This window comes from Macrotis lagotis, chromosome 4 (assembly GCF_037893015.1).
Source record: "Macrotis lagotis isolate mMagLag1 chromosome 4, bilby.v1.9.chrom.fasta, whole genome shotgun sequence".
Classification (NCBI taxonomy): Eukaryota; Metazoa; Chordata; class Mammalia; order Peramelemorphia; family Peramelidae; genus Macrotis; species Macrotis lagotis.
Genome location: NC_133661.1, coordinates 36,946,525 through 37,090,703, shown reverse-complemented (window position 1 = coordinate 37,090,703; position 144,179 = coordinate 36,946,525). Strand labels below are relative to the sequence as shown.

Sequence of the window (144,179 nt, the reverse complement as noted above, 5' to 3'; positions counted from 1 at the left end):
CCTGAGAGTCTCCCACCTTAGTGACCATTACCATCTACCTTCTCCCAACCCATGGCCATCCTGGAGCAAAGTTAGCCAACTATTCTGTTGTGCAGTCATTTCAGTAACATTTGACTTTTTTATGACCCTATTTAGGGTTTTATGACATGAATCCTGGAGCGGTTTGCCATTTCTTTCTCCCGTTCATTTTACGGATGAGGAAACAGAGGCAAACAGGATGAAGTGACTTACCCAGAATCACACAGCTCTTAAATGTTCCATGTCAGATTTGAACTCAGGAAAATGAGTTCTTGACTCCAGGCTCGGCTTTCTATGCAATGCACCACCTAACTTTCCCAAAGACATCTCAAATTATAAATTTTTCCTCCCTATACTGCTTCCAAATTGCCATATTTCTGTGGACATTACCATAACCCTTCTAGATACCCATTTCACAACCTCCTTGCCTATTTCCATTACTTCACTCCAGAAATATCTAATTGTTGCCAAATCTTGCTAAATCCACTTTGTCAACCTCTTTGACATACACAGCCTTCTTCTCAGTCCCAGGATTACTGCCCTGGGTCAGGTACCCATCACCTCTCATTAAGACTACTTCACTTTCTTCCTATTTGGCCATTCCAGTTTTTCAGCTTTTCTGTTCAACCTCCACACTGTTGCCAAAATAATCTTCCTAAGATTTCAGTCTGACCTCTTTGATCCTCTGCTCAAAAAAAATTGTCAATGGATTCTGATTGCCTTTAGGCTAAAGTAGAAATTGTTCAAGCTTATGTTGAAAATCATCCAGAAAATGCCTTCCCAGGCTTATTTCACATCATTCCGCATTAGTTCTAGGCAATCTTGACAATATGATATTACAACTCTTTGCACAAGCTGAGCCTAGAATGTCCTTCCTTACATCTGCCTCTTAGAATCTTTCATTTCCTTCAAGACTCAGCTCTGATGATTTCCCTCAAATGTTATAGCAAGTCATCTGGATTCATTTAGTACCCCAAAATAGAAAATAATTGATAAAACATTCATTAAGAAAGTTACCTTGTGACAAACACTGTGCTAGACTCTGAGGATGCATATGTGAAAGAGAAACAATTCGTACCCTTCTGGAGCTTACAGTCTAATGGGGAAGCCAACACACAAAAGAACTAGAAAGGTGAGGGGTGGAGCATACCAAGGCAGGAGCAGCAAAAAGATTGCAAAATGAATACAGCCAAGGGCCCTTTGTGCAGCAGTGGATAGAGCACTGGCTCTGGGATCAGGAGGACTTCAGTTCAAATCCAACCTCAGACCTTAATAATGTCCTAGCTGTGTGACCTTGAGCAAGCCACTTAATCCCCTTGCCTTGCAAAAAGCAAAAACAAAACAGTGAAATGAGAAATGAAAAGATGTCTGAAAGGATATCTGTCCTGTCCTTACCCCTTAAGTGGGGCAGTGAGATGGCATAATGGGTGGAGTGCTGGCCCTAAAGTCAGGAGGACATGAGTTCAGATCCCATCTCTGACACTAGCTGTGTGACCTTGGGTAAGTCACTTAACCCTGCTTGCCTCCTACCCAGACCTAACCCGTCATCCTGATTCATATCTGGCCACTGGACCCAAATGGCTCCAGAGAAGAAATGAAACTGGTGACTTAGCATAGCAGCCCCTCACCTCAAATCCAATTCATGCATGTCATGGTATCACCTTCCTAATGTCAAGGTCTTCTTTGAGAATGAAAGACAAACATCATCATCATCATTATCATCATCAGTTCCTTAAATGAAGGCATATTGGTATTCACTCTCCAAGAAGAGGGGAAGAGGGTACTGATAAGGTGTTAAGATTGATTGGATTGGGGCGACTAGGTGGAGCAGTGGATAAAGCACTGGCCCTGGAGTCAGGAGTACCTGGGTTCAAATCCGACCTCAGACACTTAATAATTACCTAGCTGTGTGGCCTTGGGCAAGCCACTTAATCCCATTTGCCTTGCAAAAACCTAAAAAAAAAAAAAGATTGATTGGATCTTCCAAGATAATATTTCCCAAAGTTGAGTTTTCTGGGATAGGACAGAGATGCCAAAAATGTCAAAAATGTGTGGAACTGTCCTCTCCAGCAGAAAATAAACTCATGAGGAGCTTCCCTAAGTCCAACAAAGAACCTTCCACATAAAAGGGCTTGGTAGATGTTCCTCAGAGCCACAAAGTTACCTCCATCTGCTAAGTTTCAGACCTTGGCACCCCCTTGCACTCTCTCCTGGGGACTCCTAAATGATTTAATTCAGAAATCTATCTTCCATGGTCTCATCACTTCCAGATCCTCCAATCAGATATTTCTGTTCATTTCTGCCCTTTATGATCTGGCTCTTCCTCCCACCCCAGCATATGGGTATATGGCCCACATTCTATCCTTTTGAGGATGAGTTTCAACATGCTTCCCTCCACATTAACTGGATATCTGGTTCTATATCAGAGTTTCCAAGTGAACCCACTCTTAGTTTTTTACCACTAGCGAAGCTGAATTGGGAGAGCCACATTCAGGAGTTAGTTGAGACTACATATCTTGTCCTTTTCTTGGGGATCCAATTCTTCCTTATTCTTTAGCCCATCCCAAAAGGGAGTTTCAGGAAAAAAAGACTTTGAGGATATAAAAGTCACATCAACAGAGCCATAGCTAGCAATCCCAGTACCTGGAGCACTACCACCACCAGTCCTTCACTCTGGGAAGATAAGGAGCATTTTTAAAACATATTATATTTCAAGTAGTGGAGAAGCATTCAGGAGACACATATAAGGAAAAAGAAAGAAAATGCCTACCCTGCAGTATGCTTCTAGTCTTACATGGAAAGATAACATAGAAAAGGAACTTGAAAAAGATAGGAAGGAGGTCAGATGGGAATGGGGAGAAGGTACCACCCCAAAATAATGGGCACGGTGTCACCCAGAAAGTCAGAAGCAAGAGTCCAAAGGAAAAGAACATGAAGACTGACTTGCCTGCATCACTCCCCAAAGTGGAAGAATCCAGGAGGAATTTACCCATGACCAAAGGGAGAAGGAGGATAGTCACATTCCAGGGTAAAGAGGCTTCTGGAGCTGAACAAAGTTTCAGGGTAAGATGGCAGTTGAAGCTTGGTGTAAAATGTATAGGAAAATGAAAAGCAGAGCCAGAAGGGAACGTTAGAAGGAAGGTTAGAAGGTCAGAAGACAGAAAAAGACCCCAGGATAGCATATCACCGTTATACCCCTGCTCCAGGAGGAGACCTGGGACACTGATTGCAAGGTTGCCCTTTGTGTTTTGAGAGGGGGGTAGGTGAGAGTTTTATTTTGTATTCAGGTCAGGAAAAGTTCCCCTGAGTACAAAAATTTCTACAGATCACACTTTGTCTAGTGTGAAAAGCATTGCATGGGGTGAGAAGACTGGTCCAGTCAACTATAGTCATGATAGAGGGTATCCTGTTCCCAAAATATTAAACTCCAACTGACAGTGGGAGATAAGGGAAGGGGTGACAAGGGGAAATGGTCTCTGGGAAAAGAATACCATGATGGAAGCCTGAGGACCAAAGCAACTTAGGATTCCCCCTCAAGGCAAAGAGTATCCTCTTGGACTCCCTTGAGGTTGACATTCTGGAGCAAAGTCTTGGTAACTAACCTGGTTGTGGTACAGAAATTCTGGAGTCAGCACAATTGGCTGAATGACTCAACTCTTATTAACTTCTATTTTAAGACTTTGACACTAAAGAATATTTACTTCAAAAAGTATAATCACATTTATACAAGCTTCTTCTTCCTCTACATGGAAGACGTAATCCTCCTCCCCTTGTACTACCTCACCTCTGGGGAGAGAAGGGGTTTGGATACATATTTAGGTTCCCATAAAGCCTAATCCCAATTCCAAATCCAAGGTCTCTGGCACCTTGGCAGGAATGAAAATCAGTTCTTTTCAGGGCAGATAGGTGGTGCAGTGGATAGAGCACGGGCCCTGGAGACAAGAGGACCTGAGTCCAAACTCTGCCTCAGATACTTAATGATTAAGTAGCTCTGTAACCTTGGGCAAGTCACTCAACTCCACTGCCTTGCAAAATCAAAAAAAAAAATGTTTTTCCTGACTGTGTTCTAGCTACTGTCCACATAGATGCTTATTCAATGAAATCATAGATCCCTTGAAGTGCAGATATGTTTCATTTTAAGAGAATTTAAACATGGATGGAGGTCATGGAAACTGGTAGCTTGATTAGGGGTAACCTATAAGTTTGAGTGGTCATTGTTCAGAAAAATATATGTATTTTTGGGGCGGCTAGGTGGTGCAGTGGATAAAGCATGGGCCCTGGAGTCAGGAGTACCTGGGTTCAAATCTGGTCTCAGACCCTTAATAATGACCTAGCTGTGTGGCCTTGGGCAAGCCACAACCCCATTTGCCTTGCAAAAAACCCAAACACAAAAAATGTAAAAAAAATATGCATTTTTTATTAATCAGCCTGATAATTTTTTAAGTGAAGATTCTTTTAAAGTACAATACTTGACTACAATTTTACTTTTGTTACTAAAAATGGGGTTAAGTGACTTGCCCAAGATCACACAGCTAAGTAATTATTAAGTGTCTGAACTTAGATCTTCCTGACTCCAGGGCCGGTGCTCTATCCACTGCACCGAGTTGCCTCCTAGAATATATTCTTCAAATGACTAAAAGTCAGTTGATCAATGAAGAGCATATTGGGGCAGCTAGTTGACACAGGCCCTGGAGTCAGGATGACCTGAGTTCAAATTTGGCCTCAGACTCTTAATAATTACCTTAGCTGTGTGACTTTGGACAAGTCACTTACCCCCTTGTCTTGCCAAAAACAATAGTCATAAAAAAAAAGAACATATCTAAGATTCCTGATGTGTTCAAGAGTCTCCAAATGATCATTTCAGATCATTGTCTTCCAAAATGATGGAGTGGGCTTGATTATGGGTCATATAAATGGGGAATGAGAATACCTGGTTTCAAATTCTAGACATGATTATCTCCTGCATGCCTAACCTTGAGCAAATGATTTTCTTCCTGGACTTCAGTTTCCCTCATCTATCAAATGTGGGATTTGGACTAAACCATCTCCAAGGTCTCCTCCAACTCTAAACCCTGTCGATTTTTGTAAATCTTGTAGATTTTTGGGTTCCCCCTCAATGCCAGTGCCTTAAGATGATGTCCAGTTTATCTATCCTGGGGAATCTCCTTTGGGGGTGACATTATACAGCTTACAACAAGACCTAGAACATCACTCCTAGATGACATCTCAAATTACCCAAAAGACTTTGGCCTCTCCATCCACGCAAGAAGGTGGAAAAAAAAAACTGCCTATTGTCTCTACCATTAGTCTAGGACTTCCTTGAAGGCAGAAGGCAGAAGGCAGAAGGCAGAAGGCAGAAGGCAGAAGGAAGAAGACAGTCATCTTTTGCCTATGTATCTTCAGTACTTAGCAGAGTTCCTAACCCATAGTAGGCTTGACTTGTCTTGGCAGGCAGCATGAAAAGGCTGAATGGGTCTCATTCATCTATAGTGTGAGAGTCACCCAAACTCAGCATTCACCCCCAAAAGGGAGTGGTCAGTACAAGGTAGACTTTTTGCCAAGATAGTCTATCCCAAAGACCATTTTGTTAAGCCCTTTGGAAGTGAGATGTGAGTCAGGACCTGCCCAATCATGACTTTTTTTTTTCCTTCAAGGATCTTTCACTGGCATGTTGGTCATTGGAGTGGGTGGAGCTGGGAGCTGATTTAAAGGAAAGACCCCCAGGGCCCTGCCCAGGCTCCAGCTTGATAATTAGTGTTTTCTCCCCACTTGGCAGGGCTGGGGGCTTGGGGAGTTTAGCAAGTCTGCACCCACCCCACCCTCTTTATTATCACACCTGCACTGGGCAGGGACTTACCAGGTGGAGCAAAGAAGAGAAGCAAATTCTGTTTTGGAAAAAAGCCCAGCAATGAGTGATAAATCTCTTTTGGGGAAAGGTCGCTTTCCCCCTCCCCCTCCACACACCCGAATGAAAATTCTCCCAAGACAAGTCTAGTCCTGCCAGACCCAAAGGCCTAGAGGCCCCTTTGAGGAGTACAGAATGATGGGGGGAAGGGAGATGGGAGAGGGCACTGGGGCCTTAGCGTTCAGCCTCCCAAGATCAGGAGGAATTTCATTCAGGGTCCACAGTTCATGGGTTACAAATCAAACTGCCTATAGATCCTGCTCCCTGCCCTGGGTCTGGGAAGAAAGTCTAGGACAGATTTTGCCAACCATAACAACATTAAGAATAATGTATTAAAGGCCCTTATATAAGGTTTACACTGTACTCTAGATAGGTTGTTTGAGTGAAAATCTTATCGGCCCCATTTTTGGAAGGAGGAAACCTTTAAGCCTTTATTAAAGAGCTGGTGACTTCCCCAAAGTCACACGCCTTTAGCTTCATGGCCCCAACCTACCCTTCCAACCTGGCCTACTTCACCCACGCCACTCCACCTCCTATCTCTACACTGATCGGTCCCAGTTCCCAGAACATACCTCTCATCTTGCCGCTTAAAATCTCATTGCCTGGGGCAGCTAGGTGGCACAGTGGATAGAGCACAGGACCCGAGTTCAAATCTGACCTCAGACACTTAATAATGACCTAGCTGTGCGGCCTTGGGCAAGCCACTTAACCCCATTTGCTTTGCCAAAAAAAAAAAAAAACAATTCATTGCCTTCAAAGTATGCTCAAGCAACACCTGCTATTAGAAACTTTTCTTTATTTCTTAGTACTTCACCTCCAAAAATAATATTGGATTTTTTGAATATATTTTGCATGTATTTATGCCCATGTTTTGTGGCTGCCTCTCCCAGTCCATTCTTTCAGGAATGCTTCACTTTCCGCCCTACCCTTCAGTCATCTTCTCCATCTCTACTTTCCTTCCCCTAGGAGTGTAGACTTTCTCCTTCATCCTCCATCCATTCTGGAACCGCCAGTGGCCTTTATTTCCAAAAGGGCTGCTCCCCTAAGGTAGCCTTACCAGCCTTGAATTTAATCTCCCTTTTTAGGATATCATCTCCTTGACAGCTGGTTCTGTCTTTGGGAAGGAAAGTGAAGTTGAAGAGAGTGGGGAAGGGGTAGTCCTGGTCCTGTGTAGAATGGCCTTGAGGCTGAGGTGAGAGAAAGGTGGAGAGAGATGATGCCTTCAGACCTGGTTGCTTAGACTATGCCAGACCCTCATCACTCTACCCCCTAGTCATTACCTGGGTCAGTCTCAGCATAGGGTCCTAAGACATACATTATTGGGTCAAAAAGAATGAGCAATTTTGTAATTTTTCTTACATGATTCAGAATTATTCTTGAAGGTAGTTGGAACAAACTGGGGCTCCACCAGTCTTTTAGTTTCTCCCAGGTATCTCTTTGGGATAGGTACCCTAAGAAACTGTAATATCCCTGGTAGCCACCAGAGGCTCCTCTCAGCCTACAAACACCTAGACCACCACACTAACTGTGGTAAAGGTGCTGCCCAGGTGGGACTCATCCTTAATCAATGGGTCTGAAATCAATAAAGGGAATTAAATGAAATGCTGCTCAAAATGATAAATTATGAAATTTGCTGTCCACATCTAGCAATGAACCCCTCCCAGGGCCAAGAGTTCTTACTGAATTATACTCACACACACATCACCACATTTTCAGTATAATAGGTTTTCTTGGTAATCATATGTATTTTATTGTATACATTTAAAAACAATATTCTTCTGAGGGATTCATACGTTTCACCAGTTTGAGCCTAAAAACTATGTGTAATATTCCAATCCTATAGTCTGTCATCATTCTCTTGAGCAGAGGAAAATGCATTTCACCATTGATCCTCCAAAATCAGTAGTGATTATTGCCTTTATTCTGTTTTCATTTGTATAATTGTAATCAATTTTGTATTGTTTTGTAGCTCTATTGGTTTTTTCCTGCATCTGCCCGTATTAGTTCTTCCTCTATTTCTCTGCCTGTTTTATTGCCGTTTTTCCATACAACAAGAACATCATGGTCATATTCTTGAATGTCTTATTCAGTCATTCACCAGTTGACTGATTTTTTTTTCCTTTTCTAGTTTTTTCCTACAACAAAATGTTGTGCTCTGCACAGCTTGTCCTCCTTAGGACTGTTCTTTCTTTCTTTGACCTCCTTGGGTTCATGCCCACTAGTGGTTTGTCTGGGACAAAGGGTTTACAAAGTTCAGTTTATATAATTCCACATCATTTTCCAGAAGGAATGTATCAATTTACAGCTCTCCCCACAGTGCATTAATATACCTATCTTCACATGACTTCTCCGACACTGCCTATTTTTGTCTTTTGTCAGTTTTGACAACTTTATGAGTGTGAAGGGAAACCTTAGAATTTTTGTAATGGATGCACCTCTTATTAGTGATTTTGCAAATGTTTTCAGATTTTTGTAGATGGTTTGTATTTTTCTTTTGAATTATATTCATTTATCACTTATGGAGAATGTCTCAACATTGTTTTTGTGTGTCAATACCATATCTCTCTTGGATGTTAGACTTTTATCTGAGCTATTTTTTCCCTACTCACCAGTACCAGTTAGTCTTTTTGTTGTGCTGGAATTGATTTTGTTATTACAGAAGCTTTCCAATTTTGTAGACCAATTGTTTGTGTGTGTGTGTGTGTGTGTGTGTGTGTGTGTGTGTGTGTGTGTGTGTGTGTGTGTGTGTACATGATTGCTATCCTTTGCAGAGCTGTAACTAGGAATTCTGACACTCAGAACAATTTCAGGGACCAGTCAGTCATGAATAAAGAATATTGTCCCAATTACTCATTTGCTTTTATTTCCACAAAACTATATTTTGCTCATACAATCCATCTGCCTTTTCTTACTCAATATGGAATTCCTTCTCCAATATTTTGTATTCTGGAATTTTTAAAAAATGAGACATCTATTTCCTTTAAAGTCTTATTTATTTTATTTATTTAACATGTTTCACTGATTAACTTCAGCTTTTTCTTTTTGTTTTGTTTCACCTAGTACCAGGTAGCTGTGGCTATTATTGGGGTTTTCTGTACCTTTTTTTTTTGGCAAGGCAATGGAGTTAATTGACTTGCCCAAGGTCACACAGTTATTAAGTGTCTGAGGCTGGATTTGAACTCAGGTCCTCCTGACTCCAGGGTCAGTGTTCTGTCCACTGGGCCACCTAGTAGCCCCTATTATTGCTGTGTTTGTATGTGTGTGTGTGTGTGTGTGTTTAGGTTTTTGCAAGGCAAATGGGGTTAAGTGGCTTACCCAAGGCCACACAGCTAGGTAAGCTATTAAGTGTCTGAGACTGGATTTGAACCCAGATACTCCTGACTCTAAGGCCGGTGCTTTATCCACTGCGCCACCTAGCTGCCCCTATTATTGCTTTTTAACATTAGTTGAGATCTGACAACGTCAAACCTCCATCGTTTTCAACTTTTGTTTTAATTAGTTCTCAACTTTCTTGCCATTTTTTCTTCCATTTTATAAATTTTAATTTGTCTAATTTTATTTTTTAATTTAATTTTTTGGTACATTTTAAGTTCCAAACTAGATATAGAACCATGCTAGCAAATTGGGATCGCTTCCATTTAAATTCTTAGGAAGATTCTGAAGATCACCTGGCAGGAGAAGAGACCAGACCCTGAGGTCGTCCGTCAGGCTGAACTGCCAAGCATTCAAACATTACAAGGACACTCTCAGACTCTCTCCGAAAAACTTGGGAATCAATTGTGAGACATGGGCAGCACTGGTACAGGAGTGCCCAGCACAGCATGCCCACTAAGAAGAAAATGCTGTGTTCTATGAGCAAAGCAGAATTGCAGTAGCTCAAAAGAAAAGCAAGACTATTGTCTTGCAAAAAGAAAAGAAAGAAAAGTGAGAGGCGCAAATTTAGAGACATTTCCCCAAATGTTTATATGAATGATTTGTGCCCAGTCTATGGTAGAGCATTCCAAGCTCTTATTGGGATAATCAGTCACAGTCAGACATACTGTATCTTTTTTTAAATTTATTTTCGTCCATATGCACACACAGTTTAAAGTTACAAAATTTCCTTCCACCCTCCCTTCCCATCCCTTCCTCTCAAGGGTGAAGTCAGGTTAGCATTGTACATGCATATTTTGCTAAACATGTTAATAGATTAGTTATTTTCGGTATGAGGAATTAGGATTAAGCGAAATAGATAATTAAGAGATAATTTTTATAAAGTGTTCATCAAATTCTGAAGGAGTTTTGCGTGTGTGTGTGTGTGTGTGTGTGTGTGTGTGTGTGCTTGTTTTCCACTGGGTGGGAATAATATAGTCCATAGCCAGTCTGTTACAATTGTCCTAGGTCTCTGGACTGCCCAGAGGAGCTGCTTCCATCAAGGTTGTTCATCTCACAAGGTTGTCGTTGATGAGACACACTGCAGCTTTTTTGGTTTTTGTTTTTTAGGCTTCTTCAAGGCAAATGGGGTTAAGTGGCTTGCCCAAGGCCACACAGCTAGGTCATTATTAAGTGTCTGAGGCTGGAGACACACTGTATCTTGACCCCCACATAGTGATGTCTTTTTGGCCCTGTACACACACACATACAAACACACACAGACACATCCACACATACCCATTCACATAGATTGTGTATATATGTGTATGTGTTTATATATTTAGATATTTACACACATGTTTATAGATTACACATGTGTCTATATACATGCACTACACAGTGTATTCATATATTACACACAGGCGTACTTATACATTACACACATGAGTGCTTATATCACACATGTCCATATTTATAAATAACACACATGTTTATACATTGCATATACAGGTGCATTTACATATTACATGTGTGTTCTTGCATCACACATGTACTTATATTTGTGTTACATGTGTTCATATATTACATGTGATTGTGTGCAGTGCACATATTGTGTGTTCCTGTGTTGTACATGTATATTTATATAAAATGTGTCTATATTTATAAATTACATGTGTGTGTATGCTTATGCACTACATATGTTTCTATATTTATATATTACATATGTGTTTATATATTACATGTATATGTAGTGTGTGTGTGTGTGTGTGTGTGTGTGTGTGTGTGTGTGTGTGTGTTTAAAACCATAGGATGCATCCTACTTATCAGACCTTTCTCTGGAGCTAGGTAGGATCTTCCTTCATAAGTCCTTTGTGGTTGATTTGAAGATATATGCTATTTAGATTAGCTCAGTCATTCACAGTTACTGTTCACACAGTATTACTGTAACTGTGTACAATATTCTCTTGCTTCTACTTATATCACTTTTCATTATTTCCTGCAACTTCTTCCATGTTTTCCTAAAATGACTGAACTCATAATTTCTTGCAGCAGAATAGTATTCCATCATAATCACCTACCACAACTTGTTCAGCCATTCCCCAGTTCACAGATATCCTTTCAATTTCAAGTAAAGAAAGCTATTATAAATATTTTAGAATATATAAACTATTTCCCCTGAACACCTTGGTAGTATTATTTTGTATCTTTTAGAAATACTTCCCTTGCTAATTTGATTGTCAGAGAATTATCTCTGTAGGCTAATTTAGGTTGATTATTTAGTGCCTTTTATTTACATTTTAAATGATGTTTCTGTCTATAATTCTCTAAGTGGTTTAACTCTTAATAGTTTCCTCCTGTAGCTGCTGGCTACCCAAGTTCTGTTCTGCCTATGGGGAATCATTATTCGGAGCTGGGAAAGAGAGGGTGGAAAGAAAATAAAATTTTATTAAAAGAAGTTACAACCCAAGAAAATGATAGGTAAAGTTAAGAAGAGTTTAAGGAAATGTCACATGGATTTGACAGATCGGCTGAAATCTGGAGAGAGAGAGAGAGAGAGAGAGAGACAGAGAGACAGAGAGACAGAGAGACAGAGAGACAGAGAGAGACAGAGACACAGACAGAGAGAGAGAGAGAGAGAGAGACACACACACAGACAGAGAGAGAGACAGAGGGGCGGCTAGGTGGCGCAGTGGATAGAGCACCGGCCCTGGAGTCAGGAGTACCTGGGTTCAAATCCGGTCTCAGACATGTAATAATTACCTAGCTGTGTGGCCTTGGGCAAGCCACTTAACCCCATTGCCTTGGGAAAAAAAATCTAAAAAAAAAAGAGAGAGAGAGAGAGAGAGAGAGAGAGAGAGAGAGAGAGAGAGAGAGAGAGAGAGAGAGAGAGAGAGAGAGAGAGAAAGAGAAGGGCGGGCAGCCGTGATGCTTCCTGGTGAAGCCCATGGAGCTCCACAGGGTTTAATGAAGAGCCAGAGAAAGGCCCATCCTTCTGGAGGCCAAGTTGGAAGAAGCAAGAGAACCCAAGGGGTGGCGTTTCCTGTTAAATCCCCCTCCACTGTAGGCAGGACAGAGGTGGTGCTTGGGGTGTGGTCTATCACCTCAGAGTCAGATGACTTCCAATAGCATCTATATGTTGGTCCTTCCTCTCTCAAGGTACTTGATGTCCAATTTTAACATGTCATTTCCTACCCACCAGTGTCCAGACCAAAGTTAAGTCGAGGTGGAAATGGAGGATAAGATACAACAGAGTCAAGGGGAGGCAGGATACAATCAACAGTGTCCAAAGAATCTCAAGAGTAGGGACCTCCACACGTTTGAAAGATTTTGTTTCTGTTAATTCACAATTCTCCACATTATTTCTCTGCATCACTCCCTCTTCAGTCCATCCCCTACAGTCACCAAATCAGGTCTGACCATGCTTATAAACTCCTAAACCCCCTACTCCTTTCTAGTCTTACTTCACACTATACCACTTCATACATTTTACATGTCATTAAAAGTACCAGCCCTGGAGTCAGGAGGACCTGAGTTTAAATCCAGCCTCAGATACTTAATAATTATCTAGTTGTGACCTTGGGCAAGTCACTTAACCCCATTGCCTTGCAAAAATTTTTTTAAAAGTGGACTTGCCATTCCCCAAATTTAACACTTTATCTTTCCACCTTCTATGCAAGGCCTCAATCTGTACTCCAAGGCCAGAATACAATTTCTCCTCAATTTTTTGATGTTATATATATATATATATATATATATATATGTATATATACATATATATATATATATATATATCTCCTTCCAGATGAAACCAGCATCAGTTCTCAGCACTCTCTGACCAGATCTGTTTTGTCTCTCTCCCTTTCTCTGTGTTTCTGTCTCTAATTCTGCTCAGTATCTGTTCCCATCTCCATCATTCTCTCTCTTTCTCTCAGGAGCCTAACACACAGTAGGCACTGAATAAATGTTAAAGAAACTCAAGTTGTGTTAGGAAAAGACTCCAAGACAGACTTTGAGATGCTAGCTATCTTCAAATATCTGAAGGACCAAAAGGAAAATGAGAGATCGGCCTTGCTGGACTTGACCCCTGAAGGCAGACGGAAAAGCTAATGGTAGAAATTGTAGCAGATTTTGGTTTGTCATAACCTGAATAATCAGAACTGTCTTGTAGAAAAATTGTATCTTTACGGAGTAATGAGTTTCCAGTCACTGGAGGTTTTAAATGGAGACTAGATGACTAATTCCTAGGTGTTTCTTTGTGTCTTTCCCCTTCCCCATCTTCATCCTCTTTCTTCCTAGGTGGGAGGAGAGGCACCAAGACAACCTTGTATGTGCTTATAGTAATACTGTTTGAAGAATAGCTGAAGTAAGCTATTTTGAATATTATGTATTTTCAACCACAAAGTAGTTATGAAGGAAGATCCTATCTATCTCCAGAGAAAGGTCTGCTAAGTAGTATGCATCCTATGATTTTAAACACACACACACACACACACACACACACACACACACACATACACATACACATGCATGCCCAGGTTGCATCAGATGACCCATGAGAGTCTGAGATTCTGTGAAATGGTATTAAATGACTCATTCATAGTCACACACCAAAAAAAAGAGTAAGAGGTAGAATTCACACCCAGGTCTCCAAGGAATGCAGCATGCATACTGGACCACCTTCCACCTAGGAAGAAAGAGGACGGAGATGGGGAAAGGGAAAGACACAAAGAGTGAAAACTCACTGACTTTCAATTTCCTTATGGCTAAAACTGTAGTAACTGATTCAAATGGCCTCTTAGGTCATTTCCAACTCTGGCTCTGGTCTCTCAAGACCACTTGGAGGGGTTCTTACTCCAAAGAGTTTCCACATTCCACAGTACATCTGGGAAAATCTCTGACAAAACTTATATGTGGCTCTGTATCAGGTCCCTTCTTCCTCTCCTCCTCCCCCCTCACCCAAAAGTATCTAACAAATTTCCTTCTATGAAAAATATTCATGAATAGAATAGTAGTTTTTTCTTCTATCTTTAAAAATATTTAAAGCAGAAAAGGCAAATAAGCTCATATTGACACATGCACAAGTACCCAATAATAATCCATTACACACGTTCTACCCTCCTGAAAAGAAAAGACAACTTACTGCTGAAAAAAAGTCTTTTATAGTTTCATCGGAAGCTGCTAGGTTGTGCAGTAGATAAATGACTAGACCAGGAACTGAGAAGTCTTGAGTTCAAATTTTATTTCAGATACTTAGGAGCTATGTGATCTTGTTAAGTCATATAACCTGCCTCAGTTTCCTCATCTGTAAAATCAGAATAATAATAGCACCAGTCTTATAGAGTTATTGTGAGGATCAGAAAAGATTTGTTTTGTCTTTTTTTTTGGCAAGGTAATCGGGTTAAGTGACTTGCCCAAGGTCATACAGCTAGGTATCTGAGGTCACATTTGAACTCAGGACTTCCTAACTCCGGGGCCACTGCTCCACCCACTGTACCACCTAACTGTCCCTCAGAAAAGATTTGGAAAGTGCTTTATAAACCTTAAACCTCTCTAGAAACTTTAGTTATTGCTATTATTTGACTTGAATGACCAGAGAAAGTTATAAAGTAGAGCTGTCCTAATCAATCAGAGGCCTTAAACTTAGTCCTTAGTCCACCATCCAGGCAATCAGATGGCTCAGTGGGTAGTGACAGCCTTGAAGTCAGGAGGACCTGAGTTCAAATATGACCCCAGATACATACTAGCTCTGTCACCCTGGGCAAGTTACTTAACCCTAACTGCCTCAGAGCCACGGCTATCTCCAGTAGCCCTGATTCATATCCGGTCACTGGAACCAGATGCTTCTGGAGGAAAAAAATGAGGCTGGTGACTTAGTTCTCCTCACTCAAATCCAAATCATGTTCGTCATGACATCACCTCCTTGATGTCATGGTCTTCTTCAAAAAATGAAGGACAAGCATTATTCTTAGTCCAGTATCCTCCAGAAGCAGTCTTGTGCTTAGAATTGTTTGTCCTTCATTCTCTAAGAGGACCAATGACATCACGAAGATGATGCCTTGACTTGCAATTAAATTAAAGTGAAGCAGAGTTTTACAAAGTCATCAATCTCAGTGAATGCTTAATGAATGTTTTTTGATTATTATGGGAAATCACCTTCTGTTCAGCAACCAACACAACTCTGAAACTCCTTTTCTCTCCAAATCATGAGACAGGTTACCACCAAAACTGGAATTATCTATTTCTCAGCATCCCTAGTCAGCGGCCTGGATTCAGAGAAGAAATTAGAAAGCAAAAGAAGATGGTGGCTGAGGACTCGAGCTCCATAGGCTAGCACTGCTGCCCTAGGCTTGTACTCCCTCTTGCCTCTGGGGAGAAAGAGAAGAGAAATTTCTTTCCTTAGAAGAGAAAGAAGAGAAGAAACATTGAAAGAATCCCAAAAGAAAAAGAGTAGGCTATTTCTCCTTATTTCCTCTTCCAACCCAGTGGTGACAAGTCAGGAGAACATCTTGACATGGTGTATGTTGTTCAGCAAAGAGCTGGAGGACAAGTTCCACTCTTGGGAACAATCTAATTACAAAGTCAATGATTGCCCCTTGGCATGGAGGTGAGACCAGGAGACCTGAGTCAACATTTGGCAAGGCAAACCTTTCCAGAAACTGTACTATTTATGTACCTGGGCTCACTAACAGACAAGCATTCTCCCATGACCAGGATGATTGCTTTGGAGAGAACTTAAGTCAAGGGCCTGGCTTTGTGTTGGGCATCCCAAGTCCTCTGTTCCCTTGAGAGTTCAGAAACACTCTTCATTCCTATAAACCAATGAATTGTCTATAGGGGAGGATCAGTTTCTTTAAAGGACTGATTGTTCGAAAGACTTAAATGTGTCAGGGATTCTTTCAGGAATTGCCTACATCTTTGCAGATTCCCCCTTTCCAACCTTTAGTTAGGATGACCCCAAAATGGCAGTTCTTTATACAAGGTGCTGTTAAGTTCTTGCCTCACAAAAACCCTGTAAAATAGTGTAAATATTAACCTTATTTTACAAAGCAGTAAACAGAGACTTTGAGGTTGAGGTATTCAGGATCAAACAGCTCATAAGTATCTGAATAGGAATTTGAACTCAGATTTTCTGACTCCACGTTCAATGCTCTCAACTGGCACAGTAGATGGAGGGTATCAAGAAGACCCTTATTCCAATTTTTTTAGTTTTTGGTGTTTTTTTTTTTGGCAAGGCAATGGGATTAAGTGGCTTGCCCAAGGCCACACAGCTAGGTATAAGTGTCTGAGGCTGGATTTGAACTCAAGTACTCCTGACTCCAGGGCCGGTGCTCTATCCACTGTGCTGCCTAGCCATCCCCCCCTTATTCCAATTTTACCCCAGATAATTTACTAGCCATATGACCCTCAGGAAGTGTGTTGAAACTCTCTGAGTCTCAGTTTCCCAATGTGTAAAATGAGATTAATAATAATAGTACCTACTTTAGGATTTTTGTGAGATTCAAAGGTGATAACGCAATATAAAGTGCTTTGGAAAGCTTAAACTGTTCCATAAAAGTGAATTAGCATTATTGTTGCTTTTCCCTTCCAATTCCATTCTAAATGGGTTGATGATTTGCTATGGGCAAGGCGAATTGCCCATCACTAGTAAAAACTAGTGGAGACCCTCTCTGGAGAGCAATATGGAACTATGTCCAGAGAGCAATACAACTGTTCATACCCTTTGACCCAGCAATTGCAATTCCAATTCTAGGTCTATATCCAGAAGTAATTATAAAAAAAAGGGAAAAAATCCCTACATGTTCCAAAATATTCATAGCAGATCTTTTGGTAGTGACAAAGATTTGGAAACTGAGGGGATGCCCATGAATTAGGGAATGGCATGGCAAAACAAGTTATGGTACATGAATACTATGGAATATTATTGTTCTATAAGAAACCATAAATGGTTGGACTCTAGAGAAGCATGGAATGGGTCGTAGGATCTAATGATGAGTGAAGGGAGTAGCGCCAAGAGAACAATGTACACATCAACAGCAACACTGTGAGATGATCAGCTTTGATGGAAGCAGCTGCTCTCAGCAGTCGAGGCAGCTACGATAACTGTATTTGCCTGCTATGGACTATACTATCTCCATCCAAAGGAAGAAAAACAAAACAAAATACCCCCCCACACACACACACACAAAACAACCCTTCAGAATCTATTGAACACTTTATAAAAATTATCTCTTATGTATCTCTTTCCCTCAATCCTAATTCCTCATACCGAAAATTACAAATCTATAAGCGTGTCTGCCAAAATATGTATGTACAATGCTGTGGGAAGTAGGGTGGAAAGGAAGGGTGGAAGGAAATTTTGTAACTTTAAAAATATACATCTATTTCATATAGATGAAAATAAATTTTTAAAAAAAACTAGTGGAGATCCTATCTGCTAGGCCGATCCTTGAATATTGGCTACACAGTCCATCCTGAGGGCCCATCTGCTAAGTCTTTCCTGTCAACCTTTGAGAATCCAGAATCATCCCTGGGCCATGTTGAAGCAACTGAAGTCTTCAGGAGTTGAAAGAACAGGCCCTCGTAATCTTTCTCCCTACTAAATCTCTACCTCTAGTGGCCCCTACTCAAACCAGGGTCATCCTGCTTGAAATGAGTACACACTTTGGTCCTCTAATTGCTCTTTCCTGGGAGGAAGGGCTAGGGTGGTGAATTGGGGTAGCAAATAGAAATTATATACCTTTCCCATGGCAAAGACCTTCCAGACCTAATTAAATTTTAGATTATAGGATTAATGTCTCTTTGATTCCTGGTATCCCACTTCAAGGGGTTACTGGAGAGAATCTAATCCAAATTGAATGAAGTTAATAGACTTATTTTCTTCTGCAAATGGTAAATTATTCATAACAATGATTTCTGTTTTATGAAGGGCAATTTTTTCCTCTTTCTCCATGTGCCCTTTGACCATATAAAGACCTCCCCAATTGACTTCATTTCCCTCATGGAATCCAGGTTGAGGAGAGGCAGTGATATCTTTTTTTTTGTTTGTTTGTTTTTAAGTTTTTGCAAGGCAAATGGGGTTAAGTGGCTTGCCCAAGGCCTCACAGCTAGGTAATTATTAAGTGTCTGAGACCAGATTTGAACCCAGGTACTCCTGACTCCATGGCCAGTGCTTTATCCACTGCACCACTTAGCCACCCCGCAGTGATATCTTTTTGACCAACCCAGGCAAGGATGGTTCAGTTCATCTTTACCATGAGACAGATGAGAGCCTGGAGGTATACATAAATATACTTTTGTTAGTTTAGATATTTGTATGAGTGAATAGATTTAATAAAAATGTGTATTTGCATATATATATATATATATGTATAGAGAGCCCCAGCTCTGGAGTCAGAAGGACCTGAGTTCAAATATGGTTTGATACTTACTAGCTGTGTGGTGTTGGTCAAGTCACATAACCTTGAATGCTTCACATTTTTTTTTTGCAAGGCAGTGGGGTTAAGTGACTTGCCCAAGGAAACACAGCTAGGTAATTATTAAGCATCTGAGGTCATAGTTGAACTCAGGTACTTCTGACTCCAGGGCCGGTGCTCTATCCACTGTACTACCTAGCTGCCCCTGCTTCACATCTTCAGTTGTCCCAATCCATATCTGACCACTAGACCCAGATGATTCTGGAGAAACTGAGGCTGTTGAGTCAGCACAGCCCCCTCACTCAAATCCACTTCATGTGCATGTCCACATGCCATGCTTGTGAACATACACATAGGTATATATAGTGGAGTGGTGGTGGTCAGGGAAAATTTGGTCTCAGTAATCACAAGAATGATGAGTGAAACTATAGGAAGATCATTTGTCATGATCTTTCCCAAAGCAATGATCAAACTGATTTAAAAAGATCTCAAAGCAAGAGATAGGAAGAGAGATGGGAATGTCCATAGGGCAGAGAAGACTTCCAGATAACTACTGTGTAAGAGGAGCTTGCCCTTGCCCACCAGGATGACTAATCACCAAGCTGAAGTCCCAGTGCTGAGTGGATTAATACCCTGGTCTCCAGAGGTCCAGGTCCAGTTAGTGCTACTCAGATGGAGAGAGGAAAACAGCGACAGGACAGGTGGTAAGCTAGCCAGGATGGACGGAAGACCCCAGATGGTTTCCTGTGACAACTAAAGCAATGCTTCCATTGATACCTGATGGTTTTTAATTTGCTACAATGCATTATCTTTTCATTGTAGAGTGTTACAAGTTGCCCATAGATGTTCATTCATGTAAATGAATTGGTATTAAAAAGAGAAGGAGGTACGGTTTGTTGACTCTATCACCTCTCCGTGATGGCTAGTAGGAACAGACTTAAATTATACAATGCTATTGGGGAATTGGGGGGGGGGGGATACAAGACCAAAAGGAGCTAGAACAATGAGGATATGAACATCCCTCTTTCTCCTAATTATGGTCCATGTTGTTCTACCCCATCTTATCCCCAATAGGCTGGAACATCTTAAAAAAGGGACTTTTCTATTGTTGTCTTGGTGTCTTCAGCACTTGTCACAGTGCCTGAATAAGTAATGACTTTAAAAAAGTATGTCAAAGAAAATTGAATTCTGATTTCCAGGGAACTCATAGAATGGCTTTGACTTGTCCATTCCATTTTTATAGTTTCTTTCCTTTTTTTTTTAAATCAGAAAGTGAGCTGAATTAGAGTAGGCAGATCTGGAGAAGAAATCAGATTTGATGGAATAAACTGATAGCAGGGGTTTGATAAGAAACAAATAATATACTGCATCAGAGACATTAGGTTGAATATGCATATATATATATATATATATATATATATATATATATATATATCTATTCCTAATGGAGTGAAGATAGCTCAGACTCAAGATGGCAAACTTAGTGACTTCTATTATGGCAAGAGGGCTCAGTGTTTTCTCTTCTGTAGATTATTGCTTTGGAATAGCTAGCTTTGGGTGTAAGCTCTCTTGAGAGGCAGTTAAGAATCTATCAAAGCAGTTTAGCTTGCAAGCTTTTTTTCTTTCTTGCTAGCTTCTTTAGAAATTAGGTCCATGCTTCTTTTATAATCAGTCTCCTAGTGCTTAGGTTGAGTTTTGGAAAGAGAAAATCATGACCCTCTCTAAAGGACCTCTGATCTGATCACAAAAAAGGCAATGTGTTAGCAGCATATAAAAATTGCAAAGTAGTATTTCACCTTTAAAAATTTTTTTTTATATTTTAAAGATAAATTTCTCCCAGTAGATAAAACCAGTTTTCTTCCTAATAAACACCAAGGAAGATTCCAATACGAGATTATACTCCAACTATATAATGAATCTGTGATCTCATTGTTAGGATGATTTAATGCTGCTTGCTCCAGAGGTACCTTTACTTCCTTCTTCCTTTCCACTCCCAGGAGGTCCCTGCTCCAGACTGGAGATCCAGGTTCACTGAAGCTGGTGGAGGAGAAAACCAACTAGACATTTTCTCATTTGGCTCCATTCTAAATTTTATGGCCTTTCCTCAGTCTTCTATGTTTTGCTCTCTGGGCAACATGTTGATTGCCCTTCCCCTGTAGACTATGTTTGCCTCTCATCCTAGTCTCCTTTGCCCCTTGTACAATTCTAAATTTATTACCCCTTGTAGAATCATTTGCCATATGTTATTTGGCCCCTAACCATGGGGATTTCCAAGGTCTTATCATGGACCCTCAACTTTTTTCTCTCTAAAACTTTTCCCTTGATGACATTATCAGTTCTCATGAGTTCAATTATCACGTGTACAGATAATCTTCGGATCAATATATGAATCCTTGGTCTCCTCTCTTGTCCCTGATCATCAGCTATCTATTGGATATTTACAAGTGGATATAGTATAGATATCTCAAACTCAACCTGTCAAAAACAAGTTTGTTATCTTTTTTTCCCAAACCTGGGTTGTTTCCTCCTCAGTTTCCTTATTCCTACTGAAATCTCCATCATCCTTCTAGTCACTCAGGGTTGCAACCTTGGGTCATTCTTGATGCTCCTTCTCCTCTTTCTCTGTCTCTGTCCCTCTTTCTCCCAAATTCAATCAATTAGTAAAGTCCCAGTTCTACCTTCATAACTTTCTCCATCTCTATCTTCTCTCTACTCACACAGTTATCAATCTGCCTTTGGTTCCGCATTACTTTTTGCTCAGAACATTCCAAAAGTCTATGGTCTCCCTGCCTCCTTTGTTCAAAGATCCCACTTTCAAAAACCACCTCCAGACTCTGTTTCTAGGCTTATCATTCGCAATTCTCCTTCATAAGTACTTTACTCACCAGCCAAACTGGACATATCATAAATGAGACTCCTACTCTGTGTCTGTCTTGGATTGGTCATCTAAGGCCTTGGAAAAGTAAATCCTCCTTGCTTCTATTTGAATTCCTTTAATAGCAACATTGGATGATGATCAGCTATGATGCCTTAGCTCTTCTTAGAAGTATAGTGATCAAAGACAATTCTAAAAAATCTGTGATGGAAAATGTCATTCACATCCAGAAAAAGAACTATGGAGTCTAAACACAGATCAAAACATACTATCTTTGCCTTTTTTTTTTTTTTGCTTTTTTGGTTTTTCATCCTTTTTATTCTGATTCTTCTTTCAGATGAATATGGAAATCTGAGAAGAAAGTAATGATGAAGTGTGAGTACCAGGGCTGGTTCCATCTTGCAGGTCAATGAATTTTCTCAATGAGAAGGTTCCTGGGAGTGTGGTGGAGAAGTCAAAGAAGTCCCAAATGAGGGGAGGTATTAATTTTCTAAAATACCTTTTTATCTCCAACAATTCACAAAATAGTAAACTTTTTTTTTTTTTTAGGTTTATGCTGCAAACGGGGTTAAGTGGCTTGCCCAAGGCCACACAGCTAGGTAATTATTAAGTGTCTGAGGCCGGATTTGAACTCACGTCCTCCTGACTCCAGGGCCGGTGCTCTACCCACTGTGCCACCTAGCTGCCCCTATAGTAAACTTCTAATACTCATTTACTGAGTGCATCAAGACTCTAGAATCTCACAGGAATTCCCATAGTTCCACGTATTGAGGAATGAAGATTGAAGATGGGATAACCAAGTGTTCTTCTAAAATCTGAGGCCACACCAGTTAAACCTACTGGCCTACTCCTCACCAGGTAGTTATTTGGCAGGTCTGTAACTTCTTTAGGATGACTACAATCATCTCTGATATGACTCTCAGGTCTTCTATGACTTAGATGATTTCACAAATTACAAAAAGTTTCATCACCTGGTGGTCAAACTTCTGGTGTTGGGCTCTCCAAACTCCAAACTTTTAAGTCGTTCCATCACATAATTCTTCCAGACAGGAATAATGTACAGGTCCAATAAAGACCATCAGAAACTCCAGTAAGCCATCTTCTCATTTCACATATGAAGAAAATGAGGCCCAAGAAAGTTAGATATCAAGATTATACAGAAAGTATCAAAGGACAAGATCCAAATCCAAGTCTTCTGACTCCAAAGCCAGCTATTTTAACTGGCTTTTTTCTCAAAATGCCATTGGAGGGTAAGGTCAGAAATTTTGTTCTGATAAAGTACTGGAAGTGGTCAAGTCCAGTCACGTTTTTTAGATGAGGAACCGGAGGCCCAGAGATTCCATGTGCCTGGGAGTAATGTTCTGGTTTAAGTCTGGTTTAAGAATTGATCTCCAGCTTCTTATGGACCAGTCACTTGAAATAATAGAAAGTGGGATTTGTGACTTTCCCCTCTTAGCCCACCCAAGCACTGCTAAGTTGAGGCTCCACAGAGTGGCTGTTTAGATCTCCCCTCAGTATTCAGTTCAAGCCCACCCTCTGGTGTGTTTTCAGTCCCCCACCCAGTGTCATAAATAACAATTGCCCCAATTATCATAAATGACTTATCAATAGTAAGAATAAAAAATGAATGTGTTCATATGTAGGTCAGGTACACGTGGTCAATCTCCCCCTTTTTTGCCTTCCAATCAGGCCTCTTCCCTTTACCACTGAGACCCTGAGAAGAGTGAGATCAAATGTAGTCAATAAGCATTCAATACTTACTATGTACCAGACACCGGTCTGCCCTCAAGTAGCTTACAATCTGGTAGGGGAAGACCAGACATTAAAAAAAGGAAGTTGAAGGTCCTGGCGTAGAGGAATGGTAGAGAGCCCTGTGGAGAGTCAGCCCTGGCAGCATAACAGTTGTGATCAAGCATTCACCTGACCCAGAAACTGCCAAATGTCACAGAATCGGTTGATGGAGTGTCAACTCTTTGCCTTCAGGACAAGACGTCTAGGCTGCCATACTGGTTTCCTGTGGCAAGCTGAGGCAGCTCCTGAGGGTTTGCCTGAGCTCTGCTGTGACCCTCCTGGGTGCCCTCCACTTCCTGGACCTCTGCCAGACTGAGTAGGGACACTTCTAAGAGAGATATAAAGGTTGGCATAACAAACAGATTGGATGGATATGTGGCATGGACAGAAAACCAGCCTCAGTCAGAAGGACTCAATTCAAGTCCCTTTCTGCCACATATTGGTAATACGATAATAGTGCACAAAGACTGGAGTTCAAACTTGACCTTGGACATTTCCTAACTGGATGACCCTGGGCAGTTTTCAACTGTATAAGGATGATAATAAAATACCTACCTCCCACTGTTGTTGTGAGAATAAAATGGGGTCATTGTAAAGCACTCTACAAATCTTAAATCACTCTATAAATGAAAACTATCATCCTCATTATTTAAACTGGGCCTCTGATTTCACCACTGAGGAGAGGAGGGAGGTGTCTTTTTCTACTTCTACAACTGAAAGCCTTCAAGAATTGCCTGGAACTCCAAGAGGTAAATTGCTTGCCCAAAGCCACATCATCAGAATGGGCCAGGGTCCCACTGAACTAACTCCAAGACCAGCTTATGCTCTGCCAACTATCCTACACAGTCTCTTGATTTTAAATTATCCCAGCCACGTTTCTTTTAGGATCACATGACCCTAGCCCTTTAACTTTCTGTAGTATGGAGGAAGGTGGAACATATAGAACATATAGGCTTAACAGTCATTTAAAATAACATTGACAAATTACCTGAATCTAGAAAAAATTTTGCTTTAGTTCAATCTACTAAATTCCATAATATTATTTATGACATAGATGTATTATATAATTGCATCCTATATTAAAAAGATGAGATTTGGAGGATATTAATGAAATTACCAAATCCTGATAAAATGACTTTAAAAAGTTGCAATTTCTTCAGGATACCCATCAAGTACTAACTACTAACAATCTTAAAAAAACCAGTCTTAGGCAGCTGGGTGGCACAGTGGAGAGAGCATCATCCAGGAAGCCCGGAGTTCAAATCCAGTATGATACTAATTACCTGTGTGGCCTTGAGGAAGTCACTTTATTCCTTGCCAAAAAAAAATGGCCTGTTTGATGTGAAAACACAAAGGACAGCTCTGTTGTCCCCTTACGAGTTTCATGAGCTAACATGTCTTTCCATTTGAGTTTGCCCCTTCCTTATTAAGGGTTTTTCTATATATATAGAGGGCCTAATATATTAAAAAGACTTTTAATAGTGCCCTTTTTCTACTGACCATTTTATCTTTGTTTCTTCTAGTTATTTTACAATTTTTCAATTATTTATTTTCTCTCTCACCTTCCTCTTCATTGGGGAAAAAACCCCATAACAAATATGGTGGCTAGACAGGATGGATAGAGCACTGGGCTTGGAGTCAAGAAGCTCTAAGTTCAAATGTAACCCCAGATACTTCCTAGTTGTGAGACCCTGGTCTTTTTGCCCATTTCCTCATCTAAAAATGAAAGTATTGCTGCACCTACTTCCCAGGGTGGTTGTCAGGATAAGTGATATATTAATGTTATATAAGGCAGCTAAATGGCGCAGTGGATAGAGCTCTACCCTTGGAGTCAGGAGGATAGGAATTGGCTTGCCTGCTTGCCTAGTATCCAGGCCACTGGACCCAGATGGTGCTGGAGGAGAAAAGGAGGCTGGCAACTGCACAGCCCCCCTCACTCAAATCCAATCCATGCGCTTGTCATGGCATCACCTCCCTGATGTTTTCTTTGAGGATGAAGTACATTATTATTTTTCTAGTAACACAGTTTCCTATGCTGGCCATTTTCAAAATTGTGCATTATTCTGCCTATTTAGGCTTTCATCTGTTAGGAGGAGGATGGCAGTCTATCATTGGCTTTCTAGAATCATGTTCCATCAACTTGTTCTTAAATCTTTCAAAATTCAGTGCTATATAAATTGTTCTATTTCTTATCAAGGTACTGTGGATCAATTCATCTAAGGCTTAAGCATAGTATTCCCTTATATTCCTCTACCATAATTTGTTCAGCCACTCCCCAACTGATGGGCAGGAGTCCTTTTCCTTAATCTTTTCATTTTCTTTGGGATTTAGGCCTCATAGTAGTCCTGTTGGTCAAAAAAAGTTGCATTTATGGGAATGCTTCCTAATTACTTTCCCCAATGACTGGACCAATTCACAAGTACCAACAATTTATCAAGGTACCTCTTAACAGGTCACATCACCAGAATAGGGTAGGAAGAAAAAGAATTAGGCAGTTGGTCTGTCCATGGGATAGGTAGCAGTAATCAAAAGATGGGGCATATGTTAATATGTCATTTGAGCCTAGGGTAGAATCATTTTTTCTTTTTGGCTGGTCTTGCTGAAGAATTGAGGTAGACACAGAATCTGAATGCATACCATGTTTCCTTTTTCCTTTTTCCTTTTTATCTCAAGGTTCTCTTTAGTTGAAATTCCTCTTATACAAACTAATATGCAAAATGTACAACTTTTATCAGATTATTCACTGCCATGGGGAGGGGGAGGCAAGGGGAGGTTGGTAGCAAAATGTGTAACTCATAAATTTGCCAATAGGTGAATGTTGAAAAGCTACCGAAATGTAATTGGGAAAATTAAATTTCAATTGAAAAAGGAAAAAAAAATTGAGGTAGAGAAAAACCTCAATACAAGATAGTGGATTTGTGCCTGCATGATCAACACTAAAATGGAAGATAATGTAACAATGGAGTCAACTCATATCCAAAGAGAAAAGACATGGTCCTTCCGACTTCACACTATGACATACACCATGCACCTAATTACTGTTCGTGCTAAAGGAGCCTCACTATCTCGAGTCCCAGATGCTCACCCAAGGTCACAAGAGACACAGTGAGCATTTGAGGGTTTTGGGATGAGGTCCTTCAAAAGTTTACCTTGAATGACTGTTCTATTACATCCTTTTTCAAATTCTTTGCCATCATTCTGGGAGCAACACAATACAGTAGACTAGAAGTCAGGAAGCCTTAGCTACAGATCCTGCTTCTGTAAAGTGCTAGGGGAGGGAGCAGTCCTCTGGTCCGATGGCCAAGTCATAGCAATAAAGGGTCTTCAGAAATAGTGCCTCTAACTTTAACTGGATGCTTTGACTAGTTGTCATCTTTAGAGGTTAAGTCAATGTGAGGAGGAATAACAGTTCATATTTCTGGTACTAAAACTCAGAAACATTAAAGAACGGCCTCATTTAAACCATCTAGGCCAACCCATTCACATTTTTTTGCTCAAGGTCACCGTACAGGGTGCAAACATCAGAACCAACAATCTGGCTCCAAAGGCAGCAGTCCTTTATTCTGAACTTTTCCAAAGCTATCTTTCCAACTGTTGATGTGACATACAAAAATGGTTCACTTTCCTCTAAAATGTCTCATATTCATTTTTTCCTGCTGCCAGCATTGTCCTTTGTCCAGGAATAATTTAGAGCTGGAGACTAATATCCAATCTAAAGCAGAGATGTCGTCTAAGGCACTGGGCCAGTCTACCTTCAGGAAGATGCAGCATGTAGCCAGTAATGGAAGAGCACTAATGACTAAAGTGGCACAAGAGCTGAGCTTGGAAGGAAGCTGAGGAGTTGGGAGGGGTTTGGTGGTCAAGAGTTGGGAGCATGGAAACAGGACTTGGCTAGAATGTAGGAGCCAGTGTAAAATGCAAAGGTTAAGATGGACTCAGGAGGGCTTTCAATGGGACTGTAACTTTTTTTTGCCACCCTAAGAAAGGCTTAGGAAACTCATCTCGATTGCTCCAGCTCATGTGCCCTCTCCCCTCAAGCTATCATTTAGTTTGAATTTGCTTGTAGATATTTCTAAGCCCTTTGGGAGGAAGGTCTGTCATATTTTTGTCTCCTCAGCACTTGGCACACAGCAGGCAATTAATAAATGCTTGATTGATTTGATTGATCCAGAAAAGCAATCTGAGTGGTAATCAAGGAAAAAAGAGGAAAAGGTCAAGTGTCATAAAAAACCAAACAAGTCTCTGGGAGGAAGTAGTGATCAGTGGTGGCTTGAGAGAATAAAGGGAGTTATTTCTAAAATGCATTACTTCTCTACGTGCTGTATGTTGCTTTTCCTCGAATGCCGAGTCTACGATGGGTGATGACCACTGAATACAGACATCTGATTTAGCCTCAGAGAGCTCCTTCCTAATCATGGTGAGAAGTTCCAGGAGAAGAAGTTAAAAGAACAGTGGCCAGAGGACTGAGCTCAAAGGCAGGAAGATCCCAATTCAAATCTGGTCACAAGACACTTGCTAACTGGGTGACCCTGGGCAAGTGACAACTCCCCGAGTCTGTTTTCCTCAACTATAAAATAAGGCTAATAATAATCTCACCTTTACAGGGTGAAAAATGCCTGGCAGGTAGATTTATTTTTTCACTGCCTTCTCTCTCTCTGTCCTTCCTCTATCCCTTAGGAGAAATGGGTTTTGGAAATAGGAGCTATGGGAGGATCCAATTCAGGAAAGGACAAGAATATTGCCAGCAATACAAGAGGGCCCAGTTGAGATTATATATATATGTATATATGTGTATATATATATATATATATATATATATATGTATGTGTGTGTGTATATATATACATACACACATACACACACTAAGGGAATTCAGTTGTGATAGAGATTTGTAATTCCAACTGGCAAACTACAAGCTAGTGATATATAGAGTGGATTGTGGGGCAGTATATAATTGGGTAGCTCTAAGGTGAAGAAAGGGAAAGAAAATCAACAGAAATTGATAGCCTGAGAGAACTGGAGGGATGCTGTGAGGGGAGGCAAAGAATAGGTTGAAGAGGGCTGGAGCAGAGAGGATATCAGAATTCTCAATCTGAGAAATACAATACTTGTGACTGAAGAGCATGATTTGGACATTGTCAACTGAGACCAAGAAAACAGTAAAGATGAAGAAAAGGTCTGAGTTAAGCAACTTGCCAAGATCATCCACACAACAAACTAAACTCCTTTAATGACAAACCATTTGTCATGATGCCTTTGAGCCATTAATCTGTTAAAATGAACGAAGTCTTTCCTGGAATAATAACAGTACTCACTTAGCACATATGCGAAAATTGTATTAATATAGAGAAGATTAGCAAGGCCCCCAAACGAGGATGACTTGCAAATTTGTGAAACATTCCATATTTTAAAATCCTGAGTGGCCAGACTTCATAACATCTGGAAAGACTTGCATGAACTAATTCTGAGAAATGAGCAGAAGCAGAACACTGTACACATTAACACTGTGTGATGATCAACTAGGATGGACTCTCAGCAGTACAATGATTAAAGACAATTCTAAAGGAAACATGAAGGAAAATACCATCCACATCCAGATAACTATGGAGTTGAAATGCAACCAAAACAACCTATTTTAGATTGGAAAATGTTTTTTCTGATTCATGATTTCTTTCCCTTTTGTTCTGATTCTTCTGCCACAACATGATTATAACTCATAATAGATTATTCATTGCAAAGGGCAGGAGAAAAAGGGGGAGGGAGGTAGGCTCAAAAAATCAGTATCAAAAACTATCTGCATGTAAATTGGAAAAATTAAAAAAACCCAAATGCATCAAATATACTTGGGAATTCATTGGAAATTAATGTGGTTCCAAAATATTTCAAAAAGGGACCCCTTCCCCTTCCTGGGGCAAAAATTATATTATGTTTTTAATAAAGGAAAAAAGAGGGGTGGCTAGGTGGCACAGTGGATAGGGAACCGGCTCTAGAGTCAGGAGTACCCAAGTTCATATCTGGCCTCCCACTTAAACCCATTGCCTTGCAAAAAAACCCCCAAAACCTAAAACCCCCCCTAAAATTATGATTTGGGGTACTACTACTTGAGGAACTTAGTTCATTTGGAGAATGCCTTCCATCTGTATGAGGCAGCATGGTGTTATGGTTATATTGGGTTCACATCTCCTCCCATCTCTTGCTACTACACCATGTCACATTCAACATCCTGACTAGTTCTTGATTAGAGTTCTTGATTTTGTGACGTGTGTCCCCTATAGCCTCAGATGCTCATTTTCAGTTCTTCACATCTTACTACCATTTAACAACACTATAAATGTTAATATTTAAAAGACAAGTTTTTATATTGGTAGAAATAAATCTGGGGTATTTCCTTTTTTTTTTTTAGGGTTTTGCAAGGCAAACGGGGTTAAGTGGCTTGCCCAAGGCCACACAGCTAGGTAATTATTAAGTGTCTGAGACTGGATTTGAACCCAGGTACTCCTGACTCCAGAGCTAGTGCTTTATCCACTATGGCACCTAGCCACCCCGCTGGGGTATTTCCAAAAGGAATTCAACACATTCCATTCAATACTGGATTCACAACAAGAAAACGACTATAATTAATAAAGTCAGTCATTATCAGAGGTCCTTTAAATGCCTTTCTCAGAATGGCCTTTCCAACAATCTTAGTTCTGCCAAAATGGAAAGATCTGCCCAGAGCCTTCCCAGTCTCCAGGATGCTCCCAAATTTCGATTCACACTATTTGAACTCTCCTATTATATTGTAACTTGTTTTATAGCTAGTTGTTTCATCCCAGGTATGGTCTCATTTTATCTTTGTATACCCCTAAGTACGTGGCACAATTTGGTGCCTAGAGTTGGTAGTTAAAAGAGTAAAAAAAGTTGTGCAAAGACAAGAACACTGTAAACTGGAGAAGAACTGATCCAAATATTCTGACAAGCAATTTGGAATTATACTAAGATGCCCAGTCTCTGACCTGATACATTACCCAAGAAAAATCTGAGGCTGCCTATCATAACAGAAATCTTTTGCAGCAGCTAAAAAATGGATGCCCACTCATGGGCCAAAGCTAAAATGCAGTTCATTTATGGAATAACAAAAGAAGATGAACAACAAGAATTCAGAAGCAGATGACAAAACAAACATAATAACTACTAGACTGGCAGAAAAGATGATTTTTAAAAACGATGTTTACTGTTTTCCTTTCCTTTCTGTAGGTGACTATCCATTTGTCCAAGTAACTGTTAAAAGCATGTGAAACATTCAAGAGGTGTGTAAAATTGAATCATGAAAGCAAAATAACTGCCAGAGAAAGGTATGCTGCCAAATGTGACAGATGACAGAAAAGAGAGAATAATTCAACAGCATACATCTTCTGATAAAACAGAACTACTTGTAAAAGTCAGCAAACCCTTGAAGGCCATTACCAATATCTGTTATTTGGATTTTGAAGAAAGACAAGAGAGAGACACAGACACGCCCACATGCCCACCCACCTGCCCCATGAGAAATTCTAAAATACAAATTTTTTTTTGCATGGGAGAGAAAGGGTTTGAGAACAGTAACATTTTTTCTGGCTTACCATGTTCAAACCTTTAAAGAAAACACTAAGAGATAGACATTATATTAAAGACTACATGTCTAAATATATATATATTGAAAGTAGCAATTTTATTTGAGTTAAAATTATTTACAAAAACCCAAAGACATACTTCATGAAACTGGTACAAACTATTTTTTCCTGCCGTTGGCTTTTGCTCCAAAGATCACAGCTGAGAAATACTGTATAAAATAAAAATAGGATTGGATTCAGAAAAGTACTCTACTGTTCTAATTTCCAATTGATAGTATTTACAGAAATATTTACAATGGAAAAAAAGTTACTTTAAAATTTTAGTTAATTTGCAAGTCAGCCTCAAGGACCCTTGAATGCAGAGTTCTCTGAGGGTTCCAAACACACAAATGCACTGCAGTTCAAAGGTGACCACGTCGCCCTACTCCCCCCATCCAATTCTGCATCTCTATCAGTGCTTGACAATTGGTTATTATAATAAAAAACAAAACTGTTAAACACTGAGGTAAATCAATTCCCATTCAAAACGATTACCAGTGTAACAGAGAAATGGAGTTAGCCCTGATTTTCTTTATTATTTCTAAGTTTTTCATTATTCCTTACCATCTGTCACTAGTTGCTTTAGCCTACATCTGTTTTCTGAAATCCAAAGATCAATGAAAAAGCATCATTCTAAAATTAATCAAATAAAAGAGACAAAATGTATCTGATTTATCTGCGAACATCATTTACTTATATATATATTTTAAACCAATTTGCTCTCTCAATTTTCTGTATGCAGGGCAAACATGACTTGATTTTTTTCCAAGTTACACTGGCATGTGTTCTTAGATGAGAAAAGGGAGGAAAAAGAAGAAACAAGCAAAACAGGATTTGCCTCTAATCAGTTACTTCCTTATAGAATCCCCAACAATCTGCATTATCAAAAATAGGAAGACATAGAAGGCAGCCACTGTATTCAAAATAATTACAGCTGGCACTGATACAAGAGCAGAGATTTGTAACTTTATACAAGGAAATAGCAAAGTCTAAATGGTAAAAGATTAGACTTTGGCTACTTTCCCCAATACACACCGAACTCATTTTTTATGGCTTCAAGTTTTATAAATCCAATGAAAAAACATGATATAACTACCTATACAGGTATTTAAAAAAATGTTGATGAAATCGATCTCTGGAAAGCCTGCAAATATTTGAGACCAGCTTAATTTAAAAAAAAAGTTACCAAGTTTTATTGGTCTGAATAATAATGAACTTAAGAAATCACTGTCATGTTCCAAACTGAAATATGTAAAATGCATTTTTCTGAGACTTTGTGTTCGATGAAAGTATTCAAACATGCTTTGCTATGAATTAGACTTTGGACAAAAGATCTTCTCTAAATCAGCAATTTAAGGCTTTATGTTTATGCATTTGATTTTGCCATTCGATAGAAGAATATACTAATAGAAATGTTATCTGGAAACATGAATTCCACATTGGTGTTTTAGCTTCTTTATATCTACTGTACTGCGCATTATAAAATATATCTAGAGTCCGCCCTTGAAACAAGTGTTTCAAAAGATTTTTTTTTTAAACCTACAATTAAGTGTAAACTACCCTGGAACTGGTATTTCATTTTATCCTTAACAGGGCACAACATTTAAAGTTACTGCATTTTCATATAATATTCCCTTTCAAACTGTTGGATTGCTTATTTTCTTGCATGCCGTCTAGAACTATGACCTTTTATGGTATGTAATTTTCTATGTTTCAGAATGGTCTTAGAAATGAAAAATAGTCCAACAACTCGAACCTGGTCAAGAGTAAAAAAATAAACTATCCAATTCTTGCCTCTTTGGATTCCAACAAATTTTAAATATAGACAGTAGTTTAAAATCACAAAATTACATAAAAGCTTTATTTTATGATTTTGGATTCATTCAACAAAAAAGCAAAAGCAAATGAGACTCAAGAAAGGAGCTGTGCTGCTGTCCAGCATGTACTTGGAACACCTGTCTGATCTGGCACCTCAGTAGCAAAGCTGCTTTTGCACCCGGCTGGCATGACAACAGTGGCTCAACATACACAGCAGTTGCATTTTCAGCAGCAAGTTTTCTTTATACTTGCCAGGACAAAGCAAGAAAAGAAGGGGAGCAAGGGTAAATCCTGCCAAAAATATGGACATTGAAATACTGCACTACATCATTAACAGCCTGAATTGTTTCATATGAACCAGTCCCCCTCATTTTTGATAGTTGCAGATTGATGTAGTAACTGTCATTTAGCAAATGCAGAATGCGTGATTAAGAGACCAGGTAGTAGCTTTAAAATCCGAACACGAAGGACACAGATCAATGTTCTTGGTGCATCTTCAAGGAATTCTTGCATGACTTCTTCCTTTGTCCAAAGGTGGCTCCAGCATGAGTGAGTGCCTGCGGCCAAAATGCAGCATCTAGCAGTGTTCCAAGTATTCAATCACCCTAGAGATGGATTTCTGGCCTGTGGTTCCAACAGCACACTGTGGGCAAGAAAGGAACAGAAGCCAAAGATCAGAATGCAAGGAAGCATTCAAAGCTGAACTTTCTTCCTATTTACTGTGCTGAAAACTGAAGTAATACTTTGATGAGAAAAATGAATAAGGGGCAGTTTTAAAATTCTACAAGTTGAAAAAGTCAACCAATACATACAACTAGCCTAAATAAAGGATAGCTACTTTCTCCAAATTTCCCATCATTGTCCTCAGTATTTGAGGCTGAACTGACAAATTAAGCCCCATGAGGGGCTAAGAAAGGAAGAGTGAAAAACATACTTATAGACATTCGTAGCTACTTACGGTAAGATTCATGAAACTGAGAAATTTTTTGAGCATTTCAGTCATTATTGAAAAGTCCCCTTCAGGTAAGTACCCCCTCACAGTATTCACATTGATCTGTGGAAATATTTCAATTTGACAAATATTTTACAAATATCTGCACATACAAACAAAAAGCATAGTTTATGTATGGTTTTTTAGTATTTTGTTTTTTCCAATTACATGTAAAGATAGTTTTTAACATTGATTTTTTCTAAGATTTTTGAGTTTCACATTTTTCTTCCTCTTCAAGACAGTAATTTGATATAGGTTATATATGCACAATTATGTTAAACACTTTCATTATTAGTGTTGTTGTGAAAAAAAGAATGAGAAGAAAATAGGGGGGGGAAAAAAAAGAAAAGAAAAAAGAAAAATAGCTGGGACCCAGGTCTGTGGCTCATTAGAATCCAGACCCCTGGAGGAGGGAACAATAATTAGATGAACAAATCTTGTCAGAAGCAACCCAAACTGGGATTCTGAGCCAGTACTAGGGATTAGGAAGCATCTAAACTTAAACTCTTTCTTAATTTGTTTCTCCAACCCTGACAATGTCAGACTAAAGGGATGAAGGTTTAAGGTCACAGGAAGAGTCCCTTTTCTGATCTGCCCCTGAAACTTTAATTAGTTCTCTTTTCTACAATTAAGATAGGATCTTAAGATGACAGGAAAGGTCCTAGTTAATCTGATTTTGTATCCCTAGCATTATGTTCAGTGCTGGCACAGGACTCTTTGTGACCCAATTTAGGGTTTTCTTGACAAAGACTCTGGAGGGATTGACCATTTGTTTCCCAGAGAGGCAGGCAAAAGATGTTTAAGTGCCTGAAGGTGGATTTGAACTCAGGTCTTCTAGACTCCAGACCCAGTGCTCTATCTACTGTGTTATAGCTGCTGGACCGGCACATAGTAGGCACTTTATAAAAACATTTCTCTGGATCATTTGCTTCCTTTTGCCAGCATCAAATCAATGACCTCTTAATTCACTGGAGAGAAGTCCTATAAATCAGAAAATACCAGGTTATCTAGTCACTAGGACATGAACATGGACAGACACACACACAGACACACACACAGACACACACAGCACGATATTCCCATATAAAATCATTAGATAATATTGGACAAAGGCAACTAGGTAGCCGGTGGATAGAGCATGGGCCCTGGTGTCTGGAGGACCTGAGTTCAAATATGACCTCAGACACAATATATAACTAGCTGTGTGACCTTGGGTAAGTCACTTAACCACATTGCCTTAAAAAAAGATAATTTCCAAGATCCATCTCCTCATCTTTGCACCCATCCCAGGTGCTGCCCTATCTGGACACTATTCAACACCAGACAGGAAAAGTTGGATTGATGCCAACTGATTTTCAGTTGTCAATGGACACAAGAGCTTGGTTAAACTTCACTTCTGATATAAGCTAGCTATAGTTTTCTTGAGTCACTTCATATACTACATGATTTTAAATTGTCTTCTAATTCTTTTTATCTTCCATTATGTCCCCTACTCTGTATGCATGACTCACTTTGTTGATTAGTTATTAACAATCTACTTTTATGAGGTAATCAGGAATAATCTAACAGGATTTTTTCACTATCTCTTGACTTTTCGTTGCCACAATGAAATAACAAAGAAAAAACAAACCGAAACTGCTAGTCCAAAAATAAGTTTACCAATTTTTTTTAAAGTTAAATTGAACAAACTTACTGGACTCTCCTGGCACAGACAGCCAAGAAGCAGTGCTGTATATGAGGCCACAATGCAATCTTCCATATGCTTGCCAGCATGTTGAAGGGCTGAAAATAAATATTTAAAGGTAATTTGAGAAAACAATAGTATCTTGTGTTTATTAAAACTTCTTTTATTGTTATTCTTATAATACCTAAAGTATCCTTTTTTCATCACAATGTACAACAAAAAACTTTAAAGGAAACTTTAGAGATTATCTACTAATCAAACTCCTTCATTTTACAGAAGGAAAAAAACTGAGGCCCAAGGAAATACTTGCATCTATAGACCAAAAAAAAGATATATTAGAACTTAACTTTAACTGTACTCTGGAAGCCAATATGAATTATTAACAGATACAGCAGTAACAAGGAGCCAACTGGACAAAGTATTTCTGAAAGGGCATCTAGCCCTAACCAAAGCTGGTGGCTCCCTTGGGGATTACAGTTCAGACCTCATTCTCCTAAGTACATAAATGCCTTTTTAAAAAAAGATTAAATAAAAATTTCAAACTCTAAGGCTATGATACCAAATTGTAATTAAGAATGAACTCCAAAATTTGATTATAGAATTCAGTTATAACAAGAGGATGGAAATTTCGAACATGTTGGATAAGAATTTGACATGTGACCTAGAGGCAAATCACCTTAATCTTAACCTTAAATTTCTGTAGTTTTGAAAAAAGTGGAGCTATCATCTGCCATGTCCTGTGCCACAAAGTGGTTGCAAATATCAAATATGATATGAGACCTGAAAGTGGAGTATAAACTGTTAAATTCTATGTAAATATATGGGAATATTATTGAGTTGAATTGACAAGTTTCAAAACAAAAGCAAATAGCAATAGGGAAAGATCGAAATTTACATGTAGATACCTAGAAAAATCAACTGAACCTCAAGAGGCATGTAGATGCGTGCTTTTCATTCACCCCTCTCAAAAGAATCAAACAGACCTTTATTGAGGTCAAGTTCTTCATCATCCTCTTCTTTCTTAACTTTTTCTTCAGCACCATCTGTCTTTTCAGCAGAAACCCACTGTATCTCTCCACTTGTTTCTTGCCATTCTCCACTTTTATCATGCTGAGCAGTGGGAGCTTCCTTGATCAGTTCATCTGTCTGGCTTTCTGCCAACTGAGCTGCTCGCTCACGTTCAAGGAATAACTAATTAAAATAGTTTAGAAACAGTCAAAAACAGATTCAAACACATTAGCATGAATATATACATGCATTTAAGGGATTTCCTGGGGTTTTTTTTGCAAGGCAAATGGGGTTAAGTGGCTTGCCCAAGGTCACACAGCTAGGTAATTATTAAGTGTCTGAGACTGGATTTGAACCCAGGTGCCGGTGCTTTATCCATTGCGCCACCTAGCCACCCCTGGGATTTCCTGTTTTTAAAAATTAAGTTATTCCATGAAGATACTAAATGGTGAAAAAGTAGGATGATATCAATACTGTCCCCTTTGCCTTCCTGCTACATAACATGAGGGTAAAACCAAAACAAATCTCTTGTCCCATAAATAGTATAAAGCATCCATACTTTGTATTAGGGTCTAACATATTGGAACAACATTCATCTCTTCTCTAAGTTACTTTTTTTTACATGTTATTTTTAAAAAACCAATGGATTTTTGTTGTTGTTGCAAATCTGAAAAGTCAGATTAACTTTCTTTTAACAGGTTAAGATCAATTAGAATTTTAAGAAAAGGCATGATAGGCATTAGAAAAGTAAGCCTAGACCTGATGAAATAAATGGGAGAGGAAAAGAGAAGCATTATCAAACTCTTCAAGAACAGAAAGGCAACATGGCTTCTTTAGTGGGGAAATCATTCTTGAAAAGCTACAAGGATTTTTTGAGAGAATAAATATGTAGACAAAGGAAAATAGTAGATGTGATTTATTTAGGTGCTGTTCCCCATACCAAAAGTTAGTTAATACAAAAACAGAGATTGCTGGTGGGACTAAAACAATGGTTTTTGTTTTTCAATGACAGAATATTGACTCAGAGACAGGAAAAACGGGGTAGGGATAAATAGGGGTTATAATAGAGAAGCATTAGGTTACCCTGGGGATCAATCTTATTTATATTTTTATCAATGGCTTGGAAAAGAAAGTACACAATGAAAAAGATATTAAAATTCATCTGGGTTTAGATATCAAACCAAAGGAGATGAAATTATAGGAAGATCTTAGAAGAATGTGTAAGCATGCAGAATTACAAATTTCCATTTTAGCAAGTATAAACTAATGCACAGGGAGGGGAAGGAGGGAGAAAATGAGGAAAGAAGCCCAAAATGTTTATGGATATTGGTTCCTGAGCTATCAGCTTTCATTTAGGGAAAGGACAGAAATTGCTGTTGATTTTTCTATAGTAGCTCCAATGCATTTGATGCTAAAACAATTGAAAGGGGAAAATAAAGGTAATTATAAAACAAGAGTACTAGAAACAAGAAGGGGGGAAAAAAAGCAGTACTCTACCCTTGTATAAAATGCTGAAATACTACATGTAGTTCTGGTCATCAACTCTTTTTTTTTTTTAAAGTTTTTGCAAGGCAATGGGGTTAAGTGGCTTGCCCAAGGCCACATGGCTAGGTAATTATTAAGTGTCTGAGGCCAGATTTGAACTTAGGTAATCGTGACTCCAAGACCAGTGCTCTATCCACTTCGCCACCTACCTGCCCCTAATCAACTCTTAAGAAAGAAATAATATTACTAGAAACATTAAAAGCAACTAAACTAACCAAAGGATGACAATAGTTTCTAAGTGAAAAGAGACAAAGGAAATCAGAACTCCTCAAATTGGAAATACCCAGTTTATAAATCCAGGAAGGGTTTGTAGAGGGAAAAAGGGACATTTAAACCCAATCCTGCAAAAAATAGAAGCGAAAAAAATAATTTTTGACAACGAAACACCTTATTTTAGGACACAAAAGGAAGTTAAGTAGTATAGATCACCAAGCTTTTTAGAGAACAAGAAGGTTGAATGGTAAGCCTGAAAACAAATAGATTTAGATTAATTCACAGCTAGAGCAAAACTGGTAGGGGATGACAGGGAGATATCTCCATCTTGAGAATACTGTAAAAGAAGGGCAACTAACTGCTTCATTTAGGTCCCTTTGTGTTTATGACAAAAATGAATACCAGAGTTGGAGAACAAACTAGTCTGATCTCAGTCATTAGAATATTTAAAATTTTGAGTAACAACAAAACAAAGAAATATCTTTCTTATAGCTTCCTAAACTGCTGAATGCTTTTCCTCACAATTCTGTGAGGTAGGTAAGGGCAGGAATTATTAGGACCATTGACAGATGAAAAAAAAAACAAAAAACCCTAGGCTCAGTGGTTAAATGACTTGCCCAAGGTCACACAGCTATAAGTGGCAGAGCTGGCACTTGAACCCAGGTCTTCTGACTCCTAGTCCAGTGCTCTTTCCATACCATGCTGCAACTTGAGCCTCATTCAGGGGATCATCTGAGAAGAAATGCCTTGTGGGTATTAAGTCCTGCTGTGTAAATAACATAAAAAGTGGCTGAAGACTTCCATGATATTCAAAATGAACGTCAATTTCTTAGGAAGTCCAGATATGACTAAGTTCTATCATGTAACAATTTTAAAGCTGAAATCTCATTGCACTATATTTCTTATTTGAATTCAGAACAAAATGTTTTAAGCCTTTCAGGGAAGAAAACAGCAAGAGTAACCAAAAAAACTAGTTAACTTTCAATCACCCTTTGTAAAGGAATGACCAAAATGACCTTTTGACCAGTTACTATGCACTACGATAGCAACCTTGCCAGGAAAGATCAAATTTATGCCTATAAGGCCTTGGGTAGATTTTGAATTTTGCTTATTGCTCTAAGAGGGATATAGGTTAAATGAATGAAAAAACTCCCAGAAAACACTGTAGAACTTAGCCTGAGGAAAAAAGGGAGTTGGGGGGAGGGGGAGAGGATGACTTTAAAGGATAAGATCTAGAAAAGAAGGAACTAGAGTAAAAGGAAAGATAGGAAGAAGGCTGACCTGATAGAAACACCAGGAAAACTGATAAAAGCTTTCTCATTAAAGTTGCTATTGTATCCTACAGTATTTCTAAGTGAAATCCTAAGAGATCTAAGGAGAATGTTATAGGCTATTTTGAGGTTGCAGGTAAGTTGAAGGGCAAGGTCTGCTACTTCTCTCAGGTTAAAAAACAACATAACTTAAGTAGCCAAATTCTTTAGGGGCTAAGTAATAGGTTTTGTGAGAGCACTGTATTTTAGGCATATAGAAGATATTTTAATAATTGCTAGGGAAATAATTCAGTCATTACCGATTTCTACTTGAGAAATAAAAAGTATATAAAAATACTGCTTTTTAAATAAAGAAAATTATACCAATCTACTATTATTAGATTATGGGTTTATAGCTGTGATTAAAGCATTCCAAATTCAGTACTGCCTTTGCACATATATGCGCGCACACATACACAGACACACACAAACAGTGAATTTAGCCCACTCATTTTACAGATGAGGATTACTGAGAACCAGAGGGGAAGTGTCTTTCCCAAGGTCACAACTCTATGGTGTAATTAGAGTTGGGATCTAAATCACAGTCATCACATTTTATATTCCATTTTTAAGAACAGGTGAATTGCCCCCCCCAAAAGGCATTTTAAAAGCAAAATAAATAAATACACATATTCTTCAACTCCACCAAGTACTTAAATGTGTAATAAAGAATTAAAGTCTAGGGGCGGCTAGGTGGGTCAGTGGGTAGAGTACTGGCCCTGGAGTCAGGAGTACCTGAGTTTAAATCTGACCTCAGACACTTACTAATTACCTACCTGTGTGGCGGCCTTGGGCAAGCCACTTTAACCCCATTTGCCTTGCAAAAAAACAAAAAACCTAAAGAATTAAAGTCTAGTGTAGAAAATTCTATAAAATGCTCTTTTGGTAGCCTGAAGTTGTCACTTACTTGCACTAAAGCCTGAACTGCATGAATCTGTCCGTCCATCCTTAAACTATCGTCACCTTCTCCAGCACAGGAGTCAAAAGAGGCTGATGTTTCCATATTGACCAGACAGTGCCGATTCCGAGCACTATATTCTACTAGATTTATTAGTAGACCCAAGCCCTATAAGAATAAAAAAATTTTCTTTTTAACAAAGAGAAATAAAAGTATGTATTCTTTAATTTTTGGTCAACTGCAGCACAATTATTTTTATACCTTGCTATCCTGAATATTTTATCTTTATCAAATACCAAAATTAATTATATCCGTATTTCATGATTTTTTAGTTTTTAGGAGACCTAAAAAAAAGTATTTTCAAATTCCAATATAAAAAACAACAGTGTTGCCTTTCACTGATTTCACTTCAAAGGGGAAGTTTTTCTCCCATTATTTGGAAACGCTTGTTTTCACCATGTTTTTAAAAATGCAATTTAATCTTACCAGCACTCGGATGTCAAATCTTTGTTCTTGAGGTAGGAACTTTGGAACCTGAAGCACACAATTCATTGCTGTGCCAATCAAACCATCCTGTTCACCTGTTTTGGTACTGCCCCATTCTGAAAGAATTTTGCAAGTATAGGTTTTTAGTCATCCTATATAAAGGAAATGTATTTTCTTTCAAACTCAGAACACTGAATATGAAATAGAAACAGCTGATATCAATTCCTGCTTCACCTTCTGGACTGGTTCTAAAAATTCCTTTATTTTCTAGAATGACTAAGTCATAAGATAGTTATTATAGATTGATTATTCTGGGGTAGACCATCTCTGAGTAAGTGAAGCTAAACAGTTTTCAAAACTAGTTGTCTTTTCTGCAAAATGTAGTGTAGTACACTGTAATTAGTAAATAGAAGTCTACTTACCATTATCATTAGTTAAATTGAGTAACACACCAATGATGGCCCTCATGCAGTCTTGTACTGCTTTACCCACATGGTTAGTTACATTCTGGAGGGGGAGAGGCTTACTGTCAGGTAAACATATGCTATTTTCTGCACGGTTGTATCGTTGTATCAATTCTTCACAATGCTGCAAAGCTCTGGAAAGAAAAAAACATTATCTATCAAACAAATCATTTCACTTTAATGTTCTAAAATTCCTTATACGGTCATACACACACACACACACACACACACACACACACACACATTTCTCCCTATGTGCAACTTTGTGGTTTACCTTAAATTTAGATAACTTCTCAGATCTCTTGAAGGATAGCAAAAATAGTCACTTTACCAGATTCTTCTTTACACAGCTCATGCATATCTAATTCCATTTTCAAAAATTACTTCAGCTGGATCTCCTTTCTTTATCTCCCACAAGTTCTCTTAGGCTACCTTACAGATTCAAGGCTCAATACAAAGGATCCCATATGACCACCTCCTCCTCCCTTCCCTCTACCTCCCAAAGGAATGAAAATATTCAAAGGAGAACTTTCCTTTCCAAGACAGAATACAGTTGAGTCCCTTTTTGTTATTTCATTCAGCTGTGAGCACCCTGCAGGTAGCAATAATGTCATCAAGGATATCTCTAGTACTGTATACATTTCACTAGAAGGCATATTCTATAAGGCATAGAATCAGAATGGAAGAAAAATGGAGGAACTGTTCATGTTAATCTCTTTCACTATATTGTGAGAAAGACACTTGAACCTAGACTTGGTAGATTGTTTCCTAAGCCATGATGCTAGGATGGGATGTCAGTCCACACTGCCTTACAAAGCACAATGGAAACTAGGCTCTTGGTTACATGTAAAGCATTTCGTCTGAATTCCAGTGACTTGAGAAGAGGCAGCAGAGGTTTTACTCCTTCAGTGCATTGACTGAATCTGATTACAAGAGAATTACTGAAATAATAAACCAATAGCATTATCCTAAAATTTCTCATTTAACAAGTTCTATCTTCTGTTTAAGACTTACTTTGCGGATGAAACAATAAGCTGTGAATCTTTGTATGCTATCAAGTAGCTTTGATTCTCTGGGTTATGTACTGTTACCTGAAAAGGGAAAAATATATCACTTAAAGTATTACAGATAGAATTTGCTGTGTATTTGTCTGGGTAGATGGAAGAATCTGTTGACACCTCCCTTCCCTGACAACAAAGTCAATCTACAATGGATGTTAAACTGAGTTAATGTTATTTGTTAAAACTACAGATATACAAACTTTAGCTTAATTATCATAAAGTTCATTTACTAAGTTTGAGTGAAACTAATCAAGTAAAACAATTAGGAGAATAAGACTACTTTTGGAATAATTCAAAGTGCTATCCAACAGACATTCTTTGAATTGGATTACATCAGGCCCATACATAAGAAACTCATTTTAATATCAGTAATTCTTCAATTCAAACAAGTTATTTCAAAACAATCACCCTGTGATTTCAAGTAAAGCAGGCAGAAAATGATACCACTGAACACCTATGCCCACAAGAACCTCTAAAAATCATCTGAGTTAATCTCTTAATTTTAGAACTGAGGAAAAACTAAGGTCCAGGGTAAGCAAGTAACTTGCTCAAGACCAAAAGGTGGTAAGCAACAACCTTGAGATGGAGCTTGCATTCTGATCCCATTCCAGTGCTCTTCCCATTAGCTGCTATCATATTTTAGTTTGAGGAGACTAAACTCCCTAGTTTACAGGAAGGAACTGAGGCCTAAAAAGAAGTAATTCACTGGAGATGACCAAGAATTGTAGTGGTATTTTAAATTCAGGTCCTTTGATCCTAAATCTAGGGCTCTTTCTACTCTAACAATGTTGCATATTAATCATCAGACCTGATTTTTTCTTAAAAATAAAACAATACAGAATTAACAATTGTGGGTCAAAATATAAAATAATCCAGTTAAAACATAAGTTGCTTGACAAATTTTTGGAAATAAAGTAAAAGCACTGTGATAAAAAGAAACTTTAAAAATGAATTTACATATGAAAAGATTACCGGTATATGTTTACTAAATGATATTGTCCCCAAGATTTTATTCAAAATTATCCACTTATACTTACACTTTCTAAAACCCGTAAACATCTTTCTGCTCCCCATAACGAAGCTACCAGTTTCTCTTCATCTTCATCACTACTTAAATGATCCACACATTCTTTTACTATGAAAAAACAGGAGAACCATTTTGTGATGAAAATACAGACTTCTAAAGGTGTATTTGTGGGGTCAGCTTATTATTTACTTTACTTTGTTAGACCAAACAGGGGTCTAAGAGATAAACTTGTTTTAAACAAATTTCATGATATATACTTAAGCTGTCTTGTGGGAGTCCTGAGAGGTGACTCCCAAAGACTTCCAATTCCAGGTCATATAATCACAACATAGATTGTTTACAAAATCAAAACATAAGCAGGAAACGTCACTCAAGCATAGTATTTTTGGTTGCAAGGTCGGATAGTAGCTCCATTTAAAATATGAAACATGATAGATTATACTCATATATTTTTCTATTTCAACAAGATGAAAATTTGTATTTTCTTCTAATTTTGAGATTAAAAACCACCGAACTACAGATAAAACGATGTAGTAGTTACTCTTTACAGAGAGGTAAGGTGAAAACACATTCATTTATAGATCCTAATAAAAATTTTAAGTGTTACAGGAAATTTATGTCTAGCATACCTTTATCTACAATATGATCAAGACCACCCAAAAGGCGCAATTCTTCTTTAAACCAGTCTCCTGCTCGCTTTGAAGTAAGTGACAATAATGTCTCCATTGCTAAATGCCCTGTCTGAAAATCAGAATTTACTATTAATACAGTATTTTAGTAACAACTCTCATATATGTATATACATATACATACAAATATATATAAAACTGCTAGTGACACAGACTAAAATAATTCAAGATAACATTTGCATGAAATGACACAATAAAATATTACTAATGTTAAACAGAATGAATGATATAGGAAGAAAAGGCTTAATGAAAGAAAAATACAACCCATTCTGTGGGAACATTTAGTATGCTAAGCATCTGTATTCATTATTTACAAGTTACTCCTTTTAAAAATATAGTCATTTGGGGGCGGCTAGGTGGCGCAGTGGATAGAGCACCGGCCCTGGAGTCAGGAATAACCTGAGTTCAAATCCAGCCTCAGACACTTAATAATTACCTAGCTGTGTGGCCTTGGGCAAGTCACTTAACCCCATTTGCCTTGCAACCCCCCCAAAACCAACCCCCCCCCAAAATAGATATATAATATATAGATATATAGTCATCTACTATAGAAGAAGATGGAATCTCTACTGAATACCAAAATTTTATCCACTCATATGCAAAGTAAAAATGGTGATAAAGGCAGGGGACTGAGCTTACCCAAATTCCCCTCAAAATAATGTTAAAGCAATGCCTCAAAACAAATTCAGAAGGAGAAAAACCAACAAATGGATGGGGGGAAAGCAATTTTCCAGTCCAAGACAACTTAAGAAATTAGCAGGAAAGAATGACAGTGGAAGGAAATCAAGCAAATGGTGCTTGTCAGTCCCACAGAAGGGAGGTAGGTCAGAAGATTACAGGGGAAATTTTGTTGGTCCTGGGAATAGGCCAATAAAATAAGAATTGCTGGAGATCACATAGCAGTCCTAGCTAAGAAGCCAGCAATCCTGGCTTCTATTCAGTCAATCAACAAGCATTTATCAATTTATCATGCCTATCTTGTACTATGCATTGTGCTAAGTGCTGAGAATACACAAAGACATAGTGAAAGGATTCTTACACGTGAGATTCTGGATCTCAATCCAGGAAGAGCACAAAGAGGAGTGAGGACCCCAGACACAGTTCCAGGAAGTAAAATGTCTATCTATGGTCACTCACAGACCTGAGCAGATCTGGAGAGTAGTAAACTCACCTTTTCATAAATCACATACCCCTTAAGAAGAAATGAAAAAACTTAGAATGGCAACACTAGCTCTGAAACAGTATGAAAAACCTGAAGGCTGGCAAGGTATCACCTCCACCCAAGGACAGCGCCTAACTTTAACATGAAGTTAAAAGTCAAGAAATCGGCAGGAAAAAAAATGAGCAAATAACAAAAAAGAACTTCACCATAGAAAGTTACTACGGTGGCTGGAAAGAGCAAAACAAAAACTCAGAAGAAGACAATGTTAAAATGATTTTAAACATGCAAAGCTTCAAAAAGTGAAACTTGTCTCAAAAATCCAAAAGTAATTCCTAGAAGAGCTCAAAACTTTTTTTTTTTAAATCAGAGAGGTAAAGGGAAGATTGAGGGGGGAAAATGAATGATGTAATTAAGTAATGAAATGAAAAATTCACAGACTGGCAACACTTATCTAGGAAATAGCACGAAAAACCTGAAGGTTGGAAAAGTATCACCTCCACCCCAAGAGCAGCACCCATTTTTTTATAGTCAGGTTAACACAAAATTTAGCAGATTCTATATTAAAGGATTTGAGGCTTGGAATGAGATATTCTAGAGGGCAAAGGATCAGAAATACAACCAAGAAAAACTTACCAAAAAAGTGAGTCTAAGTTTTCAGAGGGAAAAAATTGGACTTTAAAGTTAGAGGACTTTCAAGCATTACAAAGACCAGAGTTGAACAGAAAATGAGACTTTCAAATATAAGACTTAAAAGAAGCAAAAAAAGGTGAAATAGGCAAGAAAAAGCATAAGGGATTTACTAACAGTAAACTGTTAAACTTTCCTACATGGTGATAGTTGTAATTCTAAGAACTTTCTCATTATCAAAACCATTAGGAATGTACAGAGTACAGGTTTCCCTGACTATGTAGGGAAGCTATACACCCCACCTCCCCAAATAAAAGGAAGTACTGGTAAAATGGAGAAGGGAAAAGTAGAATGTGGTAGATTATCTTACATTAAAGAATCATGAAAGAGTTTGAAACAAAACACTTCTGAGGCTTAGAAAGAGAGGAAGAAGAGTTAACAAGGAAGAAAAAAGGATGGAGAGAGGAAAATACAGTTAGTAATCATAACTGTGAAATGAGATTGGTATAAACTCAGTCCCATAAAAATGGAAACAAAGAGCAGGCTGAATTACATAATTTAGTTGTAAGAATGAAACTAGAAGCAAATTAAGGAAGCATGAAATAGTTTACCTGTCACATCTAGAGTTAAGTTAAGAATTTCTGATGAAATGATAAAGAGAACATTACTAGACGTAAAAGGGATAACTCCGATTCCATTAAATGATTAGAAAGAAAACAGAATTAGTGGAAGACACGGCAAATTTCTCCAATAAAAGCTTCATTTCTCAAAGATATAGAGAATAGAATCAAATTAATAATATACAAGTTATTACCCACTTAACAAATAGTCAAAAGATAATAATAGAAGATGAAATCAATTCTATGGTCATATAAAAAATGCTCTAAATCACTTTTGATTAAACAAATGCAAATTAAGCAACTTTGAGGCACCACCTTACACCTATCTGATTGGCTAATATGACAGAAAAGAAAAATGACGAAGGGTGAGGGAGATGTGGGAAAATTGGGATATTAATGCAGTACTCATGGTGGAGTTGTGGAATGATCTAATCATTTTGGAGATTGATTTGGAACTGTGCACAAAGGCAATCAAATTATGCATACTCTTTGACTTAACAGTATCACTGTAGCCCAAAAAAGATTTTTAAAAAGAAAAGGACCTATGTATAAAAAAGATTTACAAAAGCTCTCTTTATGGTGACAAAGAACTAGAAATTGTGGGGATGCCCATCTACTGGGTTAATGAATGAATTGTGTGTGATATCCAATTGTGAGGGAATGCATTGTGCTATTAAAAAAAAAAATGACAGCGGATACTTTCAGAAAAACCTGATAAGACTTACACAAACTGATGCAACGTAAAGTGACCTGAACTAGGAGAACACTATGTATAGTAAAAGCAATACTGAACACAAAATTAACTACAAATGATTTGGCTATTGTCAGCAACATAATGATCTGAAGGACTGACGATGAAGACTGTTTTCTCTATCTCCAGAGAAAGAACTGATGGGAGTCAGAATGCAAACAGACTTTTTTTTAAATACCTTTCTGGGTTTTTAATCTGTTTTCTTTTACAAAAAGACTAATATAGAAATGCTTTATATGCCCCAACATTTATAACTGATATCAAATTGCTTGCCTTCTCAATGTGGGGGGGATGGGAGAGAAATTGGACTCAAATTTTTAAAAATGAATTTAAATTTAATCTACTTAAAATCTATAGACTGGGGTTGTCAGAGAAAAATAGGAAAATTTATGGTTAAAGGTTTCATTGTCCATGTGATCACTAAACCAAATGGACAAAATTTAAGTTTTCAAGCAACCACCAGAGGGAGCATGACAGTCTGTTAATATCTGATGATTAAAGTAGCTTCAACAATGAGAAATAGGTATTACTTCTCTTCTGACTTTTATAGTTTAACAAGTCAATAAAACATTTAAAACTATTACAGATAAACAATGTCATTTTACAAAGAGTGGTACAGAAAACTTGGAAGGTTTTCCAAAGGTTATGAAGCTATTTAGCCCAAGACACTGGTACTAAAACTTCGTTTAATAATGAACAAATCAATCGAGTTTAATAAGTGTAAAAAGAATTTATTTTGTTAATTTGTAAAAAGTTCACTCTACAGGATGTTTAGTTCCTAGGGGAAAATATTTATAGATATCTTTATACTGTGAACCTATTAGTTATTTCTGATGTTTGGCCCATAGAAATTGAGGACAGATATGATTACGATATATATCTGAAATTGCTACATGAGTGAAAGATAATAGCATTCTGGGCAAATCTAAACTCACTAGAGAATGACACAAAGTTCCTTCCTTCACCTGCCTGTGTCTGTCTTATCTATATTTGTCAGAAGGGAGGAAGAAGGCAAAGAGTAGAGGAATGGAAAATGAGAAAATATTTCTGCATGAATAATCTAAAGAAACTCATGTTTCTCCAATCAATATTATGCCACATAATTGGTGTGATTGGGCATTTTTATTCTGGACAATGACAAAGTCCTAGTTTCATCATCTATAAAAAGGTCATATAGACCTTCAAAGTTCCTTCAAGCTCTAAGGGTTTATGATTCTATTATTTCAAAGAATTGTTCAATTATTTTAATGTATTGTTCAGGTTTTTAAATGATGTTCAAAAGTAAAATATTGGTTAGGACTTAGAAATTTCAGTCACCCAGAAATTTTCAGCATTTAAGCATAATTAACAACAGTAACCAGAATTTCAAAATTATTTTTCAACGAGGTTTTTGATGAAATTTGTCATGTCTTACTCTGAATATTTAAGCAAGCAAATTTCAACTAATTAATACTTATAGAAAAGTTTGAAGGGGTTTTTTCCTTGCCATTTTTACAGTCTTACTAAGAGACTTTTTTTGACAAGTCTCTGTTTTACCACAACAGAGTCTGTAGTCTGTTTGATGTGTTTCAGGTTCCTTCTTGACTATTTGGAAATAAAAAAATACTTAGAATTACTTTCTGAAATGGGCATGATATAAACTAATGTCATTAACACAACACATTCAAAAAATCAGAACCAATACTTTGACATCTATCACATTTGTCTAAAGTTCTCGGGAGACAGGGACACTTTTGCTTGAGATTCCTTAAGGAACATTAAGGAAAGCAACATTACTCTGTTCCAATACAAAACTGCCAGACATTAGAGGGAACAAAGAGATCCTCATCCTCAAACACTGGTTGATCCTAAAAATGCCTTTAATGTGACAGGTATTAAAGAAATATTTATAATGTGACTGTTGAAAGTGTTAATGCTTTTCAAATTCAGTTTACATTTTACATTATAACCAGATTTGAACCCAGGTACTCCTGACTTCAAGGCCGGTGCTTTATCCACTACGCCACCTAGCCGCCCCTTAATGTATTCTTTATAATGTGAATCCTGGATAAAAAATTCTCAACAAGCAGAGGCTGATAGCTTTTATTAGTTCTTTTAACCCCAATGTCCAAAGGGTTATGTGTTCTACTAGTTGATAAGGTAGTAGTAGTTAGATAATTTTATCCTGAAAAACTCTAAAAAAACAGACCTGAGATAGAATTGAAGGCAGGACCTTAGGGTTCATGAAGCACACGCCTTATTCCAAAAGAAAGACACTTTGTTCAGTTCCAGGTTGAACTAGGAGTCTTGAGGCAGTAAAATCCAAAAAAGTATTTAAAAGAAAAGAACTACTAAATGTGTATCAAGGGAACGCTATAAAGTTCCTCATGCTATTGTGGAAAAGATGGGATAGAATTTAAAGATCCCCCAAAAAAGGAGGGCAATAATTGATTCTTGGAATCAATTGGAATATGCTAATGGATCATCCTAGGATCTAATTAGCCTATACTAATTAAATTTTTTATCAGTGACTCACAATTTAGAAACATAGTCAAACACAGGATGACAAAAATCAGGATTCTAAAACACATGGAAAAAATCTAGACCAAGCCCACTAAATGAAATTCAACTGGGATAAATGTAATGTATTCAAATAAGTCACTATCCCAAACACAAGAAGGGAAAAGCATGGTAAGGCAATACTACATTTGAAAAAGATCTGGGGGTTTTAATGGGTTATAAGCTGTAAATAAGCCAAAAGAAGTATGATAACACAGTTGAGAAAGTAATGCAATCTTAGAGATGTCATGGTGTCCAAGAATAAGGTAAGAGACTCGTTTTTTTGTTGCTCTGGACAACTCCTTTTAGAAAGAACATTAATTTGGCAGGAATATAGGAAGTCAATAAAGTTAGCAAAAAATTTTGATTTAAAACCAAAGGAACACCCCACCCCCCAAGGAATCTAGAACCATGCAAAACCCCATCCAGACTGCCTGAGAGGAAAGAATCAACAGCAGAAAAATACCTTTTCCCACTGCCTGGAATGATCAGATAACCCATGGAGGAGTGAATGAAGGGAAAAGGTAGAAAACAACGGCATGGCTGACTGTGAAGAGAGTCTTTACTTAAAAGTCTTCTGGGTAAGATGGAAGACCACTAAAGCCATACCATCTGCCCTGAGGCAATTTCCAAAGCCCTGGGCCTAGGGAAAACACCTGTTCATGTTTGGTCTGAGCTGAACTGTCTTTTGAGGTCTCTTTTGCGACCTCAAACTTTAATTCTAAAGTTCTCTCTATATTAATGGAATGTTGAAGGCAGGTCCAAGAGACTTGGGACTGCTACCACATTTTGCAAATAACAAAAAAACTGGGAAAGTATAATTGATGAGCTTATCACATAGTCTTAAAATGAAATGGTAGCAAAGAATAAAAGGTTTCAAAAAAAGTGAACTCAATAATCCTGCTTTCCTTTCTCACCTGAGGTCTCTGTATGTCATCCTATAAATATCTAGGTATTCAGTAGATCTAGGTTTTTGTGTTATTAATAGTGAATGTGGGGCCTTGTGTAAACTACAGAGATGTTATGGATCATCAATATTGATTATTTAGAAGGAAAAACCCCCCCAGTATCAGAGAGGTTTTTGTATCATATGAAAAAGAAATAAATATGAATTTGGAAAACTACACTTCCAAAGAAAAAAGTATATCCAACACACTATAGGTTTTACTAAATCTCTACCCAAAAAAGATCAAAGAAGCAAAGGATTTTATGCACAAAAATTTATATAATAACATTTTTCTGGTAGGGGCAAAGAACTAGAAATTAAATGTACATCTAACAATGATAACATTGTTAGCTGAATAAAAATATGAAAGCAATGGATCATTATTATTTTGTCACAAAAAAATGAAGGGGAGATTTTAAAGAAACCTGTAAAGATTTGTATGAACTAATGAGAACACAGTTAAGCAGAAGTAGAACAATTTAAACTACAACACCACCACTATAAAGAAACAATTTTAAAAGACAAGTATTTTGATCAACTCAATGACCAACCAAAATTCCAGAGAGGTGATGATGAAGCATGCTACCCACCTCTTGACAAAGAGGTGATGAACTCAGGGTGCAGAATGAGACATATTATTTTTTGGAGGTGGTCAATGAGGGAATTACCCTAGGCAAGTCACTTAACCACTCTCAGCCTCAGTATCCTCATCTGTAAAATAGGGATAATAATAGCACCTACCTCATATGGTCTTTTTGAGGATTAAATGAGATAGTACCTTTTATTAAAAAAACCTCAGCACTCAAAGTGCTAGCTTGTTTATCATTATTAGTATCGACCATACATAATTGTCCCAATTGTTCTTTTACTTTTTCATTGGGGGCTGGGAGAAGTTAAAAAAAAGTTTGATAAAGGAAAAATAAAATTTCAAGGGGGAAAAAAAGGGAGGGCAATAGAAAGAAATGGAACAGGGACCCTAAAACACACTAGTTATAACTACCAAATATATATATCACAAGAATTTTAATAAAATGATATAGAGTATAAACACTTTAAACAAGGGTATGTAGAATATTCAAATACATGACTTGGGTTCTCATTTCTAGTTCTACTAATTTAAACTTTTCTGGCAACCACAAGTGACAGTAACTTCTCATTTCAATGATACATTTCCCATCCCAACTGTTTATACCAATACTTCAAAGCACTGACCTTTTCCTAAGTGAAAAAATGGCTGTTACCTACACAGAACTTTAGTCCTAGTTAAATAATTTGAAACGAATCCAAGAACTATGGAGATTTTTTTCCATTCCTAAAGCCATTATACCAATTATAAAAATGCTCTGAAACAATCTAAGTGACTATTTTTTTTCAAAGTCCAGCTTTATCACAATTTAATGTTAGTGGTTCTTGTGAGAAAGGAAGACTCCTAGGAGTTGGCAGTTATGCATGCAATTCAAGTGGTCAGTAAACTGGTCAACAGAATTATGAATGTCCTGGAAACTTCTTAGTTTCTATAGGTGGCAGCTGGATGGACAGTCAAGAGTCAAGAAGGCCTGAGCTCAAACAAAGCCTCACAAACCTATTAACTTTGTGACTCTGGCAGAGTTATTTTCCCTATGCCTGCCTCAGTTCCCTCAATGGGGATAATAATGGTACTTACTTCCCAGGGTTGCACTACTATCTCACAAATACAGTTGTAAAGAAAGTCTGGAAAATGGAGCAAGACTAAAAGCATTCTAACAACCTGAGGGTGAAGTCAAACCCATATATTTAATATTTAATAGACAAACCACTTAGTAAATAACACAAACCCAATTAACAGTAGAAACAAGAAGTGTGTTATATTCTTGATCCCCAGTACTTGTGCTCTTTCCATTTTTTCTAACAATATAAAAACTCAATTTGGTGAATGGTTATTATTAATAGAAACCACAATTTCTCTAGTAGGGATGTCAATTTGCAAAATGTATCAAGTTTTAAAGAAGACCCACCGTAATATTTTCCAAGTCAAGGTGTTTGTTGTGAACAGTTTCACAGAGTCGCCGGATTTTTTCTTTAATTTTGTTCATATCCTTCTCATTCAGTAGCTTCGATGATGAAGTATCTTGTTCTAGCTCTAGAAGTCGAATCATAAGATCGAGACTAGCTCTATCAAGATCCATGTTCAAGCGGTCTCTACTTAGTATATACATAAGAGCTGCTGTACAGAGGGATAAATTCTTTAAAAAAAAAAGAAAAAAAGATTTTAAGTATGTCAAATTCTGAGCAAATGAGGCAAAAGTTCTGAAGATATATCAAAATTCTGAATTCTTCAAAGACTGAACTGATCAATGTGTAACTGATTATTTTTAGTTCACAAAAATCATAATTTTTATTGAAATGATTATGAAGTTCTTTAGAATGCAAAATTAAAAATTTTTCTTCATAGAAATATAGAATGTTTAATTTTTGCTTAACCATTTGAAAAAAATTTTTCAGCTAAATATCCTTTGGAAAAGCATAAACAACATTTACATTTTTATTAAAGACTTTGGGGGCAGCTAATGGCACAGTGGATGGAGGACCAGCCCTGGAGTCAGGAGGACCTGGGTTCAAATCTGATCTCAGATACTTAATAATTACCTAGCTATGTGGCCTTAGGCAAGCCACTTAACCCCATTTGCCTTGCAAAAACCTAAGACTTTGATACCATGGATAAGATATATGGTACTTCAAAATAAAAGTGCTCAAGTCTTAACCTGCATGTTTACCTGAAACTTTTAACCCCCCACCCCGTGTATCTGAAAATAACAGTTTTATTTTATTTGAGGTCAAATACATATTACACCCTGGCTATAATATACCTATCCAAAAATTATTCTCCTAGCTTACCGTTGTTATTCTTCCCCCACCCTTGTAGCTAGGGAATTTAAATAACTACAAAAATGTTCCTTCAAACTCTCACTAAAGTCTCAATTTCTCAGCTTCCTTAAATTTCATGAATTACTCCTTCACTCCACCTCAGAAACAAAAAGAAAATATATCCACATACTGGATAATCTTACCATAATCCCTAAGTGTTTTCCCTAATTAAAAATTCTCTTAAGTCTTCTATGTGACCATAATTGCCTACTCTTTCATCCCTACCCAAGTCTCTCCTCATTCCTTGTCCTCATCTAGAGTTATTTTCTTATGACACTATTCCTACGTACCTCCCCCCAACCTTGATCTTAAGAATCAAGCAACTCAACTCTCTCTTCCTGGTCTTCTACTCACTCATCAGTCTCTTAAGTTGTCCTGTTATTGTGCATCTCATGCCAAAACTCACCTCTATTCACTGCCCCCTCCTACTCAAATGAGATTAGAGATTAGGGAAAGACACACAACCTGACTGGTAAAGCATATTTTTAAGTTCATACTATATGGACCCTCAATCCAAGAAAAACTATTCTTTTATTCTTTCCTAATTAATCTTTAAATCAAGAAACTGCTGAATAGGTGCCCTACAAATCTGTCAACTAGATAATCCTTTTACTATCTCACCCACTAGTGACCTTTCCAAACTTTCCATCCCTTCTTAAAACCTTCTTGGATCTTCCTCCCCCCAACTCAACTGAGAACCTTGGCTTTTTTTTTAAGTTTTTTGCAAGGCAATGGGGTCAAGTGGCTTGCCTAAGGCCACACAGCTAGGTAATTATTAAGTGTGTGAGGCCACATTTGAACCCAGGTACTCCTGACTCCAGGGCCAGTGCTCTGTCCACTGCGCCACCTAGCTGCCCCGCCTTATTTCTTTATAAAAAAGGAAAAAGTTATTTGCTCCTATTGAGCTCCTTCTTCAACTCTCTTCACTTACATAATAACTTCTTTCATTCTACTCTTAAATGCAGAGGTGATACTTTTCAAAGTAACCCCCCCCAAATACACATGTAATAATATCATTCCACTCCAGCATCCCTTTTATCATTCTCTCCCTCACTTGTCTTCAATTTTTTTCCTGTTTGTTGGCTGTTTCTTTGCTCTCCCATTCTTAAAATAAACAAACAGAAATAATACCCCTTACTTGATCCATTAATTCCCTCCTATAGTCATCCTGTGTTTTTCCTTCTTTGAATGGTTAAAAACAATCTTTAACTTCTACTTTCTTAACCCTCTGCAGTTTGGCTTCTGTTCTCATCATTAGACTAAAAGATGTTCTCTCCAAAGTTACCAGTCGTCTCTTGATTGCCAAATTCAACCAGTCAATAAAAATTTATTATGTGGCTATTTCGTGCCAGGGACTATGCCAAGAAGACAAATGTAAAAGCTGGTCTCTGCTCTCCAAGAGACAATATGTAAACAACTATGTACAGAAATACTATTTATAGGGTAAATCAAGAGGGGAAGGCATCAGAATTAAGGGGAAGAGGTGAGACTTTCAGAAGCCAAAATTTTAGCTGGGGCTAGAAAGCAATCTAGGGAAGCCAGGACATGGAGAGTGTAACCATCATGGGAGATAGTGAAAATGCCCAGAGTTAGGAGATGAACTGACTTGTTTGAGGAACTGGAAGGAAATGAAAGTAAATGGGATAACAGAATCTATGGGGAAGGGATTGGAGGTGTGAAAAGTATAAAAAATTGGAGCTGTAAGGAAGGGTTTTGAATGCCCAGATTTGATATTTGATTCCAGAAGTAAGGAGTCAATGAAAATTTACTGAGGAGCAGGATGATGGTCAGACTTGAATGGGAGAGTCTTGAGGCAAGGAGAACAATTATGGACTTTTTTTCAATCTTCATTCTTTGTGATTTCCCTGCAGTCCAACACTTGATCACTTGATTAAATCTTCTCTCTATACACTATCTGTTAGTAGTGGCACCAATACCCATGAATTTAGCTATCACCTTTATCCAGATAATTCTAAGATCTATTTATCCAGCCCTAATCTCTCTATTGAACTCTAAGAATATCTAAAAATAGGTATCCAGCAGACATATTAAATTCAGCATGTCCCAAACAAAATTCATTATTGTTCCTCCCCTCTTCCACAGCACCACAACCCTCCAAATCACCCATGTTCAAGACCTATAAGTACAACCTAACTCTTTACTATCTCCTTCCTTTATAACCAAACTGCCATCAAGATGATTCTACCTTTGAAATATTTCTTTACATGTCCCCCAAACCTGCACCTCCCTCCATATTTCTGTCAGAAGCACCACCATTCTTCCAGTGTCCTAGGTCCACAATCTTGGCCTTACTAACCTCATCTTAGATCCAACTGATTGTCAAACCTTATGGTTTCACCTCCACTTTCTCTTATCCTTACCTGTCTTCTATATTCACATAACTTCTGACTTAATTTTGCTTAATTTTCCTTCTCAACCCGTTATCATTTATGATCTCAAACTTACCCTTGAGGGGTTGGTAGTCATTTAATCTTCATCATCACCCTAAAACTACATTTTCTTTTTTTTTGGGGGGGGGGTGTGCAAGGCAAATGGGGTTAAGTGGCTTGCCCAAGGCCACACATCTAGGTAATTATTAAGTGTCTGAGACCAGATTTGGACCCAGGTCCTCCTGACTCCAGGGCTGGTGCTTTATCCACTGTGCCACCTAACCGCCCTCCTATTCCTTAATCTCAAGTGTTGATATATTGACTAGGATGTGAAATTATCGATGAGAGTTGGATAGTTAGACACACACACACACACACACACACACACAAACACCCAAACTCAACCAAATACAATATTTATTATGAAAAATAGAAACTGGTTAGAGTTAAAGCTATCTAGTGCAAGCATTTTTGATCATTTTCAGTCTTAACTGGTCTTGAAACCTTTCAAGTTCTTAAATTCAATCTGTCCAATGAATTCACTTCAAAGCAATTAACTTTGGAGGATTTAACTAGCTTAGTATTAACTTTTTTTGTTGTTTGCAGGGAGGAGGCAAAAAAGTGAAGAGTCCTGTATCAGTTAAAGGAGTTTTGAAATGATGTGTCATATGAGAAAATGGATTAGGCTTTGCAAATTTTTAAATCACTTCTTGTTTTCAACCTGCCCAGAATTTTCACATTCCAAATATTCCACACATGCCTTGGATTGTGTACATGGCTCTGTTTCAGGGGATTTGGGGCACAGAAGCCAGGCTCTGTTCTTAATAATCTTATAATTTAGCTGAGACAAAGCACAAACATGTATGTATGAATTAATGTGCATACTGATTATTTTTACATGACATTTTTGAGGTACAGATAACTTACACTTTTTGAAATAACAAAGAACAGAAATAAAATACTTTCATCAATTAGGGAAAGTCTAATCAAAGTATTCTGTAAAAACAATGATACTTAACAACTGTCTATAAAAAATAACCAGAGAGAAATTGATTTAAAGTGAAGTAAACAGAAGCAGAAAACAGTAAACACATCAATACTGTAAATGAACAAGGAACCACCATGATCACCAAAACAATCCTGAAGGCTAAAAAAGGTTAATGACCAAGCTTGGATTTCAAGAAGAAAAAGCAAGCACACTGACAATTTCTTTGAATGGGGAAAGGGGTCTATGAGTGTGGAACATGAAATACACCTCTTTTAACTTGTTGGTTTTACTGAGCAATTTTCGGCCCTTCTTTGTTGCAAGGGATAGTTTTCTGGGAAGGATACAATGGGAAATACATGTGATGTATGGTCTGTGTACTTAAGTAAGCTCCTCTGTGACATTAGGAGACTTACTAAGTTGCCAAAATCAAAAGAATTCATCATTGAATGGCCAACCTCCTGAGGTTGAACCTCTCTAAGGTTATCAGACACGCACTCTTGTTGGCCTATTAGTCTAAAAACATCTGCATCTTGCTTAAGAGCCTCGATGCTTTAATAATTTGATATAATTCTGAGAAAATCACGGCTAGAAGTGAAAGCAATAAATATAGCAATCTTTCTCTCCAAATCTTAAAACTTCTTAGTTTAAACATAAATAGTAAATGTATTATTAAAACTACTGGCCCATAAATTATAAAAACTTGTTACTCAATTGAAATTTATCAATTGATCACAACAATCGACTTTTATAATACAGTTTTTTGTGCCCTGAAATTACTCATGTGGAACAATGACCCACTTCTGGCCAATGTCTTCCCCTTCCCCTGGGCTCTTGATTTGAACCCAGGTACTCCTGACTCCAAGGCTGGTGCTCTGTTCACTCTATTCACTGTGCCACCTAGCCGCCCCTCCCCTGGGCTCTTAAAAAGTTATTTTTCTCCTAGCTGATGTGATTTCCTTATAGGCTACCTAGGTCATAGAATTCAGAGCTGGCATTCTTCATAACTAAGAAAACTGAGGCCGCCCAAGAGGTCACAGATTGAGTTGATGGAAAATTTGGGATATGAACATAGGAACTCTGATGCCAAATCCAGAATTCTTTTCATATTTCATGCCACTTATTCAAATCTTAGCCTATAAAATATACCATCTATCTTACAACAAAGTTAACAACTTTACTTTTCCCCTCTTGATTTTTCTACAAATTAGTTAGGACAAAACAATAATGGCTCACATAATTAATATGCTTTTTAGAAGGTAGTTCCAATTATTGGCACTCCTATTTTGCAGGAAAAAATAACTAGAAGGGAAATGGTTTGCTTTTCTGAGATTTTTCAGATAACTGGTGAAAAACTATCTAGCATTCTCTCCAATACACAGGAAGTTCAGTGCAGTTCCAGAGTATACTCCAGTCAGATTAAAATGTGACTACGGAATATTTAATGAAGTAATTAAAAATACAATAAAAGATAAATAATATATAGTTTTGAGTTTTACATCTCTGTACTACATCATCTTCTAAAACATTCATAAATAAACTTCTAAAAAATTATGTATCGTTTTAAAGTTTGTGAAATACTATACTCATCTCCTTTTACAAATGAGGTTATGTGACTTGAACATAATCACATACATCCCCCTTCTCACTAATTCTGTTTTATGAATATAGCAGTCTATTTATATATATTTCATTATCTCTTGATCTCATCTGAATTGTTTTGGTTTTTAATCAAATTTTCCAAAGTATTTAGTTTAGCTTCTTGAACATTGAAACCATTTCAGACTGGACCTGAAGACAGTACAGTACAACTCAATTTAACTGAAACTGAATCCCCTCCCCCTTTAAAAAACCTTTATTACAGTTTTAGGCCAGGAGTCCATAACCAAGCTGAAAAATAAGGGCTTATTACAAAAACAAACTTCTAAATTATGTTCTAGTATATAGGTTTTTTTTTCACCTTAAGTACCATATAGTAAAAACTTTAGAATAGTACCTGTGAAGCATTTGAAAGATTCCAAGTCAGGGATAGATTTAATTAGCTATTTTGACAATATGGCAACAAAATGGAAGTCTCTAACCCTACCCATGTTGTCAATTCTGCATCACCAGAACACTAGGTTTCATATATAACATACTATATGGAAAAGTAGGCAAGAGAATTCCATTATTGCTTAGAGGCACACCTTTATCTAAGTCTGATCAATGCACCCCATCTATTTGCTTTAAGAAGTTTTCTTTTCTCCATAGTCAGACACAAAAAGGTATATGAGAACACATGAAAGAAACTAATCTCTCTAATATACTATAGTCAGAAATCATTTTCACTATTCAAAGAATTTTTTTTAAAACATTATTTGTTAAAAACAAACTAACAACTCTAAAGAAGACAGATTCAAGCAAATTAAAATACCTGGTGGTGTTGTGAATCATCCAGTGTTTTAAAAACCATGGCTACCATCCCATGTGCTCTCAGGTGCATTCGGAAACCAGGCATGGCGCATTTAGTGGCCAAGCTAATAACACTGTAAGAAAATAAGTCATGGTTAGCAAATTATTGACTTTGTAAAAATTAAAAATAAGAGAAAAAATATCTTCAATGCACAAAATTTAAGTCTTTACAAATTTACTGGGTGAATTTTAAGTGTAAATTGCTGCACTGAACTACACACACACACACACACACACACACACACAGAGGCTAAGATTCAGTTTATAAATACACATAATGATGGATTAGTAAGGTATAAATATAATCCAGTCCCACAATTTCCTTAGTTTTCATGACACTCCACTTCAAATTTCCCTGACATATGCCTCTCTTGCACTCATCCTATTAGCAATTTCTGAACATATGTATACATATGTACACACACCCCTTAAAATATTTCCCTTAATTGTATGAATTTAGAGCAGAAAGGCACCCCAGAAGTTATCTAGTCCACTACCCTCATTTTGCTGAGGTAGGGGACCTTAAGTGGCTTGTCAAAAGTCACAAAGTCACAAAGATAATAAATAATTGGCCAAGTAGGGACCAGGGCCCCTCATTTCAAATCCTTACAACATTTCTTCTATGTGAATGAATAAATTTCAGATCCTCCCATCCACTCTCAAGCAGTCCCTTTCTAAACCTAATACTATTATCTGATTTCATGTCTCATTATTCTAGCTTTAAAAAAAAAATACCCCACTTAACAACAATAAAATTGATCTTGCTCCTGTCCATTGTCCTTCTCTTGTATTGCTCAATCCAGGCTGTGCCCCCCTCTTCTCCTTTCCCTCTCTACACTCATTAGATCAGAATTTACTTATGGGAAGAATTGGTGTTTTAACATAGAAGCTCTTTATCATTACTGTTAACTGACTGTTAACTGAATTCTCTTAAATACAAAATGAAGGGTTACCTCACCTGAATTCTACTATCCCATGGTCCAATAGCAATACATTCTCCCAGTCAATTAATTTGTAATTGTTACTACGGGGGTAGTAAAAGTCACTAAATCTAAGCAATGGCTTTACGAATTATAAGCAAATTTAGTGAAACAGTAACAATGCCAAATTAAAGAATAACATTATGCTCATGCAAAGCTGACTGTCTAGTCTTTTGTATCTCTTTTTTAAGGTTTTTGCAAGGCAATGGGGTTAGTGGCTTTCCCAAGGCCACACAGCTAGGTAATTATTGTCTTAGGCCACATTTGAACTCAAGTACTCTTGACTCCAGGGCTGGTGCTCTATCCAATGCACCACCTAGCCACCCCAAGTCTTTTGTATCTTGATATCCATATGCTACCTCTCCTTATGATTAAACCAGCTGAAGGACTTATAATTCTAACTTCTAATTTTAAATAATTCACCTAGGTCTTCCCAATTATAAATCCAACACACTGTCCTACATAGATACTAACATCACTTGTAATTAGTTAGAATAATTTTCTTTTGGGGAGTATAATTTCTTTTTAAGCTCTATTTCTCAACAAAGATTTTTTGTTTCTGCATAGGGGGTAAAAAGTCAATCAAAGAATGGTGGCATCTAAGATCTTATATTTGACCTGTAGGCAGGAAAGCCTTATGAAGAATGGGCTAGGGTGTGATCCATGACTATCATCTCCCTCCTTTTATAATTTTCTTATTCCCATCCAAAACGCACATCAAGAAGTTCCATTTTTTACTAAGGAGAGAGGCGGAGAGTATGGCGATAATAAGAGGTAACATGGCCTCTTCACATTAGATAATTCATTTATTAAGCACTGTTTAATATAATGTGCACATTACATTATTCCTAATTTACAATGCTATATTAAGTTAAAAAATATACTTGCTTCCAGGGAAAGAAAAACATAATAAAATGTCTGAAGAGACAAGATGATTACAATTTGCTTTAGCTCTTCCATGCCAGATTCCACTGATTTGCATAATGGGATAAGGCTAACCCTAGTGGATTTAATTCTAGTACTAGGTATAGCTTTTCCACAATCCAATCCTGGTCTTCTATCTATCATGCCCAAGTTTCTCCAGCGACAATATCCCTGACTTTGCTTAAAAGTCAAAGGAAGCTCTTAAATAAAGCTTGTTTCCTTTCTTCAATAATTCCAGGACCTAACATAATGGGGAATTCTATGCATGTTTCCAGTTGGACCCCAGATTCAATGGGCACTGGTAAATCAAATGCCCAGGCTGGAGAACATCATGCCTGAGAATCTCCAGATCTAGCCAGTCTGAAACCAGTGGAAGCCACCCACCTATTTCCTTCATGTTGCCTGCAGCAGCTGTTCATTCTCTGCTTCAATACTCATGTAAGAGGTAACTCCTGATCTCCAAGGGATAGTACTATGTCACTTTGAGACAGTTCTAATCACTAGAAATTTGGGAGTTACTGGTCTAAATTGGGTTTTGCATATTTAGCATATTTAATTTAATTCAATACTGAAAAAGTTCTGCTATCTCATTGCATCTCTCCCCACAATATGTTGGATTAATGGGATTGTTTTAAATTAATGGGTGGATCATTATGTTTTTTGGGCAATGTTCTGACACAGATTACATATGCCATACGTTTTACCACCAGTGAAGAATATACCAAGTCTGACAGGACTTAATTTAGTCCAATATCAGTTGATCCATTTTACTTTTAAGCTTCACCAAAGCAAACTGATTAGTTCTGCTTTGACAAATTATATTGGATTATAACAGACATTTATGCAACACTTTCATGCTTATAGAGTATTTTCTATTCATCATTTCATCTTCCTCAAGACACTGATGGCAGTTAACATAGGCATCATTCCTATTTACAGATGGAGAAATTGAGGCTCAGGTTAAATTATTATCTCACAGTCCTATATCTAATTAGTGTTAGAGACAAGATTTGAAGAACTACCTCATGACCCATCAATTTAACTTAATATTAATAGGCCACTTTTCTATCATCATAGCACACTTTGTAAACAAAAATCCAGATGACCAACTGTTAGTTATTCCAGTGCTGAAACTCAAGAATTTTAGAGAAAATTCAGAATCCTTTGCTCTGCTCTCACATTTATTTGTTGTAGAGACAAATTATAATCATTATATTTTCATCTTACTGTACCGTTATAAACTAATTCGTCAAAAACTAAAAATTATCCATTAATTATTTCTTCTAAAGTACTTTGAGAAAAAATAAAGACTTTTTCTTAGAATACTTACCACCTTAAATATATATATAATGTGATACATAAACTAGTAATATGAAAATTTAAAAAAACAGCTAGTAATATGAAAATTTAAAAAAACAGCCTTACCTAAGGCAACGTGTGTTTAGAGGCTGTGTGCTCTTTAAGCCACTTAACAAATACTCAATATCATCAGTAAACTCCTGATTTTCACCAAATTCCACTACATCGTTGAAGTGCTTCACATGCTGAACAACAGTGTATAACTGGAAGAAAATAATTCAGTGGTATTGGTCTCTTTTGCAACCATAAATTAGCACTTTTATAACACAAACACTGGATTTAAAATGTTTTTGCTTAATATATTGCTTTGAGAATTCTTCATGAATGTACATGTACACAACCTATATCAGATTACTCGCTGTCATGGGGAGGGGGAGGGATGGGAGGGAGGTAAAAAATGTGGAACTCAAAATCTTACAAAAAATGAATGTTGGGAATTCTTTATAAAATAGTTTATAATATACTCCAAAAGCAGAAAATAAATATTTTTTATAAAATACCAAAGGATGAAAGATAAGAATTTTCTTTACATGTTTCATGATTGCTTCTATTCAGGGTACCAAATAGTATTTGTGATAAAAATAAGGCCAATGTATATCTATATCCAAAAATCCCTCATCTAAAATAAAATTATACACATCTGCTTACTTCTTTGTCTTCTTTCCTACATTTCAATGCAGTTACTATTTCTTGATAGGGTTGAGTAGGTATCGTCACAGTTTTTATTACTTTGGGTGGTGGTGCAGGAGCCTTAAAAACTCCATCATCTCTCTGAATTGCCTCCTTTGAAGAAAGCCTCACCTATTAATAAAAAGGTATTAAATTAGCTGTTCTAAGCATGTACATACATATAGAGTAACACCACACTTATCCGGAACTTAGTTATCCGGCCATCTCACCCATCTGGAACACAGCAGAGAAACAGGAAGCAAAAAAGGCCTCTGAGCAGCTAAAACAGATGTTATAAAGTCCATGCACTACGTAAAGCTCATGCACTTCACTAATGAACGGCCCTTAAACTCAGAACCTATTTAGTCTTATACAGAATTTTAATGATTTTGGTTATTTGGTTTTCAAGCCCATTAACAGAATAGAAGTAGCAAATTAGAAGGGATAAAAAGGAGTTGCTACAGAAAGACATATCAATTGTATCAAGAAGTGAAAGCTGAAAGGAAGGGGAAAAGATAAAACCTCTTTTTAAAAACTCAGAAATGGCAACTATGAAAAATAATGCATATTTCAACAGTTCTGAATAGCTGGAATTTTGCTACAAATGTAGAAATATTAATTTGTAGATAGGTAACACATGACTTATTTCCATTAACATGGTCCTTTGCAAACAGAAGGTTTCAGCTTTAAAAAAAAAAAAAAAAGGAATTCAATCACTATTACAGAAATGCAGGAACCAATTTACCAGGTGGAAAACAGCCATTACCAAAAAATTAATAAAAAATTTCATTAAGTTGGGAAAAATGCCTCAAAATTTAAATAATTTAATTCTTGATGCTGAGATAGAATAATATTTCATATCTGAAAGGTTGTCTTCAATATTTACTCATGTTATTACAAATAAAAGCTGTTCAATCTGGAGAGGCATTTAGCATCTCCAGAGTTTTTCCATAATACCCCAATCCAATATTCCTACAATGTCCAAGGACATGGAATCAATTGATAGTGGGGAGTTAAATGTAAACACATAAATTCAAATGAATGGTTAATTCATTAGAAACTTCAGATTATAAACATCATTTAAGATGGTACTAAGTCAAGATAAAAACTACTTTTAATTAATCTACATTTTTTCCAGACTTCAATGAATTATACTATAGCTTTCTAAATTTCATTTAAAATTTGACTTCTTTTTTTATATGATACTGATATAATTTGAGGCAACCATGCTGTTTCATACGACAAGCACATATATGTTAAGATGAAATACAGACTACTTACTGCGACACTTTGAGTTTTCAATACTGGTGGAGCTGGGAGTTCCTCTGATTCTGGATGGTTCCAATGTCTAGCATTATACACAGCTTTTGTAGGTGACTAAAAATGAAGCAAGGAAAATTCACATTTTCGTGTTATTTTTTAAATTGATTTTTCATGATTCACTAATAATTTACTGGGCTGCTAATGTTTTTTGTCTTTCTTTTTTCAAAGAAGACCACAACATCAGGGAGGTGATGCCATGATTAGCCCATGAAGTAGATTTGAGTACCGGGGTGAGTATCAGGAGGTACCGGGCTAAGTCACCAATCTCACTTTCTCCTCCAGAGCCATCTTAGTCCAGTGGTCAGATATAAATCAGGACAACTGGAGACAGTCATGGATGTGGGGCAATCAGGGTTAAATGACTTGCTCAAGGTCACACAGCTAGTAAATGAGCAAGTGTCTGAGGTTGGATTTGAACTCCCATCCTCCTGACTCCAAGGCCAGTGCTCTATCCACTGCACCATCCAGCTGCCCTTGCTGGGTTGCTAAGGGAACTACAAAGGTCAGTAAAAAAAATTGCCCTTGCCCTCTATGAGATTAGAAAATAAGACATGTTTGTTAAACAGTTAAATGTTAGTTTGGATTAAAGGACAATATTTTAAAAAGGAAGTGTGAGAAGGCTGAACAGTAGATGTTGTATAAGGAAAATGACAGGATCAGAATTATATAGAACAGACTGGATTTAGAGGAGAGACTAGAGGGTAGACAAACCAGTTTGGTGGGTGTTCGCTTACCTAAAAAATGAGAGGAATGAACTATTTTATTTCTAGGGCTCCCTCTCTCCTCATCTAACACTAAATCCTATGATCCCATATTTGGAAAAGAAAAAGAATGATAAGATTGAAAGTCATACCACCCAAAGGTCAATGGAAGAAAGTTAATGCGGCAGAAATGAATTGAAGAAAAAATACAATGATTAAATTGAATTATTAAACAGGGCATAAACTTTTTACAAAAAAATAACTACATTAAACTATGTTAAGTAGAGAAAAAAATTTAACTAGAATTAACCTCATTATTCTACATCATGACTCCTTAAGGACACAGATATAACTACAAAGGATGATCAGTACTGGAAGGGATGTGGGAAATCTGGGAAACAAATGCATTGTTGGTGGAGCTGTGAACTGATCCAACCTTTCTGGAGAACAGTTTAGAATTATGCCCAAAGGGCAACAAAAATGCACATACCCTTTGATCCAGTCATACACTTAATTTTAAACTAAATATGGTGGAGGGGAAAATATGTTAATTTTTATTACCTAAATGTTTCGATTCTGGATAACCAGAAACATGCTCCATAGGTATTTCAAGTTAGACACTCTTAAGACAATGGCACACAAATGATCAACTGCCAGAATTATGGCAAAGTTTACTAACTGCTTATAACTCGATCAGTTGATATAATAATTAACATTTCTTCCCAGAAAATTAAGAGTATTCTGAACTCTTCGTCTCTGTTTAAAAGGACTTTGATACTGCTTTGATTAAATTATGTCATGCAAATAAGTTATAATATATCTAGACATATGATAATGTAAAATTATTACTTTCTTATTTTAGACTTAAAAGGACTTTAGAGGTCAGTCAGTCAGTCCTTCTTCAGAAGAGACAACCAAGATCCAGAGCCTTTATTAAAATTAGAGTCTGGGGATTGATGCAAATTATATGGTCCAAGCTACCAGCTTTCTCCCATTCAAATGCTTTTTTTCATTACACCTTGCTGCTCTCAGAAAATAATTAATTGTCTGAGACAGAGCTTCAAAGGTCATGTAGTTCAATCCATTTGAATTTCCTTTCTATTTCATGCCCTAGTTTTCATTCATCCCAAGGACCCTCAGTCAAGGGAAAACTTCCCAAGGCAACCTGCCCTATTTTTAAAGGGTCTAAAATTATGAAGGGCTACCTTAACATAAAGTTCAAAAATCATTCTCCTTGGCAGAGAAAATAAATTAAGAGTTCAGCTCTGCCTGCTACATGGCTGTTATCACATCCTACTCACCTCAAGAGACCTATCTCATACCACTATGATCCCCATATCCTTTTCCTCTCAATATAAGCAAAAACTTCCTCCCTCAGTACAGTCTAAATTTGGGCATTTTAGGTACTATTCTCACTGTTGGCTATATTAATATTAGCTTCTGATCTCTTTAGACAAATACTTTTCCTCATCAGTGTTCTCTGAATCTACAGAATTTCACTCCTAAGGCTTTTAACAACTCCTCAGTCTTCCCTGAAACCTGAAGTTTGGAATGGCATATAATAATCTATTGTCTGAACAGGGTATTTCATAGTAAGATTGGTTCCATTATATTCCACTGTTTTTAGGAAATGCTTCATTTGACATATTAACAATAATCCACTCTCTGCTTAAAAGCAGCCTAACTGGAACCTCATTACATCCTGAAACATTTTATTTTCTAACTAATTTTTAGATATGAAGAAATTCTACTGAGCAATATCTTTTTATAATTTGCACTTACTAGTCTTAGTTAACATTTCTTCCTGTTTAAAACCTATTCAATTTTCTAAGTTCAGATGAAGGGTTTCTCATCTTCTAGCAAAAATCCAACATAAACATTAAGTGCTTCCTATACCACATGCTGGAGACACAGTGCAAGGCCATCCCTGACTTCTAAGGAATTTTAGTATGAGGTAGGAAATGGCATATAACTAAACTGTCAAACTGAGATAAATACAAGGAGATATAAAGTAATTGGTAGTCCTATTGGGGTTGGGGATGGGAAGCAAAAGAGAGAAAGAATATTTTGTCACTCCTACTGACAATCTCCCTCCAGTTAACGTTTAACATTTTAGCCCCCAGCGCCTAGATTGGCCTGTATTATAAAGGAATTCTGCAGAAGTGAAATCATCACCCTTAGTTTTTTAACCTCCAATTTCATGATTCTTTCAGAAATACCAAAATTGGAAACAGGTATTTTTACTCATGATTTTGAAAGAAAAACAGAGAAAACCAAATTTGGCCACAACCCTCAGTCTCTTGTTGGCAATACCACATCTCTCTTCCACTCACTTCTTGGTAGACTAGATGCAAAGAGAATCTAAACTGAACAGTGGTAATTAATTCATCCACACAATTTCCACCATCAACTTATTTTATTAGCTTCATGGTTGCACATTCTAGAGATCTTCACTGTATCATGTTTCATATTTGTGGGCAGATGACTGGGTAGTGGGCATGCAATAATAGTAGTTTGGGGACATTAAGATTCTGGCAGCTCTTCTTCCAGGCTGCAAGGGAGGACTGATTTTTTTTTAAGTCTTTGTTTTTGTCTTTTCTGAATTGTCCCAATATTTATTAGTATGGCAGAGTTCAGGCAAAAGACTAAAACTGAGAAAGGAGACATTCCCTTCATGCCTAGAAAAGAGACAGAAGAATAGGACACAGTGGGATAGGCATGGAGTTATTTGTTAAGAGACAAAACAAAATCTAATTCAGAATTGTGTTATGTTTTGAGGTTAAAATGAGGTTAAGTTAATAATCATAGCTATCATTTATAAAACTCTTTTAAGGTTTGTTAGGCTCTTTACAGCAGCTAAGACAAATGTTGCAACAGCATTTTCTCCACTGGAAAGCCATATTCATGTGTTTAATGACACAGATTCTCCAAAGAATACCTCAAAAGCAGGGAGGTTCACAGTTAGTCAATTCACTTTTTTAACAGCAATTCAAGAAAACATTTACTAAGATGTACTGCAACTGTCACAATGCATCGGTAAAGGAAGAATCCCAACTAATAAAATCACTGCTTCTTTAAGCATTATAAAGAGCAACTTAAGAATATTAGGACAAAAAATATAGTATTTCTTTCAATAATTTAGAAGATTATCTTATGGAAGAGCCCAATGAAAAGTAAAAAGAAGATGGGAGACTATGTAATAATGCATGATTATTTATGAAAAATGAGCAGATTGATTTTGCCAAGAAAAAAAGGAAACTGGTCACTATAGCTTATTGCTGAATTGAACTGGGCTCCTTCACTGTGTGACAACATCAATAGAAAAACCATAAAAAAAATCAAGAACTTAGTGAAAATGTCCTCAGAGTTATTATCATAAGTTTTGCTGATTTTGTTTATTTTTTATACTATATTACTGTGGATTTTTAAAGTTTAGTATAATTAACATCTGACTTAAGAAAACAATACTTCAAAATTTAAGAAGCTCTCCAAGCTTTCTTATTATTCTCTATATTCCACACTATTCTAAAGGACCCAACAGATATATTTTGTTTGACACATTTGCATATTATATCCTTGGAGGAATCTAGACTGTTTCTATTGAAATTCTTCAATTTTTTCTAAACCAAAAAGGTGACAAAACAATGAATCTAGCAAAATTTATAGCTCTATTCAGATAGGATGCAAATCCCTGAATGAATAGCCATATTTAATGGGAGGCCACAAACTACAATCAACCTTAATAGGTTGTTATTTCAGTGTGACTTTCAAAGTTGCATACTTATCTCCTTTATATGAATATACATACATATATATGCAAAATACTAAGAATATGCAATCATCAATGACTATATGTAGTTACATTAATATGCACTTAAGTCTTCTAATTTTGACGCTTTATAGAGAAGCACAAAATCTTTATTACCTTCATAATTAGAAACCTCCTCAAAGTAATTTGATGAAGAAATTCAACATGAAATCTCTCTGCATCAACTAAGATTTAAAGACACATTTGCCAAAGGGTGGCTAGTGGATCAAGCACTAGACCTGGAGTCAAGAGGACCTGAGTTCAAATCCAGCCTCAGACACTTAATAATTACCTAGCTGTGTGGCCGTGGGCAAGCCACTTAACCCCATTACCATGCAAATAGAAAAACAAATAAATACACATTTGCCTTCAGCACTAGTCTTCAAGAATTGAAAGTGTCATAGCCTCAAAACGACCCAACAAATTCAATAAAAGGAATTGTAAAAACATTTTTAAACAACTCACCTTCAGAAATTGGAAGAGCTATTAAAAAATATTGACCTAATGGGCTATTATCACCTTAGAAGAGCAATCATTTCTGAAATAAACCAAAATCATTTGCAATTCTCTAAGACTGAATACTAATGTAGTATATTATAAGATCTTTATAATCACAACAGCTGATCTTATGCTGTGTCTATTTATCACAATTATAAATAATATGCTCTTAAATCTTTTTTCTTGAAAATCAAATAAAAAAGCCTAACATGATGCTATGATGAATTTGGAATCTGGGATGTTAGAGACATTTTTAAGTATGCCTTGAAAAAAAGATAAAACTTGATAAGGGAGCAAAATAAACAAGTTATAGATTGGATATCCTTGCTCAATATTCTATAATGATAAAACAATGAAGTTATTTCCAATATATCTTGTGGACAGTTATAAAGAATTATTTTTTGTAGAAGTTTATTCTGGCCAGATCAATAAACAAGTCTTTAACCAGCTATTTCTACACTTGCTTCAAAACAGTCCTGGTGGTTAGTAGCTTAAGGATTATACCTCTCTATTTTACAAAAGATGAAAAACTGAGGCTCACTTTACTTTTAATAGTTAAAAGGATATACATACAACATTTGATATGCCCCAAATGTACTGTATCACATAATTAAAAAAAGCACACAAAATTCTAGGCTGCCAGGTAACTAATGGTCACTAAACACTACAAAGCTGGCTGATAGGAAAGAAACAAGACTCTACAATGTCAGCATTATATTCACATAATCAGATTCAAAAAGTCCAGGTACTCTCTGAACACCTGTAGGGAGAACAATTATTTTTCCACTCAATGTAAATCAAGACTTAAATCACAGTATAAGCAACACAGCTACCAAACTGAATCCAATAATCAAAGATGAGAACTAAGCAAGTGAGAATGAAACCAAGAAACAGTAGTGTCCCAATAGTTTTGAAGTTTGTGATTTGCTTGGATCTCTAGTGAAATTTTACTTTTAAAAGCAATGTTTCAAACACATTCGATTATTTTAATTATTTTTTTAAAAAAGTCATCAAAGAAAAAAGCATCAAGCTAGTTAACCTATTTTGTCATCATCTTTTAAGCCAAAAAATACTATATAATCACAACCTGAAAATGTTCAATATCAAATCCACTGATCTAGTTATTCACATTTTATATTTAAGCAATGTTAGAAAGACACACAAGATTTTGAATTTATTCTTTTTACATGAATATGCCTAAATTATACTATACTCAGGTTCTCAAACGTTTGAAAGATTTTACTCTAAAGATCTCAAGTTCTAGGCTCTGAAAAAGCAACCCATTTCATCATACATACATACACCTCAAAGTTATCTTTGAGATTCAATGTACTCTAATGAGAAAACAATTATTGTTATCTTTAAAACAGGTTCCAGTTTTTATTTTTCCTTTTATTCCTTTCCAAGAAATTATCCGTACTTTCTATTCCCATATCTGTGCTAATGATTACCATTATAAGAAATCAGTATTTAAAATTTATTAATCTCACTGACATATGTTAGCATGCAAATCCTTAATTATAGCTTTCCTTACCAGTCAGGTCACAAGTTTATCAAAAGAAGATGTCTTACTATCTTATACATCTTGTTTTTTAGACTGCTTTTGTTTTTTACAAGGCAAATGGGGTTAAGTGGCTTGCCCAAGGCCACATAGCTAGGTAATTATTAAGTGTCTGAGACCGGATTTGAACCCAGGTACTCCTGACTCCAGGGACAGAGCTTTATCCACTGCACCACCTAGCTGCCCCTATCTTATACATCTTTGACTATGAAGTTAGTAATGTTTTCTAGGTACAGGATATATAGAATAAGGAAAAATGCAATATGTCATTCATATTTTGAAACATCAATCACTCTAGAAATAAAAATATTTCCAAGAAACAGACTAAGGAAGAGAAATTAGCTTATTAAATGAATTCCTCAAGCCCTTACATTGGGAAAGAAGGTTCACCTATTATTTCTATTTACTCTAACCAAGTGAAAGGCTTTCTTTTTCTTACACTTTTTGGAAACAATAAATGAACTACGCAACTCTTAAACATGAATTAGGTTCTGACATTTCTCTAAGGACCAACAAAAATGCAAAAATTACTAGAAGAGAGAAGTCAGATACTTTATGGATGTTTCTAGGGAGGGAGGAGACCTTGAAAAGGTTCATTAGTAAATCTCAGATTCTCAGCCTCTCGCTGATAGAGTCCATCAGTTCCCTAAAATTTATTAAGCTTCTCTGTACCCAGACTTGATCACAATTGACACTATTACCCATAATTAGTCATACTCTTATCTCTTCTGTTCCACTAAACTCCCAGTTTTTCACCCCTGTATATTGCAGTCTTTTTCTATTAGTTCTGGGCTCAAGTCTCTCCAAAGATAAGGTACTACTACTTCCATTTTTATGCCTAAATGAATCCCTTCATTGGTGTCCTTAATGTTAAATCCCCTCCAGAAAATTCCCTATACATTCTCATCTTCAGCCTCTCCTCAAGCTATCCTTTCCTAAAGAGTAACACTTCTTCCTTTATTGGAATTACCTTCACCTTAGTCTTGATTCTCTACCTGAACTATTTCCAACTATAAAAGAAATTAAGAATCATCCAACAATTATGGCTAATGTCCAGATTAGTTGTTAAATAGATGTTACAGATTACAGATGCCATTTTTACTAATGGTTCACTATAATGTTGTTTTAAGTGTAATTCCATTATAATACTTCAAAAGTTAACAAATCCATCCAGTGCTTTAGAACATATCTTAGACAGATTTCTGTGTACACCAAAATGAATTAATTTGGAAAAGACAATATAGTAACATGATTCATCTACTAAAATACTGAGTATTTTTGGCTCAGAATATTAGTTAAATCAAAATTCTACTCAATATATTTTTCTTTTTTTTCTTAAGGTTTTTGCAAGGCAGTGGGGGTTAAGTGGCTTGCCCAAGGCCACATGGCTTGGTAATTATTAAGTGTCTGAGGCTGAATTTGAACTTGGGTCCTCCTGACTCTATTCAATGCGCCACCTAGCTGCCCCTTCAATACACTCTTACCAGGGGCATTTTAACAAAATATTTTCCTGAAGATTGTAGATTATGTAAAATAAATTACATGTATACACACATAGCTTATTTTATATAATTAACCCCCCTCTACATATATATATACAAATTTATAGATATTTTGTTTTCTTAAAACCTCAATATATAAAACCTAAAAAGGGGGGGGCTAGGTGGCACAGTGGATAAAGCACCGGCCCTGGAGTCAGGAGTACCCGGGTTCAAATCCCGTCTCAGACACTTAATAATTACCTAGCCATGTGGCCTTGGGCAAGCCACTTAACCCCGCTTGCCTTGCAAACACTTAAAAAAAAAACCCCCATCGATATATACATGTGAAGGAAGAAACAACTAGACTGATTGGTTAACTGAACAACATGTGTAGATAACAGGCAAGAAATTATAATGGAAATGACAAACCCTACTCTTATCCCACCCCCCTCAAAAAATGTCTAAATATTTGAGTATCAGATCTCAAGACTATTAGAAAGCAACAGACTTTTTTTTTTGCAAGACAAATGGGGTTAAGTGGCTTGCCCAAGGCCACATGGCTAGGTAATTATTAAGTGTCTGAGACCGGATTTGAACCCGGGTACTCCTGACTCCAGGGCCGGTGCTTTATCCACTACGCCACCTAGCCGCCTTATGGAACAGACTCTTAATTCAATATAATTTAGCTAAATAGTTAATGACTTTTGCCATAGTCTGAAAAATAAGAGATGAACAGAACATAAGAGTGAAATGGAAAGAAGGCATTATGGAACTGGTTGTTTCTGGAAACAGGTATTGTATTTCAACAAAAGAGAGTTGAGAGAGAGAGAGAGAGAGAGAGAGTGAGTGAGTGTGTGTTGGGGGATGGGTGGGACAACAAAGCTATTTTCACAAAGCAAACTAAACTCAGTGTCTTAGAAATTATATACATTTGTTTCCAGTAATTTCTTTTCCCTAGCAGAAAATCCATATTACTCCAAAAAAGAAAGTTATACTCGTTATTTTATCTTGTCTTTCAAAGGATCCAAAGATTTTTCCCAACAACTTCCTAGTATATTTCAGACAATACTAAATAAGTTAATAAAATAGCTCAATCTTCACCTCAAATTTAGTAGCTCTGAATATATTTGTGGCAAGACAGAAGCCATCAAAATTGTCACCTGAACAGTCTTAGTGAAATTACGTTTAATCCTCCACTTTACACTATATAAGACCCAAAAGGATAGATACATGATCTAAATATAGAAAGTCACATCAAAAACAAATTAAAAGGAGAAAGAAGAAATTACGTTTCAAATCAAAGGATGGGGAAGAGTTCGTGATAACTAAAGAAGTGCTTGTAAGGCTACAGAAAAAAAGTCTGTGTTATATAAAATTTGGCATTTCTGCACAAATTTAATATAGTAAAACATCAGAAGGGAAACAGGTTGCTAAAAAAAATCTTCACAAGGTTCCCACCCCCCTTTTACAGGTCTCACATCTAAGATTTATTAAAAAATCGATTCAAACTGTAAAGATTACCCACCAGATAAAGTTCAAGGTATACAAAGAAGAAATCCAATCAATAATCCTGTGAAAAGATGCTCCAAGTGACTAAAAATTAGAGAAATGCAAGATAAAGTAATTTTGAAATTCCATCTCCTATCAATCAGACTTGCAAAGACATGTGAGACTAGTGCAATGTTTATGGAGATGGAAACTGATCCCGCTAATCTGACAATTTATAACTGTCCAAAGTCACCAAACTGTATACTCTTTGACTCAGATATACCACTACTTGACCCATAGATGAAAGAAATCAAAGTAGAAATATGCACCCCCCCCCCCAAAAAAATCAATAGCATCTGTTTTTGTGGTAAACTCAAATTGAAAATTCAAGATGGTACCTTCCTACTGGGAATGGGTAAAGAAATTTTATCTTATGAAGAAACATACCACTCACTTTCTAAAAGGGTGATATATTTAAAATGCAGAATGAGTTAGTTTATGGCTGAAGTGAGAATTTCTTTTGCTGGAATATGTAGATATATGATGAATTTTTTTTTAAATCCATTCAACAGGGCAGCTAGGTGTCACACCAGACCTGGAGTCAGAAGGACCCGAGTTCAAATCCAGCCTCAGACAAGTCACTTAACCCCATTGTCTTAAACTTAAAAAAATTGCTCAATGATAAAAGGGTTGTGGGAGAAACAGGTTAATAAAAAAAAACCTTAAACTAATATACTGTTTCATTGTCTGGTAATGAAACCAAGTACATTAGCTAGATGTCAATTATATATCCAATGAATGTATTTTTATATGTGGGAACATGTGGTACCCAAAATATCAATACTTTATCTTAATGATAAATGGGCAGAGTAGATAGAGTGCCAGAAAGACTCATCTTCCTGGATTCAAACATCTGGCTTCAGCTGTGTGACCTAGGCAAGTCACTTAATTCCTATTTCTTTTCAATTTTTGTTTTTATAAGACAATGATGTTTTGTGTCTGAGGCTGGATTTGAACTCAGGTCCTCCTAACTTCAAGGCCATTGTACTATACACCACGCTACCTAGCTGTCACAATCCTACTCTTTTGCAAAACGATCTAACAAAATGCATCAGACCCAATTCTGACAGAAAGCCACAAGGAAGTACCAAGTATACAAACACAGAAGCAGTGGTGCAGCTCAGACTAGGAAACAGTCAGACTTTGTCCTGGATCAGATAACTCGGGAGTTTACAGGTCTTCAGTCTGAGTTTTCTCTGAGAGCACAATACTCAATACCCTAAGAAAACAGTAGAAATAGGAGCAGGCCAGACAATCCCGCAAGATGGAGGCAGGGCTTGGCTTTTACATACAGTTTAAAGTCAGGAAGTGGGGGGGGGGGGGGCGGGCGGGGGGGAGATTGCGTCATAAGAACTGTCACAATAACAGACTCTCAAGATACAAACCCAGAAAGGAATGACTCCCAAACTTCTCTTAACCTCATATTATAACAAGTTTAGTCAAAAATTGAACTATAATTCCTTATAGAGATTAAGCAATAGTTAAAAAGATAAAATTATTTTAAAAATTAAATGACAGTGCTAGAGGAAAAAAACTAGAAAAGAAATGAGAGCAATGGTAGTAAAGAATTATAAAGGAAATTAATAGCTTAGTACTAGAGATTCAAAATCTTGTCCAAGCAACAAACTCACTGAAAAGTCGAATGGACTATAAACTGAAGTCAATGATTCCATAAAACAACCTGAAAAATTAGCAAAAATCAAAAGATTGAAAATAAAGAGAACATATAATATCTCATAGTAAAAAATAACTAACATAAAATAGATTGAGGAAAAAAATTTAAGAATAACTGAAATGTCACATTGAACATTGTCTCCTGCTAATCTAGATTGTTCCGTGGAGTGCAGATGTATTGAATGACTAAATGGGACAATCATGTAGAGTTTTCAGAACCATCACCAAAGGGGTGGCAAGAGGATGAATATTAGGAAGAAAATGTGATTTTGTTCTTACTGCATTGAATGACAGTGCTACAGTTGCTCAAAATCTTTTACATCCAGCTATTGTGTTTCAAAATTCACTTTAACTGCAGATTTCTTTTCCTATTCCTGATGTAATGGTTCTCCAAGACTTCTGAAGCTGTCACTTTGATTCATATAAAATATGCCAAATGACCTATTTCAGTCGTCACAACCCAACCCAAAAGGCAATAGTAAGAACGTATTGCCTGATAGCTATAAGTTTGAATAAGTTTTAATTTCTGAAGTGAAAAAAAAAAGAATCATAACTGAGCACTGACCTAAAAAATTTAATTAGATTAGGATATATATATAAACTCAAAATCTTGGTTTTAAAAAAATATCCAGAAAGGTTCACAAATGATTTAGCAGTCACCAATATAAGGAAGTAGAAAACTTGGAATGATATTCCCAAAGTCAAAGGATATAGAGTTATAGCCAAGAAAAACTTACCCAGCAAAGTGAATATAATATCTCTACGAGAAGAAATTACTGTAGTTGCTGTGGCAAGAACAGATATGCCATAGATATTGTCATGCCATGAAATTTGGAATACACAATCCCTTAAGACAATCTGGTCTGGAGAAGGGCATTAATAATTTGCATTCTAAAGTTACCTATTCAATTTCATTATTTTTGCTAAAAACAGTATCTTTGTTTTAAAGAATTTGGGCAATCTAAGAACAGAGATGCACAAGTAAAGATACAATAAAAATGAAATGCTTGATATTCATAAAGTCCCTTAAAAAACCCATGTAGTTTTATTTTTAAATTTTAAATAAGATTAGTTTTGTTTATTAAGAACAATCCTAATGATTAAGTTGATTTAAGAAGCTATTCATAAAACTTTTCATGGAAAAAAAGAAAACAGCTAACAACTGAATATCATTGTCACCTGAAGTGATCAAAGAAAGAACACACACACATATATATGGATACAAAAATACTGAAGAAGTAACAAAGGTAAGAGAGAGAAGGGGAAAAGAGGGAGAATGGATTAAGGCAGGAATTAGTCAAAAGAATACAGAAACAGTAAGGATAAACAAAATGTTTATAGCAGCTCTTTTTCTAGTGGCAAAGACAGGCAACTGAGGGGAAAGTCCCTCAGGTGGGGAAATAAATGAAGTTAAGGGGTATAAAAGTAATGGAATATTGTATTATTTTGCTGTAAGAAATTATGAAAGGGATGGTTTTAGAAAAACCTTGTATAAAATGCTGCAGAGTGAAGAGAACAGAACCAGGATAACAAATTATATACAGTGACAGTACTGTAAAGATAAAATTATATACAATGAGTACTGTAAAGATAAAGAACTTTGGAAGACGAAAGAACAGTTTGTTAATTAACTAGAATTACAGAGGACTCATGATCAATAAATGTTAACTTATTATCTACTGCAAAGTGAGATAAAATATTTGAATGCGGAAATTTGTTTTACTTGTTTGTATCAGATTTTGGTTTTTTTTCTTAGTTGGGAATGCTGGAAGAAAAGAAATTGATTTTTACGCACTGAAAAATAATTTTAAAAAGAAAATAGAACTAATTTTTAAAAAATGAAGCTATGTTCATGGAAATTATCTTTGGGGCAGTTTTTCATAACAAGACAACATATGTAGATTTATTTAATGATCAAAGTCTCATGACTCTTATTTTTTTTAGCTTTTTTTTTTTTGCAAGGCAAATGGGGTTAAGTGGCTTGCCCAAGGCCACACAGCTAGGTAATTATTAAGTATCTGAGGTTGGATTTGAACCCAGGTACTCCTGACTCCAAGGCCGGTGCTCTAACCCACTGCTGCCCCCACACTTTACAAACATTTACCATAATCTAGTTAGCAGCTAGAGTTTCTTCTATCTTTTCTAAGGGAGTTGTCTATTTTCTAGTATGTTGTTGTACCATCCCATAAAACTCAACCACTATTTGAGTCTTTTTTGTCTCTGTCCTATCTTAAATTACTACAATGACACAGACCAATGTCACAGTCCTCTTTTAAAGACAGAGAAATGGGGAGGCTAGGTGGTGCAGTGAATGTTAAATTTCCACCAGATAGCTTCTTATTCCTTATTCACAAGGTTTCTAAAGGCCTTTTAAATCAGATGTCATTACATAATTAATTGAAACCACCCTTCAAGGAACCTACAAAGATCTCTTAGAGCTTTCATGAAAAACTTATAAAACTATTTTTCAGGCGACACATTAAAGCACAGCAGAAAAAGCACTGGATTGAACCAGGAGATAATGCATCTTCTGGTTCTGCTTTTACTGCTAGGCATTAATTTCATCAAAATCTCATTTATTAAAAAATGTAGGGGGTTGGCCATACAAAAGGCTGAGAAAAATGCTAGTGAGAAAAATAGAAACCATGAGACCATATTCAAAAACAATGCATGAACTATGTATACACGCATTCACATGCATTACATATGTATATAAACACAAAACATCCCCCCATTTCTGAATCATGTGAAGAGAACAGAGCTTCTATTACTGATGAGCAGCATAATGCCACCACAGTTGGAACAATTAGACTTTTATCAAGATACACCAGAAGGAATGAAAAAAAAAATACTGAGGTGGTTTTTTTTTTGACAGACAACTTGGTCTTAATATTTAATATAAGTAAAATTTTTTCTATTCAAGTCCTTTACATGGAATTATTTACTTTCCCATACATAGATATGAGCATGATAAAATAATTTATTTTTAGTGGATACCTTTCGCTTTTGCATCATTCCTTTCCAAATATTGCCCAATCACTGATACCTAGCAAGATAGTCCTTTAACAGACAAACCAACATATTCACCATGTCTCCCAGCATGTACAACATTCTACATAATTACCCACTTTTGCAAAATCAAAGATGCTGTACCATTGATATTTGTATTTAATACTGTACAAGTACTTACTCAGATGCTCCATTTATTTTATTGAAGTTCTAAACTAAATGATTCTTCATCCAAAATTAAATTCAAACAGTTTTCAAAACAGAACAAATGGGCATCCCCTGGCTCTGCCCTAAATATATCATCTTAAATGAAAAATGTTGTAGGAACATAAGTAAAATTTAAAAGCTAGACAAATACTTTAAAAACTATGGAGGTTCAATAAAGTAATCTTGAAATGTCATTCATTTGTGTTCACTTAACCATATTTGAAGAAAAGGTACCCCACAAGATGTGTGGGGGTTTGGGGGCCAGATTTCTTTCTTAAGGATCATGCCTTAAACCTAAATTACTCTGGCTCTCAAGGACTGACCAATAATAGATTTCAGTCCAAGCCCAGAGGTCACAGTTTGAGCCCAGGGTTGCCTGTAAAAATAGCAACTGCTTCAGTTTTAGCCAGAAAACCTTGAGGACATTCCATTGCCAGATTGTTATGGACTACGTAAAAAGAGGCCTTTCTCATCATAGAATAGGTGCTGCTTCAGTCAAACAGAAACCTGGGAAAACACCTCAGGCTTAAAAAAGGTCCAAGGTCTCCCACTGCATCCCCTACCATCTCTATTTCCCATCATTTTTTTATAGCATAGTATTTCATCACAACTGTATACCACAACTAGGGGGCTATCTCCAGGTGTCCTGATCTGTATCTTGCCACTAGATCCAAATTGATCTGGAGGAGAAAGTGAGTCTGATAACTTTGCACAGACCTCTCACTTAAATCCAAAGCATTTACAAGTCACAGCAACACCAACCTGATGTCAAGATCCTCTTCAGAGAAGAACAAACAACAACTTATATAAACTGCTATCTTTGGTCACTTGAAGTTTTTCAGCACACATCTGAATTCCCCTCCCTCCCACATAAATTAAAAAAAAAAACCATGCATGTAGGAATCTACAAAATTTCCACTTTCCCCACGATCATATTCACATACACATCGTACATTATAACTTCTCAAAGTAAATTTTTTCCTCCTCTTCTATCCTTCTATAATACTCAATGACCATTCTTCCCTAATGCAATTGAACAGATCATGTACTATAAGAATAAACAAGTTGTATGAGGAATTATTACTCATCAGACAACATTTTTGGAAGCTGTTATAAAAGTTCATCAAAAATTCTAAGCAAAAATGTACTTTTCTATTTTAAAACTTCTATCTATTGGAATCATATACAAAACATTTATTCTGTACTTTGATAAGGTTCTGAGAGATCTGAATCTTTTCTTTAAAAAACACAGCAAAAAAAAAAGGTAGGGTGGGGAAAGGGACAATTTTGAAAAAATAAAACTATCATTAATACTTACTCGTTTGGGGCCACTAAAAATCTTCCTAGTGTTTTCCTTTGCTTTATCTCCTTGTTTATTTGTGGTCTTCTTTACGTTTCCAGGCACACCAGTTGAATCCTCTGAAAAGTCCAAAAGATCTGCAATGGTAATTTCACAACCAGCAAATTCTACCAGTTTAGTTTATCTACTAAATTAAATAATTACAGAAGAAATATGAAGACAGAGAAAGAAATCTGCTATTCATGCATATTGATGCAAGATATCACATTTCTCTATAGTTACTGCAGGAAAAAAATAGTTCAGATCTAACCCTTCCTTTGTAAGAAAAAAAGCCATTCTATAGAAGCAGTATGACATAGAATGGTGAAGTCAAGTCAGGAAGATTTGAGTTCAAAATACAGTCCGTATCATTCTCTCCCCAGCACCTCTCACTCTTTAAGACTAATTATTAACCTTACTAAACTGCAGATTAGAGGGTAGGTCTTTCAATCTGCATTGGGAGAAATTCTCAGACAAAGGTATTAATGTACACATTTATGTCTATATTTGTTTCTATACAATATAACTTACACGTCATGTACTCTACAAGATGGGGGAAGTGGGGCAGGCGGTCCAAGGAGTCTAGATCAAAGAAGCTGTGTCTAGCAATCTTTAAAACTCCTAGTCTTACTGAGCTGTCTGGTACACTGCTGAGCACCAAAAGAAGTGATTTGTGGATGGGCTTTCTATTTACTACAACATGCTAAATATCCCATGCACAGTTACACATAACAGGCTAGGTAGGGATAGATACTACTGTTTTAAAGTTTTTCTTCAAAGAAAAGAATTATGAAAGACAGAAAAACTGCAATTTACTCAGCCCTAAACCTGAAAAATCTGACATGTTTTGTTGTGGAGGCTGATAGGATTCATAAGCCACTATGACAAGTGTGCCCATTGAAACCATTACATTTAAGAGCCAGTAAGGTACAGTGGGGAAAGGGCATTAGATATAGTCAGAGGACTTAGGATAAATTAAATCCTACATCACAATTACTGCCTAGTATGATCAACTCACTCATCTTCCACAGCCCTCATCTGTAAACAGGGTTCGACTACAGTGTCTTTAAAATCCCCCCCTGCCCAGTTCTAGATCCTGAATTATGACAAAACGCATACTAAACTCTGTACTAATGTATCAACTAAGGCAATACCTAACCTTAATTGCTATCCAAAAAACCCCATTTTGTGCAGTTCAAATTTTAAGAATTTAGCATTTGTAAAGAAGAATTTTTAAATAAAAAAACAATGGCAGATTTTCAATTATGTTTGGTCTCACTAACTCATAATATTTCCTCATTTCAGTCCATCTTCTACCCAGCAAATCAAAATGATCTTCCTGAAGAACAAGTCTTCTCATCTTGTGAATCTCTCTCTTTCTAGCCCCCTTTTCAGTAGACTTTAGTGGCTCACTATCACTTTTAGGAGTCAATATAAAATTTTGTTTGGCTTTTAAACCTTTCATAATCTGCCCGGCTCTTACTTTTCCAGTTTTCTTACACATGATTCAGTCCTCCAACACACCACCATGCAGGGACACTGGCTTCCTTGCTGTTCCTCATGTAGAAAACACCATTCAGGACTGAGTTTTCACTTGTTGGCCCCCATATATGGAACCCTCTTCCTCCTCAGTTCCACCTTCCTGGCTTTCAGGTCTCAACTAAAAATCATACTTTCTTCTTTCACAATTCCCCATAATGCTAGTATCTCCAATTTATCTTTCACACAGCTTGTTTCTACATACTTTTTACATGCTGTCTCTACTAGAATGCAAGCTCGATATCTGACTTTGCATTTCAGTGTTAGTCAATATCTAGCACACAGCTACTTAATGTTTATTGACTGTATTAAAAACTCTTTTCCCTCAATCTCCTAATTCAAAATAGTTTGGTCTTTCAAGAGAAAATCTCTCTTATTTTGGGGGGTGGGGGGGAAGAGGCAATGGAGTTAAGTGACTTGCCCAAAGTCACACAGCTACTGAATATCCAGTGTCTGAAGCCACTCAGGTTCTCCTGACTCCAGGGCTGGTGCTCTAGTCACAGTGCCACCTAGCTGTGCCAGGGAAAATCTCTTGCCAGGAAATCTTTCTAAGCCATTACGGCAAACCAAAGCCTACCCCTCTACCTGCACAGTTGCAGAGAAGCTGGAGTTATTTCCATGTCAAGCTGCTAGGAACTTATGCAAATTCGAATCACCTGAGACAAAAGCACTATATTCTCAGGTCCAGAAAGAAGGGGCATATTTGACTTCTGAGTTAGTGATATTTTCCTATATACTAAGTTTGTGGAAAACAAAGAAATGTATCAAAACGAATGGAGAAGGGGAAATGTTCCAATTTTCTAAAAGGGAGTAAGAGGGGTGGCTAGGTGGCATAGTAGATCAAGCACCAGCCTTGGAGTCAGGAGTACCTGGGTTCAAATCCAGTCTTAGACACTTAATAATTACCTAGCTGTGTGGCCTTGGGCAAGTCACTTAACCCCATTGCCTTGCAAAAACCTAAAAAAAAGGGGGGGGAGTAAGAAAAGAAGAATGTGTAAATATAAGCCACATGGAATACACCATTAAAGAGAGAGTTAGTGAACATCTAGTTAAGGAAACGATGCCAACAACAGCCATCATGGTTTTATCGAGAATAGGCTACATCAGAATAATTTCATTTCCTGTTCTTGCAGGAAATGTCATGAACATAGTTTACCTAGATTTTAACAAAACTTTTGATATATTAATCTCATACTATTCTTGTAGAGGTGTGGATCAGATTATAATAATAATCAAATAGATTCAGAACCAGTTTAATAAAAGTCAAAGAATAATTCCATATCAGTGTGGCAGGAGGTTTCTAGTGAAGAATCCCAGTGATCTATGCTTGGCCAAATTTTAAATTTTTATGAGTAATCTTTTTGTTTTTTTAAGGTTTTTGCAAGGCAAATGGGGTTAAGTGGCTTGCCCAAGGGCACACAGCTAAGTAATTAAGTATCTGAGGCTGGATTTGAACCCAGGTACTCCTGACTCCAGGGCCAGTACTCTATCCACTGTACCACCTAGGCTGCCCCTTTATCAGTGATCTTCATCAAGACATGGAAGACTGGCAGATGACAAAAGTTCAGAGGAATAACTAACAATGTGGATATTAAGTCAAAATGCAAAAAAAATCTGTCTAGAGCACTGGAATGAATCTAATAGGGAAAAAAAATCCAACAAGGACAAATGTAAAGTCATTCTGAAGCATAAATATAATCTCCCCAAGTACAAGATAGAAGAGGCATGGTCAGATACCAGCTGCCTTGAAAAAAAAAAAGATCCAAAGTTTTGAGTGGACTGCAAGCTTATTAAATCACTAGCCTGATATGATTTTGCAGCCAGAAAAGTTAATGTCAGGCCTTCACTTCCAGATGTCCTTGTCAGGTCTCATCAAGAATACTGTATTCAGTTTAAGTCACAATTTTCCTTTGGAAGCTGATAAATTATAGAAAGTCTAAGAGAGTAACCAGGATGCTAAGAGTTCTCATGTTTATTTCACATAATAAAGAGCTAAAGTAAATGGGGATGTTGAACGTGAGGAGACACGCTAGCCATTTTTAATCATCTAAGGGGTTTAGAAGTCCAAAGGTTTTGGCCCTTAAGGTCAGCATGGGGAGTAGTGGTAAAAGTTGAAAAGAAGCCATTTTTAGGTTTAATAATAAGAGTTATCTCAAAGTGGAGTGGTTTCCCTCAGAAATTATTGTCAAACAGAGGCTGGAAAGAACACTTGCTGGGTATAATATAGTAGAAATTCCTTTCATATAGTCGTGGTACCCTCCAAATATGAAATTTTGTGATTATAGGTCCTTAAACATCATAATGTGAATCTTTGGTTGGTCTGTGATGTAATAAAATCTGTGAAAAAGTCACTAAGGTCTTTAAGGGGGACAATTCCTAAAGTCGTGTTTTCTTTTATTCTACACAATCAAAATAAGCTTCCAATGCGAATTATGTCCAAATAACTAAATGAGATCATTGTATTAAAAATATGTGCATACATTGGCTGTTTCATTTGGGAAGAGGAGGAGAATAAGGAAGATGTTTTCTTTATTGAAAACCAACTGCTTAATTTAGTAGATTAAAGTTTTCCAAATTCAATACCATTAATAGTTAGCCACTAACTCAAATTAGGGACAGTTAGGTGGAACCCATAATGTCTAGAGACCAAGAATTAGAGTCAGGAAAACTCATCTTTCTGAGTTCAAATCTGACCTCTGACAATCACTGGCTGTGGGACCCTGGGCAAATCTCTTAACCCCTATTTGCCTCAGTTACTCATATGTAAAATAGGGAAACAGTGCTGAAAGAAATAGACAACAATTCCCAGCATCCTTGCCAGGAAAACCTGGGGATGAATCAGCTAGAGAGAGTAGGAAACGATGGAAAATATTGCTATTAAAATCCCCATGCATTTAAATATAAATCTAAAGAGAAAGGATAAATACTTTAATTCACATTTAAGAGTTTTTCTCCCATTTGTAATTTCTTAAATTATACTGATATATATTATACTACTATACTGTATAGTAATACACACACACACACACACACACAAATACATACTATATTACACTACTAATGGTAGAATGAAAAACAAAAACCTGAAAAAACTTTTCTACCTATCAAGTGGTTTCCCACGATTAGGAACTGATTATTAAAATGCTTTCTTCATTTTGGATGTGAAAATGTTTATATTAGTAAAGAGTTATCATTGGAGTTCAAGATACTAGGACTAATGAAGAAAAAGGCAGACTAAAAGTCAAGGAGATCTGGAGTTATGTCCTACCTGACTATAATTCCTATGTAACCCTAGCTAAGTCTTGTAACCTCTCACAGTTGTAGGCAACTCTCTGCATGGCACATTCACAAGAGGTGCTTATCTATGTTGGGGGAAGTTTCCCCATGGGGAAAAAAATCATAGCATAGGTTCAGACTAAAAATTAAAAAATAACTAAAATCCATATTCAGACAGGAAAAATAAGTTTTTTATAAAGGGCTGCAAATTGGTCTAATGATAGCAGTCACATAAAGGGCTTTAAGATTTTGCAAAACTCTTAACATTTCATTTGAAGTCTGTAAGTAATTTTAACCTCTCTTTAATATTAGTATTCATTTTAAAAAGTCACTTACCTGGATTTGCATTAGATTGACTATCCTGGGAATAATTATCATTGCTTTCAGTGGGAGGTTGAAAGGAGACTGATGGTGCTGATTTAGTTCTTTTTTTGCTTGCTTTTCTTTCTACTTGCCAGTCATCATCATCATCCTCCTCACTTTCACTGAGATCATCAAATCCAAAATATTTAATTTTGTAATTAGAACTTCCAGAACCTCCTTCATCAACTTTTGCCTCATCATTGTCTTCAAACCCAAAAAATTCAAGTTTAACATCCTTTTTGGATTTGGTATTGCTAGGTCGATGTCTGGTGGTGGTCTTGGTGGTAGCTATATCTGTCTTCTTTCTTAGGCGGCCAGCTTCGCCCAAGTCCGTAGGAGCTGCTGCAGTGAATTCATCCATGCTGCGCTCCATTGTATCCTGAATGGTGACATTACAAACTGATAGGCAAGATGGATGCAGAACAGTGTAGTCTCTAGTCCGTCCTACTGTCCCTCTAAAACTGGTCCCACAACTTACACCAACTTTCCGAACTGGATTCAGACCATCTTGATTTGATTCATTATTTGCTTTGGCTAAAGACTGACTAGTGCCATCCATTAGCTTATCAAAGTGTGATGCCCCTTGTGATGACTTTGCTTTACCAGACCTACAATACGTCCTGCAGTTGCTTGGCCTGAGAACACTTTGCAGAAGGTCTTCATTAATGGCTTCTTGTAGATTTTCTACTTCATCTTTACATGTAAACTCCTCTTTATTCTTAATCTCTAAATGATGACCACTACCCAAACTTAAAATATAATCTGGTTTGTTATCTGCAACATCATCCCATTCATATAAACCAGTTCGAAGGGATACCTTGGTCTGGGACATTTCTGATGGAGAGTCTGACCTTTTCCCAATTTGGGAATCCCAAGTATCATATGCATCCTTGGCTTCAATTTTGTATTCAGTAATGGCTGTAGTTTCAGGGTTGGATTGTTTGTTACCACTTTCTGTATGCTTGAAAATAAAGTGACTGTTCTTTTCATTGTCAATAAAATTTTGCACTTTATCTATAAAAGGAAAAAGGTATAAATGGATATGAAATATGAGCAGAAGGATTACTAAAATAATTATGAAAAGAAAGTCCCAAATAAATTTAACAGTAATATCAAAAAGTTCAAGCCTTCATCTTAAGATTTAAATCACTTTTACTTTCAAACAAGAATTTATCAAAGACATACCATATGTCAAGCACTTTTGCTAGGTGCTAAGGATAAAAGAATAATTCTATTTATGATATATCTTATGGTCCTTAATTTCATATTTGATTAACAACCAGCACAATTTCCACATAATCTCAATATTATTTAGCAAAACTTAAAAGGATTACTTGATTTTTAATTTTGTTCTCAAATTTCTACCATTTTAACATTTGAGAACAGAAATTTCCTCACACAATGTTAAATGTCAAAATCCTCATAAATTAACAATACTATTTTTCAACAGATGGGTCCTTCATGGACTACACTGATCATGCTTATATATGCATTTCTAGGTATTCATTGAATAGCTGCTTATCTCTTTTCTACTTTGGCTAAAGTTTTTAAGGTTTAAAAATTCAACAATAAAGAAAAACAGTTAAAATTAATGCAAATCGCATTCTTTTCCTCTCCTTTAAAGTGAAGGGGCCTTAGCGGAGAACATGTTTATACCCACTCTCTTCCATGTGTTCTGGTTGAGTGGAATGGGGTGGGGTTAAGGAGGCAAGAGAGACAACTTCTGGTTCTTTACTGGGTTTGGAATAAAGAGATAAAAAGATGAATTCACCAGTAGATAAATAAATAAAGGATATAAAGAAACAATTCACAGAAGAATTGCACCCTCTTAATAAATATGAAAACTTGTACAGAAATACTACTAACAAGAGTTGTGAGTTCTTCAATTACAAATGCAAAACAATTTTGATTTAAGGGAGAGGCTCTGTGAGGAGAAAAAAGAAAGAATTGCTTTCAGAAATGAGGTAATCACCAAACCAAAGGCACAGAGACAGGAATTCAGTATTATGTTTAAAGAACAAGGAAAAGGCCAAATATGGGTGGATGCTTGAATACAGGAACAGGGGTAATGTCCAAAGACGTTGTAAAGATAAATTGGGACTGAGTTTCATAAGGTTTTGAAAGAGCATTGTCAGATCTGCACTTAATGAAAATTATGATGACTCCAGGACACCCATTGTGAAGGGTCAAAAAAGCAACTGATAAGGTAGAAATGAAGTTTAAAGGAGAAGCTGGGGGGCTGGACATTAACGCCTCCCAGAGCCATCTGTATTATTAGTGATAGTTAAACCCACTGGAGCCAATGATGGTATCAAGAAAGCAATGAAGAGGGAGAAAGAGTTCACAGAATATTGAAGATACCCAGTTTGGAAATATGAGCCTGTGAAAAAGAGTTGAGTCATGAAAACCCAAAAAGAAGTCTTCCGAGAAAGTGTGATCAACAGAGCCAAATGAATCACAAAGGTTGAAAAACAATAGAATTCAGAAAAGAGCATCTGAATCAGCAAGAGCAATTTTAATGATGAGATTTGAAGCAGAACTGCAAAGGGTTGAGAAGTGAAAGTAGAAGAAGTAGATGTAATGAGTATGATTTTTTCCAAGAGTTTGGTTATCTTAAGGTTTCACCTTCCACCTTACAAATTGGCAAAAGTAAAAACACTGATATGAATAGAGTGCAAGGCCTGGAATGACAAAGATATCTTCCAAATCTGGTCTTCAATACCAACTAGCTGTGTGTCCCTGGGAAAGTCACTTAACTTGGTTTTCTCATCTATCAAATGAGCAAGAAAATATGACAAACCAAATGTGAATAGAGTTGGATATAACTAAAAAAGAAAAACCTAAGAAATGATGTGTAAGATGAACACAGAGAAGCAAGGAAAGATTTATATAAACGGATACAGAGGGAAGTCAGCAGAACCAAGAACACAATATTCATAGGAACTACAACCATGTAAAACAATCAAGTCAAAACAGTAAAATAAAGATCAATTACAACACAAATTAAAAGATGAAAAGACCTCCTCCTAGGGAGGTGGGAAGTTCACAGGTGTTACTTATCGCGCATGTTCTCACACTTTTTCAATGTATCAGTCAGGTGTGCTGACTTTTTTTCTTCTCCAAAAAATACTGTCACATGGGAAAGTGGGGAGAAGAATATACATGGGATATTAAAATGATATTAACCAGATGTTATAAAAAAGGTCAATTAAAAACTTGAAAAAGTTTGGAATAACTGCTTTAGGAAATGAGATAGGGAATTCATTAGGGAGGAATTAAAGGGCAGTTTTGTTGTTAATACAGATCAAGTTGAATAACATCAATTTGCCAACCCGGTTGGCATATTACAAGTTCTTCTAGTTTCATTCTCTGGTTTAAGAATGGGGCAGGGGATTCAAGATGGTAGGAGTCATCCAAGGACGAATGAAGTTTGGCAAAAGTAGAATATGGACAAGATAAAGAGAATTTAAGATTATAAGACAGTATAAAGTTGAAATGGCTATTGAGTTATAGTCAGAAAAAGAGTTAAGCTTTGTCTGCAAAGGTCTGACAAAGTACTGCAGGAGTTTAAAGAAAACAGGTGTCAAGGGTAAAGCAGAGGGTTTGAAGGGATAGATCACAATGACAAGAGCATATGGTCAGATACACTAAGAAATGGAAGGTATATGGAGTATTTATATAGATATATATGTGAAGTCCTCAAGTATATGGAGAGAGTAAATTGGATGCTGAACTCCTTGAAAGGGAGAATGACTGAGGGTTGGCATGCTACCTAAACAAAGTGTGATCCATAATGTAAGAAAATGTCACCATGCCATGAAAATGACCAACATGAAGATTTCAGAAAAGCATTGAATTTATATGAACTGATGCTAAGTAAGCAATACTAACCTCAACAAGAACCAATCAAACTGAAGACACTGACTGACCAAGGATAATCCTGCAAACATTGCTGAAAACACTCTGATTGTTAACCATGGCATGTATTACATTACCACACATGTGATATATTGGTTTTGCCGAGCTCCTTTTTTTCCTTTTTTCTTTTTACAAGGGATAGCTTGCTGGGAGAGGGAGTAAAGATTATTTGGAAATGAATGTAGAATGGAAAAAAAAATAAAGAAAATATTAAGAATAAAAGGCAAATCTCTAAAGGGAAAAATTCTTCAACAAACTAAGACAAAAAAATCCAAAGTTCATAAAAAAAGAATATAGTTCCATGTAATCCTCCATCATAAAAGTGACTACAAAGAGGCACTGCAATGACAACTTAAATTCTTCTACCATGGCTGTCAGCCAAACAAAACAGTACTTACAAGGAATTAGCTGAGTTTGGGATCAAAAGGAAACAACTATTTGTTGTAAAAAAAGGAAGAAAAGTTGATCCTAGGGGGACTCCCAATACAAAGCTAATATGCCTCTTAACTAGTGATGGCTATTTATTCATAAATAAACATGCAAACAAAAATATAAACAAGTAAAATTATGAATGAATCACTAGGAACTCTTTCAACTTGCTTTCTTCTTTTCAAAGTGAGGAAACTTTGTATTCTGAATATAAAATCCCATCCTCTGGCAGTCAATCCTTCTACTGTACAGCTTTTTTATTTAAGGCAATGGGGTTAAGTAATTTGCCCAAGTTCACATAGCTAGGTAATTATTGTCTAAGGTTGGACTTGAACTCAGGTCCTCCCGACTCCAAGGCCGGTGCTCTACCCACTGCACCACCCTTACATGTACCTCTTGATTCTACTTCAAGGTCCAAGTGACACTTCTTAGAGGAAGCCTACCTGATTACCACCCTCTTCCACTCAGTTGCTAGCACTTTTCCCCCTCTAAAATCACTGTCTCATTTGTAGAAAGACACTGCTTGAGGACAAGGCTTACTTCTTTTTGCCTTCGTAAGTCCAGCATTTAGCACAATTGCTACCCCCGAGCAGAACCATTATGTTGGAGGCCGTAACTCCCAACCCCAGCATGCTGGAGAGCTGAACTCCTGCCTCTGTGCCTCGGCCAGCAAGTCTCCGAGGGGGAGCCGCTGTGCGAGGGGGCAGGGCGGCCACCAGGCAAGAGCTGCCCAAGTTCCAGCAGCTCCGAGGCAGCTGGTGAAAGAGGGAGAGTTCCAGGATGTGGCTGTGAGGGACACGAACCTGCCTATAAGCAGCCTATAAGCAGCAGAAATGTAATAAATGCTTGTTGTGGATTGAAACAAAACATTTTTAACTAGATTCTTCTTTCTTCTTCTTTGGCTACATCTCAACCATTCAGTTGGAGCCCAAGCTATCAAGTTTATTCCTAAAAGATTTGTCCCTAATAAGTACAAAAAAGTTTCAAAAAAGCATTATCTTTCTTATATCAAATAGTTGGTAGGAGTGGAATTCTTCAAATTCAGTCATCTAACTCTTCCCTTTCTCCTTTCTTCCTTTCTCCAGCCCCCAACCCACCTACTTTATGTATATAAACATCTTCCAAACTTCAAGAGTCTTTTCTTCAAAAGTGAGTTCATAGAAGGACCTTACAAGTCCTCATAAGAGAACTTAGAGGCCATCAAAGTCCAGTCTGTACCAAAACAGGAATTTCCTCTGTAATAGAATTAAAAAAGTAAAAAGGTCCCAGGTGGGTCATTCCATTTTGTGATAGCTCAAACTGTTGGAATTTTCTTATAAATTTGTGACCCTTTCATTTCTATGCTACTGCCCTACTTCCTGGGGGGTCAAAGAAAAAAATTTGATTCTTTTCTTCCCCCTTTTGGACTTTTAGAGACTTTAAGAGAACTGTCTTACTTATTTTTAAATTTTCTCTTCTCCAGAGAAACATTGAGTTCCTATAGGTCTTGAGGACTGTTACCATTCTGATTTCTGTCCTCAAGTTAATCAATGCCCTTCACAAATTGTAGAACACAGACCTAAACAACACTATAGATATGATCTACTTGCAGAGCAGAGCAAGAACCACATCTACCCTTTTCTGGATATGATGCTATCTTAATGTACCATAAGCTTAGCTTTTTTGTCATACCACACTGTACCCTTATAACAAAATTCCCACATCCTTTTCAGGCAACTGTTCTAGAAACCTTCATGCTTGTGCTTGGAAAGGTGATTTGTGAACCCAAGGATAAGACTAAATTTATTCCAAGGTTATGTTATTCTATTAGATTTACTCATCATTCCGGTTTGTTGAGACTATTTTGGGTCCTTGACAATTCTGTTATTCAGGTTAACTATTCCTTTTGGTTAGTCTCTAAACATGCTATCTCATTTATCCATGCCACTAATAATTGTGTTCAGCAGAGTTAAGAACAGCAGAGTAAGAACAAGGACAGATCCTTAAGGCACTAGTGTAAGAGACTTCCCTTCCAAGCAGACACTGAATTATTGATAACTATCACTAAGGTTTGGTTTGCTTAACCTCTTTCAAATCCTACCTAAATGCACTATCATCCAGTTCAAATCTCTCCATCTGGTTCACAAAAGATAGTATGAAATACTTTGTCAAAATCTAGGTAAACTCATCAATTCCTTTATCTATAGTCAACTAAGCAAAAAAAAGCTCTGCACAAATTTTTCAGGTTGGCTAAGACTTACTCCCAATCACCAAAACTCTTCCTTTTCAAGAAAAATAATACTCCTTAGGTGAAAGAAAAAATCATCTGAAAAGGATCTAAATTAAGAATTGGGAGGATTGGAGATTCCTTGCTAAAAATAAAAACACCAAGTGAAGAATAAATTAATTTTTTTGGCAAGACTTGGAATTTCTTTTCATATCTGATTTAAGAATATTAAATATATGGGGGTGGCTAGGTGGCACAGTGGATGGAGCACCGGCCCTGGAGTCAGGAGTACCTGAATTCAAATCCAGCCTCGGACACTTCATAATTACCTAGCTGTGTGGCCTTGGGCAAGCCACTTAATCCCATTACCTTGCAAAAACTAAAAGAAAAAAAAAAATTAAATATGAAAAGGGTCTCAAATTCTAATACTGCTACATTAACAAAATTGACTAGTGTCAGTGAACATTGTGAATTAAGAATAGTACTGCAACAATTTATCCAAAAAATGAAGATTTTTAAAATATTCTTGACAGCCTATTTAATTTCAGTTGCAGAGAAAAGAAAAAATTATCTTTCTAGTACTGATTAAAGATGATTCTATAATATAAACCTTTTACCAAAGTTATACCAACATTCCTAATGTTGAAGAGTTACCAATAAAATAAAGAGGAAGGATATTTAAGTGTTGATTTAACTTAAAAGCTTAGTTAGAAATTAAAACAACAGGGGTGGCCAGGTGGCATAGTGGATAAAGCACCGGCCCTGGAGTCAGGAGTTACCTGGGCTCAAATCTGGTCTCAGACACTTAATAATTACCTAGCTGTGTGGTCTTGGGCAAGCCACTTAACCCCATTTGCCTTGCAAAAACCTAAAAAAAAAAAAAAATTAAGACAACTCTTGAGGAACCACTTCACACCCATCAGACTGCTCAATATAAAAAGGAAAATGATCACTGTTGGAAGGAATGTGGGAAAATTGGGACACCAGTGTAACTGCTGGAGTCGTGACCTGATCCAACCATTCTTGAGAACAATTTGGAATTATGCCCAAAGGGCTAGAGAACTGTGCTTATCCTTTGATCTAGCAAAGGTCTGAATCCCAAAGTAATCACAAAAACCCCACATGTACAAAAATATTTATAGCAGTTCTAGTCATCGTGGCAAAGCATAGGAAATTGAGAGGATGCCCATCAATTGGGGAATGACTAATCAAGTTGTGGAATAAGAATGTAATGCCATTATTCTATAAGAAATGACGAGCAGATAGATTTCAGAAAAACTTCAATTAATGAATTAATGCAGAATGAAATGAACAGAACCAGAAGAACATAGAACCCATCAATAGTAACTGATAAACAGCTATGATAGACTTAGTTCCTCTGAGCAGAACAGTGATCAAAAACAATTCCAGCCTTGAGCACTCAGCCCAGGGGAAGGTAAAGGAGTGGAGGGAGACTGTCAACATCTGTCCTTTGTCCATATCCCAACTCTGGTCACAGTCTGGGTCCCTGTAGGGACCCTCTTCATAGCCCTGGGGCAAAGGGGTGAGGGAGATTTTATGGTTATCCACAGACCAGAACACAGCAGGAGAGAAGTCAGACCCTCTCATAAGACCTTGAAGGAACTGAGGTCCTGACAGGGATGTCCCTCAAAAGCTCAGGAAGCACCCCAAAACTAGGGCACAGGCTGGGGAAATGAGGAAACAGGAAAAAAAAGGAACCTGACCATAGACAACTACTTTGTCCCATGGAGGCCCAAAACACAGACTCTGAAGATGAGAAAGTCCAAGTTTCTGTATCTAAAGACTCCAAGAAATAGAGGAGTTGAGCTCAGGCTATTTCAGAGATCAAAAAAGATTTGGAAAATCAAGTAAGGGAGGTAGAAAAAAAAAAAAGAGAAATGAGAGAGATGCAGGAAAAACATGAAAACAAAGTCAGCAGTGTTTAATCAAGGCAATCCAAAAAAATGCTGAAGAAAATAACATGTTAAAAACCAGTTTAGGTCAAATGGATAAAACCATTCAAGAAGTTAATGAGGGGAAGAATGCTTTAAAAAGCAGAACTGGCCAGATGGAAAAGGAGATAAGAAAGCTTTCTGAGGAAAACAAATCCTTCAAATGCAGAATGGAGCTAAAGGAAGCATATAACTTTGCGAGAAATCAAGACACGATAATTCAACACCAAAAGAATATGTGAAATACCTCACTGAAAAAAACAACTGATCTGGAAAACAGATCCAGGAGAGATGATTTAAAAATTATTGGGCTACCTGAAAGTCATCATCAGGAAAAGAGCCTTGACTTCATTTTTAAAGAGTTTCTAAAGGAAAATTGCCCTGATATCCTAGAAGCAGAAGGTAAAGTAGAAATTGAGAGAATCCACTAATCTCCTCCGGAAAGAAATCCAAAAAGACACCCCAAAACTCCAACTCCCAGGAATATTATAGTCATGTTCCAGAATTCCCAAGTCAAGGAGAAAATACTACAAGCAGTCAGAAGGTCACAATTCAAATATTGTGGAGCTACAGTCAGGATCATACAGGACTTAGCATCCACATTAAGGGTTCATAGGGCTTGGAATATGATATTCCGAAAGGCAAAAGAGCTTAGAATGCAACTGAGAATTAACTACCCAGCAAAACTGAACATCCTCTTCCAGGGAAAAAGATGGACTTTAAATGAAGTGGGAAATGGCCAGAGCTGAACAGAAAGTTTGATCTTCAAGTACAGGACTCAGGTGAAAATCTAAAAAGAACCCAAACAAAAAACAAAAAAGTGCTACTGGGGTGGCTAGGTGGCGGAGTGGATGAAGCACCGGTCCTGGAGTCAGGAGTACCTGGGTTCAAATCCGACCTCAGACACTTGATAATGACCTAGCTCTGTGGCCTTGGGCAAGCCACTTAACCCCATTGCCTTGAAAAATCTAAAAAAACAAAACAAAACAAAACAAACAAACAAACAGGACTCAGGTGAAGCATAGAGAGGGGTGGATGAGAAGGACTAACTATGAGGGACTTGATGATCAACTATGTGTATTCCTGCATGGGAAGATGATACTGATAATATTCACATGAACCTTCTCATTTATTAGAGCAGTCAGAAGGAGTTTTTATAGATGAGGCACAGAGAGAGAGCTGAAGTTGAAGGAATAATATACTACCAAAAATGGAGACAGTGGGTGAAAGGGAAATGTACTGGGAGTAAGAGAAAGTTTAGGTGGAATAGGCTAAGATATTTCACATAAAAAGAGTTAAGAAATAGCTGTTGCAATGGTGTGGAAGGGGGAAGTTGAGAGGGAAGGAGGGAGCCTTTATTCTTTTTTTTTTTTGCAAGGTAAACAGTGGCTTGCCCAAGGCCACAGAGCTAGGTCATTATCAAGTGTCTGAGACCGGATTTGAACCCAGGTACTCCTGACTCCAGGGCCGGTGCTTTATCTACTACACCACCTAGCTGCCCCAAATGACAAGCTGAACTAGTTATGTGTCTATATTTCGTTTTTTTTTTTTTTAGGTTTTTGCAAGGCAAATGGAGTTAAGTGGCTTGCCCAAGGCCACACAGCTAGGTAATTATTAAGTGTCTGAAACTGGATTTGAACTCAGGTACTCCTGACTCCAAGGCCAGTGCTTTATCCACTGCGCCACCTAGCCGCCCCTGGGAGCCTTCATTCTAATCATAAATGGCTCAGAGAGGAAACAGCTAAGAAAAACGAGAGAAGGGGGACAGGGAAGAGGACAGGGGATGTGAGTGATAGAGGAGAGGGTAAAACATGGGAGAGGATAGTCAGATATAACAGACTTTCTTTTTTTACTCTTTATAAAGTGGTGGGATTGCATGGCCTGTCTAGGACCATGGTGCCAGGTGGTTGCTGGGACTCTGGGGTAGGATGTAGGCTTGGAGTCTCTTGACCCCAGGGCCAATGCTCTGTTTGCCCACTCAGCTGCCCCATAGAACATTTTTGAAGAGCACATTTTTTTCTCTTTCTTACAACAAGAATATAGACTTATGATGGGAAAATGCCATTCACAACCAGAGAAAAGAACTATGGAGTCAGAGAAAAAGAACTATGGAGTCTGAATGCAGATCAAAGTAAACTATTTTCACTTTAAAAAATGTTTTTAAGATTTTACTTTCTGGTGGTTTTCCTCTTTTGCTCTGTTTAATATGATTGTCCAAGTCTAACCTTCATTAGATTGCATGCTATCTGGGGAGGAAGAAAAATGTGGAAATCAAAATCTTCCAGAAATGAATGTTGAAAACTATCTTTACATGTAACTGGAAAAAAGTAAAACACTTTTAAGTAGAAAAAAGAAAAGAAAGAAAACCCCAATTGGGGTCACAAAGAATCAGACAAGACTAAAACAAGTGAATAATAACAAAAGGGGAAAAAATTTCTTGAAAATTCAAACATGGCAATATCTCAAGTACAAAACATAGCATAACACCTCAAAAACTCTATAGCACTTCAAGGTTTATATGGCACTTTACATAGAGTTAGAAGACCATCAAAAACAATGTGGTGCAATCCCCTCATTTTACAAATGACTGTAAAAGCATAAATTTAGGGAAAAAACAACTTTTCAAGAACACCATAAATAATAATGTCAAAGCACTTTAGTCCTACTGAGGTTACAGTAAAAGAAATCAAAATACTCCTTTCAGTTCAATGTATTGGTTTCATGCAAAACAGGAACAACAGTGTGTTGTCTTAGCAGTCAAATGCTCTAGTGATTCCTTCTGCTCAGGGCAAATGTGCTTCCTCCAAGTATTCATTACATCCACACAAATCTCCTCTTTATTAAAGTTTTCAAATGATCACTGCATGTTCAGTGTCACAAAACTAAGCAAGCTTGTTCCCTACAAAATTATGTACTGACACTAGGTATGACAAAAGCAAAACTACTGAACAGTTTCACTAAAACAGTTTATATCTTTTCTTTTAAAGGAGGAGAGCATGACAGTAAAAGAAACCTAAAAACGGTCTGGCAAAGATTCCTTCATGACCACAGGTTCCTCATTTATAAAATGCAGGAGGATGAGATTAGTTAAAATTCAACTTTAAACCTATATCCCCACAAGTAAAAAAAAAAGTTATTCAGAAATATGCTCTATATATGAATATGCTCTATATATGAATACATACATTTTCAAATATTTCAACAAGCTGTGAGGTAAAAATTTATATTTAGTATATTTTTAGTATTAGAAACCTTTAAAAAATAAACTCTTACCCAAGATTTAAAGAAATGAAGCTGAATCTAGGAGGGAAGATACCTTCAAGGGTTCCCATACCCATCAGCTTCTTAAATGTCTTATAGTATCAGTATTGACAAAAACTCTCATAGAATCAATATTAACAAAAACAGCTTTGTTTAACAAGTAGGTAACTACAGCTAAATGAGTAAGTGAAAAAATAGGAATGACTTGATGGTCATGAGTAACTGGAAGCTAAGGACAGATTTTTTTGTGTATAGGCTATAGGGCCAAACCTGAAGAGAGAACAAGTCTGGCCTCCTATACTTCCCAGTTATTTGATTCTGCACAAGTCATTGAGGCCTCTCTGAGCTATTTCCTCATCTATAAAATGGGGCAAACAATAGCATGCACTTTTTCGGGATTATTCTGTAGGTCAAATAGATAATATAAGCAAAGAGATTCATAAATAATTAGCTATTATTTTAAATTATATAAATGTTACAATTTCTCAAATTCAAAATTATTTTGCTGCTCTTTCACATCTCTTAACTGTTTAATCTGAGAATTTCATTCTTCGTTGATTTAAGGGATAAACTATCAGATGACAAAATTCAAAAGTTATTATACTCAATAGTTTACTAATTTTAAGAGTAACATAAACAAGGTTTGTTCGAATAACCTACCAGAGAAAAAACTTTTAAGAATTCTAACATACTATGTATAGAGATACTAAAATCACAAACTGTTCATTTATTTCAGTTAAAAAAGTTTGAGAGAAAGTCATACCCTAATTGACAAATGGTCCAAGAAAATGAAAAGGCAATTCCCAGATGAAGAAATTAAACCTATCATATGAAAAAAATGCTCCAATTCATTAGTGATTAGAGAAATGCAAATTCAAACAAGTCTGAAGTACCACCTCACACCTCTAAGATTGGCCAATAAGACTAAAAAGGAAAATGATCAATGGTAGAGGGTATGTGATGGAGCTGTGAACCGATCCAACCTTTCTGGAAAGCAATTTTGAATTTAGCCCAAAGGGCATACATATATCCTTTGATCCAGCAATACCACTACTAGGTCCAGGGGCAGCTAGGTGGTGCAGAGGATAGAGCATGGTGCTGGAGGACAGGAGAACTTGAGTTCAAATCAGGCCTCAGCCACTTAATAATGACCTTGAGTAAAGTCACTTAACCCCGTAGCCTAGCAAAAAACAAAAGACAAAAACAAAAACATAATACCCTTACTAGCTCTGAATTCCAGAATTCACCCAAAAAGGTAAAAAAAACCACATGTACAAAAGTATTTATAACAGCTCTTTCTGTAGTGGTAAAGAATTGGAAATTGGGGACTGTCCATCAAATGGGGAATGGCTGAACAAATTGTGCAACACTGTTGTTCTTTATGAAATCAGGACTTCAGAAAAGCCTGTAAAGACTTAATAACTGATGCTAACTCTAAGTGAGCATAATCAGAGGAACATTAAATATACTAACAGTAACACTAAATGATGATCAACTAAGACTTGTGATGGAAAACATCAGCATATCCAGAGGGAACTAGGGAGTTTAATGCAGACCAAAACTTACTATCTTCAATTTTTAAAAGTTGTCTTATGTACTTATGTTTTTTTTCTACTATTTTCCCCCTGTTTTGATTTGATCCTTCTTTCATATCATGATTAATATGATGTGTTTAGCATAGTTACACATGTATAACTTATATCAGAATACTTTCTGCCAGGGGGAGGGAAGTAAGAAAAATGTGAAACTTAAAATCTTACAAAAATTAATTATTGAAAACTTTTTACATAGTTAGAAATTAAATATTTTTTTAAAAAAAGTTTGAGAGGAGGCAGCTAGATGGTACAATGGATAGAGAACCAGTCTTGGAGTCAGGAGGACCTGAGTTCAAATTCACCCTCAGACATTTAGCTGTGTATGTGACCCTGGGCAATCATTTAACTCCACTGCCTTACAGAAAAACAAAAAGTTTGAGAGGACATTCTTACTTGTAAGTATTTCCTCACTAGTTAATGTACCTTATTCACTTATTTCTTCTTTCACTATATGAATATCACCTAGACTAAGTGTCCAAAGTTTGCCAGGAAAATGTCCTCTTGAAGCCATCTGATTATATGCCCACTAAGGGAAATATTAACTACCACACCTCTGAAACTATACTTAAATAATAGTGAAACTATATTTTTCAGACTTCAATTAGCATCTTTCATTCATTCAGAATACTTCTTGCTCTACTGGACCAACAAGTTGTCATTTCCAACATATTGACAATTACTTAAGTTTAATGCTACATTTTTCTGGAGGACAGCATAGGTCTAAGACAACAATGTTGATTTAGTTCAATAGCTCAAATTTCCATGGGATGCACAAGATAAACTTTAAGAACATGTGATGAATGATTTCCAGTTAATAAACTAAAAGTCAAACAAATGATATGACAAAAAGTAGTGTTCCTTTTAAAGTCCCTGCTCATAATTTTACTAAATCCAAAATGGAGCATATTATTGCAAGAGCCACAAACTAAGGAAGAGAAAGGTTAAGTTCTAGCTCCAGTTTTGCCAAGGAACTACCTACAGTTCAATAAGTCACAACCTGTTTGAAGATCAATTCCTTATGTCTAACATATGAAAACTACCACTTGCCTATGTTAGGATTTTTATTCTTTGTGAGAAACATTAAGTGCCACAGAGTAAGAGAAACTATAACACATCATAAAAACTATTCAAATTTTCGCATATTTTCTATTAGCTACAGTCATTGATAATTTAATGTTATTTATACAAAGAGCACATTATCAGAGTTAGATAGAAGCCATGGCTTAAACACCATTACTGGGTCTATATCCTGGAGAGATGAAAAAGGGCAAAAACATCACTTGTACAAAACTATTCATAGTGGCCCTGTTTGTGGTGGCAAAGAATTGGAAATCCAGTAAATGTCCTTCAATTGGGGAATGGCTTAGCAAACTGTGGTATATGTATGTCATTTAACACTATTGTTCTATTAGAAACCATGAGGGACGGGGATTTCAGGGAAGCCTGGAGGGAGATGATCGAGATGAGCAGAAACAGAAAAACATTGCACACCCTTAACAGAAACATGGGGTGGATGATCAACCTTGATGGACTCGCTCATTCCATCAGTGCAACAATCCGGAACAATTTGGGGCTCTCTGCAATGGAGAATGCCATCTGTATCCAGAGAAAGAATTGTGGAGTTTGAACAAAGACCAAGGACTATTCCCTTTAATTTAGAAAAAAACTGTTATCTTATTGTCTAATCTTGCTATCTCTTTTACTTTTTGTTTCTTCCTTAAGGATATGAATGCTCTCTCATCATTCAATTTGGATCAATGTACAACATGGAAACAATGTAGAGACTGGTAAATTGCCTTCTGTGGTGGGATGGGGGGAGGGAAGCAAGATTAGGGGGAAAATCGTAAAACTCAAAATAAATAAAATCTTTAAAAGAAAAAAAAGAAGCCATAACTTAGAAGCCTGGAGGATCTATTTGAGAACCAGTTAAATTCAGTTTTTCTCAAGCCAAGTTGTAGAATAAGAAAGAAAAGGTACCTAATCTTGAGTTATGTGTATATATTAGAGGGAAGAGACCCCATTCTTGAGAGAAGTGCTGGGTTACTCAAATAGCTCAAGCTCAAATAACTCAAGTTCATCAAAATGGATAAGAGATATTCTAAAGAATTCAAGAGTAGAAATGTTACAAGTTGGCTGAACAGAAACAAAAGGTGGCCAAAGTCCAGAACTCTGAGGAATGCAGACACAGCATGAAGGGGGAGGAGGAAGATGACCATTGGAGAGGTAGGAGATGAAACAGTAAGAAGAAAAGAATAAAGTGCTATCATGGTGGTCAAGGGTTAAGAAAGTACCAAACTACAGATATATATGAAGATAAGATCAGTAGTGATCTTTGAAAGAACAATTTCAATTTAAGATGCTGAGGAAAAATGCCTAGTAGCAAATTTCTGAGTTATTACTTGGAAGTGCCATTGTTTAATGACCTTGAGTTCTTGAAAACCATGTCAAAGAAATTTAAGACTGGCTAAAATTAAAGAAGTTAATCACTAGATTGGCCAAAGGAAGAGTTTTCAGCCATAGCAGGCCACTCTCCACCCTCATCTATTTAGGTATGTATGGTCTATGTGTATTTGTGAGTTTGTGTTTCTGGAGGTTCATTGACTTAAATTGTACCTAACATCTCTATTACAGATCTTTAATTATTTTACAATCTTTTAAAGGTTCCAAATTTGGTATTACATGAGAGAAGAAGTTCTAAATTGTCATAATGTAAACAAATTACTACAAATAATAGCACATTAATTAGCATATTTCACATAATACACAGTCATGTTCACTAGATTCCTATTTAAATGTACTTTAAAAAAGGGGGAAGGGGGGGGAGATTTAAAATTGTTCCAGATGAACAAAATTGCATCTCTTTTAAAAGAATTATGTAATTGAAACATCTTGTCCATTCAACTACTGTCACAAAACCCTATTTCCTTTTAATTTGTTCCACTTGACCTGAGAAGGCAGTTGAAGTTACCAACAAGAAATAAAAAAAGGAAATTTAGGTTTAAATGAGGAAAGGTGGAGCATCAAATTCTAGTCTAGAGTTTATTTTGTTGCCAGTATTGGCCTCCTGTCTCTCTGAACATGGTGCAGTTCTATTCCTGGCCAGAATGTAGGAGTGCAGTGAAGTTCTGCATCTGGGGGGATGCTGTAATCAAACTGGTCAGCATCACCTGAAAGTTGTTAATTCTGTACAAGACACCATAAGCTCTTTTGATTTTGTTTTGGCTATCTTACTTTAATTTTTAACTCCTTTTTAAAGTTAAAAGAGAAAATGGGACATTTTGAAAAGGTTTTATTTTTCTTTATTCCCTGTTCAGATGATAAATTCTCCAGGTAACTTAAGTTGTGAACTTTTGTTTTGTACTTCACAGTAATCATTCAGATAAGATATACCAATGTTTAAGTGGCAAAATTCTTTTGTGCATTTAATAAAGCTATTGCAATAAAAAATAAAATTTTTTAATAAAAAAGAAAGACTTCCCACTAATCAAGACCTATAGCAAAGTTCAATGGGTTGCCTTAGGAGGAATTAAGTTCTCCCTAACTGGAGACCTTCAAAAATATCAACTTTGCCACTCAAAGAGCTTACAATTAAAGGGAAGTCTTGGGGCAAGGAGGGAAGACAGCAGAAGGAATTTGAGGACTCAAAAAAGGATCTAGACATTGATACTTTAAAAATTTTGAGGAAATCATCACTTTCAACTGGGGCAAAAGCTTGAAACACCTGAACTGGATGGACCTTGAAAAAGAAAAATTTCAATAAACAGATGTGGAAGGGGTGTGTGTAGGAAAGATAACAATGCAATTACCTAGAGGTAAGAAGGTGGAGATGGACATCATTGGGAATAAGATCCAATAATACAACTTGGTTGGAAATATAAAATACAAGAAAAGAGAAAGGTTTGAAAAACAGACTGAGAAACAGGGTATGGAGAGCCTTAAACCCTATGCTAAAGAGCCTGTACTTTACTGCTGTATTAGAAACATTATTTCAGTGGTTGTATGAGGACAGACTAGAGGGAGAAGAGATTATACAGCTTTTCTTTCCTCTCACACCTGGTAGTGAAGCCACTTTAAATTTAGGTCCTCCTATCTTGCACTTAAGAGTATTGCAATAGCCTCCCTCCCTTACTGGTTTCCTTGCTTCAAGTCTCTTACTACTCCATCCGATTCACTGCTACCAAAGTAGTTATCCTTAAGCTGTGAAATCTGCTTCCTACTGTCTCTAGCATAAAATATAAATCCTCTGTGTAGCTTTCAAAGCATCACACAATCTGGCCTCAACCTATCTTTACAGTTTCACTGGACTTACTTTCCCCTGCCTGAACTCCAAAGCAACCAAAACTCAGGCACTCTCTGCTTCTCAAAAATGACACAGAATCTCCTGGCACAAAGTTACCCATACTGTGTCTCCAATACCATCTTCTAATTGAATTTTCCTTATTCCCCCATTGTTGGTACTTTCCAATCTACTTTCTATTTAACTATTTTGTGCATCTATTTCCTACCTTTATATTTAGGCTGCATTTTTTTTTATAAGTACCTGTTCTCCCCCATTATAATGTAAGTTTCAGGTTTGATTTGGGGTTTGTTGAGAGGAATGGTTAACTTCAATTTAAATTGTGGTGGAACATCAAAATAAAGGCAATTATCCTTATGGGAATGGTTTTAAAGTATGCAAAGACCTTTCCATAGATCATCTCACTTGAGGCTCCCAATACATGTTTTCAAACCCATTTTAGAAATGAGGACATTACGGCTCAGACAGCACAGTAGTATGTCAGGGCTTGAAATGAGATCCCCTGACTCCAAGATCACCACCTCATTCACAATGACACACTGTCTAGCCTCAGGGAGGTGAAATTCAGGACTGCTGCTCCCAAGAGGAGCCCAGGTTTTAACTGGATCAGAGAAGCAAGGAAGAAATACAGAGGGAGAATAGGACACTCTTTAGTGGGATGCCTAAAGTTAAGAAATGAGAGAGAGAAGACAATTCAGAAGAGCAGCAGTATCCAGAAAGTTAGAAGAAAATCAACAAGGAGCTGTCAACAGTATGAAGTGCCCCAAAAAGTTCCCTAGGGGTGATCTTAGAGAGGAGTTTCAGGAGACTAAAAGGTATGAAAGCTGAGTTGGAGGGCTTTGAGTAAAGAACGAGAAGAAGTTGTTATTGTGAAGGCCCTGGAGGAAGATGACAGATTCAAAGGAGTGGAGTTTTTTTGGCTTTGTTTTTTGTTTTAGAAATGAGGAATCTAAGTAGGCAGAGACTATATGAAGTTTGGGAGTAGAAATGGATAGAGCAGGTTTTGGAGCAAATGAGTGATGACGTGATCAAGGACACAAATTCAGGGTTAACCTTGGCAAGGAGAAAGATTACCTCATTCCCTCTAAAGGCCAAAGAAAAAGAGGGTTGAAGGGGATTAGAGAAGTTTTAAATTTGTCTAAGGAACAAAAGGAATAGTAGGGGGAAATAAAGGAAAAGAAAGGATGAGAGGTAAAGTTGAAGGTATAAACAAAGGGAAAAGTTTGAAAGTCATTTAGAGGAAATGGGATTGAAGTTAGTATCCTGAAGTGGACTGAATCAACTTAATTTTGTGAATTCCTCTGGCAACAATAATGGCTTGGAGATAGGAGTAGAGAAATGGAATGCTGAGAGTCTGGACTGGAGAATAATAGGATTGCCAACAGTAGGAACAGGGGAACAAGAGACTTGAGGGCAGGGGATAGGGCCTTGTTAAAATAGCTGACTACACAGGCAGCTAGGTGGCGTAGTGAATAGAACACTGGCCCTGAATTCAAAAATGGCCTCAGATTAATAATCACCTAGCTGTGTGGCCTTGGGCAAGTCACTTAATCCCACTACCTTGCAAAAAACACAAAACAAAATACTAAGGATCAAGACTGAAGGGAAGAGAATGAAGGCACTAGAGAAGTTAAGAACCAGCGGTTACAATGAAACTCAAGAACAAGTTGAGAATCTCTGAGAAAATGTAGTTTAGGGGCGGCTAGGTGGCACAGTGGATAAAGCACTGGCCCTGGAGTCAGGAGTACCTGGGTTCAAATCCAGCCTCAGACACTTAATAATTACCTAGCTGTGTGGCTTGGGCAAGCCACTTAACCCCATTTGCCTTGCAACACCCCCCCCCCCCCAGAAAAAAGAAAGTGTAGTTTAGAGTGATGATGAAGATTAAATGACTACCAATCCCTCAAGGATGAGTTTGAGATCATAAATGATAATGGGTTGAGAAGGACTAAAGAAGCAAATCAAGTGCTAAAGTCATTGAGAAAAGGTGAGAGCATATAACAAATTTAGATTGACAAAAGGCAGTTATAAATTCATGTTCTTACAGAGACTGTTGAAAGAATGAAGAATTTCAAAGTAACAGTGGGGCTGGGGAGGAGGTGAACAAAAAGGTGCCTCCTCTTCTTGTAGCTCTGAGCCCCACCCAATACCAGTAAAGGCATTACACTCAAAAGACCAACAGTGTCAGGAGTTATAATGTAAGGATGATGAAGGAATGTGTAAAAAATAAAGCAGGGGTTCTGAAAGAGGCAAAAAGAGAGTAGAGTGGTTAATAGATTTGAGGAATACTAGGAGAGAAAAGAAGGAAAAAGTCATTTTCCAAAATAACAGGAGTTCAGTGGGGATCTGTGAAGGTTCCATCATACCTACATTTTAATTAGAACCTTGGGGCTAACTAATTATTTCCAAAACTTTCTTCCTACTTGGTAATTCCCCTACACAATAACTAGGAAACTGCATTTTATGTCAGGGGGTTGTGGAGCCACACAATTGTTCAACAAAACAACATGTAAAAAGCACAATGAAAAATATAAAAGTATTATATTAAAAAAAAAAGCAAGCTTGAGCAAAGCAAGGCAAGGTGGCTTCCTCAGGATTACTGAACTGCTTGCTAGTTCTTTGGTATCTCCTTCAGTTCTAGGTATTTAGTAGCAGTTGATTAATGGTCCCTTCATGTATTTTGTTGCATAACTCCATGGGTGATTTTTCTTTACTTCAGAAAATCTTTCATAGGAAGAAAATTATCTAGTTTACAGCAGGAGAAACTATTTACATTATTCACCTTTCACAGTATGGCATTTATACCTTAAATTACTTTCATTTCATGGTCAAACAAAATAGAAACATTATTAGCAAAGCTGACTTTTTAAAAGCACTGGTTAAAATGGTTAGTATTGCTGTTAAAATTATTTAAGACTTTAATAGATGTAGAATAAATGCATTATCAATCCTTTATTCAAATTGTAAAAGTTGATTGTGGCTGTCAGAATAAAACTGATTTGGGAGCAAACATTTTAGCTATTGTGAAATAGTTTAAATAACATTTCAATTTAGCCTTATAAAAAATGCTAACAAATTAATTTTTGGTTACTACTTTTGGCAAAATGTATTCAGTGGAAAATTCTACACTTCCACAATGTATACCATTGCTTTACTAATTTACTTGAAATTTGGCCACTTGTAAGAAGCGGCAAGCAGCTCCATGAAATACAATTTAAATTCAGACTAAAAATGAATTCCCGTTTACCCATTTGCCCAAGTGATGACATGACACCTCATCTCCTTTATACATTCACAGAGTTCTCCAACTTGAAACACCTGACAGATTGGCACATAATAAATGCTCATTGACCGTTCCCAACCACACACTCCTTTAAGAAGGAATAAATACTTTCAGCATTTCAATAAAATATTTTCCCAGCAGGGGCAGTAGTCACATTACTTAAACGAGCCTTTTCCAATGATTTGATTGGCTTGAATGGAGAAAATCCAATCGAGGAATGTTTCAATTGCCTTGCCATTCAAAGAACTTGCTCCTGCCCCTACTGTTTTTTGAAAATACAACACTTGTTGCCATTGCAAGTAAATTAAATAATCCCCTGAAGTTGGACACCAATGTCATCATGGAGTGGAAAGGACCTGCCTTTCTCAAAGGTTTTGTTCCTCTTATTAGGTCATCCAAGCACCAATCAATCAGTTTAGCTGAAACAAATTTATCAGTTCCATAAATGTTTTTATTAAGCTTCCTCTGTGTACAATGCACTGCATCTGGCATTGCAAATAAGAACCTCTGCCTACAAGGAGTTTATGTTTAAGTACAAGCTAATTACAGGCTGGAAACAACTCTAACAACCTGAGGAAAGAAGCTCCAGAGTGGAGTCTCGAAAAAGATAGACAGAGGGACAGGACAGCCTGTTCACAGGCACAGAGATAGGGACAAAATATTCAGGAACACGAGACAGGCTGAAAAGTCAGGATGAGCAGTTGATAGTTTATCCTAGAGATAAAGTCAGCAGTTGCAGAAGGTTTCTAAGTTAGGGAAGTGGCAATTATTTTGTATGTGGAGGATGATTTTAGAGAGGAAAGACTGGAAGTAGACCTGACAGGTAAGAGACTGTTTCCACAGGCAGATCAGGGGTAGGAGAAGAAGGGCCTAACTGGAGGGGGGGGGGGGGGGGAAGATGATGGGACATGTGTGCAAAGTAGAAAGTGAGTATGAGTAGAAAGAGATAGAGATTAGGTAATTAGGTAAATTCAGAGGGGAAGGAGAAGGAAACAGCAGAAGATAGGAGATATTTCAAACCTGGGTTACTGGGAAGTTTTGAGGGAGAAAAGTAAGAGATTAGGAGCTATTTTGGATAAGTTGTCTTTATAAACTGCCAAATGGCCACCCAAATGGAGATTCTAGTAGCCAGTTGGCCAGGCCGGGCTGGAGTTCAGGAAAATCGGCTGGAAGTCTATGATTGGGAGCGATCCTTTTTCAAGATGATAACAGAACACAAAAGATCAGATCACGAAGGAGTAGCACATAGAAGGAAAAAAAGCCCAGGAGAAAACCTTGAGAAACAAAGAAAGACACCCACTCTTAGGCAAGGAAACTATCCAGCAAAGGAGGCAGAAAAGAATCATGTCACAAATGGCAAGATGGTTGAAAATATCAAAGAGAACGAAGAATCAAAGTCAACAGGGTAAAAAGCTACCCAAATCAAACAAATTCTGGCAACTCAAAGAGATCCTAGGAAACCTCAAGGGAAGTTAATCTGTAAAAAGCTGAATAGCTGGCAAGGAAGTAGAGGCAACTAGCATAGATCATTCCTTTCCAGAGAATGGTATCAAAAGAGGAAGAAAGGAAATCTCAAGGGGATAGTGAGGTCAAATACAGGTTAAGGGTGAGCTCTTATTTTGTAGGCAAGGACTTAAATATTTTCTAAAATAGATAGGCCTGGACACCTAATCACTGATGATCAGAACTCACAGGGCACTTTATTTTACACATCCCTTAACACTTATCATTATGCTCCATCTGTGTCCATGTCAGAGATCCCTGTCCCAAACTCTGCATTTTCTCTGGCAAATAGCAGTGCTCAGCGGCAGTCCCAAAGACCACCCTTCTCCTGTGTGTATTGGGGAGCCCCCTCCTAGATTCCTGGCTACATTCCCCTCTCCTTAAGCCACCCGGGAAGTTGCCAAACCACTGCCAACTGCACCCAGGCTCCAGCATTTTACTCCCACACACTAGGCTCAGGGTAACTATTAGCACTATTTCAGCGACATTATGGGTTAACTCCTGGGCTGCTCAAGAACATTCAACTGTGAATCACAAAACCTTTCTGCACTTCAGTTTCCTTTGTTAAAAAAAAAAAGAAAAGAAAGAAAGAAAGAAAGAAAAAAATAGAGGTTAAGAGATAGGGGCAGTGGAGCTGATGAGATGAACCTTTAGGTTCTTTCCAGCAATAAAATTCTATTTATGGGCTGACCTAGGAATCAAACTGCCACGAATAATAAGGCTGATTCTGGGAAGAAATTTCTTTCAAGTTCTAAAATAATCAATCAGAATATGAACTTTGGTCACAAACTCTTTCATAATCCAAGTATTGCCTGTATCAGGAGCCAGGTTATCAGTGCCCCTCCAAATCAAATCTCACCAAGAATTAGGGTAAAATACTAATTCCTTATATTCAAGAAAACTACAAAAATATTAGTGACTAATTCTTGTTTCCCAGAACCAAGACCAAAAGTAATTTAAGCATTTTAAACTTGGGCTGATTCTACAATTTAAATACCCATGCCATTTATTGTCACTATTAATAACCATGTAATCCCACCAAGTAAGTTTGACAACTAAACTATTTTATAAATATGAACAACTAGTCCACATCATCTTATTTACAGATATCCAAAAGGAAGTTATCTAGAGCACATAGAAAACACAATTCTATAGCAGAGTATATATCCATGGTACAAAAATAAAAATATTTTTACAGCATATTTTCATCAAAATTCTGAAAATTTACAAAGTTGACAGCAATTATGTTATCACTGAGCCCTCATTTTTCAAAGCTAAAAATGTTGATGAAACAATTATATAAAAGCAAAGAGCATGCATACTTCTGAAGGAGCCATCTATGGTGACTATAACACACTCACCTTTACTTATTAGTTTTGCACTACTTTTGCTTTCTCCATCTTCTAAGGTTCGATTTGTGCTCTTTTCTTTTAAACCAAGGAAAGTACTCTCACAGGGTAAGTACTTGCTAGATACAATAATGTCTTCGGTGATTGGTTGACTAATACAGCTGTTAGCTTCAAGTACAGAGGCAAAGTCCCCCAGATGAGCAGCTTCACCAGGCTCCAACTGGGAGGAACTCTTAGCTTGGGCCACATTCTTTGAAGAAACTGGTAAAGATTCTTCATCACTATCAAATCCGAAAGGATCTTCTGAATTTTCATCTTCCACTTTAGGCTTCTTGGGAATTTCTGGGATATCTGGATTTAAATTAGGCCTCTTCTGGCCTAACTTAGCCATAAAGGTAGTCTCTCCCCATTTTGTACTGAGGGTGGTCCGTTTGTTGGAAAATACTTCATCAAATTTAGAGCTGCCATTTCCCCCTTTCCTGCTATATGTTTTCCCAAATCTGGATGTCATTTTGACACCTGTTTCATATTCTCTGTGGAAAATTAAGAAAATATAACCAATATTGTAATTAAAAATTTTAAACAGCACATGTAAAAATAACAAGTTGCCAAACAAGTATGACTGCTTTACCTACCACTTGCCATGATAGAACTCATTAAAACTCCAAATTGAACCAAGTCCATGTACAGTATTCATTTATACCACTTCATGTACTTAGGTATGCTAAGTATAATGATTAAAAAGCTTAAAATTTAGTACTCATCTTCTGAAAATAGTTTTGGTGTAAATAACTCAATTCTAAATGCACTGTAGCACGTCATGAAAACATAAATAAAATATAATTGCTATTTACCTTGATTCAGATTCGTTACTTTTGGATCATGCTCCATTTCTAGATTCCTAAGCTTTCACTATTTTAGACAAAAACAAAGGAAAAGTGGTACCACACTGAATCTCAAGTATAGATCTTAACTTAAAATCATGGGTCTCAGGCTAATTTAGTCTGACTTTAAAGATACTGTCCTTGTATTTCATAAACTTGAACGAGTCAGGCTCTTTAACATTACTTCCCTGGACAGCTAAATTATATAAAAAATAGAACTTTTTACTTTTATTTGTAAACTTAAAACAGGATTTGGTGATTCATTCAGATCTATATACACAAAAGACTGATGATTTGTATTAAAGAAAGAAAAGACTCGTTTGGAGAAACCTGTATCACTAATTAAAAGTCTCCAAAAAGCTTTAGGTTACATGAAATAAAAGGATAATTCCATTCAACAATATCCAAGCGCCAACTAATTCAAGATACTAGGTTAAGGAATCCTAGGAAAGGTTCCTACTCTCAAGGAGCTTTCATTCAATTTTCATGGGGGGACTGACTTGCAGGAAAGCAAAGGACCAGGGAAGAAGCATGCATAACCAACAGGAAGCCCACAAAGCACTGGGAGGAAGGGGAGGTGTGCACAGGCCTTGGAGTCAGGACAGGCTGGGTGACCTTGGGCAAGTCCCTTAACTGATCGCCTCACATCCAGAGCCATCTCTAGTCTCCCTGATTCATCTCTGGCCACCGGTCCCAGATGGCTCTGGAGGAGAAAGTGAGTCTGGGGGCTCCGTACAACACCCCCTCACTCCAATCCAATTCATGTGCTTGTGAAGACAACACCCCCCCCCCACGTCAAGGTTCTCAGGGATGAAGGACAAACATGATCACACTTTCATACTGTCAATGACTTGGGACATATTCTTTCACTAATAACCCCCCTTCCATTTAACTGTTATTAAAACTTGTAAAATTTGCATCCCTGAAACCCAGTTGAATTTATACCAAACTCTCAGAAAGGGGCCCACTTCAGGGCACTGGAATTAATGAGCTTGAAACGAACGCCCGTAGGTCACACACATGGGAAAACTTCCCCTTATTCTGAAAGACAAGGACTTTGTGTCAGGATTCGCTTTTTCCCCTCTTCTGAGGAAGTGCCGCCCCACTGCTCTTCGGGGAGAGTTCACCATCTCTTTTCCCCTTAACCTTGGGGGCAGGCACGGGAGGCGGCCCCTCTCCCGGCGCGGCCGGCGGAGCCCCTCCTGGGGCGGGCAGGGGCGGCCGAGGCCGGGGCGCTCTCACCTCCATGTGCACGGGCGCGGGCCTGGGGACCGGCCGGGCCGGGGAGCAGGGACCGGCCGGGCCGGGAGCAGGGCCCGGGTGACCCGCCGCCCCGCCGCCCCGCGCCCCCGCGCCCCCGCGCCCCCGCCGCGCACTTGGCCGCGGCGCGGGGGGCCCGGCCCCGGCGGCTCCCCCAACTTCCTCCGGGCGCCCGTGCCGGGCGGGGCCTAGCACTTACCCTGGGCGCCGAGCGGGTGGGGCGGAGACTCCGGGCTCCGGCCGCCGCCGCCGCCGCCGCCGCCGCCGCCTCGCTTTCCCGGCGGCCCCCGGGCGGCGCGGGCCGGGCAGCCGCGGGGGGGGCGCGGGGGGGCCCGGCCGGTTGGCGCGCGCGAGGCGGGGGACGGTTGACGCTCGAGGAAGAGGGGCCCGGGGGGGGGAGGGGAGGGGAGGAAGGAGCCCAAGAGTTGCGCCGCCGCTGCCCCGCCGCCGCCGCCGGCCGCGCCGGGCCAAGGGGAGTCCGCGGGGAGAGGGGGAAGGGGGGAGCGCCGGCGGCGGCCGCCCCGCAACTTCCCCCGCCGCCGCGCCGGGCCTAGGCCGCCCCGGCCGCGCTGCCGGCGCCGACTAGCCGCTCGCGCTGGGCCGCCGCCGCCGCCGCCGCCGCCCCCGCCTGCGCCGCCGCCGCGCCCGGTGAGTGGTCAGGGCTGGAGTTTGAGCAGGGCCCTGAACCATCTCAACGCCATTTGCGCTCCCCGGCCGGCCGCCCCCCTTCCTCCCCCAGCCGCCAGCTCCGTCACGGCGCTTCCCACAGGCCCCGCGCGGCCCCGGCCGGCGCAGCCAATCGCGGCGCCCATCGGGCCAACCGTCGCGCAGGCGCGGAGCGCCGCACGCGCGGGGACCCGCCAGGGGCTGGCCGCGAGGGCCGACGGGAGCTGTAGTTCCCGGGCGGACTCCGGGGGCGGGGGCGGGGGCGAGGCGCCTTGTTCGGCCGGAGACCGCCGGAGCGAGGGCCCGGGCCGGGGCCGGGGCCGGGCCGGGCCGCCGGGGCTCGGGGCGCCGCCGCCTGCGCCCTCCGAAGCTTCCGGCCGCGGCGGGGAGGCCGGGCCCGGGGCCGCCGCTTCCTCTCTACCGACCCGCCGCAGCCCGGACCGGAGCCGCCCGGCCGGGGGGCGCACGTGGAGCCGGAGCGTCGGGGCCCCCGCACCCCCCGCACCCCGCGCCCCGGCCCCCTCTGGACCCGCGCGGACGCCGGGGAGAGCTCGAGCCCCTCGTCTGGGGAGGACCCGAGAGGCTGCGCAGCCCCGGGCCGGGTAACCGGGCCGGCGCCGAGGCCCCTCCCGAGTCTCGGTCCCGCGTGTCTGTGTCTGTGTCTGCGTCTCCACGCTATGGCCGGCACCTCGCTATGTAAGTCGGTGGTTATTGACTCATCGGCTACTCTTTGTGTGGCCTAAACCTTCCAAAACCTCATTCGTGGAGAACCAGACCGACTGGAGCTCCTCGTGTTAGCGCTGCGGCGCCCGAGGGACCCGGGCCCGCCTGGTGCCTCGCCCCGCCGCCTCTGCGTGGTCGGACCTCCGTTTGCTCGTTTGAAACCGAGATGAGGGCCTTGAGCTGAAGGATAGCTGTAAGATGAAGCAACTTCACCACTCTCTCTTTGGGCTTTTTTTTGCAAGGCAGTGGGGTTAAGTGGCTTGCCCAAGGCCACACAGCTAGGTGTGTGAGGGCAGATTGGAACTCAGGGCCGGTGCTTTATCCCCGGCGCCACCCAGCCGCCCCAGATTAAGCAACTTGAACAAGGTATGAGGTTAGGTTTGTTTTTTAAATTATCTTATCATTTCTCTTCCCACTTAAAGTTTAATAAAAATATCAAAATTAAACCGTATTCACGATTTCTGTATCTATGTGGCCTTATTCTTGGGGAAGAAGGGACATTAATGGATCTTTAGTTGACTACTTGGGAAATTAATAATAATAATAATAGTTTGGGAAATTAATATTTTCCCCAAAGCCCTTCCATTCATATGCCTAAAGCTGTGAATGGACTGTGTGTTTCTGAAACAACTTTCTTCTAAATCATAAAGTCTGGTTCAAACAATCTGTAACAGTGTATTAGAGGAGCCTTGTCTGTAGGAGTTCATAGAAACCAGGTCCGGTTCAAGGCATTGCGTTGTTGCTTAGCCGTTGAATGATGAAAGCACCACAGATTGGATGCATTATTTTAAGTATAAATAACCCCTACCCTAACTTTGGTCCTCTACGCTTAAAATATCCTTTTTCCCCTTGTCAAAGCCAACTTTATTATAGCTAACTTGAATGGAAGTTAGGTCTGAAATTTATTCTTCTGGGTGTAGTCTCTGCAGAAGGGTTTTATTTGAACCAGTTTTGCTTTAAAAAGTCAATGTGAGACCTTGTTTTATAATTTTCTTTGAAGACTCCTTGTTGGGGTGCAGGCTCCACTTACTATAATTACTTCGATGATATAGTGGTGGGTGCTAATTAAAGGGTAATTATCATCAGAAGGAAAAGCTAAGATCAAAACCGAGCAAGGAGATCATTGCAAGACTTTTATACTAAAGGTGCATAGAGCTCACTGTTAACCCAGTCTAAATTCAAAGTATGTAAGCTCTTTATGGGATAGGCTCAGTAGTTAGTGGAGGGGCCAAGGAGTTAACAGACACTCCCCAGGCCCTTTTTAGTTATCTTCTTTCTCCCCCTATATTAAAATACTGAGCTAAAGAAATGTTGACTAAAATGAATGTGGCCATCTAGACTGGAGCCCTCCTGTAAGCAGATGCCATTGGGACCCAGGATTGAGGGACAGTCATGCCGGTAACTCAAGAGAGATGGATTGTGTTTAGGTTTTAGGATTTTCTTAACAAAACTAAGCTTGCCCAGTGCCTTTGTGCCCTCTTCTGGTCTGCAGGCTGAGGTTGCAGAGCTGCCCCCCTATGGCCTGGCCCCTAACTTCTTTCATTCTCCCCCCGCCTTTGGGCTCCTTTAGTTAATATCCATTTTCTTTGTTTCCCCAAGTACTTCCATCTACATTTCAAGAGAACAAACTTCTGAAGCTGGAGATGAATGCCATGATGCTTTCATGTTTGGGGCCTGCCTCCCCAAGGAGAATCTACTCTAAGCAACTTGGAGAATAGGAACAATGGCTTTAAACACCATCATCGGCACTCAGGGAAATATTACTGAAATTGAATCTTTATTAATGATGATGCCAGAAACAAACAAAAATATTGGCATTGTCTTATTATTACAGATAGTAATAGCTATAAGAGACAACCCCCCCTTCTTGTCTTCAGAAGAAGGGTAGAGCCTCCTACCTCCAAAGAAGGAAAAGTCCCAAGTGAATTTGCAATCACATTTGATTATAGGTTTCAGAAAATACCCCTGAGGAAAAATAATGGCAGTGGGGTGTGCAACCTATATTGGCCCCCCCCTTAAGCTAGCAGATGGTTCCAAATTGGAGTTCAGGAAAAATAAATTTTCCTTTTTATTTGTATGAACTTCTTTAGAGGAAAATGCCTTAAAAGTCATCTGAGAGAAGGGGAAGGGAGTAAACATTAAGCACTTAATATGTATTTTAAAGAATTTAATTTGCTGACAGGGTCAGAAGGGACCTTTTTTAAAAAAAAGAGAAATTTGTAAAGATCTTTGCCAGCTATTGTTTTTTTTATTCTTATTCTTGGTTTACTATTTCCTGAAGGGGAAAAGGAGGTCATTTTGGAGTGACTTAATATGTGTGTTTTGTTTTTTAGCTCTTAGGTACAAAATAAATACTTGGTATTTATTAAATTTCTTTTCCTTGGTGTGGAGAGTTTTTGTTCCTTTCCATTTCAGTAGATGGGGATCCATCCCTAATCCCTAGAACATACCCCTGTTTGTTTTCCAGGATGTCTTTTGGGATGTCTCATTAGCCTAAATATAAGTTAAGGAAAGGCAAAATGTGCTCTGGGAGCCCCTCTAACAAAGAAGGGAACTTACATCTGAGATTCTCAGGAACATTAGAGGACCTGAAAGGCTGGGTTTTTTCCTGGCTTGGGCATATTCAGTAGGTTGGGCTGCTGAGTCAGAGGAAGCCCAGTGGAACTAGGGTTCAAACACTTCCCCATTCTCCTTGAGGGTTCCATTTCCTTTTGGAGTCAGTCACTTCGCAAGTCCTGGACTGTTAGCCATGAAACCTCTCTGGTCTCTCTAGTTCTTTTGCCACCACCTTCATTCAGGCCTTGGCCCATCTGCTTGGATGTTGCAGTAGCTATCAGGCCCTCCTCCAGACTTGCCCCCCTTCCCTCCTTCAGCCCATCTTTTCCTGCTGCTCCCAGACTTTTCTTTAGGAGAGTTCTGGTTAGGTTTGGTCAGTTCAAAAGACCTTTTTCCTGGGTCCTCTCATTTTCCAAAGACCTTTGAATGGCATAGGATCATCCTGGGATTTAGACAGTCAGATGAGAAAATTAAAACCCAGGGAGGAAATAACTAATCCATGTTCTTTGAACTCCCTGCTGACCCCCCCCCCCCCCACTCTACTAAGCCTCCTAACAATGGTAGGATCATCTCACCTCTAAGTCGCCCAGCTGAAGACCTTCAGTTTAAAAATATAGAGGTCGAATGGGCAGTAAGAAGCAGAGCCAATTATCAGTGGAAGGACTTACTTAACCATTCACTGCCAATCAGTGAACTGAAGAAGGCCTCGTGATCTTATTTTGGGGAAACAAAAACAAAAGTCTGAAGGCATGCAGCATGGGATAGATTGCACATGTTAAATAGATTAGGAAAGTAATTTTTTATTAAATCCATAATCACAGTTTATCCTTTTATTTTTCAAAGCTTAAAAAAGATCTGCTCCCCTTAAAAGGTATCAGTCTCCCTTTATCTTTGATAATAAGTGATCCAGGGATTCATTTTATTGGGAGAAAATACCTAGTCTTGTTCAAGGCCTTCCTTCTACCCAGACTCCCCCTCTGTGGACAACTGCCTCTCTTGCCCAACTGGCCAGTTTCTTAAATGTAAAATGAAATGCCACCTCCTCCAGCAACCTTTTGGCATCTCCCCTTAGACTGTAAGTTTATTGAAGGTAGGGACTGTTTTTGCCTTTCTTTTTATCCCCAGAGCTTCCAGAACATTTCACCCCTCAAATCTTATCCTTTTTTACCTCTCTTTATAGCTTGATCATCTGGTTATCAGTGGGTGTCATATCCCTTATATTAGCCTAAAGTTCCTTGCAAGCAGTGACAGAGTTGGTGCTGAAGAAATTTCCTCATTCTCTAAATTAATAAATATGCCAACCCTTGGAATTTTCAGTTCAGAATAGGCTGGACTCTGTGGTTCAGTCCATCACTGAAATCCTTCAGATGGGAATAAGCATTTGAAAAGGAGACCCCAGGAGAGTAGAGAGGGGACAGGAGGTGAATGAGAGAGAAGGGGGGTATGGGAGAGGAGGTGACCTTATGGTACCAGACTGGGGAAGGGGTGGTAAGCTCAAAGGAAAGTCAGACTGTGAGGGGAGTCAGACTGGAGGAAGGGAAGAGAAGGGAAAGGAGGTGACTCCCCTGGGGAGCCAACTTGGGGAGGAGCCACTCATCTGGTCATCCCTCCGTGTGAAAGCCAACTCCACTGGTAAAGGTAGGAGGCTCTTTCTCTGCCAGCATGATCAGGTTGCAGGAATTTGGCTTAATGGTAGGAGGTTTTCTGTGCTGGGTGTGACTGGCCCCAAAGGAAACAAGTGCTCATTAGCTTTACAAAGGGCTCAGTTCTCCCAGGAAAGCCGAGGCTGCATTTTCTGAGGCCTTCCTCTCCGTTCTCTGGGCAGTGTGGGGCAGTGGGGTACGCTTTCTCCCCAAAGGAGTGGAGCTTAGGATTGGACCCTGAATCTTGCCCAGGCCCTTCTGGAAGCCTCACCCACAGAGGGCACAGTATGCAAATGCCAGTTGACACCATTTTTAGGATGGCAAGATCTAGTGACTCAGCCAGAGGGTCAGCCACTAATATTGCATAGGAAATACAGAGGAAAATGGTGTCCAGATGCTTCAATACAATTAGACTCCAAATAGGATTGGAAAATCTTAGACAAGACCCTCCAACTGAGGACAACCAGCACTCCTCACCCGGGGCTGCCCTTCACTGTTTGCTTCAGAGAGGCAAGCAAGGACCCTCAGATTCTGAATTTGGGATTTTTAGTCAGGAAAAGCTGGGCTCCCACTTCTGAGCACCTTTCTGGGCATCTGTGTCCTCTTCTGTAAGCTGACCTCTAATGTCCTATTTTAACCCTAAATTTCCAGTTCTGTGGACCACCCCCTCCTTGCCAGTCATCCCTCACATCCAAGGACTGGACTCACCCCTTGCTGGGCCTGTGTAGTGCTCAGCAGTAACATCCAGTCTGTGTTCAACCTAGTCAGAAAGCGGCCAGTCCTTGAAAATAAGTTTTCTTGCTGGTAATGGGCACCTGCTTTTTCCTCTCTTCCCACCTCCTCCGGCCAGGAGGTTCCCTCTTGTGAGGAGCAAGCTTTAGAAAAGGAAAGAAGGGAAGGATTTCGATGTCAGAAATGCTTGCAAATAACATGGTTCGGGAGTTTTTGTGAAGAAGGAAGGAACTTGAAGGACTGAGCTTCAATCCCCTTAGGGTCCCTGGTGACAATTAGCCATAGTCTCTCTGGGGCCTTTCTCCATCTGCTGCATCATGCTCACTCCCCCTGGGCTCCCGTGGGTCTCTTTCTTGGTCTCTTCTTCTTCCAACTCCTCATCTGGGGCAAACTAAGGCCCAACAAGTAGAGTCAGCACCCTTGCACCAGAGGCCTCCCTCTCGAATCCCCTTCTTTGGGTCACTGTTTCATTATGGATGAGTGTTGGCTCCTTGGACTGAAAGACGATCCATCTCCCAGTGAATTTTCCCAGTTTGAGGCAAAGCCTCTTGGAATGAGAACATGAAAGTCCCCTAGCAGAAGAATTGGGTTGATTTACAAATTCTGAATTAGGGAGAACTTAAATCACTGGGGGGGGGGGGGGGGACAAACCCACCCTTCCCCAAACACAAGCCCCCACTCTTCTGTGTGCTGGTGAAACCCTAGACTGGCCAGGGTCCGTGTGGTCATGAATAGTGTATGCTTTGGCAGTTAGACCTTAACCCACAGTATCTGCCAAACTTTCTGTAGTTGTTTGTACCTACCTCTATTTGATTATTCCCCACCTCCATCCTCTTCTCCCACTAGAGGAGGCTGGTGACCAGTGGCTAGAGATCTGGGCTTGGAGTCCGGAAGACGTGGTCTCAGACATTCCCTAGCTGTTTCCTCAGCTGCAATATGGGGATGATAATTGTGAGCATCAAATGGAATATTTGTAAAAAAAAAATGCTCTTCCCCCTGTATCTGGTGCATTGTTGTTCAGTCGTTCAGTCAGGTCCACCTCTTGGTCAGACCTCTGGACTACAACCCACCAATGCTGGCCATTGGGTATTCTTGGAAGGATCCCGGAACTGCCTTCTCTAGATTAAGGCAAGAAGAGGTTTGCTGGGGCAGCTAGGTGGCGCAGTGAATAGAGCACTGGCCTTGGAGTCAGGAGTACCTGGGTTCAAATCCAACCTCAGACACTTAATAATTACCTAGCCGTGTGGCCTTGGGCAAGTCACTTAACCCCATTGCCTTGAAAAAAAATCTAAAAAAAGAGAGAAAAAAAAGAAGAGGTTTGCCATGCTAAATTTGAACTCAGATCTTCCCTGTCTCCCAGCAGGTTTTCTAGAAATCCCTCCCTCCCCTGCAGCCCTATGAGAACTTAAGCTCTTTCAGGCTACAAGATTTGTCTTAATTTTGTATCTGTTTTTCCCTTGAAGCCTATGAGGTATTGGAACTTCAAAAGTAACTACTGGACCTTGATGATGAATTCTCCCCCTGCAGGGAGCAGATTAAGCTCAGGTTACAGGGGCAAAGTAGAAGCACCCCATTGGAAGAGATTGCAAGTGCAGGGTTAAAGGGCTTATATCATCTGGTGATGGACGGCATTCGAATCAGGGACTCATAGATATGTTTGTATGTAAATATGATATACAATATTATAATAAGAATTAGGCATTGTAGAGCATCCATTGAGTGTTTGCAAAGTATTTTATTGGGTCATTTGATCTTCGACAACCCTGGAAGTGGATACCATTATTATTCCCATTTTATAGATAAGTAAACTGAGGCATACCAGATGAAGTGACTTGCAGTCATTCAGCTAGTCAGTATCTTAGGCATTGAACATTTTAGGATTTGAACTCAGTCCTCACTCTATCTACTATACTACTTAATTGTCCCTGATATTTTCATATTCATTGAAAAAAAATATGGACCCTTAGCCCGTGTAGGCAGGGCCAATTTTCCCATAGCGGTCCTTGTGCTCTTCAGTTTGGTTGTTGGTAATTATGGTACAGAGCATGACCATGTGGGCTAGATGGGACTGCACCCCTGTGTGGGCATCCATGCCCTAGTCCCTACCACTCAGGTCTCTTCTGTGTGATGGCCACAGGAGGTGATGGTCAAGGTAGAGCCTGCCACTGTCCAGTAGTCTAGAGCTCAGGGCAGAAGACGTAGTCTCTCCAGAGGCTAGGAGCTTGCTTCAAACGAGTGGGCCAAGGAGCTCTGGGGCACCTCCGCCTTGCTGCATTGGTTCTTGGGGCACCTGCTGCACTCCAGCCGCCAGCCGCCCGTGACCTACTTTTGGAGGTGGGGAATCAGGAGGTGTGACTCCAGCCCAGCTGGAGGCAGACACCTTGCTAGCTTTGGAACTTTCTGGCCCAGACTGGCAGACCAGAACTGCAGTGGTGTGTTGGTAAGTAAGAGTCCGTCCACAAGGAAAACAGGCCTGCCTCTGGCCCAGGAAACTGGGGCCTTGGGGCTCCAGCTCTGCCCATTTTTGTCAAATATTTTTTGCAGTTAGTTGATCCTTGATATCCTTGATATCAAGATATCCCTGATATCAAGATATCCCCTGCTATAGAACGCTGTTAGAGTCCAGTCATGAACGGGGCAGATCAAGACTGGATGCTTCCAGATGAAAGCCAGTTGTTGAGGTCTCTGGTTTGAGACAGATGTATGCCAGCTGTTATATTAGTTAGGCCATTCATCTCTCCCAGTCTTGAGTGAATGGATGAAAAAGGTAAATGCCTTTTTATTTATGAAAATACTATATGCCATGAAGATAACCATGGTGTATGGGGTCACCTAGATATGGGGGGGGGGGTTCTCTCTAATCCAGGCAGCATAGCCTTAGGGTATCATTTCCCAAACTTAGGTTTGCAAGGTACTTTAAAACACTTCTTTACCTCATTTGATCCTTTGAGTGAGGCAGGTGCTATTATCATCATCCCCATTTTACAGGTGTGATGGTTGAGGAAGACAGATTAAGTGACCTGTTCAGGCCACATTTGAATTCAGTTTTTCCTCATCTGTCTCCACTGAATCACCTCACTGCCTGGTGAGTCCCTTGCCTTCTTAATGCCTCAGTTGCTTCATCTATAAAATGAGAATGATATTTTCTGATGACTTCTGAGAGTTTGACCTTGAAAGTAATCATTAAATTAAATATCTGTTAACCTACAGAGTTTGTCCTAATAAGGGACAAATGCTAAACTCCAAAGTTTGGCCTCAAGAGCAAAAATAGAATTAGGTGTTCACTTCTGAAAAAACTTAAGACTAAAATCAAATAGAATTATTCTGTTAGACATGAAGTTTATTCTCTAAGAATTATCATGAAACCTTTCTTTGGAGGCCATTGTGCTAAGGTCCCCCTGAGCAAAGGATGGCAGGGATATTTATACATAAGAAAAGGATAAAGTAATCATTATACCTCCTTGGAGGCCAGTCTGAACAAATGTTATCTTGTCTGAATGAGGATGCAGTTATCTTCTTCCTAGAAGGAAATTTCTGGCTAATTCTAATTATCTCTCTTCTTGAGAAGGCAATTTACATATGGAGAGATAACATTCCATTTCTTTCAAGAATAAGAAAACAGACTTTTTACTAGAAATACAGTTTTGAAAGACTTAACTGACTTTTCTAGTAATCAGTCAGCAGTCACATGATGGAGGGGAGTCCCCATACTTTGTGGAGGCCTTAGCATAACTGATAAGGTATAGAGATCTTGGGGGAGAAGTCATTCCTCCCAGCAAGTCCTCCTATAACCTGTATGTTAACCTAATTTTGTCTCTTATTGGTACAACTCTGGAATTTAAAAGATTTTTTTTTTTTGAGATCAAACTCATGAAGCTCCATGTTTAATATTACACAGGTATGCATGGGCTCTGGCTAGAAAACCAGACCTCAAAAGGGAGTTTTGGAGAGGGATCCTTGGGCCATTTCAGTGTTGGAGCAGCCTTCTACTAAGGATGGGGCAGAGGATCTGGAGATCAGATAATCCATTAAAAGGAGCATCTTATGAGTTATGCTAAAGATGTCCACTGAGCTATGTAAATCTCCCTCCTCCAGGATGTCTATGCTACCCAGTGACCTTTGATATGTTATTAGAAGTCAGCATTTCACTTGCAGAGTATGATGATGAATGTAGGACCTCATTCCCATTAGAAGACTGAGAGCATCTCTCAGATAGGAGCAGCTTCTATTTTTGTATTCCCTACTTCCCTAGCACAGAGGACTATTTATTGAAGTGAACTTTAATAACTTTGCAAGTGAGCCTAGGACAGTGGCAGGTTTTTGCTAGGCACAACATCAAATCCCAGCTCTGCAACTACCAAAGAGTTGACCTTGGCCAGACCCCTTCACTTTAGTGGGTATCAATTTCCTTAACTTCAAAATGAAGGCTTTGATCAATATGATCAATAAGTTGTGTGGGCTGTTTACATGTTTCCCAAAGAAATCTGTGTGAATTCTCTCCATGCTCTGTGTTTTCAATAAGAAATAATCTGCTCAGGGTAGCCCTGGGTACTCATCTAATACAAAGGCGTTGCTCTCGAAAAGATTTTATCATTTCACTGATTAAGTATGAAATTTGTCCTTGCTTAAGATCAATAATTTCTACTAGTATCACATAGATGAAAAGCCTGGACAGGAGATACTGAAAGGTAAATAATTAGCCAATTCATACAAGATTTTGGTTTGGGCTTAATGTTAAAAAAAAAAAAGGATAATAATCCTTTTTAAGAAAATTCAAGTCTTATACTGAGAAAGGCACCAAGTTTTGAATCAGATGGTCCCAAATTGGTGTCCCGGCTCTTCCACTTAGCAGCTTTGTGACCACAGTTTATTCATCTGTAAAATGAGAAGTATTGGACAGCTCTCTTCAGGTCCCTCCCAGCTCTAATAGTCTTTTGGATGGTGAAGTATCAGCACTTGGAAATAAATTCAAGATGTGGTAGAATGTAAGTCTTTTACCATTCCTAGTCATTAGATCAACACAGGCCAAAGAACTTCTCCCAGTGCGATTCTGAACCTTCATTCAGCAAATATTTATTATCCACTGAATGTGAGCTGATTTAAAGGCTATAATAGTTTAAATAGGCCCCTAATTAAGGAATTTCCTCAGCATTCTTCCTTTGTGTAATCTTTTGCCCAACAATTCCTTCCTTTGGTTTTGGAATGTGCATCATTAAATGTTCATTTAGGGCTGTTGTCTGGTTACAAAAAATGTTTTAAACTTTTTTTTGTATAAAATGATACAAATTGAAAAAAATGGGGCTCTAAGAACATGGATTGAATGGGGGAGAAAAAAATGCTTTATTGTGCCCTTGTTTTGTACTAGACTCCGTGTGAAGCAGTAGGAAAACAAATTACCTAGAGGGAGGTCCCTGCCCTCAAGGAGCTTCCATGCTAATTGGGAGAGAAGGCTCCTGGAGGGGTAAGATGGTGGGGAGCCTGGGGAAGACCTGGGTTCAGATCTGCCCCCATCTCGCTCTCCCTCTGAACTAGTCATATCACCCACTTGGGTCTCACTTCCTCCTCTCTAAAGTAAGAAAACTGAACTAGATGGTTTTGGAAGGGCCTATGCCTTGGATCCGCCCTCTCCTGGCCTCCCCATCCTTTGGCCCCCACCAACCATAGTTCATTTGACAACATCGCCATCTGGTGGCCCAAAGATTGAAGTTCCAGAGACACTTTGAGAGCAGCCTTGCATCCCCACCCCCACCCCACCCCCAGCCTAGGTAGGTCTCTCTGGAAGTCTTGGCCTTAATTTTCTGAACATTTAACTGAACTTTGTCAATAGGAGAGGCTGACAATACCTGTCACTTGCGCTTAGGTCCAAAGGTTTAAATCTTTCTGGAAGCATAAGCTTCTAGAGACTCTGATGGTCTTCTGGGCCACCTTCTCATGTCCCAGAGGAGGAAACTGAGGGTCAGAGAGATCATCTCCTGACCAAGGTCACACATCTTGTAGTAGGACCAACAAGCCAGTGTTCAAACACCAAGGTTAGGACTCTTTAGGCCACATACATTCAAGTCTGGTGATCCAAGTGCTAGGAGCACTTGTTTGGTATTTTTTAAAATAGCTAGCTGGGGAGAGAGCAGTTTTTCTCATTCTTTGTCAACTTCACTACTAGATTAGTTTTTTTATTTTATTTTTTCAAAAAATTTAAACATCCCAAATGGCATATTTCCAGCTGACTTCAGATTAGTTTCTTCTTTAAAAAAAATACTTCAAAAATTTAAACATCCAAAAAAGAGCGTTTCTAGATGACTTCATTACTGGATTAGTTTTAAAAACTTTTTTTGAAAAATGCCAGAAAAGAACATCTTCATATACACAACATTGCTTACTTTAAAAACATCAACCATATAATGAAGTCTATTTACTTCTCTTAATTGAATATTTTTTTTCTTTTGTTTGTGAATCAATCAACTTACTTTCAATGCTGCCCTCCTTCTCTGTGCTCCTTTTTTAAACTTCCTTCTGGTCATCTTCATTTTTTCTTAAAGCACAGAATTTGATACCACTAAATTACTCAAGATTCTTTGAAATCATCACTTTCATTATTTCTTCCCTTACTGTAATATATCAAAATTTGTTCAGCCTCTCTCCAGGTATCTGAGATCCCCTTAGATACTTTTTCTTTTTCTTCCCTCCCCCTTCCCATTTTTAATCTTCCACATCTAGGTCAGGGAAGTTTGTTTTACTTGTGACTATTCCCTCTCTGAATTATCTTTTCTCTTACATCTCAACCCCTCATGCCCGCAGATCAGTCTTTAAAGTAAATTTCAAAATATTCAAAAGATCACCCATTCTTGCTGTCTTTCAATTGCCCTTCTTGACTGTCCAGGTTTGGGGAGAAACAACTCAAAATTAGGCCTGGAAATTGACAGCTGGGAAGAAGGAGACTTCATGGATAGCTTATGCAGGTAAAATGATAATGGAAGGAAGAGGAATCTAGATGCTGAAAAAAATAGCAGTTCTGCAGGGAATTTGAGGAGCCAGATCAGAGTTGGAAGGAGAAGCTTTGAAGTCTATATGAGAGGAGGCAATCTGGGGAAGTAGATATGGTGCCTGGGTTCAAATACTGCCCCATTGGGTTACCTTGGACAAGTGGACTTCAGATCCCTAAGGGATTGGAGTAATTTCCTTACACTATTACAACTATATGTAATCACGATGTCTCAGTTTCTCCATCTGTAAAAAAGGACAATAAAACTTGTTTCTAAATTTTTTTTTTTCAATAAATGTTCCCTATCCTCCAGAAATAGTATTCCTCCCCAGTAAGGGTAATATTGCAGCAATTTCGGCCTATTAGGACAGGACACTGAAATATTTATTTTTACTAGCAAGATGAAATGGTATATTTTCACAATTCCTTTTTGACATTGTGGTTCAGTGTCTGAATTTTCATTCAGAGCAATACCCTGCTTAGCAGTACATTACATTGAAAATACATGTGGAATATCATCTAACATTATCCTTTTTTTCTTTTATTAATCTATTCCTTCAAAAACCATGCCCCCTCTACACAAATAAAAATAAAGTGTTCAATACATATCTGCATAGACTAGCAAAATCTATTGCAGCATTTGCTACATCTGAAAATATCTCTGAGTTAATCATATCTCTCTCAGCTGGATGAGTGAAGTGTTCCATCTTCATTCTTTAAGTCTTATGATTTATCATTACATTCTAAAATCTTTCAAAGTTATTTTCTTCTATGATGTTGATATTGTGTAAGGCAGGTAGGTGGTACACTGAATATAGAGCAAACAGCCTGGAGTCAGAAAAACCTGAGCCATCCAAGTTCAACACTTAACTAGCTGTGTCAACCTGGCCAAGTCATTTAATCAGTTTGCCTCAATTTTCCTCACCTTTAAGATAGGAATAATTATAACCTCTACCTCACATATTTGTTGTGAAGATCAGGTGAGATCAATGTAAAGGACTTAGGACATTGACCAGCACAAACCAAGTTCTATTGAAAAGTTAGCTATTTTGTTTTAGGTTTTTGCAAGGCAAATGGAGTTAAGTGGCTTGCCCAGGGCCACACAGCTAGGTAATTATTAAGTGTCTGAGGCTGGACTTGAACTCAGGTACTCCTGACTACAGGGCCGGTGCTCTATCCATTGCCCCACCTAGCCACCCCTATGTTAGATATTTTTACTGTATAAATTGTTCTTCTAGTTCTGCTCACTTGACTCTGTATTAGTTCAAAGAGGTCTTCCCAGTTTCCCATGAAATTTTTAGTTTGTTGTTTCTTATGACATAACATTTTCTTCCATTCAGAAACTCTAATTTGTCCTAATCATTCCCCCATTTGAGTTTTTTTAGGGCAAAGACACTGAAGTGGTTTTCCCTTTCCTTTTCCAGCTCATTATACAGATGAGGAAACTGAGGCAAAGAAGGTGAAATGCCCATTACTGTGTCTGAGGTCAGGGAAGAATTCAATAAAAACCCCCAAAACAAATAATGGACCCCCGGTTCAGACCCCCAGCTTAGATGAACATTTGATATTGAACACAGATTCCTGACCGGGTGTGAGTATCCTCTAACATCTTCTCTCACTCTTAGACTGTGTGAAAGGAAGGAAGAATTTCAACAAGTACAGGTGTTGGAGGAGGGAGGGAATTAAGGCAGAGTGAGAAGAGAGAATTCCAGTTATCAAAGATTTACTATGCTTGCAAGGGAGTTAATTGAGAAGCAAGTTTGTTCACTGGGAATCTTCCTCTCATGCAAGCACAGTAGGGAGGTCAGTCCCTAGACTCCTTGTCCTCCAGCAGAGATGGACTATAGAATTCTTCTGAGTTTGCATAGAATCTCTTTCTTCCAGTCTAAGAGCTCAACTTCACATTTTTTTGAGGTAAATTCTTCCTGGTTTTTGGTCAAGACTGGCATCTTTATTTAGCATTTCCTGGGAAGGATTAACTCTATAGCTCTTTCCGACCTGGAGTTCTGACTCTGTGATCTTTTCCTTTCAATGTCTCTAAAATTTCCAATTTTAGTTGAAGAAAAAGTAAGAGGTTGACTGACAGCCGGTTTTCCTCCCTGGCTGGGAGTTGACTAGAGGGCATATAGAAGAAGAGTCGGAAGTCAAAGTAAGCATTCCCAGGGTCTCATCTATCCAGAGGCAATTGGGTAAGGCCTGGAGTCAGGAAGACCTGAGTTCAAATCCAGTCTCCTATTCACAAGCTGTGTGACCTTGGCCAAGTCACTTGACCTCTGTTTATCTTAGTTTCCTCAATTGTAAAATGAGAATAAAATAGCATCTTCACACTGTTTTTGCTCAGCACAATGTTTAACACAAAGATATTCTATAAATGTTTATTATTATTATTAAATTCATCTCAGGTGGCTAACCAGGAGGAGTGAATGGAAAGTTTAAGAAAAGCAGCCTTGGGAAAATGGTAGACTTTTTCTGAAGACCCCATTTTCTTTTCTCAACTGGTTGATGAAAATGTTTGTCCTTGGTTCTAGACCACAACATCAAGGAAATGATGCCATCACAAGTACATGAATTGGATTTGAGTGAGGGGATTATGCTAAGTCCCCAGCCTCACTTTCTCTTCCAGAGCCATCTGGGTCCATTGGCCAGATAGGAATCAGGACAACTGAAGATGGTCCTGAATGCAAGGCAATCAGGGTTAAATGACTTGCCCAAGGTCACAGAGATTGACCAAAGACCTGATTGCCTTCCTTGGATGGCCTGAGGTTATACTGCCTGGATAGATGACCATTGTCTGCTCCTTCTGATGTCCTGTCCACTCCTGCCATAGAGGCTAAAAGGAGCAATAAGATAAAAAATTGAGGGAATAAGTCTAGGCAAAGGAGAAGCAAAGTTAGAACTTTTTGCAGATGATATGATGGTCTACTTAAAAATTCCTTGAGAGTCAACCAAAATTAATTGAAACAATAACTTCATCAGTGTTGAAGAACGTAAAATTAATCTATATAAATAATGAGCATTTGTTATATATTGCCAACAGAGCCCAGCAGGAAGAGAGAAACTCCATTTAAAATGACTTCAGAATATATAAAATACTTGGTAGTCATTATCCTAACTAAGATGCACAGATGAACTGTGCCAATACAGCTGCAAAACAATTTTTATGGTAATAGAAACAGACCTAAATAATTGGAAAAATATTAATTGCTCGTGTGTAGGCTACACCAATATAGCAAAAATGATAATACTTCCCAAATTAATTTGCTTATTCAGTGCCATACAAATCAAGCTACCAATATATCATTTTATACAACTAGAAAAAAATAATAATGAGATTCATCTGGAGTAACAAAATAGTCTGAGAGAATGAAAAAAGTGGGAAGGAAGGAGCCCTAGAAAAAAATACCATATCTGAAATTGCTTTACAAAGCAGTAATAATTACAATTATTTGATACCTGTTAAAAAAGGAGAAAGATCATTTGATAAAATATATCAGTCACAATTGTAATGATATATTGTTCGAAAGAACTAAGAGATCATTTTCAGGAGCACCTGGATCTTGAATAACTGATGCAGAGGAAAGTGAACAAATAATGTAGTCTCTATATTCTAGAACAACATTGTGAAAATGTACAATTTTGAGAGACATAAGAACTTAGATCAGATCAAAGCAATGACTAACCATGATTGTAGAGAACTGATAATAAAGAATGAGATCTGACGGAGAGGGTGAAGGGACAAATAAGCAGAATGAGACTCATTTTGGGGCAAGTCCAATGTGGAAATTTATTTTTACTTTGTTGTAAGACTTCTGTGGCTTTTTTTTTATTCTCCCCACTCCTCCACCCCCCAGTGTTGGGATGGAGGGAAGTGAGAGGCAGAGAAAACTAATGCTTGTTAACTGAAAATAACTTTTTAAAAAAGACATATAGCATGAATCGACATTTCTAAGCTCTCCTGCCCACTTTCTAAATGAAAAGAAATCAGGTCCAGGAAAGAAGGCAAGGTCACTCTGTGGTTCCCGGAATAGTTGGCAAGAATACCATCTACAGAGTGTCCCCACTGGTGATCTCGCTCCATCACACACAGCATGTTCTGGTCCCACTAAAAGAAACTCTACCTGTTCTCTAACGATCTTTTGTGATAAATTGTTTATAGAGAGAAGAAACTAATGTTTCTGTGACATAGAGAGGACAAAGGATACTTCTGATAAGCTGCCTACCCTGGGGAAGGAGGTGAGGAGCTGCTAATACTATCTGGATGTTTAGAAGTTTGAAAAACTGTCTCAAACTGAAGAGGAATTTGATGTTTTTAGTGAGGTTTTGTTTTGTCTTCTGGAGAGGGTTGAAGATGGAAGGAGGGGTGTGTGTGTGTTTTCCTGCTTTAGAAAAGAGTGAGGATACACTTGCATACTCTTCTTTCTTTCTCCATAAGGTGGGCTTACTGATGGGCATAACCTATGATCCCTGGCTGAATTTACCTTTGGAGGTAGCTAGCTTTCCTTTGCTCTTCCCAAGAGCCTAAAAGTATCTCTCAGTCATCATTCCTGCTTCACCTGGAGTTGCATCCACACGCCAACAAGGGGGATGCTAGAAAGGAGCCTCTCTTCCTGGAGGTACTTTCTGCAGGTCATTATCATCCCCTTCTATTCCCAGTACTCTATGTGCTTCTCCCTATTCTGAATCATTCTTTAGTCTCTTCTGAGCTATAATGTATATGAATCACTATTAGATACAGTTAAAGCTAAGTTTAACTGACTGAGCTAATTTTATTAAATGTTAAGCTAATCAAGCCTTTATTTTCTCTTCCTTCCTCTTTCCTCCCCACCCACTGAAAAAGAAAGCCTTTGTAACAAATATGCATAGTCAGGCAGAACAAATTCTCCCATTGGCCAGGTCCAAAAATATGTCTTATTCTTCATCTTGAATCCATCAGTCAACTGACATTTATTAAATGCCTACTGTTTGCCAGCCCCTGGACCAGGTACTGGGGTTGCAAAAAAAAAAAGGCCCCTCTCCCACAAATGGGGAACAGATAATTCCATTTTAATAAACAGTGACTCATATACTTGCCTTGTCTTTAATATAATCAATATCATCTCTAAATCTGTTTGCTTAATTGGTTTATTCTCATCTTTGTGAAGAGCCCAGTTGCCTGTAATTTATTATGAACAATCAACCAAGACTGTGTTATTTCCAGTGATCTTAAATGATCCCAAGGTCTGTACATTCTGGAGACGTGAGTCAAGGAAGCTTATGTTTTTGGGAAGGGGGTCAACTGCTGGCATTGGATTGGAAAAAGAGAGACATTTCACTAACTTCCTTATCTAAGTACAAGCTCTAATCAATCTTTAGCCCTTTGATCTGTTTCTCCAGCAACTCATTAACTAGGTGAAAGGTAATTTTTTTTTCAAAGATAACTTCCATAAAACACCATCAATCTTTTTATACAGTTGTCAGACTTTTACTTCATAAACTTACAGAATCTCAGGGTAGGGAGGGACCTCAAAATCATATGATCCAAACCACACCTGAGCATAAATGATCAACGATTTCTCTGAAAAAACAAAACAAAACAAAACAAAGCACTATCCAAGCCTCAACTTGAAGATTCTCAGTAATTGGGAAGTCCCTCCAGACAGAGGCAGTCCTTGTTGTTAGGTGGTTTTTCCTTATGTGGAGCAGATCTCCTGCCCTCTTGCCCTATGGAATGGACATCCCTGGACAGATAATCATGTCTGTTCAGTAGAGCCCAAAGCTTTCTTTTTATCAGCCTGGATGACCTCAGTTCTTTCTCTGATTCTTATACTGTCCTTTTCTCAAGCCTCATTTCTCTTCTGGGATTCTTTTGGGTCTGACTCATCAACCAAAGATGCCCCAAATTTTAAAATGGGTCTCATATATAATAAAAGCTTCTCTTGGAAAGACCAAGTGAAACTAAAGACAACATTGGGGAAAACTGAACAGTAAGTCCCCAATAGTTGACTATAAAACGACACTATAAAATTAGCTTTGTTTAATATATTTTTTTCATTTCAGTTTTTTTGATCTGGATGAAGTAATGAAATTTTTTTTTTATTTTTTAACTTCCGTATGCATGTAGGATGTACATTATATACTGACTTCTATTGTTTAGCTCAACTAGTCTTCTTGCTATTCCTCATATACCACATTTCAAATCCTGGCTCTTTGCTTTGGCCTATAGCTGATCTATTCTCCAGGCCTAGAATACTTTTCTTCCTCACCTCTGACTCTTAAAACCCCCAAGTGTTTCCAAGACTTGGCTAATTCCTTCCAGTGTTAATGTTTCCCTTCTAATACCTTTTAAAAATGTTGACTATAGCTCTTAAATTCATTGTCAAATGATGAATTTGAACAAGCTTAGGGGTGATAACTAACACATAGATGATCACTTATAAATGCTTGTTCTTCCCCTTCCTCTATTTCTTTATCTGTGGACATATTGATGCTCACTCCATCTTTTGAAGAGGACCAATGACATTCCAGTGATGTGTTGACTTGCCAGTGAATTGGATTTAAGTGAGGCAGTTACACAAAGTTGTCCACCTCACTCTCTCTTCCAGACTCATCAAAGTCCAGGACAAAATTCAAGATGTCCAGTAATGACCTGGAATATATATATAGTAGATGATCTTAGCAACTGATTGGATGGGGGGAAAGAGAAGAATAGAGGTTGACTCTGAGGCTGAAAATCTGTATTGGGTGGGGTGCCCAGCACAGAAATGGGGAAATCAGGAAGAGGGAGAGGCTTAAGGGAGAAAATTGTTTTCATCATATTGATTTTGTAGCCTTATTTGAAGTGAGGGACATGCAATTGGACATGGTCAATAGGTACTTGATGGAGGCCTGGAACTCAGGAGACTAAAGCAAGATGTAAAGTCATCTATGTTTAGGAATCTTCTGCAGAGAATTCAGTCATTGAAGTCATAGATACAAATAAGATAGATTCCTGTAGAGAGTGAAAAGAGATGATAGAGCCTTGAGGGCTATCAATAGTTTGGAGAAAGCATTTGGATGATACTCCTGCAAATGAAATTATGAAGAAGTCCCCATATGGGTAAGAGAAAACCAAAAAAGGACAATATCATGAAAACCAAAGAAGATAGAATCCTGGAGTAGAGTGTTCAGAGCGAGTCCTGAAAGCAGAGAATTGGTTAACATTGGAGAATGAAGTTTCTGAATAAGGTGGTTTGAAAACAAGAGAAGAAATGGAGGCAATTCTGTCTGAGAGATACACAATTCTTATATGAGAGATAGCTTGAACAGTTGGGAGCTCAGGGATGGAGGGTGAAGACAACTGGGAACCCATTAAACAAGTGCTTTTCATTTTATTTTATATTTTTCTTTTAGGGAAAGTATTCTGATTTCAGAGTAGGGTTGAATAACTTGGAATACAATTTCTTTGAAGGGGATGGTCAAGTCATTATTAGGTCCATGGTGGATTTAAAAACTCTAACAGATACCAGGAGCTTTTCCTACTGAAAGTGAGAAAATGTCATTTAAAAAGCATCAGCAGGATCACAAATGACAATGTATTCACACCCCTTTTACGTCCAAAAGATTAGTTCTTGAACAGCACGAAGAGGATTTAGATTTTCTGAAAACTGATTATTCCTCAAGTGATTCTGCCTACGTTGCCCATGGTTCCTGCTTCTCTTCTTACTGCAAACTTCCATTTTCACAGCAGGACTTTCCTAACTGATCCTTAACCCTTGTGTTCCTTCCTTGCTACAGGTTCAAGTTTTAAGACCACCTCTAATACCTCAGTGAAGAAGATCTGATCTTGAATCTGGTAGGTTTATGTGGAAAAACCAAAATCATATTCATAACCTTGATTCCACTAGGATATTTGGACCCCATTAACTTCAAGGTGATCAGATAAGTCCATATGGAATTTACCATCTTGGGGCACATTTGTTTCCTAAGACAGGGATTTTGTGGGACAGATTTTTTTCCCCTTGAGGTTATTATAGGACAGAGGGGAAGACTCAAAACATTTTAGTCTTCAGGTAACAGACATACTCCATTTGTAAAACTGGGCATCATTTTGCTCATTTTATTTTTTTGAGAAGGGAACAAAGGTCACAAGAACTTAGTTTTTGGACTCATTAGCTTCTGTTTCCTTGCACTGTTAGTCCCTTCAGTTTTATCTACTACTCACAATAAAGAATAACGAAAAGACTTAAAATTATTGACTTGCAGGTAACCCATGAGTAAGTATTAATGCTCTATTGGTATGACAAACTAGATCCCAGTGCACAAATTAATTTTCCAAACATTTGGTTTTGATTTAATTCAACACTTAACATAGTCTAAGGTAAGAATTAGTTAAGCCATTCCTATAACAAGCATGATGATAAAAGAGCAGCCTTATTTTTTCATTGCTTGATACTTGGAAGGGAAATGAAACCAACAGCTTGGATGCACACAAAGAAAGGGATGATCTGAGTCGCTGCTGTGGCCCCAGGACTGAAGGAGTGATAGGTCAAGGTTCTCCCTAGAAGTCTTCGTAACCAGTTGGCAGAGGATTGATCCGGCGGTTATGAAAGAGAGTGTGATTACCATCTCCCCAGGGGAAAGGCTTTGTCCGGATTCGTAGATGGTTGTAGGCGACAAACTTAGGTCTCTGAGGGTGGTGATCTTTGGATTTCAGGAAGTAGTTCACCATACTGATCCCCACCCCGGGGAGGGCCAAGAAGTAAGTGAGCATCTTCCACATGCGAGCCAAACTTTCCTCACTGCTGTCCAAACTGCCACTAGAGATCATCCGCCTGGCTAGAGCCTGACCCTGACTCAGGAAGGTAAACATTTGTCTCCCTGTTGACATCAACATCTTTTAACAATTGTCTGAAAATTTGTTGGTGGCTTTACACTGCAACTGAGAGAAACCAACAGTGGAGACCATGCTTGGGATGCCCACTTAGCATGAAACAAATCCACTGGGCAGAAATGTCCCCCGACCCATAAATTCAGTTCTGGAGATCTGAAAGGGAGCTTGAAACAAAGAACATGGAATGTTTAGGCTGGAAGAATTTTTAAAAATTGAATCATAGAAGGTTAGAATGTTGACACTGGGAAGGATCTTTGAACATGGAAATCCTGAAAGTTTGAATTTAATTTTGTTCATTTGCAGGGGTATGAGCGAGGGAGTTCATTTTCTTATGCAGTTGATAAATTCACTGGGAGTGTAGCCTTTGGGACTTTGGACCTCAAAAGTGATCGCTGAAGTTGCTCCAGTCAACTTGATGAGATTTTAGAAACCTTTTCCCTATAAAATTTCTTCATCTGTGGTTCATGAATTCCTGCAAGGGGTCCATGGACAGATTTGAGGGGACCATGAACTAAAATTTACATCTTCATTTTTACTAAACCCAACAAAAATTTAACATTTCTTTCAACTATGAATGAAGGAAACAGACGTTTTTCTAAGAAGGAGTCCTGGTAGGCATCACCAGACTGCCTAAGGGGTCCACTTCAAGGAAGAGGTTAGGAACTCTTGCTATAAAGGGTCTAAATACTCAATTAGCATCTGATTAGAGGAAGAGAAAACAATAAGTTGATGGTTGAAGTTGCTCTTAAAATAAAGGAGTTGGTTTAAAGTTACCACCTCTCTCTTTCCAAAGAATGCTTTTCCTTAAGGAGGGCAACTTTTGAGATGAATTAGCTCAAACTCTTAGGAAAATTGATTGGTTAGGGAGAGATGAACCCTTTGCATTGTCCTTATAGGAGATGTTATGAAAAGACTTTCTTCCCCATCCTATGAGCCATTAATGGATTCTTTTTTTTTTGTTTAAGTTTTTGTAAGGAAAATGGGGTTAAGTGGCTTGCCTAACACCACACAGCTAGGTAATTATTACGTGTCTGAGACCAGATTTGAACCCAGGTACTCCTGACTCCAGGGCTGGTGCTTTATCCACTATGCCCCATTAATGGATTCTTTATGGTAGAAGCAGACAAGCTCACCCATGTCAAAGGCAAAGACCTGAGAGTGATTTTTACAGGCCCAAGAGATGTCCATAGCTGAGGCAGTAGGTTCTGTAGAAAATAAACAGGGTAAAGAATGGGCAGAATTATGGACTTTGAACAAAGACCAAAGACTATTACCATCAAATTAGAAAAAAAATGTTACATTATTATGTAATTTTGCTATCTCATACTTTATTTTTCTTAAGGATATGATTTCTCTGTCATCACATTCAACTGAGATCAATGTATAACATGGAACCAATGTAAAGACTAACAGAATGCCTTCTGTGGGGGAAGGGAGAGGGAAGCAAGAATGGGGGGAAACTGTAAAACTCAAAATAAAATCTTTCTTAAAGAATGGGAAGGAAAATCAACTGGTTAAGGGATACATAATGTTTTTGTGTGAATATATTATAAGAAATTACACACACACACACACACACACACACACACACACACACACACACACATACATAGAGAAGGAAATGACAAACCATTCCAGTATCTTTGCCAAGAAAACCCCATGAACATTAAGGTCCATGGGGTCATGAAGAATCAAACATTAATGAATGACTGAACAATAACAATAAAAAGTGGTGCTTGGCTATGAGTGATATGAGAGTAGGTTAGAAAGACACTGTGTGAATCTGAATGAACACTACATTCACTTTTAAAAAAAAATTTCTCTTATGTTATTCTTCCCTAAATTGTAATTCCTCATACAGAAAATGACTAATCTATAAATTTGTTAAACAGACATGTGTATATACAATATTCACCAGACTGTTTGCTGCTGAGGGGAGGGGAGTAGGAAGAGAGGGTGGAAGGAAATTACATAACTTAAAAATATGCATATTCATTTAGATGAATGTTTTGGGGTTGTTTTTAGGTTGTTGCAAGGCAAATTGGTTAAGTGGCTTGCCCAAGGCCATACAGCTAGGTAATTATTAAGTGTCTGAGGTCACATTTGAACCAAGGTACTCCTGACTCCAGGGCTGGTGTTCTGTCCACTGTGTCACCTTGCCATCCCTCATGTAGATGAATGCTGAAAAATCTTTCTAACATGTAATCGGAAAAAATAAAAAATGAAAGACACTGTGTGCTTTACTTTGGAAGGCCTCAAATGTCACACAAAGGTTTAGAATTGGAAGGGACATGAAAGATCTAGTCCAATCCCTTCTAATTAAAGCTCAGGCCCAGAGTGGTTGAGTATCTTGTGGCAGAGACAGACATACTATACTTGCCCATGTGGCCTGGACATTGTCAGCCCCTGAACCCCATCTCTGGGGAAAAGAAGAGCCAGACTCTTTCCTTTCATCCAGAGAAGGGAAATGACTTGGGCAGTATTAGATTTAGAAGTTTGCCCCCAGGTAGCTCCTGGTACTAAAGCTAGGCTTCTGATGTTCTCTGAAGCAAAAGGGAATTTTCTAAGAACTTCTTTAAACTCCCATGGGACCCTGGCAGCTGGAGGAAGAACAGAAGATAAAGCCACATGTGAGAACAAAAATCCAGGTCTTTTCCTTTATAGTCTTCTTCTAGATGATTAGGACAGCACTAGTCTGGTGGGAAGACCACCTGTCCCATGGCTATGGGCACAACCCCAGAGGCTGCTTCCCAGTTAGGTGGCCCTACAAGTCAGAGGTTCTCTGGGGGAAAGTGGAACTTGACAGAGAAGAGGAGAATTTTGATGGTGTCTTTCAGGCTTTTTTCAGACCTTTCCTGTGTATTTTAGTTTTGTTTATGATCTCCTGTGAGTCCTTTGCACCCCTGTTTTTCCATAAGGATAAAGAACTTCCTGAACCTAACATTTGCAATTGTTATTTTGAGTAGCTCATCGCAGAGCCAAGAAACCCTTTAATCCATATCTATGAACTCTATCCAATGATTGGCTCTGCATGGGGTCAACATGAGCCAAAGTGAGTGACCTTTTGGGGTGGCCTCCAAGATTGGATATGCTACCCTGAGCCTAGGAGCCCTGAGCCTTGGATTATACAACAGAAATTCCTACTGAGGGGAAGGCACTGGGCTTACAAAGAGAAAATTGAAATAGACCCTGTCCTCTGATAGCATACATTCTCCTGGAAAATACAACATAGATAATGAGAAGAATTCAGACAGTGAGATTATTAGCAGCTGGGGGGGCATCAGGGAAGGCTTCAGAGAGGAGGTGGCACCTGAGTCAAGTTCTTAAGGAAACTTAGAGTCATCTAGTTGGTGCTTTCATTTTACAGATGGGGAAACTGAGGTACAGAACCATGGAGAGACTTTTTCAAGATTGACATAAAGTAAGGCTTTCACATTCCTTCACATTATTCACTGTGTACTACAACAAACTAAGAGGATGGGACTGTAGAGACCAGGCTCCCCTATGGAATAATAGAAAAATAAGGAAGAGTGGGAATCCACAGACAAGGTATTTGACCCAGGAATCCCTCTCCTTTCACTTCCTTCTTAGCTCTTTTGACAGTAGCAGAACTGACTTGCTGTATTTTCCAAACAGTTGGTCATCCTGAGCATGAAATAAAATAAATTACTTCTTTCAGTCTTTGTTGGGGGAGACAATGTGACCCTATGCCCACCTGTTGATTTGAAGGGAAGAACAGCAAAAAAAAAAAAAGGAGGAGGAGGAAGAAGAAGAACTCTAATTGGCTGTTTTTTGTTAGCCCTACACTTGACTGGTAGTGCTGGAATCTTCTATTGGCATGTGAAAAGGGTTAGCAATTCCAGGCTTTTATTTTTCTATGGTACCAATCCAGGTCAACTTCTAGACATTTTCCAGACCGTATCCAGTGCTCCAGTTCATTACCAACTCAACTTCTCTAAATCCAAAATCATATTTTCTCTAAAACTTGTCTCTCCTTCACATTCCCATAATTCTTTTTTGTATTTTATTTATTTAAGGCAATGGATCAAGTGACTTGCCCAAGGTCACACAGCTAGGCCATTATTAAGTGTCTGAGAGGCTGGATTTGAACTCTGGTCCTCCTGACTTCAGGGCCCATGCTCTATCCACTATGTCACCTAGCTGCTCCCACATTTCCATAATTCTTTTGATAGCATTGCCATCTTTCAGGTGCCTATATTTACAACCTAAGACATCCTTGAACCTTCCCTCTCCCCCTTATAATTTTATCAATTTTTCAGTCCTGTCTTCCCCTTCTGCCCTCCCCCATAGGCACAACTCAAATTCAGGTCTTAATGCTTTTCCTTGGGTAAACTATCCTATGAACTATATAACCTCCTAATTACCCTCCTGGATGCCAATTCTACCTTTCCCTCTTCATCCCTCCATCTAACCTCAACTCTCCTAACCTGACCCCTAATTCTTTCTTACAGCTGTCAAATATGTTCGTTTTTTATAATTTTATTTAGTGACTTGCCTAAGGTCACCTAGCTAGGTAATTATCAGGTATCTGAGACTGGCTTTGAACTTGGGTACTCCTGACTCCAGAGTTGGAGCTCTTTCCACTGAGCCACTTAGCTGCCCCCAGTCAAATATGTTCAAAAAGATCTGACTCTATTTAAAAATCTTCAGCAACTCACGCCAAGTCAGTCAAGATTCTTTCAATATATTTTTTATTGATATTGTCTTTATACCATCTAGATTTTCCCTCCTAGGGAGCCATCTCATATAAGAATGAATTTTTTTTAAAGTAGAAAAAGAAAAAGATTAATAAAATCAATCCACACAAACTTTTGGAACATACATACATGCATGCATAAAGTGACTAACACACATACTGTGACTAACATACATACAAAGTTGCACACTCCTGGACTTCTTTCAGTCTGCCAAGTAGTCAAGGGGAGGTGCATGGTCTTTTCATTTCTCTTCTTTGGGACCATACTTGATTTTTAAAATGTTGTAAATTCTAAAAACAAACAAACAAAAAAAAAACAGGGATGCTAGATGGCACAGTGGATAGAGCACCGGCTTTAGAGTCAGGAGTACCTGGGTTTAAATCCGACCTCAGACACTTAATAATTACCTAGCCGTATGGCCTTGGGCAAGCCACTTAACTCCATTGCCTTGAAAAATCTAAAAAAAAAAAATTTTGTAAATTCACTTTTACTTACTCTTTCATTTACTTTGTTGCTGTGTATATTGTTTTCTTGATTCTATTTACTCTGCAACAATTCATATATTTCAATGGTTTGCTGAATAAAAGTAGTAGCTAGAATTTATTATATTTATAATTTAATGTTTCTAAATTTCTAAATTTAATATTTTTCCTTTTTTTGGCTTTTACTAGGCAATGGGGTTAAGTGACTTATCCCAGGTCACACAGCTAGGTAATTATTAAGTGTCTGAGACTGAATTTGAACTCAGGTCCTCCTGTCTCCAGGGCTGGTGCTCTATCCACTGTGCCACCTAGCCACCCCCCATTTTTCCATTTTTTGAAGAAGACCACAACATTAGGGAGGTGATGCCATGACAAACACATAAATTGGATTGGAGAGGGCAGAGGTGTGGGGACTGTGTTACATCATCAGCCTCACTTTCTCCTTAGAGCCATCTGGGTCCAGTGGCCAGATATGGATCAGGAAGACTAGAGATGGCCTTAGATGCAAGGCAATCAAGGTTAAGGGTCTTGCCCAATGTCACACAGCTCATAATATCAAGTGTCTGAACTACTGGCCTCCTGACTCCAAGGCCAATGCTCTATCCACTGAGCCACTTAGCTGTCCTTGTAATTTAATAGTACTTTATTATAAAATGTGCTCTTTGCAATTTAAGATTTACAAAGAGCTTTATGAACATGATATTTTATCTTCACAAGAACCCTGGGAGTTAAGGGCTATTATTTATAGATGAGGAAACTGAGGGAGATGGAGGTTTAAGTGATTTGTCCAGGATCACATAGCAAGTTAGTAACTGAGGCAGGATTTGATTTCTGGTCTTTGGTATCTTTGCCAAGAAAGCCCATTTGGGATTAGGAAAAGTCAGACATGACTGAACAATGACAACCAAGCTTCCTAACTGCAGGTTCAGTGTTCTTTCCATTGTACCACTATTCTCATCAAATATGTTTCTTATTATATAGCATAGTAATAATCCATTATATTCATGGGCCACAATTTGTTTAGCCAAATTCTAATTAATGGTTTTTTAAAAATTCTCAGTTCTTTGCTCCTCCAAAAGAATTGCTGTGAATATGTTGATAAGTATGGGGATAGTCTTTTTATCAGTGATCTCTGCATAGTACTGGCATCTCTCCGTTAAAGGGCATGGACATTTTAGTCACTTTATTTGCATAATTCCAAATTACTTTCCAGAATGGTTGGGCTCACAGCATTTAGCAACAGAGACCCCCACCCCCCAGTGACTTGGAGAGACCCAGAGGTTGAGAAGTGAGTAGGAACTCAAGGAGGCAAAGGGTCATTCAGCTCTTTATAGACATTTGGCTGTGGAGGGGAGGAAAAATAGGGCACATGGTAACTTGAGGGGATGGTCCAGTCAAGGGAATTTTTGCTCTCAAGTTTGGCAAAATGGGCTATGGTGCCAGGATATGGTGCCAGGATATGACTCTTGGGCACAAAGATACTAGGTAAGCAGAATAAGCTTATTGTTAGAGACCTGCTTCTTTGCAGGGAAACCAAGATAAGAAGTCTTGGGTTCAATCAAGTCTTCCCTCTCATCCCCTATATAATCCATAGTGACTGGATGATTCTGGACAGTCATTTAACCTCTCAATTCTCCAGCCAATTCTCTAAGGCTCAAAATTACATAGCCTTGGTAGAGGTCATTCTCTAATTCAATGAAACCATAGATCTAGTTTTAAAAAAAAGTAATCTTCATTGATTATCTGGAAATTCCACTTTTACAAAGGAATTAGATATTAAAATCACAGTGAGGAGGGGCTGACCAGAGACCAGATGGTTTCTGGTGCAAAGAAACATCAAGGGGAAAAGGTGAGATGTTTGTACAAGGGCATTCAAGGGGATGGGGAGCAGTTAGGACTTCCCAGTGTGAAGCATTTCCTCTACTCTGTGCACTCATATAAGTTCAAAAGAGAAAAAGTAATTTAATAGCACAGGAAGGAGGTGATTAGGTAAGGGGTCATGGGCAGCAGAATGAATGGCAGGTACTTCAAGTTTGTGGGAGTGCTAAAATATAAGACACTCCACCCTGGCACAAGGTTGAGTTGGTCTGGGAGTGGCCAGGCACATTGCCTTGCTAGGCTAACCACACATGAAGTGGCCAGTGCAATTTTCAAGCATTCAAAATCAAATCATCCTGGCTCCATGTCCTTCCATTCCCCCTGGAGCCACAAGAAGTGAAGTAGGGAGTGAGGGGAGTGGTGCCCCAGAGAGTTGCCATGTCTATTCCTGTATAATCTTATCTTGGGCACAATTAGGAATGGTTTGAGGCCTGGGTTTGGGTTAAGAGGTCCCAACTTCAAGACTCTCTTGTCCTCTAAAGCCTGTAGGAACTTGGATGTGGCCATCCTGGGGACAGGGAGCTGGCCTTCCATACCACTGTCTTCCCTCTGTTCATTATCTCCCATTTATCCTTTCCATGTATTCTTTGTATGTAATTATTTGCAGGTTGGCTCAAACTTTAGATTGGGAATTCCCTGAGCAGTAATTGTCTTTTGCTTTTCTTTGTATCTCCCAGCACTTGTTCTTCCTTGGCTCTTATAAATGTTTGTTTACTGGTTCTACCTCCCAATCTCAGTTCCATTATCTGTAGAAGGAGGGCTCTTAGGTAGTATGGTTTCTAAGGTACAGTTCTGTATGACTTACATACAGGAAGAAAGTGACTAGAGGTCTGGGAACTAGTCCTGGCTCTACTATTATTATGGCCTTGGGACTCAGTTTCCTCTTCTGCAAAATGAGTATGTTGAACTTTGTGGCCTCAGATCTTCCAGCTCGGGGTTCACTTCTAAGAGCCTCTGGAAAGGCAGAAACCACATCTCTATTTACCTTTCAATAGCCCCCAGAATCAGAGCTTTGTGCATGAAAGACACTTAAATGTTTGTTAAATGACTGGATGGAGGGGTAGATGAAGGGATGAGGCTTACAAAGTAAGAGAAAATGCTGTGATTTAAGTGGAAATAGGATTCCTTTTTTCTACCCAAGCCTCAGAAGTATTTTTCATTATTCACGGAACATAAATCATGTCCTCTGGAGTTTCATTTTTTCCCAGATTAAAGTCTCATCATCCTGGGACCATGTGATCAGTTCTTTTCTTTGTAACATCAAGTTAACTGCTCCAAAAACATCAGACTCTCCCCCTTCATGCTTCCATTTCATGGGTTTAACACTGTTGTTTACAAAATGCTTTCTCATGAATTTTTATCCTTGGATCTCTTAACCAATAAGCCAAATTCTCTGATCCCTGCTTAATAAGAGGAAACTGAAACCCCAGAATCTTGTGTTCTGAATCCATCAGAACTCAATCACAAACCAGTGTCTTGACCATCTTGGATCTGAAACCTGAACCCCTGTGATTTCTGCCATTGCCATTTCTGTTCCTCTTGCTCCTGCTTCTCCCCTCTTCCCAGTTTTATTCCTGTTACTTTTTTTTTTAGGTTTTTGCAAGACAATGGGGTTAAGTGGATTGCCCAAGGCCACACAGCTAGTTAATTATTAAGTGTCTGAGACCGGATTTGAACCCAGGTACTCCAGGGCCCATGCTTTATCCACTACGCCACCTAGCCATCCCTATTCCTGTTACTTCTTTCATGGCCTCAGAGAGAAGTGGATCAGCCCCTTATCATCCCAGTACGTCCCTGGGTCAGTGGCTTTGATTCCCTAGCATCAGCCCATAGAGATCTCTCAACTCCATCAGCCCCTATAGACTAGATGCACCCCAATATGCCCTGGGACTCACAAAAATAGCACAGGAGAACCCTGTCTTGACCTTGGCTGCAATTCACCCCTACAGAAATTCAGGAATTTTGAAGATAGGTTTATAATCCTTTGGGAAAACAGTATGAGGGGTGGCTAGGTGGCACAGTGGATAGAGCACTGGCCCTGGAGTCAGGAGTACATGAGTTCAAATCCAGTCTCAGGCACTTAATAATTACCTAACTGTGTGGCCTTGGCCAAGCCTCTTAACCCCATTGCCTTGTAAACCTAAAACAAACAAAAACACCAGTATGAGCCAGACCACAGATCAATAACCAGCATATATGGGAGCCTTTAGTTGACTTTGATAGATATTGAACTAGATAGAGAATAAAAAGACAAGGCAATTAGTAAATGGTCACCTGCTAGAGATATAAATGGGCTCCTGGCCTCAGGAAGCTTATATTCTAAAGGGGGGATGATAACTCATTAAGTGATCCTGAATGGGGAGAGAAAGAAGATATGGTGAGGAGATGGCCCTAGTAGCATCAGCTACAAGGAGGTAAAGCTAGAACCTCACTTAGCAAGAGAAGCTGGGGTGCATATGGGGCAGAGTCTGAATTCTGGGTGGAGTACAGACAGTTGAAGTAGAGAAGAGACTATGGGAAGTAGCAGCCTCCTAGAGCCTTGGTTCTCAGCAAGATAAGGCAGGTTTGCTTATCAGAGGGCCGAGGTGGAGTCCAAGTTTCAGGTTGGGGTAGAGTTAGTTGGTGTGTGGGGCCGTGATGAGGACACAGCTTCCCAGTGAGATAAGGTCAAAGGCTCACCTATAAGAACCCAAAGGGGAGCCACGAGTAGAGTCCCAAGTTTCTAGTGAACTAGCTAGAGGAAGGAGAGAAATTTAATCTCTCAGAGTCCTATAGTACTCACACAATTCGTGGCCCTGCAAGAATGGGTAGAGCCTCAAGTCACACATTGACCATGTGGCCCAGCTGTGCCAGGCCTCTGTCATTATACCGCATCACGGCTGTTGATCAAATAAACAGAAAGGCTAGAATATAGGAACCTCACAAAAGTTATTGGCTCATGATCTGAGGCTTCAAGCCATGGCTGAATGACCCACTTGTCCGGGACTTTGTCAAGGGTTTTCATGGTCAAGTGCAGGTTGACCAAGATGTTTGGGGTCCTTTTTGGTTCTGAGTATCTTGACAGTGTCCAAGATGTAAGTTCTAACAGCCTCTTCTTCCTTTTATGTATGTATGTTCATTTGTTATTATTGTTGCTCAGGCATGTCCAGCGCTTTGTGAATATACTTGGGGTTTTCTTGGCAAAGATAGGGGAATTATTTGCC

At 38.3% G+C, this 144,179-nt stretch overlaps 1 protein-coding gene and 1 non-coding gene across 4 annotated transcripts; one reads left to right on the top strand and one right to left on the bottom strand.

Annotated features, from left to right (window-relative positions):
- Nucleotides 1–28,663: 28,663 nt before the first annotated feature.
- Nucleotides 28,664–28,766, top strand: LOC141523133 (U6 spliceosomal RNA). The gene has a single exon (XR_012478344.1). It is a non-coding gene; the product is annotated as a U6 spliceosomal RNA (small nuclear RNA).
- Nucleotides 28,767–31,018: 2,252 nt separating this feature from the next.
- On the bottom strand, nucleotides 31,019–112,014 carry WAPL (WAPL cohesin release factor). 3 transcript variants are annotated; one of them, XM_074232558.1, is made up of 19 exons: nucleotides 111,951–112,014; nucleotides 109,620–110,140; nucleotides 85,788–86,828; nucleotides 80,616–80,734; nucleotides 64,769–64,864; nucleotides 63,467–63,619; nucleotides 62,885–63,021; nucleotides 59,518–59,629; nucleotides 52,820–53,047; nucleotides 44,122–44,233; nucleotides 43,503–43,600; nucleotides 42,419–42,495; nucleotides 41,363–41,538; nucleotides 40,941–41,056; nucleotides 40,464–40,622; nucleotides 36,464–36,671; nucleotides 35,490–35,578; nucleotides 33,764–33,859; nucleotides 31,019–33,448 (listed from the first exon to the last, which is right to left on the bottom strand). In XM_074232558.1, exons 2-19 carry the CDS (start codon nucleotides 110,116–110,118, stop codon nucleotides 33,383–33,385), a joined length of 3,582 nt encoding a protein of 1,193 aa, XP_074088659.1. In that variant the 5' UTR covers nucleotides 110,119–110,140; nucleotides 111,951–112,014; the 3' UTR covers nucleotides 31,019–33,382. The 3 variants fall into 3 exon arrangements, with proteins under 3 accessions (XP_074088659.1, XP_074088660.1, XP_074088661.1); XM_074232559.1 differs by having other exon boundaries at nucleotides 80,616–80,716; XM_074232560.1 differs by lacking the exon at nucleotides 63,467–63,619.
- Nucleotides 112,015–144,179: the final 32,165 nt, after the last annotated feature.

Bases quoted from the DNA above. Each gene is read 5' to 3' on its own strand.
- WAPL (XM_074232558.1), bottom strand. From the start codon at position 110,118: ATGACATCCAGATTTGGGAAAACATATAGCAGGAAAGGGGGAAATGGC. The intron at 44,234-52,819 runs GTGGGTCTTCTT...TCTGATTTTCAG, and splicing joins TTGACTTGGAAAATATTACG to ACAGGGCATTTAGCAATGGA. The intron at 33,449-33,763 runs GTAAGTAGCTAC...TCTTGCCCACAG, and splicing joins TCAGTTTCATGAATCTTACC to TGTGCTGTTGGAACCACAGG.